The sequence below is a fragment of the Phalacrocorax aristotelis genome, chromosome 1, assembly GCF_949628215.1.
Source record: "Phalacrocorax aristotelis chromosome 1, bGulAri2.1, whole genome shotgun sequence".
NCBI lineage: Eukaryota > Metazoa > Chordata > Aves > Suliformes > Phalacrocoracidae > Phalacrocorax > Phalacrocorax aristotelis.
Window position 1 is genome coordinate 127,632,897 of NC_134276.1, and position 131,345 is coordinate 127,764,241.

Here is a 131,345-nt window from a genome sequence, read left to right on the forward strand (position 1 = left end):
AGCAAGGTGTCTGAGCATGGCCAGGTTGTCTCTAGGCGACCCAGACACAGGATGGTTTCAGGCCCTGGTGCCACTGCTCCAGTGGGGAATTGCAACCACTTTAACTAGGAGCTAGCTTTAGCATTTCCCCAGAGCAGCAGGAGAGCAGGAGACAGGAAGCCTCTGGATAGGAGAGGGAAGCTGGAAACAAGGAGCAAAGAACACAAACTGGAATAGATTTTCTAAAAGATATATCTCTGTTTCATCCACAGATACCCTGCACCTGGAGATCTTCTAGAATGGCATTGAGAAAAATAAGGAGTGGTTGCAATTAATTCAAAGATAAGATGGTAGGGAAAGATTTTCTTGTTCCAAACACCAAGAGTTCCCAAGTCTGTGGATCATTGTGTGTTTAAAGCATGGTTGCCTTTAGGCTATGAGGTCTGCTATGGGCTATGTACTGATTACCTCACTCATCTTCATTTTCAGTACGGTGCCTGAGAAACTGCTTGAGGGCCACCCTAAGCCAGTATCAGGCTGAGGTGAAAAGTAGAGCTGGGCAGTGGGGATGCTGGCATACTATCAGAGCTTGCAATGACAGACTGGCAGTGAGGACTAGGACTGCAATTTCTGAGGACAGAACCAGTTCTAGGCTTGCAGGATACAACAGTAGGTGTGGGGAGAAGAAATTGGATCATGCTGGGTGGCCAGGCAAAGAAATCTCTGGCAGAATGGGCAGGATATGACTAGCCTTCTCCCTGCAGCCAAATCTTGTCTTTCTATTACTGATTGTAACTTGCATAGAAATGGCTATTCCCTGAGCCCCAGCCAACATATTAAGGGTTAATGCATTGCGTAGTGGCAATAAATTTTGCTTGTATGACAGAGGAGCAGGCCGGAAATGTTTGCTGAGGAGAAGCTGCTGTCAGCATCATGCCTTTTATTAGTCTGTACATTCCTTCCTTCCCTCTAATGAAATGCCCATTGACATTTATGGTCTTGACATCTGGTGAGAAAGCCATTGTCACCTCCACACTGTCACTTCTCCCAGCACAGCGGGTCCCATCCTAGCACCTGACAGTCATTGTCATCTTCTTTTCTAAAGGACAGAATCACAGAATGGTTGGGGTTGGAAGGACGTCTGGAGATCATCTTGTCCAACCCCCCTGCTTGAGCAGGCACACCTAGAACAGGGGGCACAGGACCACATCCAGGTGGGTTCTGAATGTCTCCAGGGAAGGAGACTCCACAACCTCTCTGGGCAGCCTGTCCCAGTGTTCAACAAATCTTTCCTGGATGGATTTTCTTGCCTTTTGAACTGCACCTGCACTCTTCTAGGATTACTCCAGGAGCTTGTGTTCATGGGCAGTGGCCATTTTGTTTGCTAACATTCTGTAGCCTGCTGTAAAGGATCCAAATATTCCCTGCTCTCTAGTGACTTATTTTTACTCTCTCTCACCATCTTTTGCCTCCTTTTTGTTCCAGATAGCTCTTGATCCCATTGGCTGTTTTTGTAGGGAGTGCAGGTCTCAAAGACCAACTTTGTACAATGACCAGGCAGGCAGATGAGAAAGACCATCTCAATGTCTCAACAAGGAAAGGACAGCACTGTGAGCTCAACTCTTATTAGCCATCAGAAACTCTACAATAGAGATAGTGCTTGAAGGTATCCCAGATGCAGAAAAAACTTTTCAGTTTCCATGCAGTTACAGGATACAGATGGTGCTTCAATAGTAGTGGTGTTTATGGAGTTACTTGGTTTATTCCAAAGTAATAGTTATTTTAGACTCAAGGTACATGGCTGCTCTGCTTGTACTAGCAAACAGCTACACATTGATTTGTAATGTGTTTTGGTCAGGCATGCACTAATGTTTTTTTAAGATACAATCAACCCATAGCACCTCTTACCGAAAAGGTAAATAATAAGCCTTCATTCAGTTGTCTTTGGTGTCGTTTTTTTTTTTTTTTTGGGGGGGGGGGGTGGCGTGGGGGGAAGGTTTTTGGCTTTTTCTTTCAGGATTTCTTCAACGTTGTTAAACCCCTTAGCATAACTGAGCACCTACTTCCACAGCTGGGATGGTGAGATCACAGAAATCCTTCATGGTCTTTCAGAGGAACTCCCAGGTTGCTGGTAGGTGTCTATGAGCAAAGAAGGCTTGCTGCCAGTACCATCCCCTCCTGCATGTGCAGCTCTAACCATCAAATTTTTCACAGCCATGGAGGAAGGTGTTTGATTCTGAGGTCCAAGTGTGCTGCCCAGGCAGCTGTTTCCCACCTCCTCAGAGGAGACATGGTGGGCTGGAAGGAAGGCTGGTTCTCATCTTCAGGCTGCCAGCTGAACTTCTCTGGTATTGTGTTTACATCTGGACAAAGTACAACTCCTGTATGTTCTCTTCTGATGGTTTATTTCTGAGTATGAAAATGAACAGGAAGAACAACTCATAAGTCTGGAGGTGCACACATCTCCCTGCTTCCCATGGGATCTGAAATAAAAAAATCTTTGCTCCTTCACATCACTCCTTGCATCAAAGGTGAGAAGATTCCTATGAATTTAAAGGCATGATATGCAGGAGAGTTGCTTCATCTTGTTTCCGTTAATAACATGCATATACTACACTTATGAAAACATAGCCTTTTATTGATTTAATCTTCTGGCAGATCAGTATTTATGTTGCGGCTAAAACTGTCTGCCAGAAAGGACTGTTCCTCATCTCTATCCTGAATCTGGCTTCAACAGTAACATATTCACTTACATCTTCCTTCAGCCAGTAAAGAGCAGAATCATTTAATCATTTTCTTTCCAGTAACTCAGGCCTTTTCCCCTCTCTGAACCTTTGTCTTATAATAGCTGAACCATGGGTCATCATAGTTTTTCTTTCAGCCTTTCCTAGGTATAACACTGGCTCTATACCCTTTGACAATACCTTCTTTTCCTCGTCTTTCTCTCTTTTGTTTTTCTATAACTAACTCTCTGGTCTAGACATAAAATCCTAGGAGACACAAATTGTGGTTTATTTCCTCTAAAGAATTTTTTCTTCCAGCTCTTTTGATAAAACCCATATATGTAAATCAAAATTAATATGTAAAATGGTGGTTTAAAAAGAATGTAGTCAGAGATTTTTGCAGGGTCAACAGCCGCAAAATCTTCTAAGAGAGTACACTTAAAACAGGTTACCATAAGACCATCCTTGAATGTTTGTTCCAGGGCTCTTTAGAGGACTTGAACAAAATTTGCTGCTAGTCCATCTGACAGAGGGTGACAAGCAGGCAGTGCACTGCTGAATTTCTTTGAAGAATAGTTTGAAGTTTCTCAGAAGGTAATGGACAGTTGCTGGCAAATGCAACATTTCAAACCTCATCCTTATTGAAGTTCAAGGCATGATTCCCATTGACCAAAATTTTACCCAGGGTATACAGGCAAGCCATAGGCAAAAAAACATACTGCCTACAACATCACTTTGTAGAAGGGTTGCTTGGTTCTCTGTTTGGTTGATTTTTTTTGTTTTGTTTTTTTTAATAAGGTCTTTATAGTCAAATAATAAAGACAGTGTTCTCCACCTCTACAGGAGTAAGCAATTTCTTTGCTCACAAACTTACAGTTTTAGGGACAGAAGGGACTAATACACTATCATCTGATCTGACACATGCCAGAGACATTTATCCAGCTGTTTCAGTAATGAGTCCAATAACTTGTCTGCAGTTAAAATAATGTATCATGCAGTAAGGCATCTGATCTTGATTTGAGGATTTTTAAAATGTGCCAAAGCCAGCATATTTTTGTACTTCGTTCTTACATTTGTTAAAAAAAAAACAGGTCTTGTTTCTTGTTTGAATTTGTCTGTGTCTAGCTTAACGTTATGAGACGTTGGCCCGTTTTTCTCTGCTATACTAAAGACCCCGTAAGCACTGGGCACTTCTCTTAAGGTGTTTACAGGTGGTAAGTTAGACACCTCTTGGTCTCCTCTTTGATATGGTGAAGAGACTGAGCTATTGCTACATTAGTCTCCCCGCCTTTGAGGCGTGTGAGCTCCTTGTGTCATGCTCTCTTCTTAGTCCAGATTTCATCCCACGGCTGTGTACAGAAACAATTGGGCAGCACAGAGTCCCTGTGCTTTGCTGATGCCATCTTTGGTGTCTGTGCCTTCCCCAGTTGGGGCTGGGCCTCCTGTCCTAACCGTAAGATGTGCTCTCTAGAGTTAATTTTGTCTTGTGTTCACAGGTTTTGGGGGGAATTCCTTCACGTAACTGAGCCCACCAGTCTCTGTACGGTCACATTTCCTTATGTGAACGATCTGCAACTTTTTCCGAGAGAAGGATTCTACATAGCAGCAGGTTCTGGAAACCTCTTTCACCCAGCTATAAATTTGAAGAGATTTTATCTGTCTCTGGGAAAAAATCTTTGGAAACAGCTGTTGTCTCCATTTGAAAGAAAAGAGCAGAGACAAGCCATCTATGAAACTGTCCAAATGTGGAAAGTTGAAATAATGCTTCCAGACGTTAAGAAACAAGTCAGACATTTGGACTGTGCTTGGTGTGAAGTTCTGTGAGGGATGAGGAGGTTGTTATTTTCTTCAGACCTACTAATCAGTCCAAAAATACTGCCGTTGGCTTATGCAGTGTAAGAGGACATTCCCGTGGTAGCCCTCCTCTGTATTGCAATGGAAGACTACTTGAGCCTGATCTTGGATTCTGGTCCATTTAAAGGACCTTTACGTACCTTAATCTGTCCAAATTTCTGAAACATCCTCCAAGGCACCTCCTCTTTGCAAGTCCTATTGTGCAATCTCCTTCTTCACTCTGCAAGTCTCCTCATAGGAATTCCCAAGCAAGTTTGTCTTCATTTTCACCAATAAGTGATGCTCTCTGTGATCCCCTGTGGAGCTGTGAAGCTCAGGGTAAGTACCTGCTAGAGAAATACAGGCATCCCTGGAGCAAAGGACATTGGGAAGAGGGCCAAGCAACTCAGATGTGATGCATTTGTTATTATGGCGCTGTAGGAAAAGCCCTCTTTCCTTTACCCATCCCAATTTTCTTTTTCATTAGCCTCCTGATGCTAACCCCTGAATAACTTCTAAAGTAAACAGCCCATAAATATTGCACAAGACTCCAATGCTAAAAGCTGATAAAGTTTATAGCACTTATAAAATAAATAGAAGGAAATGCTTTTCAGTTTCCTATTTATAGGTCTCAAGAGGGATCTCAGGTATGATTTATCACTTCAATTTTAACTGTATTAGTCTCCACCTATCACATACACACAACTCTTTTCCTTGGTCATTCTTTTTTTCTCACACACAGTTGCTTCCTCTTTTCCCTGGAGATGTGCTCACACCCACACAGCCATTTGCCCTCCACATCCTTTGCTAACAGGCAGGAGACTGCGCTCCTTTGCAGGGTGTTGAGTGCCATCAGTTTTCACCAGAGTCAGCGGGCGTTGAGGGTTCTCAGCATTTAGCAAGAGGCTCTCAACCACACATAATCCAATGAAAACTACTTTTTCAAGTCAATATGGCATGAGGCCAAAGAAGGATTAAAAAAGAGGGAGGCGACATTTTGGATGTGGGTAGATCATTAAAGCACAGAGAGTATAGTTAACATAGGGTGTGTTTCTTTTTAGGGCATTCCTATATGCTTTCCAAGTGTTAATGTTTCTAAATATGCTGTATTCATCCTCAATCGCTAGTGCATTGCACTTGAGCAAATAAATGGACTGTGGCTAACAATACCCTTTTCCTTGGAGCAAATGAACATAATCTCTTCTATTTTGTAACAGGGGAGGCATGCTTAGGGCCACATATCACGTGTCTAAATTAGCATTTTATGTTGGTACAAAGATGCACTTCTGAAGTAAATCTCCTGGTTGTTCCCATTTAGTTTATTTTCCCATTTAAACAGAAACACTTGTTCCAGAAATATAACTGCTAACAGCATTCAGCCCATGGAGCCAGACTACAGCTAGACCAACTTAACCCCCAAAAAACATGTAAATGTGGACATCAGATCCTCAGTGCCAGCTGTTTTGCTTTAGAGCTCCATTCCTATTACACTGCAGCATTTGCTAACACGGCAAGCCACAGCACCACCACAGCTTTTGACACCACCGCATCCTAACTGGACTTTCCTGTCCTGGTTCTGTATTAAAAAACAAACAAACAAAAATGCCTTTCATGATTGTGATTGAAGTAAATATATTTATGTTTGAAATTCCCACAAACTATACTTCCAGGGTTTTCTTCCCCGAGAGGTTCAACTGATACTAGAACATAAAGAATAGTAAAAGAGATACCGCCAAAAACAGGAGCCCACAGAGCTGGAGTCTAACTTGCTCCAAGGAAATAAGGGAATTAAAACTGCTGCTTCTGATACTGCTTATGTTAAGCTGCCTGCCTCCTCATCACAGGAGGGAAACTGGGGTTTAGATAATGTGAACCTGCTTGCTAGAAGGACCCACGATGGATGGGGTGAGGGGGAACAGACAATGGAAGAAAGGTTCAACAGAGGAGGAAAAGGAAATGACAGATGCAAATGTCTGGGTGTGGGGAAAGGGGAATTATTCAAAAGACACAGAAAAATCTGGTGTGTGGGGTGAGGAGGACTCTGCAGACACACAGAGGATTTCTCTTCCCATGTGTCAATAAGTGGCATTTCTGTTTGGAGTTTGTAAGGCCCTCCCTACAACTTCTTCATATATCCTACGATATCACTCTCTGCATATGAAAGGCAACTGAAAAAACTTTACTCTCAGTGAATCAGGCTCAGACGTTTTGGCTTCAGAGCTGAGGGTCTGCCTCGCTGATCCTCCCTGTTAAGAAACACTGCCTTGTCAGCACTGCCATTCTCCAGGGCTTGTCCCCTTCCTTCTCTAGTCCCCATTGCTCTGGCTAGGTCTATGTTGTTCTTGATGCGTGAGCTCTCCCCTCAACCAGATCTGATCAAACTATCACCCTTTTGCTATTCAGCCTGTTAGGCAGCATGAATAAACCTTTCATCATTTACTGCTTTACACCCCACTGACCATACTGTTGTCTCCTATCAACAGCAACTACAGCTGCACCTTTCTATCTGCTCAGGCCAAAGGCAACTAGTCAATTAATATGAACTCGATTCCTTTCCAGTTCAAAGCTTACTCAGACTCTGTAGTCCCAGAGAACTATTTCTAGACACACACAAAAAAACCCATGTTCTGGTTTAACTCATCTTTTATCTATTTGACAAATTTGACCTGCTGGATAATACTGAGATATGTTCATTACCTTCAGGAAATATTGCAGCTGTTAGAAGGCAACTGTAACTTCAGCAGACTTACAATTCCACCATTTAAATCACCCTGTTGTCATCTTGAGACTATTAAGCATGGGGTTTGCTTCAGCTGAGTTCAGCCATCTAAAAACAGTGTACATAAGCATGAGTTCAGTCTCCCTCTATAATAGGTGGGGAGGCACAAGTGGCTATACATGATGTTGCTCCATCTGTTAGAGACACCCCTCAGGATGAGAGAAATGCTGCCTAGGTTAGGAAGCTCGTTTGTCCATGTGGCCTACATCATTAACGAAATGGGTGGGCTCCTTCAGAGGGGTGATTCAAAGGCATATTCTGTTGCTTTGGGATGCAGGAAGAGGCTGGAGAATGCATCGAGAAAGCCAGTCTGTACTCACAGGGCTGGCACACAGCTAGCTTTCTGTGCAAATGCTTCTCTCACTAAAAGATGCTATTGAGCATCAGAAGGGTAGCATCTTTTGGTTGTCGTGCAGCATTTGGTGCATGAATTATTGAGGATTTTCATGGTAATAAGGGAATTCCTGATCTTCTTATGCAGTAGCTGCTGGGCAATTCTTCCTTTCCAACCTTGCTGTCCATGGCTCATGCTCTGTCTTTGCAAGGCCTTTGTACAGTTCACTTCTCCTACAGCAGCAAAGAGGTTAATCAAAAAGCCACCTAATACAGTCTGCCTAGGATAACAACAGCCTCAGATGTTGAACTGCCTGGCAAACGCTGCAAGGCCAAGTGCAAATGAATATAGGACCAAAGCAGAAGATGTGCCTGCCCATGGAGGGAAACGAACAGGGCCTGGAGATGGTTGGGGGAAGCAGCCTGATAGACAGCCATCAAAAGCCAGGCAGATTTATTAGCCTGCCAAGAAGTGATAGGAGGAGGGTGATGTGGTGAAAGCAATATGTAAAACATAAATGTCAGTGAGAAACATGAGCTATGGAGCTCTGTGAATAGCCTCTAAAGACCAAGCCTGATGTGCCAAAGAGCCTTTATTTCCAGAGGTCAGGCCTCTTGCCTGTCACTGAGTAGGGAGGGTGGAGTGAGCTTTCCAAGTCCAGAAAATTACATGGTTCCTATCCAGCCATTTTATTCTGTGCATCCTTAGGGTGACTCATGCCTCTTGATGAATGTATCTCTGGCCACAAAGAACTGCAAGCATTACAGAAGAGCCCAGTCAAGATAACAACTCCTTTGGTCCTGCAGCGGAGATTGCTGAAGATCATAACAAACAGAATTTCCCTTCCTGAAGCCTGACAATTTGGAAACAAGAGACCAAGCATAAATATAAGGCTTAAATCCTCCCTGATTTCTCTTCTGGAAGAATGGGCTTTTGCAAGCTTAGTAATCTTCCTTTATCTCCCTTGGTCCAGAAGTAGAAAGATGCTCTGTCCTCAGAATAAGCAGGAAGAGCAGGCCACTGAGCCCTGTACTTCCCTTACCGTGCCTCAGCACAGGACTGGTATGACTTCTCTGTGGGCAGAAATATCAGCATGGAGACTGCTCCATGCTCCATTCATCCATGACCCTCTCCACCGAGATTGCCAATGACAGTGAATGCAACTAGCTCCAAAAGAGCTGTGGTTTTAGTGGTATGGGCACCTGTCCACTAGGAAGTGCGCTGAAACCTCCGACACATTTCATAGGTTCCGCCAGAGACTCATCAAACACTAATAACATTCAATCTCTGCTAACCAAGGCTGATTTTGGACCAGATGCTTGGAAGTGAAATACTATGTATCCCACCACCCATCCCTGCCATAAGTCAATTATACATTGCAGTATTTGAAGCCTATAAAACAGAGCTTTTTATTATATGCCATGGCTTTCTTTGGAAGATATTGCAACCACAGTTGAGTTTGGAAACTTCACACATAGCTTATTTTATTTTCTTTAATGACTTTATAGATATATCTTATTACCAACCCTTTTATCCACATGTTATTATTTTTTTAAATTGCAAATAATATTTTGTTTCCTCCTATTTCTGTTCAGCAATGAACTATATAATCTTATTCTTTATTTAGATGCATTTGTTCTCTATTCAGACAGCATTAGTGTTGCCCACAATTAGAATTCACTCTAATTCAAACGCCATCACTTGCCACGCTCCAACCCACACAACAGACAGTGCAGTGGCAGAGACATTGAAGCATCTTTTGAGAGAACCTAATGCCAGAGTCTGAACCGTGGTTTGGACCCATGCAGGGAGCTAGAGTGGTGTCTAGTCACTTTGGTGGGCAGTCAAATGCCACCAGATGCAAATGTAAGCCACATCTCTTACATATGAGCTATGGGCTAACAGTGTTTTGTATTGATTTGGACTAACCCAAAGTTAGTCTCATGTGAGGACAACCTGCTGCTGGGTTCAGCTGGCTTTGAAAACGACCCTTAGATCAACGTAGCAGATTTTGATAGGAGCTTAGGTAACTCTGTATGGTGAATAACTGTATAACACTGATGTTTCCCTGAGAGAGATCACCTGCCAGCACCCCATTAACTCCAAGAAGAAGGAAAATTTCATGCAAAAAGACAAAAAATAAAAGGTTGTTTTAGTTTAATCTGTTTTTATAAAACAAGGTGCCTCCACAATTTCTATGATAGAGTGGAAAAGAACAACAATCCCTAAAAGTGAGGGAGAGCAAAAATAAGAGTTGTAATTTTTATTACAACAGTGATGGAGGGAGGGGTTAAATTAAGTGCAAAGTATCATGTGAAAGCACACTAAATGAAAAGACAGAGGTCCTACTTCCCCCCCAGCCATGTTAAAAAAAAAAAAATCAAACACCAAAAAACAAACCAAAACCAAAGGGAAGCCATTTAGCAATTTTAATAAAACACAGTCCTGAAAGGGACAGGGAATTGTTGCTCTGTGGCAAGATGGGAAACAATTCCCACCCCACACTCTTCGGTCCTTCCTTTCTCCTGACCCTCTCGCCTCTCTCATTCCTCCACCTTCCCATGCGGCAGCCTCCATCCTGCCACTCTCCTCTCATCCTTTGCTGTCTTTTTGACTTTAAGCAGTTCCCTAGCAACAGCTGTTTTCAGCTGAGAGGAAGCATCATGGACATTTTGCAGGCACAGCCGTGGGCAGGGCTCGGCCTCAGCTCACGGGTGATGGCTGACCCTAGGACTGAGTGGGACACGGCACAGCTCCAGGGCAACAATTTCTGCACTGCTCTCTGGTTACAGCCTGAGACAGGGGAGCTGCACCTAACTCTTACATTTGCCCTGTTCTTCATGTTGGTTAACAAAAGGTTGCTCATTCTGCTTCATCAGAAACGTTTATTTCCCCAGACCAAACGCTGGGCTTTGCCCAACAGAAAAGCCTCTCAGACAGCATCAGTGTGGCAATTCTATGTGAGGGACATGTACAGCTCAAATAAGAGCTCTGATTTCTATGGGTCAGATGCTGTCCTGACCCTCTTGCTGTCCATCCCACCTCACTGCTGGAGGCTGTTATCAGGGAAACGTGTGCTCACACCTCAACTGCTGCACTTCACAGTGGCACATACTAGCTGGACCCACCGTGGGCTGTGTGTGGGGACAGCCAAGGACCCAGGCACACATCCCCTTTCAGCTGCCCTGCTTCTGCGGCAGCGACGCTTTAGCAGAGGGGAGGAATGGGCTGCTGAGGGCAGCAGCATCACTGCAGTAGTTACGGGAGCTCAGCTAAAGGGTGCTAACCTATCGTTGTTACTGATGTTGCTGTTACTATTACTACTGTTATCTTTATTATATTCCCTGTTTAATTTCTCCCAAAGAAACCAAACCTATGTTACTTTATATAGCAGTCATTCACTCACCACCCACAAATGTCTCCCATCATAAGCCCTGAAGTTACTCTGGAAAATGTGATGCAAGTGTTTAAGCCATTTGGTAGGGATTTTGAAAACGGGACCCCAAGTCATCTCAATGCAATATTTTAGTCTAGTAATAGACTAGTTCACTACTTAAATTTGTAACGATGGCATGCACTCACATAAACCTATAATGCCAAATCATCAAAGCATCTGACAAGACCCCACAGCATAGTTATTCCAGTTCAAAACAGAAGAAGCAAAAAGAAAGGTTTTCTCCATTATCCAGCAAAACAAGCGAACAATGTTTTTTTTTTTGGGTGGCAGAATAGTGGCACTATTCTGCAGTAGTGCCTTAATCATAGGTTTTTTCCTTCTGTTTATTTCCAAGCTTCCTAATTTTCCTGTTGAATAAAGGTGCAGAACTGTCTTGCATGGTGGAAATTACATGTCTGGATGTGTTGTGAATCTGACCTCGCTCTCAGCCTTGCCCCTTTTCAGAGTGGTGTTTTGTCTGTGCTTTGCTCAGCCCTGTATGAACAGGGGCCTGGCAGCCCTGCCAGCTGCTGCACCTTATGTACGAGACACATCAGTTACCCACTGTTTCACCCCACCTCCTGCCACATGGCAGTGTCTGCGTCTCCTACCTTGCCTGTTCAACACTCCTAGCAGTGTCCCCCTCAGGCACCCTGCATATCTGTGAGCCAGCTATGTCCAGGGTTGGGGGTCCCACAGCAGGAGAGAGGTTGCACAGCTGCTACCAAGTACGCATCTTCTAAGGGGAACGCACACTCACATGTGCCCCATGAACACATGTTTTCGGTAGGCGTAGCCCTTCCCCTGCCAATTCCCATGTGACCGGACTTACTACAGTGACTTAAGACTGCTTTAAGGTAGAGAGTAGTATTAGGGTGAAGCCTTGGAAACAATAACTAGGTGCCTTGGCTCTCCTAGCCTGAAGAGGTCTCCAATCTGTACCCTGGCTTTGCTGTCCTCTACATCAACAGCAATCATCATTTGTGCTGGTATCCCCTTCTCCTTCCTCTACCATTTCACTTCCCCAGCTCTGCCCCTGTGCCTCCATCCCTGTGACAGCTGTCTGGGCTGCCCAGAGTAGCTGTTGTGCAGAGCGGGATAGGATGTGGATGGATGATAGATGGGATAGAGGAAGTACATGTGGGCAGAGGGCTGCTTGGGTAGAGAGAAGGGATTGTGGGGTTTAGGGAAGGGGGTAAGTTGGAATGGAGCCCAGGTACTCCAGGGAGAAAGGAAGGAGTAAAGGGCATCTGGAGGAGAAGTGGCAAGAGAACTGGAGGAAAGGCGACAGACCCCATCGCCCATCTGTGGCCTCTTATGTCTGAAAATCCCACTGCCATCCTCTCTTGCCCACACTCTCCTGAAATCTACCATCCTTTACATCACACTGATGCCACCCAAAGTACCACTGATCCTTCCCACACTACCGCACTTTTCAGCCTTTGGAACCACCTTCCTTGCCCCTTTCCAATGTTGCAGAAATTCACTTTTCTTACCCTGAATGTGCTGGCAGCAGGAAAATTCTCTGAGGCTGAAAACCCTTGAGCTGCCAGGGCTGTGACCTGATGCCTGGGAATTTACCTCCCACCCATCCTCACACCAGCTTCACAGGAGCTGAGCTGTGCCTGCTCTCACACCTCTGTGCGCTGCAAATAGCACCTCCTTCTTTGGTCCTACCCCTGCCCCCAGCTGAGCGACCTCTCTACTGTTGTGAAAACGTGCCCACTTCATACAGCCACACATTTTTTGCCCTTTGTGTCCTTCGCAAACCTCTTTTTTTTTTTTTTTGTTGATCCCTACTCTTCTGGATGTCTCTGCTCCTTTTGCTCTTTACACATTTCCTTTTTGCCAATATTCAGTTTTTGTCTTATCTCCAGTCCTAAGCTTGTCTCTGTCAATCACTGGGGCTTAGCAGCAAACTAGTTAATTCTGACTAAGTGCCCTCATTAGACTTAAAATGAGATTAATGGTACAGTACAGCAGTTTGCACTTCTCAGGCACTTCTTTAAGCTATCCCTTGTCTCAGGCAGAGACCACTGCTTTAGTTATACCAGCTCATATTTGATAGGTTCTCTCCCAAATCAGAGGCAAGACTTCTTTTGTTTTCAAAGGAATGCTTATATACTTAGAACTTGAATATGCCATTTGGGCCACATAAACGTATGTTGGCCAGATGTTTAATACCCCCGTTTCAATGTGTTTTGCTGACAATAAAAGAATAATGAATGTTCCTGCAGGACAGTTTGATGTAGATTAGGATACAACAAATGCATTTTGACATTTGAGTGTGTAAGAAAAGCAGAGACAAAAAATGAATGAAATGTAAATTCTGTTCTTATTTTTCCTCTGTGAGCTTGATATTTTATCCATAGGTCTGAGTATAACATACATTATGAGTTGACCAGCAATATACTGTAAAAACAAGACAAACAAACACCCCAAGCCCAGTCACAATGAATGCCACATAAATCATCCCACATAATGGGCCTGTGGAATCTGCCCCTCCTGGCTATATTCAGTGGGTATCATCAGCTGCATTCCAGCAAGAGTGAATTTGATGAAGTAAGTAACAATCTGGAGCGTTTATGTGTTCCACCTATTGAAATGACAAGCGTTAAAAAATACTGACGCTACAAGGGATCAAATTCTGCTCTAATTTACATATCTTAAAATCCTACAGGAGTTACTGGGTGTGTGTTGGTGTAACTGGAAGCAGCATTAGGTGTACAATTTATGGAAGCAGTTTAGTACAGGGATAAGCCTATCAGAGATTCACACACACACACACAGAGGCGCACACACACACAGAGTTTCTGCATTTTGTAAACTGCCATCAATCCCCAGTACTGCCACCACAGAAGATAATATCTTCTCGTCTACAATAAAATATACTCTTTATAAATTTGGTACCAGAAATGTTTATGCCTTGCACAGCTCAACCACATGAATAAAGAACTCAGAATGACTAGAACAATTCCAACACAGATCTGTTGGTATGCACCGTATTTTATGTCATATGGAGTACTTCAAGTTACATGCTCAAATATGACACCAGACAACATATTGGGAACTTGGAGTATGAAATCCTGGTTCTGCTAAAATCATGGTTTACTTGTGCCACTGCTTCCATTAGCGTTAGTCTCTGGGCAAGCCTCAGTTATGTCAGTGCTGGAATCCTTTTGCAGGGCCTGGACTACTGATGAAGCTGGTGGGTGGATATTGGTGTGCTTGAAATGTATTGTGCGGTTAGGACTGGTCCCTGATGGTCTACTGTCTTCTAACTATTTAGCTCCTTTGGTCCATAACGGTACTGCAAAAGGGAAAAGATGGACACAGTGATACAGAGCTATAAGCACTACCAAAAGCTGAGCTGTCGTCCATTATCAAAGTGCCGTGCTTTTCACTAAAGGAAAGGGCACTCAGCCATAAAATCAGGAAGCACTGAAGAAAATAGCGCAAAAAAAAAAAAAAAAAAAAAGGCAGTCTGAGATAGGATTTCAAATAAGCCTGGGTCCAGACTAGGTGACATGGCACGTGAGGTCTGTGGGCCTTCATTTGGGAGTTCAGATGTGAATTGTTCTTCCGGCAGTTCCAATGGGACCAACTTCTCCCCAACTTGTGTTCCCTCTCTGTTCTGTGGTGCCTCTTCTTCTATCTTCTATTTTTTGGCATCTAGTTCTTCTGAGGAACAACTCCTCTCTCTTATAGGATACTATGGTGCTCATTATAATAAAGACCTGATCTCTGTTTCGACGCTAAGATCATATGGCAAATGAAATAAAGGATAAATAGGTGAAAATGAAAGTGCCATCTCTGCAATGAGATATAGAGATCCAGCATAGCTAAAAGCAGTCATCACTAAAAGTCTCTTCAGAAAAAAGCCTGTTTCCCAAAGGTGGGATTTCCCTGCCAACGTGTAAACCCAGGAGACTCTAGTCTGAGCCTGCATTATGTAAGAATATATAAAAACAGCTATATGAGATAAACCCATTCTGTGTAGTCTAGAGTTCTGCCTCTGATAGTGGCCAACAGTGGTGCCCTGGTAAGAGTATAGAGCTGGGCCAGCATATAGCAACCCTTGCCCTGTATGCTCTTCCAGCTTCCAGCAAGTTTTGGCTTAAGAACTCCCTGCACAATACAGCAGCAGAGCTGCATCAGGTAGCTTCTGATGTTTGTTTCTTCCAGTTCTGTATTAGAATACTTTCGAAACTCATATGAACTTCCAGCATCCATAAAAACCTGAGAAAAGGTACTCCAGAGCTTAACTGTGCATTACATAAACGAGCTGTTTCTTTGCTCCACTTTGAACCTGCCACCTGCCTGCCTTGAACATGTGCATATGCTGTGATTCCAACACAGTATTTCTGGCCTCTCCTCCAAGCTGAGGTGTAGGAAATCATATTTGCAGACTCAGTAGTGTTATGTAGCGCACAGCAGCATCAGAGACACACATGGGAGATGGTGTTATTTTCATACTACTCCTCTTGGGCTTTCAAGAACCTAAAGACTCCTGGTCTTCCAGTCCACCTTATTGACAGGATCTGGTTTTCTGGTTTTTATGGATGGATTGACACAGTGGCAAGCCTTCCCGGCATAAGGAGTGGCCTGACTATGAAAAAGGAATATGAAGAGAGTCTGCTGTGATTTTCTTCCTCCCTCTGATCCACAGTCATGTTTCATTTCACCAGCTAAAAGCCCTGAAGTGACACAGGAGGTTATTCAGGGCCATTCCATGGCAGTGCAGCTGAGTAAAAAGTATGGTTTCCAACCTTACTAGCAGCTGAGCATGCTAAATACACAACTACCTTGCCAGCATCAAGAAGTCATGCGGCTCTGCCAGCTTTTTCACTGTAAAGAGGATGGAATAGATCTTCCAAGCTGTGCACAAAACTCTGCAGTACAGCCTCCTTCCTCCCACTGTATTGCTCTGCAGTGGGTGTAAAGCAACACATTAAACACCTTTATAGCCATGTGAAGGCTATTCTGATTTTCTGATAATGGTTCTTTCTATTAAAAATAAAAAAGCCCTTACATGCTTTTTCAGATCTGAGTCACTGAGGTTCAGCACTGTTTATTGCATAAGTGCAAATGCAAGCTCAGGTCTGCCAACACTGCTGCAGGGCTTAACGAGACGGACACATTGGGTTGTGCCTGCCTATGTCCGCTCACGCGGCCTGCCTCGGTACAGGCAGGCCTCTGCAGTGACCGCGACAAAACATCTGATAGCAGAAATACTAGCAACTGCAGCGCATGCATTTAGTGCTGAACCCTTACTGGTTTTTGTTTGCCCTGTCCCAAAACCCTCTCTGTTCCTCACGGTGAGAAATAACGGCTCTTCCCCTCTTCCTCCTGAATATACTGCTCCATGCAATGGAGTTGCTGCTATTGCTTCTCCCCCTTACCTCATATGCATGATTGCTGGTGTTCAAAGGTAAAAGATTCTTTTTCTAGGAATTTGGTGAGTGGCTTTTCCTCTGATCATAGTCCAGAGAATATGTTCAGGAGGCAGCTGGATCTGGCTACTGGCTTTCCAGAGACCCAGAGCCAGTCATCTCTACACAGCAACATAAAAAAGGGAGAGTCACCAAAGGAGGGAAGAATGTGTAGTGGGAAAAAAGCATTGTTAAGGGACACCTGAGGTTCTGTCTGTTCTGGAATATTTGGGAAAATATGTGAATATAGAACCAATAAGGATGTTCTACAGGTTTCAAATATAACACACAGCATTGCTGTGAGTGAGAGAAAGCGGGTTATATATTTGATGGCTGAAATACTGCCAGTCTCTCTCCCCCGCCTCGAAATATGTTCATGACGCCTAGACATAAAGTTCAGTGTTTCATTCCATCTCAATAGGGATTTTATGACTAAAGTGCCGAGGATAAGAAAAGACCAATTTGTAGTTTTATTGATCAGGCTAAAGGTCAGGGGCAGACGTGTAGGTCATGGTGCTTCCTCTGAACAGACACAGGACGAAGCGCCTGCCTTCTGAAAGCTGAAGAATGGAGGCAGGGGAGGGGGAACTTACACTGATGAAACATGACAGCTGAGATGTCAATCATGACCAAATTGGACAGGCTCAGGGATGGGAGGCCTCGCAACAACCATAACTTTGCCCCCATGCCTGCATGCTCTGGCACAGGGGCTTGTCCTATGTGTTCGCTCAGCCTGTGATGTGGTGTATGGACAAAACCAGGACACAATTTAATATAATAAAAACATAAGTCATGCTGACGAAGTTTATGAGATCAAGTTCCCCAGTCCTACTGAGCCACATAAAACATATTCTGTCACTATGGGCATTTTGGCTGAAATGGTAGGGGCTTCTGCTGCATGGAGATAGCCTGGAAGGTATTTGTCATCATAGCCCACTCTGGGCTGGCTCCAGTAGTAGCATAACACAAAACTACATTGATTCATTGTCAGGAATTTACAGTTCAGACTTAAAATGTCATTAAGTGAAATGGTTTCCACAGCAATGTCAGTTTTTCTCCCCTACATATATCAATTTTGTCCTCACTTGCCCCTGTGAATCACCACTGGAAGTGAGACTTGGTCTCTGTAGTATATCCTGCTCCTGGTCTCTCTGTGTTATGTTTGCAGTGTAAGGCTGTTTATGTCTGAGTCTGTGCTTGCTGTAAAAGACAGAGCAATTAAAGATGGTTTAAGTAAACTTCAGTTACTGCTGATTCTGAACTATGCCAAGAAGCTGCTGGTGTAACGCTGATAGACCCACCTTCTGTCCTTAGCTTGCTTCTGCACCCCTTTGGGGACTGGCTCATGTTTCCCAAAGCCCTGGAGCCAACAAGATCTTCACATTTCTGGAAGACCTCCCTCCTGTGAGAAGGTCCTTATTAAGCAACTCGTGGCCTTCACAGCCCCGACACACTGTTCTGATCTCCCTGCCTACCCCACCAAGTGTAGCAACGGAAGGAGGCCTTCATACTTTCCTACCATTTAGGATATGTGCCTGCCAAGTAAACATTACTGTAGGTGGCTTAATTTAGGTACTGCTTTTCCTGACCTTACTTCTTCAGATTTAGTCTGTACAAAGCAAAACCAGGGTTTTGTTTTACGGTAAACTGAATCTTCAGGTACTAAGGAAGGATTCCTAACTTGTAAGTGACAGGCTAACACAGCTAAGCTCTTTGAAGAGGGTCCAGAGAGCTGAAACCTTCCCTTTAACGTCCCTTCCCTACATTAAGTTGAAGGCAAACTAATCCTGAAAACAGGCAAGGCTGCAAGTCCCTGAGGAGGTATATCATTACACGTACAAAATACCTCTTCAGTATTTATCCCAACACCTAGACTGTCAGATGGCTTGATTAATATCTCACCATTTCACCAAATTTGTAATGAAGGAAAAAAATACTGGTCATTTCTTGGTATCTGATCCTGGCTTGTGGCAGGGAAGGCAGATGACAAATTGTATTGGTATTCCTTTGAGCCCTATTTACTCTGAATTTGGAATTAACAGAGAGCCAGTTAAAGGCCCTGGGAAGTACAAGTTTAGGAATGGTGTATGCCACACATCAGGTCGATCAGGAACTAAGATGGTCTAGCACACACACTTGCAAAAACTGCCCGCCAAAATGGAGAACAGACCTACTTTCATTTACACTTTCTTATTCCAGATCTCACATCGGCTGAATTTTTCTCTGCCTGCACCATCTTCATTGTGATGGTTTCTGAGCTCCATACAAATTCTGGTTTTATCACACACATACCCCCTAGCAATCTAAGTCCTCGTCTTTCTTTTCATGCTGTATTTTTCCTTCTACTTGTTGATCAGGTTAGTAACGAAGCTTCATGGTAGGTTCTGGCAATCATGAGACATGAGGTCTAACATCTTGAAGCAGTGAATTACTTAGCTAGTTACATAGCTAGCTGCTACACAGCTTGGTTGGCTTCTAGGTGCCTGCCGCACCAATTGGAGCTGCTTCTGGCCAAGCAATTTCATAAGCGTGGTCAGCTGCAAGAGTCGTAAAAACACAGATGCCTTGCCTAAGAGCTCATTCTAAAGAAAAAGGTGCAGTCATGTGATTGGACAAAATCAAATAGTAGTTATCTATACCTCAGCAGCAATCTTTATGCCTAGCAGACTTGAGTCCAGTGTAACTCTGAGCACTCATCTCCAGTGTAACTCTGAGCACTCATCTCCCTCTGATCTACACCTTTTCTTCGGACCATGGAGCTAGAAAACTGTCCTAACGTCATATAACAAGGATTGAATAGCCAAAGCTCTGCATGTATTTAAATTACAGCCTTGATGCTCCATTAGTGTGCATTTCTATTGCCTTCACTACTTATATATTCGAATGTCTGGTAAATAGGTTGTTCTAGTAAGGAAGAAGGAAGGGTCATATTTACTTAGGGTAATAAGAAAATATGAGAGGAGCAGAAAATAAAGAGCTGCCAGCGACTATACCTAGTGTTTTGCAGCTGAGAGGGTTTGCATCTAACTGCCATGCCTATTAGACCACAGCATATCTTATAATTAACTAGCAGCAGTGGGGGAGAGACATTCCCTGGGTGAAGCCAAACAGCAGCTGCAATGTCTGTGCTGTATCATATTGGGGAGCAACCCCTCAGTGTGAAGGTTTAGGAGGACAATATGAAAGAAGGAGATCCTGAACTGCAAATTGTTTGGTCTATGGAGGGGATGGGTAAAAGGCAGAGATCATTAGAGGTAACTAACAGAGGGAGGGAAAGCTGGAGGCCAACAGGCATCAGTTTGATTCGGAAGAGCAGAGACAATAGGGTGGCCTCATATACACAGGCAAAATCTTAGTCTCTGAAGCTGCTTATGCGTATGGAGAAATGCTCCTTTTGATCTCTGACATATAATTGATGGTTAGGGACACAGTGAAATATTACAGAGAAATTGGGCAGAAAGATTTTAGCAGCCATATAATCAGGGACGTAAGTGAGAACAGGATGAGATCTGGGAGAGTTTGTGATGAGGGTAGAAGACAGGTTTGGGGCTAGAACGAAATAGAATTATGATCAAGTCCAAAACTGGGGCCATACTTTGACCTTACAGGCAGGGTAGGTGGAAGGAGTCTCTCAGAGCTGAAATTGGAGATCATGTTTTGCTAGCCAGGAAGGTGCATTTGCAATAAGGGTGGTAAAAAAGTCATGATTCACTATGGATAGTAAAACAGCACAGCTGAATTTCCTGTTTTGTTTCAACCTACTTTCAAGACATCCTTTGGCATATGTTTCCACCACCAGGCTAACTCTCCAGGCTGGCACACAGATGAAAGCAAAGCCTGACCTGTTCCCACAGGATCTGCTGTCACCTGTGCATTTTGCGAGGGTTTCTGGAGATGTTTCCTGCTTGTGCTGCATGGCAAAACTCTTCCCCAGGGAGCTGTGAGCAAATTGGCCTGTGCAGGCACACATGGGAACCGTGCAGAGGGAGCTCGGGTCTGGAGGAGCTTGGGTGGGCTAGCGCCAACTTCCGCTGCAAAGAGCACGCATTACAACCCCAAGTAAAAGCAGCTTCCATGTTCTAGTCTGTATCTTAGGTTAGGTCAACTCCACCCGATGGAAAATAAAAGAAGAATTGAATGTGAAACTTTTTTTTTTTCAGTGGATGAAGGACAGTTGCCACACCTGTGGAAAAGCCTGGTTTATCTCCCCCGGGAAGGGAAGCCCTGGCCAGAACAGAAACCACCGCAGTGCGGAGGAACGGGGGAGCTTCAAGGATTAGCAATTACTTTCGTGTATTTGTCATCGGGGCTGCCGGTAGTAATGTGTGACGCTTCTGGGGAGCGTTCTCGTCTGAAAGTATTTCTCCTGGAGACGAGCAGAAAGCAGGACGAAGCCCTGAGCTCGGCTCCACATCCCACTTCAGGGCCGGCAGACCTGCCTCAGGCGCAGCCACCTCACCTACACCTCTATTTTCAGGGCTTGAACAGGGGCAACCGCACAAGGGTGGAAGATGCTGGGACGTGAGCGCCCTTCCCCGCCCCGCCAAGGGAAGCTCGCCAGCCAGCTCCGCTCGCTGCTGAGCACAGGCAGGGTGACCCGGCCCGTGTAGCAGCAGGTGAGGGCGGGCTCAGCCGCCCTCTTGCCCCGGCCACAGCTCCCCCGTTCAGCGGCGGGACAGGCCGCCGTGCCCCCTCTCCCCGAGGAGGGACCGGGTCCCGCAGCCACGCCAAGGTACCCCCGAGGAGCAGACAATGGCCTCCGGGGTCCAGGTCGCGCCGCCGTTGCGGCCGTCGCCGCCCGCCACCGCCTCCCCCGGCGACGCCGCGGCGGCCGGGGCGCAGCCGGCAGCTGCTCGGGGCTGGTTTCCATGGCGATTGCGGCGGGGGGAGGGAGGGGAGATGTCTGCAGGGACCTGAGGGGGGAGTGGGGGCGGGGAGGCATGGCGGGAGGGAGCGGCAAGGCGGCGCAGGGCGGTGCGGCGTTAACCCTTCGCTTGGGGGGAGGGGGGCTCTCCGCAGGGCCGGGAGGGCGGGGGGAGGCAGCCCGGGCTCGCTGGGGTGGCTCCGGGTCCTCTGCCGTCCCCGCTGCCCTCAGGCGGCGCGGCTGCCGCCCTGAGGCGAGGCGCCATCCCGCCCCAGCGCCGAGGCGAGCCACCGCCGGGGCTGCCTCCACCCGCCCTCCGCGCTCGCCGCCTTCGCCCTGCCACCCCCGGGGGCACAGATGAGGTGGCCCGCACCCGTAATTCAGGGCGGTGACAGGATGTGCAGGGGAGGAACAGGAGGGTGAAGAGGGGTGGGGGTGCCACTGCAGCACTCGCTTTCATGGAGGTCTGGCCTGGTGACTGCTCAGTACGCCTGTGCGGCTGCATCCTCTGAGGAACACTCCTGCAGCAGGCTTGGGGAAGCCACCGGCCATTCTCCCTGTAAAACATTTAGCAGATCAGCCCAGCCGCATCCTCCCGATGGTACCCGTGGTCATCTTGGAAACGCTCCAGTGCTGGGTTACAGGTTGCGGGAAGGTGCTTGGCAAAGAGCGGAGCTTGGGGTAGTCGGCCAAGCCGCAGCTGGGCTGCGCAGGCAAAACAAACTGTGTGTGTAAATACACGGACTTTGGTCTTCACACAGGAGCGGGTTCCAGAGTTCAGGATGGTAGTTACCGTACAGAAAAGTGCTTGTCACCATGGTGACCGAGCAATGCTGCATCTTCCTGGGAGTGGAAAGCGCCAGTCACCGGGACGTGTGGCGTGAGACCGGTGGGTTAAATGCAGCTGTCCTTACCTTTTGAAGCCAGGGATCACAGTCTGTTATATATGTGACCATGAAGGTAGGTGGTTGGTATCAGCCTGGTGACCACCCGCTGGCTGTATGTATAAAGGAAGGACACCATGAGTGTACACCGGTGTCCATTGCAGGCAGTGTCTTCCAAAAAGAGCCTTGCAAAAACAAAGGCAGCAGCAGGCAGTGCAGCAGGACAGGAGAAGCATCTATCCATCAACAGGTGTACCAAGAGCTTTCCTGGTAGTTTGGTGTTTTGGTTTGGTTTGATTTGGTTTTTACCAGCAACGTACCTTCATCTGATAAAAGTTATGACTGCTCTGTAAAACTTTGGTCCTTTTCAGGAAGTCCAAAGTATTCACCCCAGAAGCCCAGGAAAAAACTCTAAAACTCCTAAGCATAGGTGGCCTCCGAGAAGGGTGTCAACAAACCTCCCTGATCCACTGGTGAATTCCTCTGTTGTCTCACTAAGAAGAGAGTAGCTTTAAACATGGCCTAAGAAACTCATTCACTGGTTCTCATACCTGAGAACTTAAAGGCTCTGAACCAGGTGGGAGAAAAAACAAAACAAAACAAAACAAAAATTCCAGAAGGAAACTCAGTGGATTCTCCCTTATCCAGATCTCCTTAGGGTCACCATGAATGAAGCTTGGCTGATGGAAGTAGTGACAGATTCCTGAAGTGTTTTGAGAGGATTTTGTTGAAGGTGGGAGGGGCTTTGGCTCCAAGGAGCGCTTGCACCGCAAAAGGCAGTGCCCATGAGGGAAGTGAAAACACCACTCATGGATGGGCTGCCCAAAGTATGTTCAGACAGGTAAGGCAGTGCTAGACTGTGAGTACTTGAGCATGCACGAGATGAGCTGGTGTATCTGTGCTTACCCATGCAGAGACATTAGGAAATTAGCCATATTAGCATAGCGTGACATTGAGGTTAATCTCCCCCATTTCTGAGCAGAATTTGTTGGGTCTGAAAGCACATGTGGATATATTTTTTCCAGCTCTGGAGTTATTTGGGGCAGAACTGGGAGCTCCAGGCAAAGTAGGCGGTAGCTACAGGGGTTGTTGAAATACCTCCAACCCTGCTGTCACCTCTGCCAAAGCCAGGCTGGCAGCATCACTTGGAGAAAGGCTGAGTTGTGTAAAACAACATTTATGGCTGAGGGTACTGGCCTCTCAGAAACATCCTCGTTGCCTCTGTTCTCTTCCTCCTGGAGTCCTGAGGGATCCCCATTCCAGTTCCTTTCTGCCTTTTTCCCCTTCCCAATCCTTTTTCTTCCTCTTTCCTCTTCTTGCACAGGAATAGTCCAGCTGAAATCCCCACACCAAAACTGAATTTTACCTACACACCTACACTCCTGCAAATCTGCCAGCCACCTCTGGCACTGTCTTGGGGGATCTCTGCTTCATGTAACCTTATCCTTTGAGACCCCCCAGGTCAGGTAAGGTCACCGTAGCTAAACCTGGCAGAAAGCTGCCTTTCCGGTAACCACACAGACACAGACACACACACACACACAGACACACACACACCCCCACACACACACCCCCACACACACACCCCCACACACACACCCCCACACCCACACCCCCACACACCCACACACACCCACACACACCCACACACACCCACACCCCCCCCCACACACCCCCCCCCCCACACACCCACACCCCCACCCCCACACAGACACCCACACACACCCACACACCCACACACCCCCACACACACACGGACACACACACACACACACTCACTCACACACTCACTCACTCACTCACTCCCAGGACACTGTGGGAATGACAGCAGCAGCAGAATTACCTGGCTGCTTTTCAGAAGAACATATCTCAGACTAAAGTAAGGCAGAGGCCTCAACCACTCAGTGTAATTAAACACAAGCATCATTTTTGTGTAGCCTGCACCGTGGCAACCACAGCAGTTATTCAGCCGGAAGGTTCAGAAGGGAGAGCCATGGTATTTCACAAAAGATCCTCCTTGCAGGCAGTGCCTTAAACAATTTCATTGAATGAAATGCACTTGTGGAACAAAGTGCAGGAAAGGGGAGAGGGGGTGGAAGAAAAACACCCTGGATAGAACCACGCCGCTTCTGGCCATGGTCCAGTAACAGCTCTTGGGGCAGCACCTGGTGTACTATTAGGGTGAAAAAGGCTTTTTATACATAGTGTTTTGGCACCCTGATAGCATCTCTCTTTTTTCTCTCTTTCTCTCTCGAGTTCCCCAGAGAGGCAATATATTGCCTTCCCTCTAGTTAAAGGGAGAGGGGGCTATTTGCATAGGCAGGTCACTCTGTTTCTGTTGAAGGTGAAATGAAAGGGCTAGCCCATTCATGCACACAGACAAGAGGATATAGCACTGTGCTGTCAGCCATTACAGGAACCATCAGTAAGGCAGGGTGAGGCAGCTCAGCACAGTGCGCGCAGCACTTGCCAGAGCAAACCTTTGGGTCAGGGTAGCAGAAAGAGTGATGCTGATAAAGAAAAGCCACTCAGAAAGGAAGGGGAAAGCAGAATAAAAGACAAGGGGTCAGATTTTTTGGCTGCTATATATGACCCTAAATTCTTCTGGCACCATGGTGGGGAGAGAAAGGGTATGGCCACAGTACTTTTGCATCCCAGCTGTTCTGGACTCTCATACATGCAACATAGAGCCAGATATTGATATTGCCAGGGGCAGAGTAGCAAGCACAATCTGGGACATGCCAAAGGGACTGTGAGATCCATTGCCACCTAGGATGGGCTCTATCTAGTATGCTGGAGGTCCTGAGATGGACAGCCATAACCTGGGCAACAATCTGCCGAAGGGACCAGCAGAACAGGAGAGCCTACAGCTGGAGCTCCTGCAATTCAGGCTTGGACTTCTTTGAAGTTTAAGGGTTGGATACTGCTGCCAATGAATACAAAGAAGATTTGGCAATCACCCTCAGCTAGTGCAGGAGAATAATATCAGCTGAGTCTTACACAGTGCTTTTCATCAAGAGATCTCATGTCTGTGTCATTACCGCTAGTTTTTTATATCTTAGGAAACAGAGATGTGGAGAAGGCGAGCGGAGTTGTCCAAAATTGCCCAGTAAAGTGGTGGTAAACCAGATAGGAAACCTGCTGCCTCACACTGCCAAAATTCACTAGTCACACACAAGGGAATGAAACATAAGGCTGCTGTCTTCCTCGTTGTCTGAGATAAAGCAGAAAGCTCTCTCTGAGGTGGTGGATACTGAGGCCTCCTGTGCCAGGATAGCAGATGCCTGCGCTGTGTGGGTCCCATGCCCTATGAGGATCATTGTCCAGACAGCATGTCTCACTCTGCAACTGGTCTGAAGTGTTTGTTCCTCACGTGGGATGGCAAATGGTTGGGAGGTAACCAGATTGATCTCCCTTGTAGGCCTTTGCCTGGGACTTGGTACGCAAGTTCCAGATGGTACAAAGCCCCTGCTGCTTGGATCTGCACAAAAAAACTCCGGCTTCCTCAACCTATTTCACAACATATTTGGCTTGCTCTTGGTTGGTTGCTATTTGTACGAATAAAGCTGCCAGGAACGTTTGCAAACAGTGAAAAGCAAACTGAGATGCACAAAGCAAGTCAAAATAGGTCTCAAATCTGGCAAAATGCCTGCAGGTGCTTATAACATTTGACTTACTCTAGCCCATATATTACACACCCACACACTCATTCATCCAGCTTTCTCTTGCCCTCACACCCACACACGCTCACCCTTCACAGATTCATTCACCTTCTCCCTCCCAACTTTCTCTTCCAAACACAGTCATTCCCACACACAAATCTACCTCAGACACACTCTTTGTTCCCCATACACAAGCACACACACATTTATGAGTGCTGAGTGCAGTGTCTGTAGGTGGTATACATACATTCGTATAGCAGACGATGCTGTAATCTTACACCTATGCTCTGAAAAGCCTTTGGGATTAGTGAGCTGAGAGCTCTGATTGCTCTCACTTTCACGTAAAATACCACTGATCCAGTTTATGGGGCTGGCTGTTTCCATCCTTCCCTGCCTCAGCCTGAACTCTGCCATCTTTTTTCCACAGAACCTCCCTTTCTGCTCATCTTCCCCTTGCTCCCCTTGACTCTTTCTCCCTATGCTTTTCCTTTCCCACATTGCTGCCCAAGACCACGGCATTTCAGAGAGCTTGGCCACCCCTGTCTCTCCATGACCAAATATTGGCCCGGATTATCTCACTAGGAGAGTGAGCAGAGATGAGCAATGAACCTGCCATGCAGTGGCGGGGCACAAGGAATGAAATCCTGCAAGGTGTGGTGAGATCAGAAGCAGAGACAGTAACTGGTGGGGCGGACCACACTGCCATCCGAGCAGCACTGAGCCTGCCTGGCATTGAGCCTGCCTCTAATGGAATGTGAGCCACCGCTGGGAATGAGCTCATCTGTAATCCACTTAATTGAGTTTTATGAGCAGGGCTCTCACATCGGGGAGCCAGTCTGCCTTCTTCCAGCACTCACCCTCCTTTGCTTGCTGCCTGGGGAAGAGAAGGGGAGTGGGGCATGCATGCACTGCTCTACCGTGCTGTTGATCATCTGGTTTCTGATTTTCTACCTACACTGGAAAATGTGCAGGGAGCTGGACAGACATGCTCTTCAAGAGAGCCACTGCCTCATGGTCTAACGTTGTTTGCTTCTGCTGCAGGTAGTGATGCTCAGATTTCCACGTGAATTTTGGTGATGCTGTCAGGATGCAGAGCCTCAAGTTCTCCCAGCTTTTTGGTCTCTGTGCCAGTGCTGGGTACTCAGAGGAAAAGCTTTGATGTGCTATACAGATCTCACATATGCAGGAATCATCTTACCTGGGAGTCCAAGTGGGATGGGGACAGAGGCATTCTGATCTCACTCTTGCTTTCAGTGTGCAGTGATCTCAGTGGTGGAGCTGTCAGGATCCCATAAGAGCCTTTGTTTACACTGTGATGCCTTGCCATCTTTAGCATCTGCATCATCATTTGTTTGTACTATGTGAATTGGTCACATAAGGGCCAGCAAACAGAGAAATTTGCCTGCTGTCTGCAAAGGGATTTTCAGGCTTGACTTTGCTTGGTGAAAGATGCAGCCTTTTCTCTTTGTGAAGCAGAACAGAGGGAGAAGGAGAAAGTGAGAGAGGAAGCCTTCTCCCCAAGGGAATGTTACTCTCCTTGGAAAGGGCTAGTGGAGACCCTCTGGCATGTGTGATTTGGGATGTATTCCCTCCAGTGCTGGCATAAATGCCTATATTTGAAATAAATGCTGGGTGCAACTCCCGCTGCTTTTGTATTGCTTCTGGTCTATGTCATAGGAGGAAGCTTTGTCATAGTTTCAGATCTAATGTTGCATACACATTGCAGAGCAGTAGCTCAGCAGTTCCAGAAATCCATAGCTTTGAAGAAAGGTCATGGCATATGGAAGGGAAAGTGTCCTGATGTATTAACACAAAGGCCATAACAGAGCTCTACTGTGAACAGCAATGCCACCACTGTGCATTGAGTGATACTTCAGGTGTTTCTTAAAATCCCTAGACACTGGAATCATGGAAAGACGTGATAATAAAAGATTTTGGCTTTGTACATATGTGCTTCTAGTTTTCACGGTTGCAGGCAATACTAAAAAATCGGACTAGATGAAATCTGAGGACTCAAAACCCAGAGTGGAAATAAGAAGAACCCATATTATATGGTTTGGGGTTCTTTTGAATGGCATGATTTTTAAGCCAGTCTCACACAGAGGTGCAATGACTTTCCATTGACATCCTGATGCTGAGACACCACAATGACTATTCAGGATGGTTCATTGCAGCTGTGGTACAGCTGAAGTACCCGTTTTCTAAATCAGCTGTTGCTTTTGAAGAGGAAGTCTTTTTGTCTCATTGGCACCTAGAATGTGAATCCAGCTGGGTCAGCAACTCTCCTGTCTTTGTTTTTGTTTTCAGATTCTTGCAGAATGAGCATTGCAGGACTGCAGGGTTCTTCCAGTCCCTAGCACCTCGCCTTCACCTCTTCCCTCCGTCCCAGCTCCCATGTCCATGTATGTTTGAGGATGGGCGTTAGAGCAATGACTCTACTACTCTACTAGTAGCAACATAACAGGCAAGTCTGTTGGAAATCGATGCGGAAAGACTGGTATTCAGTTGGATAAACTTAGACAGAGACTGCCTTGGAGTGAACAAAGATTCTTTTTTTTTTTTCCCTTTCATACCTGTAGCTGTACGCTTCTACGGGAGAACTTATCTTGGGCTGCATATCTCCGGGACACAGGGCTCTACCCACCCTGGGGACAGTGATGCACAGACATCAATATGATGGATACAAAATGTCCGTTTATTTGGCTGCGTCACACGCTTATATAGCTCTTGCGCTTCCTGTTCCTGCCACTCCTATGGGGAGGAGTCTATCTTTCCGTCACATCCCGTGATCTTCCGGTCGCCGATCCCTGTCTATTCCCCTACACATACCATTTACTCTAAAACCTGAAAAGAGTCTTCCCAGCATTATACGAAGTCCCCAAATGGCCATGCAATCTGGGTAGAGGTAACACTCTTCCAGTGAATCTAATGCTGGAAATATCTTCTCCCAACTTAAATACATTCTTCTGCCGTGTCCTTTCACTGTGAAACTCCTAACATCATGTTTGATACTATTTTATCCCTTGAGTAGTAGCTAGCTTCAAAAATGGCAGGAGACCCTCAGTAGTGCCTCCGGCTCTCTCTGTTTACAGGATCCACACACAGCATATGGTAGATGGAGAAAGGAAGAGCTGTTAAAAGGATGAAAGCTGTTCCAGTAAATGTGGTTGTTAGGAGCCAGTGGAGTATCTGTCACTGTTGAAAGCAAAATATTTTAGGATATTTGTACTTCATGGCACAAATGTTTTTTAGAGAAGTTTTGTAAAAATTATTTTTTTAAAGTAAACTGTCCGGGAAATTGCTTCTGTTGTATCTCAGAGCACTGAAAATGTCAAAGTTTCTGCAAAGATCTGCACAATGTCTGCTTCTTCCAACCCAAAAGGAAGCTTGTGTGTGTCTTTTCCTCCCTGTCCACAGCAGTTGGCCTAATAAAAGATATTGACCCTCTCTACAGCGTTTGCCTCATGTTTAGATGTTCAGGCAGTAGCGGGGTCTGTCTTGTTTATCCAAGACAGGCAATCTTGAAATAGCCAAGTCTGAAATAATTACTGCTCTTTCCTCTTACTTCCCCCACTAAATCTCTTCCTTCCATTATGACTACCCAGATTTGCTGGTGGGACTGAGCTAAAAGCAGGCCACAGAGTGCTGACAGGGGCTGTGCTATGGTGTGGAGGTCCATACTGCATCAGCTATGGAAGGTCATGCATCTCTCTACTCTCAGTAATAAATATGCAGCGTGGCTCTTCAGCCCAGCCCTCCCCCACTGAGCTCTTCACATCTGTAAAACACCCACTCACGTGTGTGTGTATAAACAAGCAAACAAATCACGCCACCTAAAAAACTAATTGAACAATTCCTCCTACAGCCTGGGAAGGAAAAGAAGAAAGGAGGATGTTGGTTGTTTCTATTTCTGAAATATTGAAGAGCTACTTAACTACTATTGTGACAGAAAGATAGATAACTGGGTTGATTAAATGGTAAGAAAAGAAGAGGGAAAGTGTGGAAGAGAGAGAGAGGAAGAAGCTTTGTTACATGGCTCTGTCAGCTTGATTAGTGGCTTTCTCCTGAATCCTCAGTGGAGTGGCCTCTGTGGGTCAATCTCATTAGAGATAAAAATGGAAGAGCTGCAGGAGTCCACACTGAAGCTTTACCTAGAAGGTTTGACGGCAGGGCCTCTGCTCAGGAGTGGAGGAGCGACAGCAAGGTCAGGAGGCGACTAAGATGGAGATGGCAGTGACAGCGGCACCGCTGACCAAACGACTTGCGGAATACCATTTGTTCAGCAGGGCACAGAAAAAGGGGGTTTGTTCCTAGCGACAAACCCGTGGCCAAGACACCATGGCAAGTAGATGCTGAGCTACCAGTTTTACAAGTGAGCTGACTAGCCTACTGGTGACATTTCCCTGCAGGTCCTCGCAAATTTGCTGAAGTGCATCAAAGGTGATTCCAAGAAATAAATCTGTCTCACCGCTAGCAAGCAGGGCTTTAAGGTCAGTGGCCCTCATGGGGCAGAGCAGCATGAGGCCTACCAAATTTTCTCAGGTGGGAATGGCATCGAAATAGCATTTTCAAAATGATCAGGATCCCTGATGTCAGGGTATTTGATGTCAGGGAGAAGGAAAAAAAGTCTGGAGCTGCTGAGGGCAGCTGAACAAGTCTCACAGTCTGTTTTCTAGAGAATATTCTCCATGCAGCAGATGACCAGGTGGCTATCAGATATCTCAGGAAAGGGGTTGGGAAGCCCATGTGCAGTATTAGGCTTGCAGTTGCTACATGCAAGTGCAGTGGGTTTCTCACTGTAGAAAGAGGCGTAGTGATGCTTTCCTACCTCAGGGGCAGAGTGAGATTGGGTCCTGCTTGTGAAATGCTCTCTTACACTCTAATGCAGCACAGCATGCCAGTGCTGTGAACGGCCTTACAGATGGGATTGTGGACACTTGGCATGTGTTCCAGGGGCCAAAAGGGGAAGAGACACATGAGGGTATGTGGTGTGTGTGGGAAGTTTGCAGTGCATCTGCTCCCGCTGTATCAATTCTGTGGAAAGAAGGAAGCTGACGTTAGTACTCACTGTATGGATTTTGCAAGGTCTGTGGCGATATGTGCTTCCTGCGATAGATTAGAGTCAATTTCTCTCTTGTCAAAAGTGGTTAGAAGTAAGCTAGTTTTTTTCATGTGCTTGGCTTTAGGTGTTTGTGTGGTAGCTGAAGGCTGGCCTGGCAGTCTGGGGCCTGCTTCAGAACTGCACTGCTTCAGAATTCCAATGGGATTATAGCTTAACAAGGGCCAGAACACTGCTGGGCATGGGAGTTTCCTGTGACCTCTTCAGTGCTGCTGACAACGCACCTGTGCTGGCTACAGGTGTCCTAGCCAGGGGTGCCACACTTCTACCCTCATACCCTCTGAGAGCAGTCCTTCAAACTCCAGGCTTTCATGCTCCTTAGATGGGATCTGGTGTCTCTCCTATTCTTTGCCTTCATCTCTCCACTCCAGATGCCTGTGATCCCAGCTGGTCCTGGCTCAGCAGTCTTTCTGTTGGGACCTGTGTGGCCCTGCGCTGACACAGGTAACCAGACAGTGATCGCAAAGCAAGGTATCGGTAGTCAGAGCAGTATCGTACACCATAAAAGGAAAACCTTTCTTTTAGTCCCTTCTGGTGGTAGGACAGCTGCTTTTGCTTTTCCGGTCCCGCAGTGGATCAATTCTTTTTTGTGAGTTTGGGATCCACAAAGGTATTCCCTTTCCCATGTCTCCAAGGAGGTGCTCTTAAAGCCATATTGATGCCTTGGCCCAAATTCTTAGGCAAAATCTCCCTTACGACCTAAAAGTAGCATTTTCCCAGGGCTTGTAGCAAGTTACTGCCTATTACTGACCCTAGTTGTGTTTAGCCGAGGGTGCTTATTTAAAGCTAAGACAATGTACTTGAAGCTGGTTTACTGAGATTTTCTTAAAATAACTTTTTCCTCTGCAGTTTTCATTAAAGCCTGCTCTATGGAGGGAGTAAAAATCCTTGTAGCCCAACATGGCCCTGCAAAAATTTCCTCTTTAGGTACTCTGTAATATCACCGATCAACTCCAGATCCTTCACTGCATTTTCATTTTAATATCTGTTTCTCTTACAAGGTAATTTGGAGACTGGAAATCAGAGTGAGGATATGAAATTCACTTTTGCAGAGGTCCCCCCCAAAACTATCAGCTAACTACCCTGGCTCTGAAGCAACGATGTGCAAGAGAAGCGCTCTGTGTTGCATCCTCTAATTCTCACTGTTACCACTCTCCATTGTGTAAAGAAGCTCGCAGAGGCAGACATTCATCTAATATTCCCATTAGAACAATCCTGTTAACACGAGTGATTTAAGCATAGACTTTTGTTGTAGAAATAATAGCTTAAGTGGAGGTGGAACCTCCTCTATACATCCTTCTCTTTTTTCTTTGAAATCTCAGGGCCTACAGCATATTATATGTCACAGGAAATATCGGTGTAACTGCATATTGTAATTTGCTTGCAGCACGTATCGTGGAACGTATCAATGAAGTGTTTGACAATGATAGCAGCACAGAAATAATCTGGTTTTATGATCTAGCAGACATTTTTTATCAAGCTGTTTAAGGCTTTTATTATTTGTTGGTGGAGTAATATCATAACAAGAAGCACTGTGTAACTAATACTGCATCTGAAGTGAAAACATCACTTATAACATCTTCTCCTTTGTAAAACAAAGTCTTGCCAGAAAAGGCCTCTTTACCTGAGCACACAGGCATTTGTGTGATCAAGGACTTCCCTCCGCATCCTCACATCTCTTCAAGTATTTGTGTAGTTGTGAGTGATGGAGTCTACAAATGAGAATGTCAGGCAGAAAGTGTTTATGCAATTTTGAAAATAATGTAGATACTGTAGTTGAATCTGAGAGAGATAAGATTACACTGTATGTGTCTGATTGTGTGTCTGTGTGTATGAAAGAAAGTGAGCGCGAGAGAGATTACATTGTGTTAGAGAAAGGAATGACAATATGTATGAGGGAGAGATAAAATTGTGTTTTCAGGGCCTCTGGGTTAGAAAGATTTCATTGTGCAGGTGTGTGTGTAGCTGTGCTTATGCTAAAGAGAAGATTTGTTTGTGTGTGTTTAGAGGGTGAGATTACGGTGTATGTGCATTTTAGGGATGCAATGTGTTATAGTATGTACACATGTGTATGTATGCATATGAACGAGAGAGCCTACACTGTATATGTTAAAGAGAAGACGCTCGTAGTGTGTGTCCTTGGAGAATGAGAAATTCACAATGTAAGTCTGTTTCACAAAATGAAAATGTAAGTATAAAAATAACACAGCATGTATATGTATGCATGTGTCTGTATGTATTTTAGATAATTTGTAAACTGCTTCAATTTTATTTACAAAAGAAACCACTGTCAGTGTTTTAGAAACATTTTTCCAAAATTCTGGAATTTCCTAGAGCTTCTTATGCTTTTTCACTCAAAGCACTTAGGCTTTTAAAAATTACCATTAAAATATTTGTTGAAGATGCAAAACTATATCTAGGGAAATATGACTTATAAAATTCCCTCCTGAAGAAAAGAGTCAATTGGAATAAGCGTTCATTTCATTGATGAACAGCACTTGGAGCAAATGGAAAAATCAAAAATTAGCAGAACTTGTACTTTGCCCAAAGCAAATTTTAATGACACTTGTTGGGTATTTCATGATAAATTCAAAGCAGTGAGTTACCAAAAAAACATCCTTCCCTCCAGGAAACATGAACATGTATTGGTGATTCAGAAGCAGGAAGTTGTGATATAAACATGCATTTTTAAAAAGAATGCATTATATCCTTTTCCACGAGTCATTTGAAGATCTGAGCTGCCTGCTAAAAGCACTCCTTTTTTATTCAGAAAGTAGTCACCTGAATGGAGTTTTTATCTATGCGGAGAAAAGGTAACATTTTGGATATGCTAGAGAAGAAGTACGACTGAGCCATATGATGGAGAATTAACATACTCCTTTTTATGTGCTGAAGAGAGACTTCTACTGTCTTCTCCCTGACTCAGACCTCCCCTGCATCTTGACAGCAATGCCTCTGCTTCCCTGTATCTTACCCAGATTTAGCTCTCAGCACCAGGCACCCCCTGTCTTTACAGCTCTGCCGGGGTGAGACGGCCTCTTCAGATGTGCCCACACTGCGTTCTGCTTCCATGGACAAGGGCTGAGTCTTAAAGGCGGTGTGGCACTGGGACACACAAAGCAGAGGCCACTTTCCCTGGCCTTCCATTTGGCCACTCCAGCTGTTGTCACCTTACTCAGGAACAAAGTTGAAGTGGGCCACTGGCAACTGCTTAAAATGTTTTAATCTGACCTTGGCTTCATCATGTAGGTCATTTAGGCTGCTTGTGTTCCTATGGTTTCATATTGCTGCATACTTGTGGGAGGTGGTCTCCCTGTCCTCTCCTGCTTAGAGTCCCTGAGGTGACTGGATACTCCAAATGACCTCATGCTCACTGCTTACTAGCAGTGGAGAAATGGATGGTCAGGACTTGCTTCTGCTAATCAGAATGCAGCATCTGCATGTAGGCTGGTGTTCTCCACACCGTGATTCATATGCCCATCACTTCCATGTCATGGCAACCTTAGGAAAACTGTCGGACTGCCAGGACTGTCACCACACAGGTTTGGAGAGAGGCATTTGGCATCCTCTTTCCCAGCTGCTTCTAGCAAGGGGAAGAAAATCTGCCTCAGTGTGGGTAGAAACTTCTCAGTCCTGCAAAGGTATGTGCAAGGGACGGAGAGAAGGTGGCAGGGAGCACAAAGGGATGTTCTTGTTTGGCCTGCAGTGGTTCTTCTCTACCTGGGATGGAGTCCAAACCTTACTGCTGGCAGCCTTTTACTACCAACAGCTACAAATCATTAATTCCGTGGGTATTCAGCCTGGACGAACTCCTCTGGTATTAATGGGCATCCCTCAGTGTCATTCTATAAGGCCCTCATTGCAATTCAGCAATAGTTAACTTCTGTCTGTAAGTTTGCCTTTTTGGCCCACAGCCATCTCACCTCTGGCTGCAAGCTTGATGACAGGCTTGAGGCATGAAGAAGGGTGAGACTCCGTGAATACTGGAGAGAAGAAGGTGAAGACAGAGCTCTTTCACCTATTTCAGCACTAAACCAAATGCAAGCCATACCGCTAGCCGTGCAGCATAGCCATTAAACATCTGCGCTACTTTGTGCTATCATATGATGAAACCTTCTCTGTCTCCCATGCTTAAGTAAGATGATAGGCAGACATTTACTCAAACAGTTAATCTTCTCTATGCTCATTCCCCCAGATTAGCTAGTATGTCTAATTCCGGACCATGCTGCTTTCAGAGCTGGTGGAATCTGGCTCTGCTATGCATTGACAACAGCTGTACATCTTCTCTTGGTGGCTGTGTCTTTCTGCACACAAATGCCCAACAAGTCCTCCCCTTTGCACTCAGTCATGCACTTTGTAGCAGGTGCATCTGCTGGTTCTCTTGTGTGCTCTTGCGTTTATGAGCACTGCCAGGCTTGCCAATTCTCAGCACCTTCTTGTGATTCTCATTATATTTGCTACTTTTCTGCAAAGCCACAGCTCTTAGAGTCAGGTGGTTGCATGAAAATGCTGGCTGTCAATTAAGAAAAGGATGCAAATTTGTAGCTTTTCTGGTTGGGGAGAAAGCTTGTACATGTAGCAGTATAATGGATCAAAAGAAACAAAATGAGAAGACAAACTTTTTCTTGTTTAATTGCTTGATTTCTAAGTAAACTTAATGATTTCTGGAGGGGTGCACAGTCAGGTTTTTGGCTATCCGGTGTGGGTTTAGATATACCTTTGTATACACATGTGCCTTCTCAGCTGCATATATAAAAATACATGTGCATTTGGGTGTAGATATGCATGAGTACACCCACACCTGTCAACTGCACACATCCCCTTCTCACAGAAAGCTTCACTCCCACTCTGCCTTTCTTCCACATTTCCCTTTCTGCAACTTCTGTCCAGCACCTTTCTCTGAGTTATGGAATCTCCAGTGATGCTTGTACTGAGTAACCTTCTCCCCCGCTCTCCCTCCCTCCTCTCCTTCACTCCAGGAAAGCTCTTTCTGATTCTCTTTTCACTGATGTCTGGCATTCGTACCTCTGCAGACAGAGAATGGCAGGAAGACAGTGACGTGAGCAGACAGAATAACCAGGGAATAAAAAGGAGTTGGTTGAGAATCTGTAATTAGAAGCCCAATTTCCATTTCCTTCTCAGGCACTTTTAAAATCCCTTTCAGGGGTTTCTTGACTGTCTCAAAATTGAATGTCATTGAGATTTTTTTCTTCTTTTTTTTTGCATCCTCTTGTTTCCTTGGCAACAAGTTGGTGATGCAGGAGCTAGAAATGTGCTGTGTCTCCGTGGAGATGTTGGCGTGGGTGTGCCATGGTGACATCCACGATGGACGCACAGCTCTACCAATCCTACCCCACCCCTTGCAATAAGCACAATAGACCCAACCTCAGAGGTGACGCTTTTATTTTTAGCTTCATAGGTGTTAATCTGCTCTCTTTTGATTGCACATACACCATGACGATGGGTCGTAAGATCCAGACGCCTCATTAGTTACATCAGCAGAAATTGACTGACTTGAGGGGAGGGCTTTTAGGGCCAAATCTTCAGGTTTGAATTCAGGAACTTCTTAACTTAGAAGTAAGTACACTCCTATCATGGAGGGGCACTCATTGCAATGACTTAAGTCTTTCCCCTTCACTTTGAGAAGAGTTACCAGTCATTAATGAAGAGAACTGTGAATCAGAGCTCCTGTCTTTTATTTTGTTCTAAATGAAGTCGTTTCTCTCTTTCATACCTCAAGGGCTGCTCATTTGGAAAGCAAAGAATCTGCTATTGCTTTTGGCCTGGGGCATGGGAGATTAAAGTTTATTGAGACATTTAGCTGGAAGGTTCCAGGGTGACTTACTTGTATACTCCCATAAGACAAAACTGCCTCTTCCAAAGAGATTGTTGCCCAGATTGCTTAGCCCTTGTTTGGGTCTGCCCAACAGCATCCAGGTAGCCTACAGAACTGTTCATAAAGCAATAGTAAATTGTGAAGACATCTTAGACTACACCTCCCCAAACACCTCAGTGTAATGCGCTCTCTCCCTCTTGTCCCATACACTCAATATCTTTACAATGTTTGGTTTTATTGTGCATACAGCCTGTTCAACCTTGTTTTTCTGTATTTTGCATTCAGCAATGGTCTGGATGCAACCCAAGACCCAAACTCTCCTTTGATTTAGCTCTTGATACACACAATACCCAGAGTAAGGGCTAGCCACAGTCTCATCAAATATCCAGAGGTCCTACTGCTTTTTTTTGTTGTTGTTGTTCCCTAGGAGGCTTTATGACATCACACAGAAACTGTGATGTCAACAAGGAACCCTCTGGGTAGGCTTTTGAGATCTAAGATTGCTAAGGTTCTTCTTTCTGCCAAATGACTGTAACTTCATCCCAATGGGATTTGCAATAGGGCTCATCCATGCAGCAATAAAGCCAAGTATCAAATTCTTCTTGCCAGAAAGACCAATTAAAGGATTAAATGTGAAAAGCTGAAACCCCTAACATCCATGGTGACAGGGTTTTCTTTTCTTTTTTAGACTGTAATAATCTTTGCAGCATATTGTTCTGGGATCAGCACCCTTGGGGGATACATTAGTACAGCAATTGATGGAAAGAAGCTGGAGAGGGAAACCAAAGTGAACCCAGCCAAGGCAAGATAAGCTTCACTTCCAGCCATGCTGGCGGATTTCTTTTGCCTTCTTTCCTACGCTTCTTTAGCAATTCAGGCACAGACAGAGTTCATTCGGTTTCCAAGATCCAAGGTGCATGTTCAAAAGTTGTTTTATTGTGTGAAACCAGAGGAAGCATGAGGAACAATCAGACACCAGAGGTACATTAAGAAGATGTGTCATTGACACATTATGTCAATGAGAAGGAGCGAATCCAGGTTCTGTTTTTAGGGACATTATGTTCCAAGGCAGGCACAAAAATCTGACTCAAACGCCTTACTTTTTGGATCTGAATCCAGAGTTTATTCCTGACTGGCACTGAAATCCAGGTCAGATTTTTCTTTTTATTTGCAGTTGTATTAACAGATGAAAGGAGCTGACACATCTGTCTAGCTCCAGCAGTATGCTCAGCATTGTAGTTAATGTTGTCTTTAGACCTCCTTTAGGAGGTCTCCTGCCTCAAGGAACTAGCAGCCCATAGGTGTGACTTGATAAGATGCAGAGCACGGTACAAGAGACGCTTCTACTAACTTTAATGGGGAAAAGGTTGCATGTTTACTGGGAGTGGAAGTGACACAGCAGTGTCCCCAGCTTAAAACCTATTATGTGATGAATTACCTGGAATCAACGGTAAAGGGAGGGGAAGCTGTTGTTGGAAGACTCAGTAGAGGGAATATGTCTAAAATCATGTGTCTAAAACTAAATAGAGAGGAAGATGAGCTCAAAAACTTAGGCAAAACTGTTCTATGGGATTTTTTTTTCCAAGATACACTAGCAAAGTGTCTGCTCTCTGCATAAAATTTTAATTAAAACATTGTATTGTTTATGTTTCCAGCCCAAAATTTGTTACTGATTTGGCAGGAAGAGTCAAAATTTTCCCTAACCCCTCTCCCCCACCTTCTTCTTCCCCCTCTTCCCCATCTCCCATCTCTGGAGCTGTGGGGATGAACCCTACACTTATCAGGAACACCGCAAGGAGGATCCTGCCACCTCAGGTTCTTCTCCATTTTGGGAAGCCCCAAAGAAATCCCAGAGTAGCTTTCCTCATACCCAACAGCAATTGATTTCCCCACGTCATCTGAAAAGCAGGTACAACATGAAATAAAGTTCAGTCCATATTCTTCTGGCACCTTCTTCTGCTGTCTACTTCTTGTGTTGGTTAGCACCCCTTTGTGCTAGGTGCTGTATGCACAGAATACATGAAAGACCTCACCCTGTCTCTTGCCCCAGGAGATTAGACAAGCGTGCACTGCGTATGCAATTGCTTTTGATTTCTCTTCCCTTCCCCTCCTTCCACTGACTGAGATTCTGCAGCTTCTGCAATATTACAAGTTCCTGTCAGCTGTCAGGGCACTAAAATAAACCTTTATCTTGTCTCCGCAGCCCTGAATGACGGGGCTGGCAATAGGTGCACTGCAGCCAGGCAGCCATTTCTGCCATATGCTCTTTCAACCTCACTGCATGCTAACACAGCAATCTGTAGCCTGCCAGATTTGCTATTTTTCCTTGCAAGACCTACAAAAGGAGGCAACCCTGGTTCCTATCTCTTCCTATTGCCGTATCTTATTATGCTGGGTTATAACGTTATTCCTTTCTCCTTCTTCCTCCAGCATTGGGTGAGAGTGAGAGTCCAATGCTAGAGGATGAAAATCCTGCTAATTCTCTTAAATTAGACTTGGCTGCAAAAACGGCCTTGGGGCACACATCATAAATTGAGGTGAAACCATGCATCATGCAATTGGAGGGAAAAAAAACCCTATCTTCCTTTAGGGAGAGAAGATATTACATATTCACACTTCAAGCATTCACACCATTGCCAACTAATCCTTCTTATTCCACAAGGCTAATTTCAAAATAGCATTTGTATGGCATGGTTTGCTGGGGAGGGCACTGATGAATCAGTTAGCTGCCCTTTATAATAAGCCTTGCGCAACTGCTTCCTAGGCTGCTCTTTTCAACTGCCTTGTCTTCCAGTCATCTCTGTGCCACATGCTCCTTATTCAAAGGGCACCTGTTGAATAACCGTGCAGCAGCTACTGAGCAGGGGCAATAAATAAGGGGAAGCACAAATACATAGTAGAGGTCAAGCCACTGCTTTTGTATGTTCTTGCTGTAGGGACATGGGGATTCTGCTGAATGACTGTGCTGATGCTTGAATGAGGAATGATAAGCCTGTAATCTACTTGCATGGCTGTGCAACTGCTTCCTGCTGAGTAGGAAAGCCTAGAAGAGTGTTGTTAGCCCTAATACTGCTGCAGCTCAAAGCAGTTCTTTGGCACCACAGGCATCACACATGCCATTGGCTAAACAAGCCCTACACTACAGCATTTGGTTAAATATTTCTGCCCAACAACAGTTGGGAAACCCAGAAACTGCAGAAGAAATATGTTTCCAGCCAGCTGTTGTAGGAGTAGCTTGTGATGGGTCTGAAATGCTGTATTCATTGATTTGGAAACCCACCTGTGGAGTAAGTTACATTAAAAGTGCACTACATTAGCAAAGAAACCTACCCAATATGCTGGTGTTTCTGCTAGCTCAGAATGTAGGTCTGTCCCTGTCATGAGGAGAATTCAACACTATCTCATCCCACTTCATCCCATGATGAAGTGGCAAAAGCTATGAAGATAGTTCAGTTTTATGATTATTGCCTCTGAGTAGAGGACAAAGAAAGATTCAAACTAGTGAAGGGGAGGCAGGGAAACTCAGGCATTACTCAGTCTGTTTGGCAGCTTGAGAATGACCATTCTTGGGTAGACCAAAGGTCCATCTAGTTCACGCTCTTTAGTCAGGAGCCAAAACCAGGGATGGAGCAGTAATAGAAACAGCAAAGATGCTTCCCCCAGATGCTCTTCCAACCTCCAACAGTTTGCAGCATTTGCAGCTCTGATACTTTCTGAGGTAGAGAGTGTCTGACTAACCAACAGCAACTTAACTCTGGAAAAGCCATGGGAAGTTCTGCTTCACCCGTTATGGCTAGGTCAGAAAAAGTTATTAGGAGCTACAGGAGCCAAATGAGGGGACCATGTAGGTTCCAAGGAGATTGCTGTGTTGGGGAGAGTTTACGGAAAGTATAGTAGAGAGGAAATTTTAAGAACATGGTGTAGATTTGGGGGTACTGTGTGCCGACGTGTCAGAATAAGAAAGTTTTGCCTCATGTGACTTCAAAAGGATCAGATTTGAGACATTTCAAAAAGTGTCATCACATACAGTGATGTTAATTACCTTAACCATGGATATGTTCAGCAATGACTTATAAAAAAGATGAACTATGATATATTTCAAAGGGACTTAAAGAAAGATGGGTGAGGGTTTTTATTCTTATTTAGGAATGTGGTAATTGGGGAACTGAAGTAAATTTATCAAGGTCCCAAAGAATGTCAGGAGCAGTAAATACTCGCTGCAGCGAAAAACAGTTATGGAACTATTTGAAATTACAAAAGAAAGTGAGTGCTTCCTAAACACTGCAGCAAATGTATATAGATTTTAAATAATATGGACTCTAGGCTGAGCCTTAGGAAAATAGATAATGCTGTTGCCAGTGTGTAAATGTATACACTATGAGAAAGTGTTGTTTGTTGCTCAGCTTTATACATCTCCCTGTTAAAGAATTGTTTCCTAAAGCCTACAAAAATGTCCATTTGTTTCAGGAGGTGGTGTTGCTTTAATATAAGCTTTACTTAAGACCAGCTGAACACTGGGGCCAGAACAAAGCCGCAGATCCAGTTAGATTCCTGACTGGGTGATGGAGGAGAGAAAGAAATGTGCTTAAAGTCAAGCATAGTGTAAATGGATTGGGTTCAGTAGGATGTCACAAAGAAATCTGAAAAACTGAGAGGAAGTGGATCTGCTTCCAAATTTGAAAAAGACTTGTAAAGTAATGTTTATCGAGGCATCTTTTTGACAGTCTCAGGAATCCTATCTTTGATCCTTCTATAGATTTAAGCTCTAGGAAGAAGGAATAAGGATTTTAGACAGAATTCACAGCAGATCCAATAATTTACCAGTAAAACAAACAAGAAAAAGATATGCGATTATTATTAGAATGCTTGAACAGATTTTACAAAAACACAAGATTGCACTGGATATAATGAAAGAATTTTGAAGTTATTAAGCTAGGGCAATCTTGCTTTTGTGGTTCAAAAGGCTGAGTGTGAATGCAGAGTAGAATTTCTGTTCCACTTAATAACATTGCAGGAGAGTGCAAAGATTTTCCATCTCTTACATCTTTTAATAATATCTTTTTAAAAACTATTGTGAAATTCTCAGGATTAGGTGAAATGACATGTTCAGCACAAACAACTTTGATATGTAGGTGACCTCACTGCTACAAGACAGATAGGAAGGCTTGTACAATAGAAAGTTGGAGGAAGTGACAGGGAAGAGAGGATTAAGATGAGTTTTAAGATCAATGAAGGTAAAACAAATGCTTTCTAAATTTTTTGTGTGCAGACAAATAGAGGTCTACTCTAATGCTGACCATGACTTAAGCTTTCAAAGTACAAAACCATCCTCTAATTTTCTTGGGATGTGAGAATAGTGTACTTACACAGAAAGGACTGATAGATGCCCTGGGAAATAATGAGACAAATTTCAGGCCAGTGAGGTTGGACTGTGTGTGAAGAAGACCCTAATAGGAGACTGCAGGAGTTTGACGAGATGGTAAAAAGGCAGATGCAGCAAAGTCCCATCTTCAGTGGGCACAGTATGATCAAAATTAAGTCAGGCACAGTAGCTCAGCATCCCTTGGGAGGCCATTTTGACTTCTTGGATGACTAAACATACAAAGGAGGCAGTATTCACCAAAGATCTAAGAATTAATAACCTTCACTGGCTTCCAAGCAACAGTACTAAATGAGCAACGTGTTTCAGTAACTTTCCTCTCCCTGTTGGGCTCAGTTTTAGCTTATTAATTCCCAGTGGTTGCAGAAAATGCTGGAAGGCCTTTAGGGCATCACAGTGCCTCAAGCCATGGCTTGGTAACTATTGAGCTTAATGCAAGAACGAAAATGACCATGCTGCTCTCTATTCAACATTAGTGGCTAACAACTAAGCAGGGGGGTCTGGCCTGTATTGTGTAATATGGAGATAACCTGAAACTGTAGGCTTGTTACCTCTTTGTGATTGGTGTTGTCTGAGGACTCAATGTTTTGTTTTCTCTGATAGTTTGTTTTTGGTTTGGGTTTTTTTTGTTGGTGGTGGTTTTTTGTGTTTGGTTTTTTTTTTTTTTGTTTTAGCTTTTATCCTTAAGAAGGAAATTAACGATATTTTAAAAAGTTTTAGGCAGAACTCGGGACTGTTCTTGAACTGAAGGGCCATGCCAGTCTTATCTTTGTATTGTGGCTAACTTTGAGAAAGCTGGACATATATAGTTTGCTTTTCTAACATTACAAAGACTTATTTCCATTTTAGAAAGTACCCAAGGAAATAGCATTACAAAAGCTATGCTGAGAAAACACAGATCCCTGACTTGAAAAGAACTCTAAAATGAGGAAGCTCAGAATTACAGTTCCTGAAGCAGCTGAAATTGTATTCTCTTGTATCTATTCTTAACAATAGAACCTTTCAATATATGATCATACGATACAGATAAGATTGTCAAACTCTCCATCATTTACTATGGAACATTATTCGTACTTGAGCTTAGCTTTCATAACAAACAGAAAATGAACTTCTTTTTCCTCCTCTCTGGCTGAATAAATTAGGCTAACAAGGAAGAATTACCCTGCACATTTTATAGAATACGATATTAAAACAATTTTTAACTTGACCCCACTGAGATGAACATGTATGAGAAGACCATCAAGATCAGCATACTTGTCTCCTCTCACATAGGTGGTAAACGAATGCCTTTTTCCTCCTTTCTCCCTCGAGCTGAAGGAGACCTTTCCACCTCCACTGAGCACTGCGTCTCCTGTGCTGTTACCTGAGCAGGCATAAAGCTCTCTGTGCGCTTGGCTGCGGGTCTTTGTCACACACACACCCCACCCCACCCCCCCCTTGCTGCTTCCCACTGCCTTCATCAGGCTAAAACTCTCTGGCCTCTGCTTGTGTCAGGTTGTGCCTCATCTGCTGGATAGATGGGACTGGCAGCTGTGGTTGGCAACTACAGCAGAAGGATGGGGCAAACTGGGTGAATCATGCATGCAGGTTGTAGGGCAAAGAAAGGGGTGCAGCAGGCGTGAAACAGGACTGGCTTCTCTAGCACATCATAGTGCCAGGCATGTGTGGTATATGCCACTTGTGTTGTATAATACAGTTTTGTCAGGTAGTGAGGGAGGCTTTATAACAGCCCGCAGAGATTAGGCTGCCCATCTCCAGAAAGCTTCTCTGTCTCCTTGCCACCAGAATCACTTGGGGAAGGAGCTAATCCCCCAGATTTACACAGAAAGAAAATTCACTGTTATGCTTGGAGTGGCTTCTAAACCTCCAGAAAAACATGGTCCAGAAACACAGCTCTGTATCCTGTGGAGCTGAGCTAAAACAGAGCCTTTCACTGCAACGCAATTTCCATGCATGGGGCAGCAGGTTTGGATTCCCGCCTGCATAGTCCTGGACTCTTAATAAAATTCCATCTGTGTTTCCTGCCCTCCGGGGTGAATTCCATTGGCTAACAGTGGGGTCTTGGAAAAGAAATAATAATTGCTGTACCAGGGCACTATGATGAAGGCTGGCCATGGTGTGGCTCTGGCAATGTAGGAGAACTCTTTTTTAACGCACACACCCACTCCGATGCTGCTGGAGTGAGGTGATGATAATCAGAGTTGTAGGAATCTTAACTATGAATCTCAGTTCTCTAGTATTGGTGATTTTATGGACCAAAGAGAGCACTTCTTAGCTTGTAAGAGTGCTTCAGTCCCTACCTGCAATTCATATAGGTTTGATACTGGATTGCATCAAAATCACTATGAGTCTATCTCCCACTTCCAGCAGGATTCTGCTGAAGGGGTACTGTAACAAAATTTTGGCCGTGGTGAGACCAAACTACAGACTGTTGTCTGCCCAAGCGCTGTGCTCTGCATTTTGGACTGGGGAGCTCTTCCACTTTAACTGGATGCAGTGAGTTTTGTGTTGAGGATACCCTCTCCATATCTCATGCCAGCCTGACAGACTGAGGGATATGGGCTTTCCTCTTTCCTCTCAGTGTGTATCTTGTGGCTAATCTAAATGAAGCCAAGGCAAGGAGAGATGCTTTTTTGGAGCCTTAAGACAGCCTTAAGACAGGTGGATGTTTACATTTTTTTTGCCCTTTTAATTCCTGGTAGATCTTTGCTGTTCTAACTCCCCCATGTACAGCTCTGGATAAGTGAAAGGGTCCGGTCAGCTCACTCCACCACCTCAAACTTCTCCAGTACAAATATTCCTCCTATGTCCTTTAACCATCTCTGTGGTTTGTTGAGTCTGCTGCTGTGATCCTGATCAATGCATGGCCTGGTCACCACACACCTGTGAGTGAAGCATGGCCACAGTTAGAAATTCTTAATCCTGAAGGGCTGAAGGCTAGGGCAGATATGATCTGTTGGGTGTTTTTCATCCCTAGAAGCTTCACCCCATAGCTCACACTGCCGTGCCAAGTAAGGGCATTGGAAGGTCTTCCTTAGCCTTTTTTTCCTCTCTTCCATTTCTTCGGTGCAGGATACCCCATGTACCTTCCTGCATGCAGGCTGGCTCTGCACGGTTCAGCTGTTTTGCTGGAGAGAAGAGTCCAGTCCACTGAGGGGACAGGAAGGAAGGAGGATGAACCTGTCCCTGCCCACCCACCTTCCCAGTGCTGCTGGAGCAGCCAGATCATGATCTCCACTCTGGCTTAAATGAAAGGCATTGTGGGCAGGTGTGGAGCCATGCCAGGGGGTCCAAAGAAGGCGCAGGAAATTGTGACTGACACCATAATACTGTCCTGTCATCATACTGGTATCGCTGGGCAGCTTCCACACTCCGCACTGCAGTGTTAGGAATGGCAGTATATCACTGGAGAAGCCAGGAGGAGAGTGAAACAGCACTGAGGAAGACTCTTCTTCTCCAATCATGCCCTACAGTTAGCATACAGGACTCACACCTCAGTGCTGGTCTCCGTCCCAGGCGCATCACAGCCTGCAGCATGGAGCAGCGTAGACATCTCCCGTGTGGCACTGTACGGTGGCCAGCCTGGATGCTGACAGCAGCTTACCATGGCACGGCAGGACTCAGAGTAAATGATGGAGCCAGCCTGAGAAACAGGGTAAATCAGCGCATGCTGAGCTCCTGGTTACCACTGATTCTCTTTAAAAGTTTGCTTTGCTGAGCCTGTGCTACAGTGGAAGGGACTGCTGCGTATACCCAACAGCACACACTGAAGGGTCCCTGGAGAAGCAGGAAGGGGCTTCCTGGGTCATCCTCTATCATATTTAGTTTGGTTTGTAAAGTATCACATTCCCCCTTGGCAGACTATAACTACACTGAGAATAATAGCTGATAGGTTGACTGCTTTCTGTGCTGACATTTTTCTTTTTGACAGACAAGCAGATGAGATTTTGTTTTATTGAAGAGTTACAGTCTTCAGCACTAAGCTGTGCTGGGATTTAACTGTTGTGTTTGCATTTCTTATGATTCTGAAGCTCAATAATAATTAACATTGACGTGAGGCTTACACAGACCATTCTTTGTGCGTGTTAAAAATCTTTCTACCCTTGCTCCCACCCAGATATTCCAGTTTGTATACGCCACACAATTTATAGAAAACACATTTTTTCTAAGAATGATGAAAACAAGGAAATTATGGAGGCCGTTTCTTATTATATTTCCTATTGTAAAGTCAGGTGTCTTCAGTGCTGTGAGCCCACCTGTGCAGGCATGGGAAGAAAATCACACGTTATAAATGCAGAGCACCTGTGCATGTATCTTTGACTAGCAGGATGGCAACAGGTGGTAATGTCACGTGTGTTCAGTATCATGGAGGAAGAGCATCCGAAGAGTCATTTAAAGGCACTGAATGAATTAGAGCATTCCTGGACAGGCATTTTCTGAAGTCTTCTCTGCGAGAGCAAGTGGCATTGTACCTTTTGAAAATCATGTGTTTAAAGCCACATATTTCACCCTGTGGCATATGGACAGTCTTAGGTCAAAATAAACTAGGCTCTCCTTTCTATTCTTAATAATTCAGGATTAACTGAAATCCAAGGTAAATTGACATAAGTGATCCGTATACTGAAAAATGGGTAGTCCTCCAAGGAGATTCATGACTATGTCTAAGTCATTCAGAAAAGGAGTTTGGTCGTAGTGTTGCACTGCACTATTTGTGTCGTTAAGCCATAAATGACTGAAAGCGAGGCCAAATGAGACCAGAGTTGCAAAGCTACTGAGGAAACTAAAAATGCAAGTGGGCCAAAAGTGGGATTTTCAGGAATTCCTATTCAAATGAGGATCCTAAAAAATCTTTATAAAATTGGCTTTTTTCCCTTCAGCATGAAAGTTGGCTAACAAAAGGCGAGGCTACCACTATATGTGGAACATATGAATACAGAGAAAACCCAGTCTATCTCCCAATGAAAGCAAGTCGCTCACTTCAGTGCTGTTTTTACTGAAGCTTTAAATATCCCTAGTAACGGGACTTTCACAGTACTTCTCTTGAAGAGACGCCTCTTCAGTTTAGCATGCTTACCACTGGGACAGCTCTTATAGGCAAACTATCTTCCTCCTTCTTGGTTTTATTTAACTTTGTCTGGCCAGGGAATCAGCCTGATTACAGTCCCAGAAGCAGGTTGAAACTAGGTGGTTCTTCAAACCAAAACTGAATCTAAGCTGTTCCTACTGAACTTAAATTAGCAGCTGGACTGAGGATGCTTTTTCCTTGAGCCATTTTGGACCTCGAGCTGCTGGGGTAACTTCAAGCACTGCTAAAACTTGCAGCAGAACCGGACAGCAAAAAAAAGCACTGTTTTTTGCCTCTCAGTGCAGCCACCCTATGTTGTAGCAGCCACTGATACATCTCACTACTTTGAAATGATCTGGACCCTTTTAAATAGAAGACATGGCTTTGAATTAAAGGAGTCATTTTAATGATTACTTTACACGAACCATACCCTCCTTCACAGTGAAGGAACATGCAGTATACACCAAACAGTGCATTAATAGGTCACTCCAAATGCTTCCTTTCTCTTCTTGAGGCTTATGGCTTTTGAAAATATCACACTTCACCTCCTCAGCTGTCATTTAGTCAAGTCTCATGGATGAAGCTTTTAAAATCTGTGGTCATTGTTCACCCTCTCCTGCCAGGCCCCTTCCCCAGCCCCCCATTCATGTTAGTCTTTGGAACTGCTCTTCCTTTTATTTGTGTAGATTCAAAAGACAAGGTCAAAGGCGCCTTTCAGGGCATGTCTACACTGTGCGATGCAGTGTTATCCAGAAACTCTGAAGGAGTGCTGAATGAGCCAGTGTTGGCTGTGCAGTGGAGAGACAAAAGTGTCATTTGGATGAAAGCATCCCATCTTGACTTGGTGACTTCAAGAAATGGAGATTCACCTCCTCTCCTTCCCTTGAGTTTTGCTTCTGATGTTCATTAATACCCTGGCTGAGGTCTGTGCCTTTGATTCCATCTCATTCCCTTCGGCCTTTTCATTGCTGTGGACTTGCCCTTTTTCCCTTCTGTGTTATCAGGTAATTTATTTTATAGGGTGAAGTGATGGCATAGCCAAAATGGCAGGGCATGGGGTGCTGGGATATGATTCTCAGAACCATATGATTGGCTAAAGAATTTAAAATCCAACTTTAAATGTACTTAAAGGGTCCTGATTTGAAAGAAAGGGTTGTTAGGAATTGATGCGCCCTGAAAATTTGGGTCTCAGCTTATGGCTCTTCTATGTAAGAAGATTAATTCAGAGGAAACTCAGCTGTGACTCTGCAGTGGACTGGCCACTCACCATGAACTCTACATACATGGGGAACCTATTAAGGGGGTTTTGTGCAGGCATGGGAAGGCATGTGTCAAAAGTGGTTTGCAGTAAGCTGGAGCGTAGAGTGCTCATGGGGCTGGGCATGAAGAGAGGTGGCTCTGCCTTTGGCTCTGACTTAAGGTGGTGGCAACTGCCCCGGCTGTGTACAGGAAGGTGGCTTGACCCTAGCTGGCTGCACCAACACAGCTCTTCTGCCGCCAGCCTGCTCCCCCTCTGGGTGGGTGCCTGGGGAAGGTGGGGGCTGGGAAGGCTTTCCTCGGCAGGGCTCCCTACAGCAGGGAGGTTCCCTAAAAAGGCCTTGTAAGTGGGAGGAAAACAAGCTTCTGAAACACTTCTGAAGCGTGATTCGTCTGACCTAGTTTAGGCTCCTGCTTTAGGATGATCTGAATTGCACCCTTGAATTTCCCTTTCCTCTTTCTTGTCACCAAAGGGAGTCCAGGGTGACGCTTTCAGACCACGACATGCATGCTTGACCAGAGGAGTCCCGTCTCCCAAGGGCACCGGGAGCAGTCGTTTGTGTTAGCAAGCGCCCGCAAGGTCGTGACACGCTAACTTCATACACTAACTTCATTGCGGAGATGAGCCCCCAGCAACTCCTGGGGCTGGGGCAGAGGCTCCTAAATCCTAAGTCCTAAGTCCTGTAGACATATCCCAAAATGCACTGCTCCTCAGTGCCTTGGCATGGCGTGGCCAGCAGTGGTGTATGTCACAGATACCCCTCCCTCGAATTTGGTGCCCATTGCTTTCTGCTGCTCCGCTTCTTTTGTGATTGCGTAGCTTGCCTTCTTTTTCTCTGCATGCATTTTCTGAAGCTGAATCTGATTTCCGTTATTTAATCCTTTGGTCTACTTTTGTGTCAGCTGGTGTTTGCGATTCTTCCCAATTTAGTGTCTTCTCTGAATGTCATTATCATACCATTATTTCCCTTTTCTAGACTGTGAAACCAGGACTAACACTGATACCTGCTTGACCCTAAAAGGCACTTCCCTTAAATTACACACAGATGTAGACAGCTAGATAGGTTCTCTTTGAAATGCTGTTTACTTTCCTTAAAAAAATAAGGGGTACTGGGAACTGCAGTGATGTCATAGCAACTGAATATGATTAGGTAGGAGTCTGCGCTGAGGGGTATTCCAGAAACTGTACCAATATGTGTATGCATTTATTTGTATAAGGGCATACATGTGTGTGAATATTTGTGTTAATAATGTATTTAGATATATTTAAAGAGGAAAGGCCTTAATAATAACCTAAGACAATTTTTTTCTCTTTTGCGGGTAGTTTTACATTAAAAATAAATTAAAAGTAACTCCATGGTGAGGCAGAGAAGTTGGTATAGTGACATTAGTGCTAAAAAAGAGAACAGCATCTGACTGTGCCTCCCAGACACGGTAAATAAAATAAGATACATTTGAATTTTGGTAGATGAAATCCTAAAAATCCAGCAGTCTTCTTGTATTTTTCACATGCTCAGCATTGTCATACTTTGGTTTAACTGTTGTCTGGAATATTTTTTCACAATGACAGATATAGCTATCCTGCTCAGATACATTCTGAGAAAACACAGTGTTGTAACTTTCAAGACGTGTGCTTGGGGGTGTGCGTGCGCATTAATGTTTGCTCAGGCTCACGCATCGCCATGATCTTCTATGCGTGCAAACCCATACATTTTTGTTCCCACACGTGCATGGGGGGTGGCTGTGTCTGTGAACATGCACATCTTCCTCATAATAGTTTACAGCAATGTGCAGGCAGAGATAAATAGATGTAGAAATTACTTAGGCGCTGAAATTAATTGAGATCGATACTGAAGGGAAAGGGATGATTTCTGTAGGTTTTGAAGCTATTCTAAAAAAATAAGTCTGTTGCAGGAGTATCATTTTCTGTGCCTATGGAAGGTCTATAGGATGGACGGAGGGAACGGGGGAGAAAGTTGTCCCGTTCAGTGCTGCAGGACGTCACCACGCGGGGTTTATGCCTGCACATATGAAGAACGCAGCATGTACATATATGTTTGCGAGTGTGCTGCTGAGGGGGAGGGGGATTTTTAACAGCCTTTTTATCATATTTGCCGATTCCCATTTAGCCTGCAGCTCCCACCTACGGTACGTCACCTGTGCATGGCATATACCGCCTGACATGGCAATACCCCCGCTCCCTCTTCTCCCCTCCGTGCCCTCCCCACCCCATGCTCTCTTCAGACATAAATCCCGCTCCTGGCTGTGTCTGGGTGCTGGGGGCTTCGGCTGCCCTGGTGAGAGTGGGGCTGGGGGCTCCCCGCTCGCCCGGGCCCCCTCTTTGCCCGGTGCCTCCCAGACACACCCCACCCCTCCCACCCCCTCCGCAGTCTGCAGTGTCCCCTCGCCCCTGTCGCCTCTGTACAGTGGGAAAGTCGTTGGGTAATTGGGTCCAGATTGGAGATTTTAATTATTCATGAGGCTGGCAAGGGACTTGGGGGTGGGTGGGGGGGGCTGCTGGGGTGGGGGTGGGGTGGGGAGGTGACGAGCCGGGGAGAGCTGGTGAACAATTCTGGGAAGGGTAGGGAGGGAGGCAGGGAGAGGCAGCGTGTGCATGTGTGATGAGCAATAGCTGTGGACCTTACAGTTGCTGCTAACTGCCCTGGTGTGTGTGCGTGTGCGTGTGCGTGTGCGTGTGCGTGTGTGTGTATGTGTGTGTGAGAGAGAGGGGGGGAGAGAGAGGGAGGGAGGGAGGGAGGGAGTGGAGAGGGTGGGGGGGAGAGATAAGAGAGAGAAGAGGAAAAGGAGAGAGGAGAAGGAAGGAAGAAGAAGGAAGGAAGGGGACAATACGATCATGCTGTGCTGTATGAGAAGAACAAAACAGGTAGAGCTGAAGATTTTTATATTTCTTTCCGTTAAGACCTCTCCCAGGCTGTTGCGTGTCCGTGGGGTGCGTGTCTGCCTGAGTGCGTGAGGGGCTGGGGTAGGGGGGGAGGAAATTTCAGCTGCTTTCAGCAGACGTCTCTTTTGCAATTCTTTAGCATCTTGCGACTGAAGGCTCTTTTCACACCCTTCAACATGACTGTTTTGCCTTTCCGGAGATGGTGATGTGGGGAAGGGGGGTGGCCTACGTCCACATTTGGGGAGCTACCAGAATCCCCCCTCTATTCTTCTTCTTATTTTTTAACGGTGGGCAGATGTATTGCCTGGGATTTTCTGTCTGCAGTTCTGAGGGTGTGGATGGGGGGTGGGGGGTGTGTGGGGGGGGTGCGGCTGGCAGGAAACGTGATGGGATCTGGCTCTACCTTGGAGATAAAGGAAGCGATTCTTAATCTTATGCTAAAAAAGAAAGGATGCCCAGTGAGCCTTGATCCCTGGTCAGAATACTCTCTATTGCTCCTGGCTCCGATGAATGGGAGATGCTTTATGTGCGTGTGCTGTGAGGTGGCTCGGAGGACAGGTGCATTCATTTTTTTGTGTAACAACAATCTCAGCAAGAATTAACCTGAAGCTTTTTTTTTTTTTTAACCTCTCCTATAGCAAAAAATGCAATTAATTAATAACAAACTCATTAGCCAGGGGAAGGGGAGAGTCACCCTCTCTGCAATACCCTTCATAGTACAGCCAGTTAGACAACTGTGCACCAGCTGGTAAAGAGACGGAGGACCACGCCTCTGTGAGCTCCGAACTCGGGTGGGATAAGAGAAGCTCACGGTGTGAACCTGTTGGAAACCAGTTCATTCTCCTTACTGGTACCACCTGGCTTTTCCTGACAGGGAATCGCGATGATAAGAAGGTTTGGGTGGTGGCTAGTTTTCAGTGCCAGATCTTTTATGTACAAAATGATAATGAAATTGAGAAAAACCCTACTTTGGTCATTCCCCCCTCACCCTTCCCCCTTTTATTTTGTGTGAAAGCACAAACCTGCTCCTGATTAAGAGAGCCTATTTTGGCTCAGCCTCTTGGTCTTCCTCGGGAGGATGCTGGATTTATGCAGTTGGAACTTTGAGGCAGGAGCTGGCCCCAGATACCTTTGTAAGGCGTTTGGTAGCGACAAAGAGCTTTGGTCCTCGTTCTGAGCGGAAAACTCAACTCATTCTTAGGTACAGCACCACACTGGTTACTTTCTTGATATATGTGTACATTTGAATATCTCTCACAATATAGCACTGCAGTATTCTGGAGCAATAGCCTAACACACTGATGTGAGTAACTCCAGTTACTGTAGAACAGCACAGTGTTGAAAGAAAATCCAGGTTAAGGTGTGTTTCTGAATGGAGATGTATGTGTTACCAAACGAAGGAGCAATTTTGTAGAATAATGGGGAGGGGCAGGTGAACGGGATAGAAAGAGACCCTGCGTCATCCTGTGTTTCTCCCCATGCAAGTTTTTCAAATGCTTTGCAATTAATGATACGTTCACTAAAATCTGGAGGGAGGTGGTGATGGCTGGGGGGGAACACGTTGCAGCCAGCCAGCAGAGCATGTTCAGCTGGCAAATATGGGATGAAAAGAGCAGAGGAGGAGAAGGAAGGCAGACAGGGAGGCAGAGTGACAGAGCGGTCGGTGGAGGTGCACAGCAAATTTTAAAATAAATTAGGTAGCTCTGGGATTCTTTGGAGTCAGAAGAGAGCTGTTGGGGGAGGGGGATAATTTTGCCCATGCCATCACAGGTTGGGCATTAAAGCTCCTGAATAATATTCTGATGTATCTGTTCTTCACATCTTTAAGGGTTTGCTCCTGTCGTTTTGTATTGTGGCATACTTAGAAATGCATGGCATGCAGGTATCTTGATCGCACATAGCCCTCTTTTCCCACTCTGTGCATTAATCCACCGCATGGTACACACCCCTTTGCGCGTGCATGTGCGGCACGCGTCTCCACTCTCCGGTCGCTCGCATCTGTACTACACATATATGCACAAGCACACATGCACTCGTTTGCACATGCTTTCTGATCCTTATGCAGCCATACAACCTGAATGTGCCTTCCGTGCATATTCGGTGGATGTTCCTGGGCTCAGAGCCCAACTGCTGCTCCTATACCTGAATACACACCACACCTGCCAAACTGGCAATATAACAGTTCGCTCAGCAGAGCTGAGGATACACCAGAGGAAGCTTTAATATGGAAAAAAAAAAAGACCTCTGTTTTCAGCTTGTACTCTTCCTCTGTCCCCACCCAGACCTCTCACTGAGAGGAAAAGATGGAGTGGGTTCTTCAGCACAGGCAGGAGTTCCCTTCCCAAAATAAAGACCGCTTTCCTCAAATTATTTTTCAGGGAAGCCCCTAGTGTCCCGCCTTTCTGGCAGTGAAAGAGCAAAATGTTGAAATTACAGGCTTGGGCTTGGAAGAAATCCCTTCACATTTGTGTCTAGGTGTGCCTGTGTGTGTCTGTCTTCCCACCCCTCAAAGGCAAATATGTTCATACACTCGTACTTTGCAGATTATTCTTTCTTGTGGGTGCGACGCCAATGTGAAGAGTGAAGTATCTGACTGACTGTGCCCGCCCATGAGAGATGTAGATAGCTTGGTGTTGTTTCTGCCCACTGTTAATTGCAGCTCTGAATCTGTGCCCACAAAATATTCAGCTAAAAGATGGCATAACCGAAAGGCTGGGTGAAGCAATTTCTGAAAAATTGAACTTAACTGTTACTGCCAGCGAGACATGCGGTCAGTAATACGCAGAGCTGGATAGTGAGATAGGTGGCTAGGAATGCAAGTGCTGCATGCACCACATACTAGAACAGATGGACGTTATGGGGGTATGTGCTCAGTATTGGATTGCATGAGTGATTAAACAATAACCCGCAAGCAGGTTTCCCACTTGTGGGTGAGATGAGTCTCATTCATCACCAGCCATATCCGACGGCTTCCCTCCCATTCTGTCCTCTCCTCCTCACCCCAGTGCTAGAGAGCCAGCGGCTGCAAAGGTTTAAACCTGCCACACCCATCAAATCAAAGGAGGGAGGGGGGAAGAGGCAGTCTGCATTTCTTTCCCCTTCCACACGAGCAGCATGAATAAACAGGGCTGTACCTCTAAAGATGCAGTTTAATGCAATTGGAGAAGGAGAAAGCATTAGGGAACTGTTCTAGCAATTACAACCAGTCGGTGAGGTGTCTTGTCATTCCAGGAACTGCAGATGTGTGCACGAAGGAGGAAATGGAGTAAAAGAGAGAGAAGATGTACGCAGAGTTAAGGCTTTCTTGCCTCAGGATATTAAAACGTCTTGGACCTCATTTAGAATAACTTAATTATGCTGCACAATCCAGATGCTTCAAAACTTGCAAGGCATGGTCTTACCTTTAAACACCAACGTGGAGAGAGGAAAAGGGCTATTTTAAAGGAAAGGTGTCCATCCACGCCCCTCCTCCCTCCACTTGCCAGCATGGTGTAAATCACCACAGTCCATTGACTTCAGGGCAGAGGCACTTCATCTGCACCTGGAGAGAGTCTAGCCACTGCCTCTGCCTTTTTGAGAGACACTGAGCGGTCTTTGTGCTTCTGCCAGTAAACAATTGCTGCATGGAAGTTTAATTACTCCAGGTCCTTACGATTTCTCCTCCTGGGTTGATACCCCTGGGATTTCTCCTGAGAAGGGTGTCTCCAGAGAAACTCCCTTCCCATCACCCTGTCCTCCTCCGCTGCCTTTGCTGACTATTAGAGACATTGATTTCTCCTAGATCGCATAATGTAACTGTTCTTAATGGCATAGACAAACCCCCTCCTAGGGAACTAATTGCAGGCAGAGTTTCCAGGGGGAGAAGGACAGCAATAATGCTTAGTGGGAAAGAAACCAGTCTGTTGATCCAAATTGCCTATTGCCACTTGCTCCTGGATGAGAATCCCAGCAAAAAAAGCAGTCAGGGAGTACCCACCAGTACATAGAGGCATCCCTGCGGAGAGCGCTGTGTTGAATCCTGTATCTGCCTGTGCCAGGCTGGGTACACATGTGCAGCCCGAGGAACTGACATGTATTGTCTGGGGGCTTGTCCTGGCCCAATGCTGACGGTGTCTGAAAGATCTCAAAGCTGCTTCTGCCTCAGGATGAGAAAATGGGCTGTAGCTCCAGACTCTGCCCATGCCATGCTGAGGGGGCATCCATTGCTTGGGGGTGAGGGATGAGAGGGACCCCTCCTCCAGTCATGCGGCTTTGACTGACTAGGAAGAGAAAGTGCAAAGAGGTTTCACCTCAAGTCCACTCTTGTTTCAGGCTAGTTGTCATGGATTCTGTGATGCCATCCCAGGATCTAGTAGCTACCCTGCACAGACATTATATTTCCTTCGCCCCATTTCCCAGGGAGCAGGAATTCCCCAGTGCTGGCAGATGCTGAGTTTCAAGTCCTGCTTGTGCTAGTGGGAAGGTGAACTGGGCCCTTTGCCCATTGCAAGATGGCAGCAGGCTGATAGTCTTGCATGGCATAAATCAAGGATGTGTATACCTGCTTGGGTTCACCGGCCTCACGTTGTGAGGCATGTGCTTACCTCAGTGACTCTCATCTGCTCCATGTGTAGAGGACATGGGGTGTAAGTGAGCTCTGACTAGTCTATACTGAGCAGGTATGTATATGCTGAGGGATTAATGTGTTAACTGGTAAAACAGCAGGCATAGCCTGAAAAAGCCAAAGCCTCTGCTTTTGGCTGAAATAGTACGAAGCAAAAGCACCAAGTACATATAACCTGAGACCTCTTCATGCTCCCTGTAGGCTGGTGGTATGTTACTGACTACCATTTGCTCATCCCATGTGTTGCTGGTCCGTGCATCCTTCCCTCTGCATGACTCTCCTGTTGTCCCCTCCTCCTGCACATAAATAACTTGCACCTCTTCTGGTGCTTTGGGCTTCCTCCCTACACAGGGAGGGCTTTATCTGGATTTGAGAGTGAACGATAGCTCTGATGACAGTTCCAGGCTAAAGACGCCTGAGGATGGGAAACCTTATAATGGCAGCTGTCTGTGTTGATGCCCTTTGGAAGTCACTATGCAATTCCCCTGTTTGCTGTGAGTCTGACAAGGCTCAGGGATAGATTTGGCAGCAGTCTGTACCTAGCTGCATCTGAGTTTTGAAGGCCCAGTGTCCAGCTCTACACAGGGGAATGCTAGTCTGGCAAGAGGAAGTCAGTCATCCAGAAAGGCCCAGTGGAAGGTGCACATGCCTTGCTGGTGGGAATACTGGAATACCTTGGTGTGGAAATACCAGAGCAGGTATCCAGGTGAAACACCTTTCAACATCTGAAGTCCAAAGTCCATGTGTAATCCATCCATATTAATTTCATCTATAATTCCAGGATCCTTCTGAGCACACCAGGAGGTGACATGTAACCTCAGAGCTCTGATGGCCTCATGTGGAGAAGGTGTTTATATTTCCTTAGGGCTCTCCCTATCACCTGCTGAGTGTGTGTGTAAAACTGCATGGCTTTTCATGGTTGCAAGCACCACAGGCCAGTAGTTAGTACATAGGAATTGGTTTCAGGAGAGCTGGTTTCTCTTGCTAGCAGTGCTATTAACCTGCTTTTTGACTTGATCTAAGCACAGTTTGTCTGCCTGTCATGGCTGTCTCTGCAAGACGCTTCTTTAATTTTGAAACTAAATAATGAGTGTGTTAAAAAAAAAAAAAAAAGGGTTCAGATGCCCTCAGGTGAGAGGTGCTTTAGAAAGGGAAAGCATTGCTTTATCCATCCTCAGTCACTCCTGCAGTGCTGGGATGTTTGTTAGCCACTTGAGTTCCTTTAACACAAACCATTGATTTTCTTCCCAGACCCAGGCTTTATTACTATGGGCCAGAGCCCAAGAGTAGGGCTACAACTTAGTTTACTCCCTGCTATTCAGCAGTGTGCCCCTACCATCATAACAATCCAGCCTGTAGCAACCTACAACATGTGTATGGAGTGAAGGAATAGTGTAATGAAAATAGTGATTTGTTTTTAATATAACAAAAGGGACTTGTGCTTTTGGAGTTACACTGATCCTGCTGTCTCCGCCTGTTATTCATTTTGTCTGCTCTCTCCATCTGTTCTGCTCCTCGCCTTCCTCCTGCTCCCTTGACCATGCAGTCCTCCTGCTGCTGCTTCTTCTCTCCTCCAGCTGGGTACCAGCACTCCATTAGGCTGTGCTTCTTGGGGGCTCTTGCTGGCAGCATCAGCCACTACCACCAGGGTCTTATTCCCTTCACCTTTCCTGGCACTGGTGTCAGAAGGGAAGCTGGTAGGAGGGAAAACTGCATGGGTTCTTTGTGCTTCCAGTTGCTTTTGCAGCTTCCCCAGTTCTCCTCCACTTGGGCAGCTGTTGCAGCTACTGTGAATGAGCACCTATAGACAGAGAAAGCAAAGCGGTGCATCTCCACCTGTCACATTGCTGTTAACATAGGTAGAAGGTTGCCCACCCCCAGCAGGCATCTGGGGAGGGGTATGGCTGCCATAGGAGTAATGCATGTAGGACGAACTAGTATCACCATTCCTGCTTTCTTTCTTCTTCTGAGCTTGTCCCTTAGCTACTAATGCCACTGTTGGGTGGCAAGCTGTGCTCCAGCTGTCTTGTTGGCCCAAGAGAGGATGTCCTGAGCCTGCCTTCCTCCCACCAGGGTTGGTTGGCTTTGATGCCTTGAAAGGGAAGCCAGGATGTACTTATATTCTTTTAAATTATAACTAATAAATGTCAGTCCCATTCATTACTCATCTTACTTCTGAAGTTTCTTGAATTAATTCCAGCCATAATCACAGTATATCTCTATTTATAGAAAGCTAGGACATCTCACAATATTTAAACATTCTGTCTGTAGGAGACACCTTTCTGTAAAGGCTGGTGATCAGTAAAGCTAATAGGCTCTAAAAGAATCCTACTCACTTGGTTTGAATGCCCCTAAAATTTAGGGGTGCAGGGGAGTGTGTTTGGATCTGAACCTAGCTCTGAAGCTAGTTTTATTCCACTCTTCTCATAATTGCCTAAGAGTGAAACTGTGGTCTCAGGAAGTTCAGGTTTTTATGAATTGGGATGATTTTTAATAATTGGCGATGCCCAGAATAATTTACAGTTTTGATTACTCTTATAATTATTAAGAATATTATCAATTGGCATCTAGTTCATCAGACTATTGAATGGAGTCTAACCCATTTGTTTTATTAATAGTATCCAATGTCCTTATAAATTTGCAATGTGAAGTACTCAAGGGTGGGCAGGTTGGGGCAGCATGGTGCCATACTTTGCTCTTTTGCGTAAGAATCCAATCATTTGTATTAGTTCAAACTGAAGCAGCAGGATGCAAACCACAATGGTTTTGAACTGACCATTGTTCTCCTTGTATCATTGCTTCTTCTGTCTGCCCACAGCTTTAGGAGTAAGAAATTCTGTGTTGGATTTATAAATAATGTAACAAAAATCATCTAGGTTTGGAAGGGTAGACGTAAAGAAACAAGTATCACTTGCCTATTTGCTGACAGTAAGATTTGCGGCCATTTGGTTTCATGTGAGATTGAAGTCCACTGCTGGAAATCACCTGCTGAGAAAATGTGAGGAGGGCATCACCTGCTTGACTGTGCTTGAGAAGCATGGTGCGGCTGGGAGGCAGTACTGGAATAACAGGGAGCTGGAACGATGGGGAACTGAGGCAAAGGGGCTTTTAGGTGCTGGACCAAAAGTTTATCCTCAGCAGGGACACTTCACTGTAGATTGGAGAGCTGCACTGAAATGTAGCTTGTGTTCTTCAGAACTGGGGGCACCTTTCTTAGGGTCAAGATTTTAATTCTTAGCTTTTTATGTTGGAGTAGTCAGGCTGGCACCTTGCAAAGACCTGGATTGCACAGCCTGAGTTGGATTCTGTCAGAATGGAGATTTTGCCTGATCAAAGATGAGAAACCTTCCTCCTGTTTGCATTTCCAGTGGAAGACACAGAGGAACTTCAAGCCCTACATAGACTTTTGAGGATGGACACCTGCAGTGGAAAACTGATGTTTAATGTTGACCATTAAAATTGCAGTCAGAAGCATGATAAGGATGCAACCAGTCCCACCTAAAGCACAGGATCTGGCAAATGGCCTTTCCCTTGTATCCTAAATTCCAGTCAGAATATCAGCTAGAAGAGGTTAAAACCTAAGGAAAGGACAAATGAAGCAAGGAAAAAAGGTCTTCCCCTGAAATAACTGAAGAACTGAAGCTAACTGAAACCTCCATGAAGAAAACAGAAGTTGGATAACTTCAAGAGGATAGTTAGCAAAGTTAATATGTGAATCAATACCTGAAGCTCCCTCTTATACGGTAAAACTAGATATGCAGCAAAAAGAACCCTCCATTATGATGCCAGTGTACAAGACTCTGTGGAAGACAAAAGAATTGACAAATTAGTGAAAAATGAGCCCTAATGGCTTATAGGAACTTTTAGCAAATCTCCCTTTAAAGTTCAGTTAATTCTTCCTTATGTTCTTTGTTTTCTTCCTTTGAGTCATATGATTCCACAACTGAGGAAGAGATACCATAATACAATGCCTTATCTTGTAGAATTTCATTACTTTTTAATTAGGGTGTGGCTGACAAGAGTAGTCTGAAATGTATCACAGTATTTTACCATTGTTCTAAACTGAGAAATAAGGGATTGTTGTAAGTTGAACTACCTTCTTAGAGGTGTCTGTCATAGGCTGTAGAACTTCAAAGCTTGCTTCCTTTCTAACTGTAGAGGTGTCTAAAGCCCTAAGATAATTACACTTACACCTGTAAAATCCCCATAACTTTTGAAGGCTGCTTACTGGCACGCCTAGATGATCCTTAGTTTTACAAGCAATAATCAGCTCGATACCTATTTAACAGCTAAGCTACCGAGGGATCTACAAACCAAGTATTCTTCCAGTTGCTTTCCCTGCACAGCCGAAATGGGCAAGCTTGTCAGAGCACATAGGTCAAATGTCCACAGAGAATGCATCCAAGAGGAGGGCAATGTACTACCTCCCTTTTATCCAGAAACACTTTGATTAAGTATTTACCCAGAGGTGTGGTGAACATACCATATCTGCCTGAGTACGTCTGTAGCCCCACTTCCCAGGCTATAGAATATACTGGGACCAGTGTTTCCTGGAGAAGCTGATCTATTTTGCACAGACAAATAAAATATTAATTGGGCCAGAGCAAGAGAGTGAAAGAATATAATCCTGACTGTCTACCTTAGTGTTTATGATACTTGTGGATGGGAGAGAAGAGCTCTGGTTAAAGCTTTACATCATACATTGTCAATAAGGCCAAAGCATTTTATGCCCATTTTGCATATCTCCAGTAACATGGCCAACTGCAAGTTGATGGCTAAAACAATTAATAGGAGCCACAGAGGAGGAAGATCAGGATCTAGGAAAAGGGCAGAACAAGTCAGGATGTACTGATGTAAGATGGTTGTTTCAAATCTTCCTAGCTTAAGTACAAAGCTGATGGAAGCAATCTCTGAACCATGAGCTTTGAATGCTTTGAAGACTCATGAGGGCTGGATGAGGTGTGACAAGGCTGAAAAAGAATGAGGCGAAGATAAGAAATTACAGACTACTCAGTTTAACTTCATTCCTGGGGAAAAAAAAAAACAACGGTAGAAATAATCAAATAAAGGAGATTATTAGGAGACAGCACAGATCTGTCAAGAATAGATCATGTCAAACTAATTTAGCTTTCTTCTATAACAAGCCTTGTGGATACAGGGGAAGTAGTTGTCATACCTTGTCATTTGTAAGGATTTTGACATTATCTCACAGGCTTTTAACGTAAGTGAAGCAAAGAAGCATGATCCAAAGGAAAACATTACAGCAGAGATGCAGAACTGCTGTAGATAATCCTACTCAATGAGCATTTTTCACTGATTTCCTGTCGAAACAGAAGACTCCATTGAGCGGGTTGCCACAAGTTAGAGCCATGGCCTGTTAGTGCTTCATGTTTTCATTAAATACATTGTACTTTACATTTTAATTTCAACCTGGATGACTGTCTGGAGGAAGTGTATTTTAAAATCTGCAGATGGCATGAACCACGTATAGGCTGGTGGAAATTAGTGAAATTCAAGACAAGCTTGTCAAACCAAGGACCTGGTTTGAACAGCAGCAGAGCAAATGTGAAGTGCCCTCCATGGGAGTGATTAATAAATTGCAGCCAGCTGTCCATGGGATCCAACAGGCCAGATAGCTATCCTTCAGCAGGGGAGACAGGGTATCTAGAGAAACACAAGTTCAGCGTTAGTCTAGAACATCATTCTGTTGTCAAAAAGGAAAACATCCTCTTACCAGGTTGTGCAAATGTGAGTATAGGCCGTAAGACACATCTAATAAGCCTTCAGCTCTGATGAGCACATGTAAATCTCAGCTGAAATGTCATGCCTTAGTCTTGTGCTGCAATCTAAGAAAGTGTGGTCCAGTGAGACAGAGTGCAGACTGGGATAGTGAGAATTGCTAGAGGTCAAGGGAAATATAATTTGTGAGGAAAGACTGAAATAATTGGGGTTGGTTAACCTAAAAGGCTGAGAAGGGTCAGGATGCTAGTCTAGCGAGTGCAAGAAAATGGGAATAATCTGTTCTTCCTCTTCAGGGTGGATAAAACAAGGAGTAATGGTGTTTAATGGGCTGTCAGAGTGATTCAGACTAAACTTTTGGAAGAGTCCAAAAGGACTGTGATGCACTGGAATAGATTGTGTGAGAAAACTATGGCATCTCCGGTTACTGAAGGGCTGTAGGAGGTACTTCTGGACCAGAGGATGGTCTCTTGTGCTCCTGTTTAGGATCAAATATTCACTGCAGCAGAAATTGGACTCATTCTGTCCTCTTGCAGAAGAGTGCTTATCCAGTAGGCTATGAAGCTATGTTTACTTCTGTGCTCTCTCTATCTCTGGCCTCATGCTTATTTAATTCTTCCATGAAAAAAAAGCCGAAGAGCTTAAGCAGGAAAAGCTAGGAGCAGCTTACTCTAAACAGTCTTCTGTAGGAGGAAGGTAAGACGAGATCTTTTCAGGTACAGTAAAGAGCTGAATCAACATCTCCCATAATTTAGGGAAGCTAGTCTTTCCACTGAGGTACTACATAAATACCTATCTACTGCTTGCTGTCAAAGAGGAACTACAGTTGTTGTCTCATTCTGGGCAGGGGTTCAGGGCTTGTAATCCAAAACAGAAGATGCCTCCCTGATAACCAGAGGAAGATGCCTAAACCCAGACAATTTAGATGTCGTTCTGTCTTCAGCATTTGCTATAGGCAGGCTCAAAAGGCATTTATTTGGTGTATTGTGATATTGAGGTGCCTAGTTCTCCCTGAATTTTCTAGTGGACTTAAGACTATGGTTTCTACAGAGCATCTCACCTTCTTCCTAGACTCCAACATCCATCTTCTGAACACAGACATCTGCTGGAACTCCACACTGAGGTTCTCTTTTCATCATCCTCCAGAGATAATTATTACAAGGGATTTATCAGTTGGTGTCTTCTTCTACCTGCCTAACATGAATTGTCTCAAAGAATTTATATGGCAGTCACTCAGAAATTCCCAACTGGAGTGCTGTACCCTACTAGCACTCACCTTCAGTGCTTAATCCCCTCTGCTCCCATTATGATGTGTCCCAGCGGTTGCTGGGAATACTGAATAAAACATGCTGAGATATAATATTCACCTTCACTGGATATATTCTCATGCAGCAGAAGAGCTACTGCTGCATAAGAATATTGAAGAACTAAAGCTGACCTGTGGTATCTTCCATTATCACGTGCTGAGTCCATACAGCCCTCAGAAAGAAATTCTTTCTTCAATTATTCCAAAGCCTTTACACAACACAAGAAGGGGAACAAGACACCCTGCCTGCAGTCAGGATTACCCAACTTTTGGGGGATGAGATTAATTGTAACAGTCAAAGACAATCTTTTCAACTACATCAAATTTTGCTGAGCTTTCCCTGTTTGGATAAGAATTTTCTGGGTAGGGTTCTTCTTCAAATAGATACTGTGGTTTTTTAATTTGTTGTTTGGCTGGCTGTATCTGTTGAGATTAGAGGAATAAAGCTTTGAAAGTGTAAAGAGTTTTGCAACCATTTAATAAGTAACAGTTGCGCCTTTATAATATAAGGAAAGAGAATGTCATTATTATTTCAAATGATGAAATTTCCGATTTTCTTCCTTTTTAGTTTATGTTTTGAAATAAGAGATTAAACACTTTTGTTAAGCATACATTGAGTTTTCAAAGTCAAACACTTAGAATATCGAGAATTATTAAAAGGGTTGCTTACCCATCTTTAATTTGTCATCTTTCTTGTGTAGGTGTAATGATGTGGTCCTTAATTATAAGGCATTATAAGATATTGGTATGTATTTTTTTTCAATAGGAACGCTGTCTCATTCATTGTGCAAAATGGAATATACTTAGGGACTGAATGAGTTTTGCCATAAATGAAGGTGTTTTCTATAGGTCTCCTGTTTCATTTACTGCCAGTGATGAAGGTTATGTATTGAATTGGGCAGGGGGCTGTTCAAAAACAGAAGAATGGTCTCATGTTTTGGCAATTGAATACCGCCCTGAAGAATTGGGCTTTTTCCTGCCTTTTGCCGTGAGTTCCTATGTGATATGAAAAAGCCATATAAATGAGGTTTTCCATGGGTGGCCACTAATTGGTGTGTTCTCATTTTCTGGGTTCTCAGTCCGAGACACCTGGGGTCTGACTTGCAGAAGCGCTGAGCCAGTATTGTATGGAGTTCTGCTCTCAACACGCACAGAGCTGAGGAAATGCTAATCCAAGGCATTGCAAATTAGGGACCCAAAATTAGCAGGTGCTCTGGCCATTTTGACCTTAGCCTCTTTGTGTCTGATTTCGCTGTCTGTAAAACAGAGATAACAACCCCACCTACCTCCCTGGGAGAACCTCCATTAAGGCTCATGAAGCACTGAGATATTATGGCAAAATAGCGCCACAGAAAAAGACCATGAGGAAATTAGTATTCTGCATTCAGTGATGGGTTTGAATGATGTGTGGCAAATAAGGCACTTTGCCATGCCTGAAATTAGGATAACGGGAAAATACTGAATCACTACCCACTCAGTGAGCTCTGTCTATCCTTTGTAGTAGCTGGGGTGGGGGAGACTTGCAAGAAAAAAAAAAGATATGATAAAGATTATTATAAGGCATAGACACAAGGAAGTCAAAGTGAGGTTTCAGAGAGTCTCCATTTTACATTTTGTGCTTCAGCCTTTACCATGTGCCCAGAAAGATGCTTGTAAGACAGGCTTTTTCTGTAATACGTGAGTCATGCTACTTAGTACTCATGCCTGTGAATGATGGGTTGCAAAATAATTGGGAAAAAAATGGGCCAAATGTGTTGTCACTGAAACTAGTACTACATTTTTTACTGGTGTCAGAAGATGTCAGCTTAGATCCTTAAAAAATCCAGCCTGAAACAGTCTTGTTGTTACTCCCTTCTTATGTGAGGCACAGAAGAAAGTGGAATTATTTGCTGAAGTCATTCTGCCTGTTTTCTCTATATACAACCAATAGCTTTTAAACTAGTATTCACATGCCTTGCATGAATTAATCTAGAAATGATGGAAGAAGTAAGGGCTTGTTCCTCTCTTCTTCCCCTCCCTTCTCCTCACCTGGAAGAAATAGCTTGGGTAATGCAAATGGTACATTTGCTTTATTTGCCAGTCACTTTATATTTGTGTCTGTGTGAGTGGGGTGTGTATCTGCCTACGGGACTCCATGGGAGGATCTCCTGAGTAAGGGCTGAGCTAGAGTTGAGGAAGCAAGCAGGTCTATGGTATCACAGGTCCTATGTCGTGACCTTGGTGCTGTTCTCATGAAATTCAGGCTCTTGGTTGCTGCCCCGGAGTATCTCCGGGTGGGGAGGTTGTGCTTGCACCAGGAGAGGCAGTCTGTCTGGAATGTAAGCTCCAGACCAGGATGGGCTTAAGAAAGAGGTCAAGAGCCTTCAAACTGGGTTTAACAGGGAGCCTCAGAAGAGGCAAGAACCTCGGTGATACACCGTCAAACATGTCATACACTTTTATTAATGAGAGCCTGCCTGGGGTTTCTCCCTAGTCTGAATATGCTGTTGTTATTGTGGTGACTATGAATGTCTATATTACCTTTCTCAAATCTCTGATGCATAAGGTGAGACACAATTTTCTGTCCAGGCACAGGTGGGAATTTTTCCCACCATTGCTACATGTGCTGGCTGCTGCTGAACTGATATGTTGCCTCCTAGGCCTCTGTGTCCATGAATTATCTCCAGAAAAAACGTTTACTTTTCCTAGTGGGGCTCAACGCAGCCTAAGGTGCTCAAGGGAGAGTTTTTCTTAGCAGAGACTGAAATGGAAATACAGAAATCCCAGTACAGAAATTCAAAGGTCTTGGGGGAAAAAGCAATTCATCAGTACTCTGTAAGCATGGAAGAACAGTTGTGTCTATTCTGTTGTCCTGAGATGTGCCAGCACAGCGTGACATTGTAAACCCACCAAATTTAATCTCTGGTTATGGCTTGAAGCCGATACCTTATGAGGATACCCCGTCTCCTGTTTTGAGGACCTTCTGCTGAGATTGCACTTCATGGCAGCTTAAGAGACCCTCTTCCTGCTCCTCTGGAGTTAAACCTCTGGCTGTCAGGACTGACGCAGAGTTGATGGTCAAGGAGGAGTGATCCAGAGATATACTTCATGGAGGCATGTAGGTGGCCAAAAGAGAAGGTCCTGTTGGCAGGTCTGGAGGAAGGACACTGTCCCTCTGCCAGTTAAGAATGGAAGTGGACTGGCTGTCAGTGTAGGGAAGAAAGAGACCTTGTTTCAAAATGAATGTGTGGTTTTCTCCCTGGGCCATACCTGCTGCATGTTGGCCCAGAAAGGTGGTGGAAATGTAGGTCTTGTGTTAGCATTTGTGAGGTGGTGGGGATTTTGTAGACCCTACTGCTCCCAAAACAGATGGGATTTCAGCCTACCCCTGGGGCCCCCTGCTTCTGTGTTTGTCTCAGAAGTGTACACTGCCACAGCACAGACATTAAAGGGGAGGCAGAAAAGGCACTGGACTGGGTCAGGAGATAATTTTATTGGAAGCATCTACAATTGTGTGGCTCCACTGGCTTCGTCTCCCCATAGGAGAAGCACTGACAGCAGCAGTTAATATTGCAACTTGTAACCACCCACTCCAGAACTGAAGGGACTTTACCAAGCTAAGGTCAATCTTCCTGTCTCGCAAAGTGCAGTAAGTGGCCCCACTGGCAGGGCTTGCTTTCTTCTCTTTTTCTTCTGTGGTTCTGACCTGTCCCTGCAGAGAGCAAAATGTGCTCCTCATTGCTCTGCCTCCTTATACCCAGCCCCATTCAGTTCCATCTTTGACATATGATTCGTTGCATCTCAGCTTCACACAGTGTGGTATCATCGATGCTGATATCCCCGACCTGTAATTTTTCAACTTCTTTCTTGGGTACTTGCCTCTAAGCTTTTCCTGCTGTCAGGTGCAGCAGACGACAGAGTATGCTGAGTACCTCTAAGGATACCATACTGAGTGATTCTGCTGTTTGGAAATTTGTTTGTGAAAACTCTAAGCAGCACAGAAATGCCTGGAGAAGCTAATCAGAATTGGAGATGGCACAGTTTGTAAAAACCACAAGTTTCAAGTACTGTGGTGTAAGCAGGAGGTCAGTGTACTGCCAGTGGCAGTGAAATCGCACTCAGAGCACAGGAAAATGCTGAACAGGATTTCTGTCATTCCTTTGCTCCACTTTTATCAATGCCCTGTGCTTCTGCCCTGCAGCACCCTTGCTATTGCAGCTCTGATGTGCAGGGTAGCCACTGAGATGCTGAAAACTAGGTAAGGATATAACCGATCCTTTGAACAAATTCTCTGTTCAGTAGCTTTTTGTACGTATTAAATGAATAAATCTTTAGGGGGCTTTTCCCTGATGCAGTAATTGTGCACTCATTAAATTGCCAAATAAGACTTACTTTCTATTAATTTATTTTTTGCTAAGAAAAACGTTTCATTTTCCACCGATAGTCCTGCCTTACCTAATTCAAGGATGGGCAACTTGTGGCTTTTAAGCCACAGGCAGATACTGAGCAATTGAAGTGTGACTCCCACAATGGAGATTCGTCATATTACTGGCAGCACACTGCTGATGTTAGGACTACGTTTTTATCAGTATCTCCATGTGGGAGGAAGCTTTCAGGGGCTTTTGAGGTCAACAGCTCCCTACAAGCTTTGGGGCTCAACTGGGCACCTGGCCTTACCCCATCCCACACTGGGTGCTGGGACCCTGGGGAGCCATTGCTGTTTTCTGCCAGGGAGCTACTTGTTGAAAAAATCCCTCACCTCGCCTAGGGTCCTGGTTAGGGGGTTTGACACCTCTTGGACTTTGGAAAGGTTTCTTTTTTTAAAAGATGCTTATACAACCAAGAGGTTTGAGATCCCATGATTTAGCTAAGTGCATTTTAGAAAGTGAAATCTGGGTAAAAGTTGAATTATCCTGCATTACTAGAAGTGGAAATAGATTTAGGCTTAGCTGCAACATAAGCTAGTATATCTGTGAAAAAGACCACGGAGAAACTCTGTTAGAAGAAAGTTATTAATGCTGTTCAGTCAAGTATTAAAAAATTAGCCAATATTGGAAATGCAGTTGCCCATGCAACCGCAGCATGGTTTCCTTTTGTGAATGTATTTCAGTATACTTCTAATAACAGGGACATCTTATTTTTCTTTCCAGGGATTCCTACCGCATTCAGGTCACAGAATGGACAGTGCTCACTTAATGAGCAGTTATTCAATATTTTGTTCTCTCATAATAAGTCAGCGTGTGACCCCACAGCTTTGCTCAATAAATACTATTCAAACTCTGCTCTGAAATCAGCAATACTAATTTTCTCCTGGGCTGTCTTGTGATTCTGAGCACATCCCTAACATTACTTAGTAAATCTTTGCAACACCCACGTGAGATAACTGAGTAATTTTACTCCACTTTTGCAGATGGACAACTGAGGCATAAAGAGAGCGTTTGGTCAGCAGGACTCCCTAATTTTATGTGCTGAATTTGAGAAACAGAGGATGTGACTTTTATTACTAGTTTTAATTTTCTGAAAACATCTCCCACTACTGTCAGCTGCAGCTCTGAGTGCTCAGTACTGCTCCAAATCAGACTCAAGGTATCTGAAGTCAGCTACTCAGAGATGCAGAACATGCCACTAGGAATCACCCCATGAAAAGTATGTGCCAGGGTAACAAAGGAATTCAGCAGCAAAGGTGGCGCAGTGCTGTAGGACCGCCGTCTGTTGGCTGCCCAAACCCTGAGATCCTCTGTTCTCCTTTGCCAAGCCTCTGCCTTCTGCATTTTAACTTTCCAACTTCCAACTGCAAAAAAATAGGACCAAGATTTTAGTGTAATCCCTTTATACCCTTGAGTTTCCTAAGCTTCAAATATCCAGATTTCTTACTAACACTTCAAGTCTTCTGTAAGCTCCTTTGTTTTACTTTGCAATCTTTCAGCAGATATTTACAAGCCTAGTTCCAAACAGTGGCAGGGTGGTATCAGGTAATTTACAGAACTGTCCTAACAAATAAGATTTATATAGGCAGGAGCCTAGCAGGATTTTCAAAGAGCCTTGGTGCCTAATTCGCATTGGTTTCAATAGGATTAAGGCAAGTAGGCATTTGTCAAGATCCTACTGTTCGATCCTTAAAACATGGCCTTTTAATTCTTCTTTCAGTCAAGTTTACGTTCACCCTCTAGAGCTAAAGCATAGGAACATATATTAAATGTTAATAATTCATGAAAGTTTGTAAAGTGCAGTCGGAGTACAATCTGGAAAGTGGGCATCTTGGGGGGATGTGTTATATTTTCTTCAGGCTTTAAAATAATTGCTTCTGCAACCGAAGCAAAATACAGGTGGAAACTTTTTTCATCTGCTTTGCACTGAGATCAAAATGTTAGTTACCTGAAAGCTCCAATAGGTGCTCCAATTCTACACTGAGTACTCTCAGATATTACTAAGGGTTAGGCAGATCCCAAAACTTTGAGTTATTGACTGGTTTGAAAGAGTACAGGAAGCGTTTGTGCATTCGTAACTCATTCTTTCAGGAATGAATCAAATGACTCATGTTGAATTTAATCTGTTTGAAAATATTCTGTATCTGGGCTTCATTTCTGATTTCATTTCAGCAGGATTTAGTGATTTGGTTATGCAAACTGACTTAAGGCGGTGAATTTCTTGCAAATTACTCACTTACTCCACTATGTTTATATATGTGTGTGTGTGTGTTTGTGAAATGCAGTTTGTGATAGTTATACAATATGATTTCCTCTCTCCAACTGGGAAGGAGGAAAAAGAAAGGGATACTGAAGAAAAAAAAAAGAAGACACACACTTGGGCTAAAATTTTAGATATGTTATCATTCTTTCTAATGGAATTTGCATGATTTGCCTCTATTTTTCATGGCTGAGAGACCAGTTTGTCTGAAGAGCAGAGTACAGTTAATGACATAACCTGGCCACATAACATTGACATTTGCATACCATAATCTTTGCTTCACTTGAGCAGACCTACAATTTGCTTAACTCCAATGATGTGCCTTATGAAGAACTTAGTATTGTTATTGTTAATGCCTCAATAAATTGGACTGGCAAGAACCAGTCTTGTCCTGTGTCTTCCTGAAGAAGCAAGAATTAAGTCTTTCTATCAAGAAATGGCTCTATATTTTAGATGGTGCTAGGAGAAGTCAAGATGGTTCCTATAGTATCTGTTGTTTTTTGTCTGTAAACCAGTGCGCTGCCTGTGCTCTTTCTTGTGTTCAGCACACCCCCATCGTCTTGACTCCTGTTGCTTGTTTCATTGCTTCCTTTCCTGGCACCACAAGGGAGCTATATCCCAAGGATGTAGAAATAATAATGGTTGTCATCATCATAAATCTTCATACATTTGGCTCTTCTCACAGCAGGCACCTCTTGGTTTATTTGAAAGCTCACCATTAGGACAATAGAAGCCCAGATAGAGACTCTTGGAGAACCTCCGGAAAGTGTTTGACATCCTTCCACTCCATCTTACTTGTCCCAAACTGCTCCAGCTACCTAACTTCCTGACATCCTCTGAAAACTCCTAAATGTGCTGAATAGCATCTGGGGGAGGCTGTCAGGAAATGGAACAGTCAGACTCAGGACTGTGTGTAACAATCTGCGTGGATGCCTGTCTATCTATAGGACACTCAGCCATTCATGAGTTCCCTGAAGCTTTTTTTTTCCTTCTTTTTCTCCCTAAGTGATTAGTTATTTTCAGCACCATCAGTGTTCATGGCTGCAGTTTTTTCTATTGCCTTTGGGAGTCTGATCCACAGATTGGTTTATTTTTAGCTATATTGCTAATTATTATTTTTGTGAGTATAGTGTTTCATTATTTATTAAAGCTGGGGAGGCATTTTAGTAATTTCTCAGTAGAACAAATGTGAATTCAGTAACCAAAGTAAGATCTCTGAGTAGGGCTTAAGAGGGCTAGGAAGAGTGGTCTGGCAAAGACGGATGGCATGACAGGTGAAAACTATTGATATATGAAGGAGTGTTGCTAAGAAAGAAGAAAAAAGCAGGGGGCTTAAAGAAACTTTGGGAGGAACTCTTTAGTTCACCAAAGGAATAAACTGCCACAGAGACCCAGAGGATCATCTTTGGGGGAAATGTTCAAAGATTGGTAAAAACCACTGCTCTTGCAGGGTGGGTTAAAGATGAAGAAAATCAGCCCTGCCGCAGTGCTCAGGGAGGGTGTCGTGGTTTAGCCCCAGTCAGCACCTAAGCACCACACAGCTGCTCGCTCACTCCCCCCACTCCTGTGGGTTGGGGGAGAGAATCGGAAGAGCAAAAGAAAGCTCATGGGTTGAGATAAGAGCACTTTAATAATTAAAATAATAATACTAATAGTGGTAATTACGATGATGATAACAATAATAATATTAATAATAATGGTGATCATATAATAAAAAGGAAAATAATGAGAGAGAGAGAAAGGAAGCCCAGAAATAAAAAAAGGAAAAAAACCCTCAAGCGATGCAACTGCTACCACCTGCCAACCAATGCTGCTGGTCCCTGAGCTGTGATCACTGCGTGCCCTGGCCAGCTCCCCCCAGTTAATATACTGGGCATGATATGATATGATATGGAATATCCCTCTGGCCAGTTTCGACCAGGTCTCTTGGCTGTGCCCCCTCCCCTCCCGGCTTCTTGTGCACCCAGCAGAGCATGGGAAGCTAGAAAAGTCCTTGACTAGTGTAAGCATTACTTAGCAACAACTAAAACATCAGTGTGTTATCAACCTTGTTTTCCTACTAGGTCCAAAACACAGCACTACACCAGCTACAGTGAAGAAAAATTAACTCTATCCTAGCTAAAACCATGACAGAGGGCCTAGAGGACCCTGGAGATTTCTAATTATTTGCTCTTCAGTGTGTGACAAAGCTGTGGAGCGTGAACTGGCCCTTACGGACAGAAGATGAAATGCTGCGCATTTTCTGGTGCTAGATTGTCCATGTGTACTTCCCAGTGCTTTCTGTCTGGCTTTGCATGGGATTCTGAGGGAAGAAGGTTCCTATTCCAGAAACTCAAAAGTCCTTCTCAGGATGAAAACTCTCTTTCTGTATCACATCTGCAGCAGAGTAAAAAGAAGTGGAAGGAGCTTTGTGCACCCTGCCTGCCCAGCCATCCCCTCGTCCTCGGCAGGGGTCCCTTTTCCCACGACTTCTCTGCCAGGGGGGCCACTGAGTAAAGACCTCCACAGGGAGGGCTCCAGGGGTGCCTGGATGTGCTGGTTGCACTACAGCTGCACCAGATACAGAGTGATCTAAACTGTGTGCCTGGGGAAAACACATTACAATGTGCAGTGCTTTGAGGCTACTGCCATGCTTCCTGACTGAAGAATGGAAAAAAGCCAGAAGACTTTAGGACCAAGATGTTTAAAGCTTATTGAAGCCCTTTTTTAATAGCAACTTAAAGATGGGAAGCCCAGGGAGTGAAAAAATGGAAAGAAAGAACAGCTCTCCTACAGCAGGAAGCTTAGGAGAAGCTCTGGGTGACTACTTCAATATGGCTGTGATATACTAGCCCTTATAAGTGGCGAATCCAAACACTTGTGGCTTTTTTCCCTAGCACATCTATTCAACATGTTCCCTTTGGCTGGAGGTCTTTATAGCACTAACTTAACAGTGTCCACAAAGGGTCTATCGCAGCATGCACCGCAGGCTTGCTTCCTCCCTCCCCCTTTTTCAATGGGTCTGTATATAGTAGAGGAGCAAAGTAGGAAACAAAATGGCTCGAAGCCACACGTGCATTTCCCACAGCTCAGTGCCAGTCTCTAGAACAAGTGATTAAGCCCTGAGGCTACTGGGTCTTGTGTTCAGCTGCCTGTGGCCCCAAAGGATCTTTCCAATCAAAGCCGTGTCTGTGCTCTGGTGACAACCTTACCTGAAGGATGGGAGAGGGGTATGGCACAACATTATGCCCTTCAGCACTGTGCCACTCAGGAGCGACAGCTGCAATCACAGGCCTGATTCATCGAATTTTACGGACCTTGGAAAGCACTGAATTTACACAAACCGGGCATGGTCTCAGGCAGTCAAGCCCAGGTTCTTGGGTGAAAGAAGTTGTGTCATACAGGTTGCTTCTGGAGACCTTTTCAGATTCTGACAGGCACTTATGCCTCCCTTCAGGATGTTCTCATCCTGCACTGACAGGAGGGAATAGATAAGAGCGCTGTTTAAATATTGCACAGTGCTTTACCTTGCTACACCACCATGCATTTGAGGCTCTTGCAACACTACAAATATTAATTAAATTAGGTTCAGAATCCTTCTGGAACATTACAATGTCTCCTCTCACAAGTTGTTTGGAGGAGCAGACCACAGAGGTCTTGTAAAAATGATCCCTAGTGAAAATGTCATTGAAATAAATTAAATTACATTCCACTTTCACCATCCCACATTGCATTTGGCATTGAATTCCAATAGATCTCAGTACAACTGTTTGTTGATAAATTCTACAAACTTCAGGATAGGAGGAATATAGAAAGAGATGGTCTAGGTCTTCTCACACTTTGCTGTAAGTCAGCAGTACCTAAGAGCTCATAGTGGGACCAGTGATCTGTCTCCTATATTTGGTATCTTAAGAGTAGGTTTAACTCATCCCATTCTCACCTGAACTTAGTGACTAAGGAGGGAGGAGATACTTGATCTCTCTCCTTCTTTCTCTGCTCATACTTTAAATACATAAAAGGAATGAGAAAAAAATGTAGGCCAAGAGTGATTTCACAGAAGGTTTTCTATATGGTCTCTGGCATCCAAGACATGCTGTTGCTGTGAAGAATTCAGATCCATAAGAGTGGTCCATGATTTGCCCGTTGCTTGTGATGAGTTCGTATGCATGCTGTCATGAGAGCCTTATCAGCCACCTTGCAGAAGATCTGTGGAGCAAACATCAGCACAGTGTTACCACTGAAGTAAAGGTGGGCGGAGAGAATGGCCGGGGCAAGCCAGAGATAAAATTACATGTGGGTGCATGAGGGCAATCTCTGGGTCAGTCAGGCCAAGACGAGCATGAGGATTCAGAACACAAATCAATAAACTGCTTTCATGAAGATCATAGCCAGCACTCAACACCATCATTCTCTGCCTCCTGTGGCAAGGTTGACACCCCGTCCTAGTGGAGCTGGGGCTGGTGTTAGTTGGGTCAGGCAATCCCATGGAGCAAGAAACAGAGCAAGGAGAGCCAGTCCTGGCTGGTAAGGAGAGGACATGCCATCAAGACCTGTTGAACCCATCAGAACCAGAAGCTGAGAAAAAGCCAGCTTCTCTAGTGAGAAGATGGAGTTTACACCAATAGGTGGAAGCCTTCACTGTGGATTCCTCCTCTTTGAGGATACGAGAGCCTGGTACACACACAGCTCAGATCTGCAGTGTGGATGTGGGATTGGTCTATCTGGAACAAAAGCTGAAGAGGTAATGAGAGACGACATCTTAGGCGGAGCTGTTTTAGAGCCAGTTCATCAGATTGCATAGACCTGCAACTCTGGTTACTTCGGTTTTGCTGGGGGCAGCTCTGATGATTGGAAAGATTGTACTCTCCTCCTTGGGGAATGGGGAAACTGTTGACTAAGGGTGGTGCTATGAGCTAGGCTCTCTTTCAGGAGATTAGAAAAAAAAAAAAAGGCAAAGGTCTGACCAGGAGGATGATGAACAGTAAGTAAGGCAATACTGACTTTGCTGTCCTTGCCAGATCCCAATCAGGCATCCTGGTTGCTACATTCTTCATGTCACCTGTCATTTCAGGTGGGATACACACCCCTGTCTCCTGTGAAATTCAACTGCTGTATGTGGTTGTGGGCACAGGTAGCAGCTACAGGGTTTCACCCCAGCAGTAGCTGCAGTTCAGGAGAGAGACCTTTTTCTTCTTTGTGCAGGTGCTAGGTGTAAAGCAGTGGGGGGTGGAAGGTCCTGTAGAAACATCACTGTCTAGATGGTCTGTGGAGCAGAATTTCATTGTAGAGCAGTGTGGAAAGACAGAGGAGGCTGGTGCACAGCCAAAGCATTTTCCTCATTGAAGCCTTAGTTGACATGAGCATGGCTGATAATTGAATAGGATACTCATGAGAGCACCTTGCCTCCCCTGCAGCACTACAACAAAACTTCAGGTTTCAAGGGCAGAGTAGGCATCACCCTTCCCATTTTACAAGTAGGGTGACACAGAGCTACAAGCAAAGGACTGACAACCTTCATTTCCCACCTGGATTTCCTCTCTCATATCTCCCTGCTGCCTTGGAGAAGCTGCTCCATCTTGCTTCCCACCTCCACTGTCCAGGATGGGGAAGGAGGATGAAAGGCTCAGCCCAGAGCTGTCACACATTAACTCACCCACGTCCAAATCAGCCTGCTTACTGACAGGTCCAGCTCCCCAGCAGGGTACTGTCGAGAGTCTGATGCGGGGTCCTCGGGACCACTGCTAGCCCAGTGCTCATGGAAATGACAGCCAAGGTTGTGCAGAAAGGTGGCATGGGCCAGACAGAGAACTGTCAACACCTCTTTCAGTTGTGGCACAGTCAGTCATGCAGATCTGCTCCAGGAGACCCTGCTTGGCTATTTAGCTGCCTGTTTTTTCTTGGTATTTCTTGCTGTCACCTCGTTCAGATGTGGATCAGTGATTTTCTCTCTCTCTCCCTTGCACTCTCCCTCTGTATCTCATCTCTGTCAATGTTCCTCATATTTATTTGCCTCTTTTCCATTCAGTGCCTTGGCTTTGCACAGGTTTTACCTCTGTCCCTGCCTTTCCATTTTTTCTTTCCATTTGGTTCCTTTGCTCTTCCCTCTCCTCTACTCTCATTCCTTTCCTATTCTGCCTTGAGCTCTGTCTTCTCCCTCCCCTGGCCTTCCACCTTACCAGACCAGTTCCTTGCAGTGCCCCTTCTATCCAGCCTGAGTTTCAATCCCACACCTCCCCTTCCCTGCCCACCCCTGCAGGGGCAAAGCCTTAGGCTGTGCTGGGGAGAGGACGTCACTGCTGTAATAGCAGAGCCCACGCTCTAAGCAGCTTCCCAAGCCACTGGGAATTAGTCCATGCCTTGCTTTCCCTAACTGCTGGGGATGTTTGTTTGACTTTAATGAACTTGAAAATGCTTTCTCAGAAGATAATTGGCCCCATTTCCAGTGACATAAATTAAAATAATAATAATTATTATTATTTATTATTATTATTAATAGTAATAATAATAGAACAAATACAGCCCTGAGCTTCCTGTCAAGCAGGGAGGGAGCTACATGATACTTAGCTCTCTCTCATCACTAGGTTGAGAGATTTCATGGCATTGGATGTCACTGCCAGAAGGAGGTACCAGAGGAGATTCAAGGTTAACAGGCAGGTTAAAAAGAAAGTTCAGAGGCTGTATGGCCTTGGGCTTGAGTCTTTCAGCGTTATTCTGCTCACTGCAAAAACCCTCAGCAAACCAGCTAGGAACACGAGTGGGTGCTGGTCTAGTGACAGGGCCTCAGTCTAACTGCCCATGGACTGATGGTCCCAGCTCAAAATTTGTCACAATTTCTAGGTGTAACCAGGAAAGGTCAAGGTAACCTCAGAGATCAGCAGTCAACATGCTTGTAGTATCGCTGCCTGCAGTTTACTCAGGTTGGGGGGAAGTAGAGACACTTCCCATCACCAGAGCTGGGTACAGTCCTGTGTTCCCATGGAAGGAATGGGATATGAGCTGCAGGACACAAGCTGCTGCTTCTTGTGGAAATGGCTCTAGAGACCTTGCATAACCCTGGACTCTGGGGATGCTCAGCAGCTGCCTGCACCAGGTCTCAGGGAAGCAAGTCTGAACTGTAAATTAGCCTCTGGCCCTTGGCTGCAGCTAGGACAGAAGCAAATGTGTCCAGCCTTCATGGGGACAGGCACTCTGAGACACCAGAGGTTAACAACAATTCCCTGAAAATTTTTCTGGAGTCCAAAACTAAGCAAACAAGAAAAAAGAGAGAGACAAAAGGTGGAGAGGGAGAGAGGTTGATAATTCAGGATCTCATTACCTGCTCATGGTCAGCAGACCATGGGATTCAGTCTGAAGGTGTTACTTTAAAATAATTCACATAGCAGCAACCATCCTTGGCCTAACTGCCCTGAACAGGACCACACAAACCACATAGTTTAAGTCTAGATAGAATTTCTCTTTAATCCAATGACATCCAAGCTTGTGTTTCAGCAGAAATTGCATATTCTTTGAATGGACTTTACTAATCAAAGCATAGTTCAAGGGAAATTTTTCACGTGGTCCTTTTGCTGAATTTCTTCAACATGGTCTATTTCAGGAGTGGATTTACCCTGTCAGCTGGGATATCTTCCTGCTTCATTTCCAGGCTTTGGTCCCTTGATCTGAACGCCTGCTGGCTGGCTCCTTCTGGAGCGACACAAGTATCTCCGTCTGAAAAGGAGACTAGACGCAACTGACAGCACAGTACATGCCAGGATCTTACCTGAAGCAAGAGCATAGATGTTGATTGTACCAAACACTCCAGGCCTTCAAGAGAGTCTACCCAGACCTTGTGCCCCCAAATGCCCTCACACACTTAGGCCGTACCCCAGGATATACACATGCCCTTAACATTAACTATAAAAGCACTGCTTTGGCAAACCGCAACCCAGTCCTGTCTCTGAGACTTTGGGTGCTTTGAACTGAAAGATGAGTGAATGCATCCTGTACCCTGCAACCACTGAAGTGCTCCACAGAGCCCAGATCAGACCCAAGGCACGTACTTTTCCCCAGTGACATCCGTGAGCCGTGCTGCTCCAGAGAGTATGAGTCCTGGACATCAGCCACTTTGTATCAGCTTCAGGGGCAAGGCTCTCCTCTCTTTTACCCAGCCCGCAAAGGCATCTTAGGCAGTATTGAGTGCCTTTCATCATTTAACCACTGGAGCTATAGGAGCTTCAGGGTGGTAGATAACATCATGGTTGACCACCAGCTTAACAGAAACAGGGTGTCTAACAGAAGGGAGGGTCACAAAACAGGTGAAGAGAGTATAATGGATTTATTGAGAAGGCAAACTGAAAATATCCAAGTAGGTCTAGCTTAGATTGTTCTCTACCTCTCTTTTCAGTCACTGTACACAAGTGAATAACATCTATCCATCTGCCAGACCATCACTAGCTTATTCCATTCCAGGCACCAAAAAATAGAGGAGAAATTTCCTACATGTGAGAGGATCTTGTAGAGGAAAGGATGGAAACTCCATTGTTAGAGAATTTGAAACTGGAGAGCTGAAACCCTCCTAGTTACACCCTGGGGAACCATCCTGCATAAGCCTTCAGAGAGATGAATTAACCTTTTCTCTCTCAAGGGTGTTTTACCCACCATCACCATAGTCATCTTGGGAAAAAAAAAGGAACTATGTTTGTTTCCTTGACTTGCAGACACATTGTGCTGAGAGTTGCCTTCCTCTAGCCAGGTGTCTTCACACCATTTAACTGGGTTAAAAAAAAGCCGTTGTCTGTGCTAAATTGCTTCCTCACTTCACAAGGCGTGAAAGCCTTTTCTCTCTCTCATGTGTCCATGCTTCACTCCTTCTGGGGAGACAGCTGGTCTTTTTTTTTAATGCATTTTGCTCCTTAAATGCCATCTCTGAGACAAATCAGGTCATGTAGTGCCAGGCCCACAAAAGCATTGAGGTGACTCAATCCTCTGAAATCAATGGGAGTCAGGTGCCTAAATTTCTTTGTGAGTCTGGGCCCAAGTGACCTTGAGTAACATCAGTAGGAACACACATTGTGCTCTAGTCAAGATTAGAGCATGGGCTGAGATGCACCTTAACCCCACAAGTACCACAGGCGATCAGTTGATTCAGCACTACTTCACCTCGCTAACTGAAGGGAAGATTTCCACACACACCTTAGCACAAGTGTAATGAGAAAGGAGTGACTTGGGGTCCCTATATCTTTTTGGATGGAGAACACAGATTGGATTTTTTCCTTAATAATGAGGTATCATATTTCCCTTGGATTGTGAAGTGGGTTGTTGATAACTGTCACTGGTCCTATGCATGCCTAGGCTCTGGCCAGTATTGATGCCTTCTCTGTGTGAGTCCTAAATCTGGACATGTGGCACATGGGTTTCAGAATACCAAGAGATTGCAACATGAATTGAAGGGCTCTGGGATTTGGTGTCATGTTAAAGAGGATCTCCTAAGGACAGAAAGGAGCGGGATACCAGGGTAATGACTGAGTGTGTAGCAGCCTGATCCTAGGATGAACATTAAGGAGGCTGGTACATGCTATATATTGGTATGCAGAGGAAAGGGAGAGCTATAGAGAGGGACAGAGGAGACTGTATAATATTGAAAGACCTTTTAATGGAGCAGTAAGTTCTTTCCTGATCTCTCCATCCCAGCATCCAAAATACAAAATAATGTGATTATTTTTCCAAGGCCAGACAATGAGATACACTGCAAGAGACAGGTGGACAAACAGCAAACATGGACCAAAGCACTCTGTCACCTCCTCTCTTGCTCTCTGGAAAGCATTTAGTTTCTCCATTTCTCTTTTCCTGACATACCAGCATGTGGGACATTTAGAAGGGCCTGGAGGTTATAATAACACTTTCTTTGTTCTTTGCCATATTTTGACCCATCTGTAAGCTGTGAGTTTGGAGATGGAAGGTGGAAAGGTGGCCAGAGATTAGAAATCTTCTTGGGGTCACGGCTCAATGCGATTTGCACATTCCTGGTACCGAAGAACTAACCTCTGCCCTACCTGTGTCTTAAACATTGATTTCTTATCTTCTACTCTCTCAGCTGTGTGACAGCAAGGAAAGTCTCACTTAGAGGAACAGTCTGCCTGGGAAGGGATGTCCTAGAAACCTGGAGGTGTGGCAGACAAGCAGATGGAGATGGTGAGAGGATCATCCCTCTAGGATTGGAAAGATGTTATAGGCTGTGTAGATACAGACATAAAAGCTTAAGACTGTGATTCATAAAGGCAAAGCTTTGCACACTGGCTTCAGTGGGTATGTGGGGATGGTCTGAATAAAAAAATTGACATGTTTGACTATGTATGGCCTTTAATACATCTGTATAGCTATGTATCCTCCAGCCTCAGTGATTTCAAGTCCTTCTGCCATTGAAAGATCTATGATTTATTTCATACTAAATGAAACAGAGGATATTTGCTCTGTGTAAAATGGCGATACATTGCATGCACATTTACAATATCATGAATATGTCAATTTTAAGTACTGTGTAAATGAAGGGTGTGTGTGGTGGAATACTAATATACGAAACCTATCCTTACCAGACCTGATTCCTGGCTGGGAGCTCTAGATTCTGTACAAACACTAGTGATAATAGTCACTTTATTCCAGCCACAATACTACAACCAAGATGTTATACACACATGGCAGATAGATAAGGCGGACAGATTTCTTGTTTTCCACTGAGATGTTTTTGAATACATCCTGGCAGGGCTGACTCACCCTTTTAGCTTTCCAAGAAAAATAAATTGCTTTCCAGGAGCTTCACTGTATACCGGTTATTTTCGAGCAACTTCCTTAACTAAGGTTTATTCTGCTGTGTGTGTAATCTGCAGTTGAAAAGCCTTTGTGTTTTTTTGTGTGAACAGAAGTTTCCCTCTGAACAATCTATTTCTCACCCAACCCGTTGTTATACAACAGGACACACATACTATATGGATACCGTGTCCTATCCCAGAAGTAGCTGCCAGCCAGTAGCCTGAAAATAAGTAATTTCAAATGCCTGGGATGCTTCAGTGGGGAAGGACTGAATAGAAATGGGATTCCTGAGGGCCACAGTTGGCACAGACAAACTATTAGTACATTTCTTTCATCCATGACCTTAAACTCCACCTCTGCCCCAGCCTCATGTTTCTTATCTTTTATATCTGAAATTGTGCTGAAAGCACTGTTGGAAATACATTGTGCAGCTGCAAAACTTGTGGTCTGGCAAGGACTCAAACTGATGGTTGTCCCAAATGGGATAAGAGGACAATGATGTCATTGGAATAGCAAAGGAGACTTTTAGCTTTGCAGTGCGGTACGTGCAGGTGAGAGGTTTCAGTCTGCCCTCCCTGGAGAGAAAAAGTGCTCTCCCATTCCCTGCCAGGTAAAGGGTTAGCTGGCTGGAAGTCACACCTTCCCATGAGTTCATCTGCCAGAGCAGCAGGAGAGTCAACCCTGCTGCTCACTGCGCCCTGGCCTCCTGCTAGCAGTGGGAGGAGATAAGCCTTCGTAGGGCTGCATAGCCCAGGCAACAGGGTAACTCCTCTGGAGTTGGAGGTACGCATGCAGCAGGCCACACTTCATCACAGCTGTCCTGGTTGGCACAGGAGGTACGTGGGATGTGAGAGCAGCAAGGCCAGTGGCGAGAGAGATCTCCCTTCAGTCAATGGTTTTTGTCTTTGTCCAGGGATAACAATTTTTGCCACATTCACTAACGGTTTTGCAGGAATCAGGCATATGGGACCGGACCTTTAGGGTCTTTTAGTTATGTCTAAATTGCCTTTCCAGTCTCCCAATCCTGTTGCTGTTTGGAATTGGCCATAGTCCTTAGGGAGAGAGAGTCAAAGCTAGGGCATTTAAGTGTTATACAATGCTATAAAGGAGTATTTAGTGTATCTTCACGTTGCTGTGGCTACAGTGTAATGCCGGCATACTGAAGCTCTCCTTAAACCAGCTAGTCCAGGTATTAGTATTTATGTTGCCACAGCAACACAGGACTTACTGGAAGCTGCAAAACTTGCCTAAGGAGCAGGATGGATAAGCCTGTGCAGAGCTCTGCACTACCCTGGCTGGATCACAGCTGTTCTGTGAACATGCTAGTTCAAAGGTACTTCTGATTTGTTTCCACCCCCTTGTGCTGAAACAGGCTGAAAAGCTTACCCCAGATGCTGCATAACAGTGCAGAGTTAGCTATGCAGGCAAGAGACATACATGAATGGTTACAGCATGCTAACATCTGCATTGTCTTTACACATAACCATCACCTGTTCTGACAAGCTGAGACAAACATGAAAGCCCACTTTCGGTACCACAACACTTAATGCACTTGGGGAAGGTAGGTGTAACTGCTGAGCTGTGGCCCTGTGGTAGCTGCAACAACTGTTTTGTTCCTGGGCACAGTCAGGAGCACAAAAACACTTTGTGCTGAATTCTGTGTATTAATATCAGTTGCTTATTAATTCACAGGCTTTTTCACTCACCCCCCTACATAAGCATCCTGGCACCTAGTCTCACTCCCAGACTTATTTCCTGCTGTATACAGACCCATCCTCACCCCTGAGTGGCTCTGTGGAGCGGCTGTTTTCCTTGACGATTTTGGGGCTGCTTGTTCCTTGGCCACCATACCCACTCAAGCTCACTGTACCCACTCAAGCTTACTTGAGGAATGATCACAGGTGGGCACCAGTGCTAGGGTGGGGGATCCTGTGCTCACTGGGTTACCAGGGGGAGACAGTGGGTACCATCTCTGGCATGCCAGTGGCCAAGCATTTGGTTTGTTGGCACAGTTTCGCTCACACGTATGTGCCTGACCCTGTCTCACACTGTGGAAATTATCCCTTCCAGTCTGTTTCCCAGTGACCGCTGCCACTGTGGCCAGTCCTTTCTCCCCCATCTTCACAGGCATGGTGTTTCCAGTGTCATGTGTGCATGCTGCAGTGGCTTCTTCTCCCTTATTCCTGCTGCACTCTTTTTTGAATGTATTTACAGGCAGTCCCCTCTCTCTGCTCTGTTCTGGTCCTGGGCCTTTCCCCAGATGGCACCTCTTAGTTGCAGTGGCCTAAGGAGTGGTTTTCTCTTCCCACAGAGGAATAAATGCTTGCTATCTTTCTCAGCCAGCTCATTTTCTTTCTTTTGTGACCTGAGCCAGTGTTGGAAACCAGGTGCAGACAGCAAAGAGGCCAGTGGCTCTGCTTCTGAGTAGCTCTTTTGAATGCTTCCCAATGGGAATATTAATAGAACAGTGTCCTTTCATCAACATGCAGCTAGGCTGTTATTGCCCAAGGGCTGCTAAATTATTGGGGTGAAGCATGGTATGTCCTGTAGATTCAGTGGGGGTTTACAAACTGAGCGTTATCTGTCTGCAGCAGACCAGTGTGTGGCGCAGGCTCTGTTTTGGTCCCATTTAAGACTGTAATGCATGGCTTAGGTCTAAAACACACGGTGAATGGTTGTTCTTTGTTGCAAGGCTGAGTTCCCCCCAAAAGTCAGAGAAATAATAATAAACTCCTGAAATTGGGAAGACTGGTATCTATCTGCCTATTATTCCTTCACTGAAACCATGAGCGGGAGAAGAGGCAAAGTGCATGGAGCGCTTGCAGGCAGGGCATTTGTGAGGATTATATTCTGTTAATATCTGTGTATGCCTGACAGCATGCATCTGCGGCGGGTCAGGCAACAATACTATTCTCTGTTGGCAATCCTGAGTCAAAAAGCTATAAAGGACAAAACACTTGGTGTCATTAGAGTCAAACACCTGTGAAACAAGGTGTCATTAAAAAGAAACAAAGACTTAAAGGCAAAGGTGGATTTGGAAAGATTGTGAAAATCCCCCTCGGGAGATTGTTTTGAAAATGAGTAGGGGAAAAAATTGGTATATTTCAAAATAGATGGAAAAATAAATCATGGGAATAGAGACAACCCAGATGGTGCAAACCTTTCCACACAGCGAAGGTGCTCTCAGCGTTGCTGACAGAGATGATGAGGTGCTTTAAATTCCTTTTACAAACCCCCTGTGTCTGTCCAGCTTAGGATGAAATTAAACCACCTGCCTTCAAACCCATACCAAATGGAAAGGCTACTTTGAAATTTGTCACTGGTTAGCAGGATGGGAAGGTGGGACATTCCAAATGAAGCCAGAGCCTGGGCTGCACCTGGAGAAATCTTAACTTATCTCCCTGTTTTTTCCTCTGCCCTCTTCCCTTGTTCTTCTTCAAAGGTTGAAAAAAATGAGGACGGGGACCAAAAGATTGAGCAAGATGGCATCAAACCAGAAGATAAAGCTCATAAGGCAGCTACCAAAATCCAGGCCAGCTTCCGTGGACACATAACAAGGAAAAAGCTCAAGGGGGAGAAGAAGGGAGATGCCCCGGCATCTGAGACTGATGCCGCTGACAAGAAGGAGGAAGGCCCTGCTGGCGGAGCGGCCGAGAACAAAGAGAGTGAGGCTCCCACTGCCACAGAAGCGGCCACCGCTGACAGTGCTCAGCTGGAGGAGGGCAGCAAAGACAGCAGCGTGCCAGCAGAGGAGAAAAAAGGAGATGGAGCCACCGACACGGGCTCAGATCAGCCAGCCCCACAGGCTGCCACTCCTGCTGCCTCCTCGGAGGAGAAGCCCGCTGCTGCTGCCGCTGCCGAAACGGAAAGTGCCACTAAAGCTTCCACTGATAACTCGCCGTCCTTGAAGGCTGACGAAGCCCAAGACAAAGAGGAGCCTAAACAAGCCGACGTGCCTGCTGCTGACACCACTGCCACCACCACCCCTGCCGCAGAGGATGCTACTGCCAAGGCAACAGCGCAACCCCAAATGGAGACAGTGGAGAGCAGCCAAACCGAAGAGAAGACAGGTGAGTGAATGCCTTGCTAGGGAATGGGCCTCTCCAGAAATGCATAACTCCCTTGGTCTTTTGGGGACACATGTGAGGTTGGCCAGCAAGAACTGGTGCAGATGTTAGACTATGGGTTAACAAGGGAATCCTCTTGCTGGGTTTCAGGGGTGGGGGGAGTTGCATGTTCTTGCTTAACGCCCTCTTCACTGCTTCCTGGCAGCTTTTGGAAATACTGCACCACCTCTTGAGGCTCCTGTTCCTCTAGGTGGAGATGCCATCCAGCCCTTTTTTCCATGGTGGTGGGAGAGTGTCAGCCAGCTGGCAGGCTTGGAGGAGCCTGGGAGAGCTCCCCAAGCTCTGCATATGCTAAAGAGGGTGATGAACCTTCCCAGTCACACTAGCACAGGCAGCCCCATTGGGGCAACAAAACAGCCCAAGCTGACACCAGCTCACTGGAGACTGACAATATGAGCTACAAACCTCAAAAGACAAAAGCGTTCTCATACTGCAGGAAGCCATTTAGCCTTGCTGGTCAAGAAGGAGCCAAAAGGGTCCTTTTGCCATCTGGCTGTGAACGGATGAGGTTCCTGGTACAATCATATCCTAGTCAGGAACATCCTGTTATCAGCATTCCTTATAGTTTCATCCACACCAACACTTCTAGCCCTTGTACTCGGAGTAGCCCATGACAGCTGTACTTGCCTGAAGCTTTTAGACATGTCAGCTGGGTCAGACCCACATGGTAACAGGATTAGATGGGCAAAGGGAAGATTAAAGGCCCTGACAGCACGGTGAGTGAGGACAGAACAGAGGGCTGAATGCAAACGGTTGCTCTAGGAGGTGTTTTAAATTCTTTGCTCTTGACCAAGTGCAACTCTGCTTAACTAGTTCCCCTGGAAAGAGGTGAAAAGTTTTGAGAGGAAAAAGTGAGTATTTTTGACAGAGGCATAGTGTTTACCAACCATAAAGAAGAGCTTGTTTTGAATTGTGATACTGAGCTGGGTGGGAAATGCATCAAAGACCTAAGGATATTTTTGCTCTTGCTCTTTACCTTCCTTACATTACCAAAGAAAGAGAACATAAACAAAAAAAAGAGGTAACATCAGAGGTAGGCTCCACATGAAACTCAGTCAAGAGGCAGTGCCAAGCACAACTGGCCTCCACATTCATGAGACATTCAGTTAAACAGGACATTCTGCATTCATTATCTTGTTGGGGCAAAAATGTGGCATATCATCTTGATATTCATAAATGGCCTGATATAAATGTTACAGAGCCTCAGCATCCAGTCTTGCACTTACTGATATTTCTCCTTTATTTCGTTTTGTTGACTACATCTCTTCCACAAATTAAAATTCCTTGTCTCTAATTAAACTTCCGCGCTTCATAGCTAACTCAGGGCTTCAGGTGACTCTGTTGTGCTAAACAAAGCAGACAGATAGGGAAGAACAGATATCCAAATGGACAGATAAGTACTGGGAGAGGAGCTCATGCAGAACATTTATGATTTAAGGCCACAAAGGAAGTGGCCTTCAAAAGCATGAGTCTAAACTGACTGTACACAACAACAAAGGACTGCTGGTTTTACCTCCTTTCTTTTAAATATTTCTAGAGATAAGCCTTGAAATTGCATCATCCAAGTTGACTTTTTGTTGTCCGGGTCTCCAGCCCTTTGTTCTTACTTTGTGTGATGAGTTGAGAGGCAAAAGAAATGCCATGTGACTTGTGAAATCTAATTTGGTATGTTGTGTGCTGTACTTGTGTTGTTTTTATACTTGGGCAAAGGTATAAACATTAATGGAAAAAATAGGCTAGAGGGAATCAGTGTTTCAGGGTCCTGTGTACACAGGATAATGAGTACTCATTAACTCTTATTTAAGACTTGGGATGCCTTATTCCTAAACAGGAATAGTGATTCTGCTTTGAATTAACATTCTATTTTTATTCAGATTAATCTGCTTTAATGGATACACATAGGAAATTCATAGTAGCAGGCTATTTTATTTGCTTAATTTTACCTATTTTGACTCACCAGTCATCAAAGAATGGTTTATTTCTATGCAGTATTCTAAATTATTTGCAGATGTCTTCCCTGTGCTCTTGTTGGCTTTAACATCATTTGTAGCAGCCAACCCTTTATGGCAACATCATTTGAAGTGGCCGTTTAAATGCATGTTTTAATACACATTTGCACATGATGCTGTTACTTATGTAAATATCTAGCCAACAGAGTAAGTTGGAAAATCTACAATCGAATATATATTTAAAAACGAGTTTTCAGTGATTGTTTGAGTTTTCAAGATCAGTACGTGCATCTATTTATACTTCTTGAATATGCATGCAGTAATACCCAAGCTTACTAATATTTGCAGAAAGCAAACATGGAAGGTGTGTGGCCACAGTCAAACTGATAGTCTCTTTAAAATGTTAATGACTATAGATTTTTTTCTAAATTCCTATTCCAGTATGATATTAGCCTTCCAGTCACAAACTCAAACAGCTGGGTAAGCGCCCCCAGAGCCATCCAAGAGAGAAATGCAAAAAAGATTAAATAGGCCTTCTTGTTCAGCTCTGTCAGGATGCTGGGTTGTGTTCTGCAATACACTCTGTAGCACAATGTCCAGAACAGTAAGAAGCTGCTTTCTCCTTAAAGAATATTCCAGGAAAGAACACCATCACAGTATAAAAGTTCCCACAGACAGCAAATATTTCAAAACAGAAAGCCTATGCTTTCTTTTTCCTATCTTCATCCTGTTACTCCCTCTCATCTCTTTAAACCTCTCTGATTCTCCTGGTACTTATGCTTTCCGTAGACTTAAAGACATTTGCCATGTCTCGACCTTTCTCCCAGTCATCCCCCGGCAAATGCAGCACTGGTGGTTGCTGGCACGGCTGCAGTGGTTGTTCACGAAAGAGGGAGAGCTACCACACATCTGCCACTCCAGTATTCCTCCAGCCTGGGGAGAGATCGTCTTTCACCTTCATCAGTCCCCTTCTCCCAGAAGTCATCCCCTTGGCTTTCGAAGGTCATCGCTTATCGTTTCTGTGATCGAAGACTGGCACACTAGTACGTGGTGTCAGGCTGCCAAAAATAAATCAAATTGGCTCCCAGCCAGTGTCATCAGTTGGCTGGTTGCCATGGCTTGCTTGGCTGCTACTGCCGTGAAGCATGCCGACCGTGCTACTTTTGTGCGGTGATGTTCGACTGCCTTGCATTTTACTACAATGGCTGTATCGTGTTATTTGTGGATAGCTTCCATGGTGCAAACACTAGCAAAAGGCAAGGGCATTTCATTTATATCCAGAAGAGATTTTTGCCTTCATCTAAGGGAAGGACAAAAAAGACAGGAAGAGGGGAAAGGAATAACCGACCAGATAAAGAGAAGTGCAAAATTTTTAATGCTTAATATTTAATTTTTCTGGAGTGGGGGAGAGGCTGGGTGATTCTTCACCCCAGTCACTAATTCCCCTGGCAGCCCTCAGCTCTCCTGATTATTCAGTTCCACCTACTCTACCTATCTGCTGGTAATGGCTTAGGAAATGGCTTCAAACAACTGTCCTGTATCCAATATTAGTTGATCTGGAACCCCAGACATTCCCAGTTGTACAGTAGGGCAGTTTCTAAGCAATCCTCAGTGTAACAAAAAGGGATGGAAAAAGAAGATAGATTCCAACCTGGGTAAGGCATGAAGTGAGTCAGTGGGCTTTGTTCAGCGGCAGTGAGGGATTGATATAAGAAGGACAGTCTCTTAGTTGTCTTCATGTCTTTTGGTGGGTGACTTGCATGCCAAGAAAGTGTTCTTTTATCTGAGCATCCTTGCCAAGACTTATGTTTATAAGCTTTCTTGTTATGATCCAGCTTTTTCCTCTTTGGTGTTGGTATTATGCTTAGAGAGGCTCCCTTAGATGCCAACCTACTCAACAGGACAAAATTCAAAAGTAGTAGGAGAGAATTTATACATTGCATATGGATGAGGAGATGAGACTTATTCTAATCTATGTTGCATTGGCTTAAATCCAGAGAGTCTCCATCAAAGTTACTGGAAAGAGTCTACATTAGCACAGCTTTGAAGTGAGATCAGCATCCAGTACAGCAGACTATAGAAGAAGGTGGGCTACTGTGTGCCTTACGGGGAGGAAAGGAGGTGAATGTCACACAGTGTTAGATTCTCTTTGTACTTTCCCAGGCTTTCGAGTCTCACCTCCAAATTTGGCTAGCTCTCACATCAAAAGCACTCTCAGATTGTCAGGTAAGAGTACAACAAAGCCCAGAAATGTGAAAGAGTAAATTGTGCCTAAGGAAACAAATGGATCTTCTTTTGTTGGGAAATGAAGAATGCTTTCTCCCGCTTGAGGAAATAGCTTTACAATGGAGCAGTTTCACAGCTGAAATGAAAAATCAGCCAGATGACAATTGCTTTGCATGTAAGCGGGCCAGCAGTTCCCCCAAGGCTCTGTATCCTGCAAGCAAAGAGCACTGGGAGGCACCATCTTCTCTTCATTTCCTCAGAGGGAGCAAGTCCCTATGGATCCTTTATTCATGGTTTAGAGTTGAATCAGTTCTTTGTTTTCAGTTCAGTCAGCATGTTGATGGAAGGACAATACTTGCTGCACCTAGGGAGCACTGGCTATATAAAGATTTGGAAAGGGAGGCTGTCTATTGTCATGTACCAACTAGAAGGTATGGCCTGCACTACACAAGAGGATTGCAGTTGTATAACTGGAATTTTAGTCTTGGTCCATGGGTAGCTGGCATGAGGCAGAACACCCTCACTGCCATTCCTGTTTCATGGGAGCTTATCTCTGCTGCTACACCTGGCAGCCGAGGAAAGCAATGCAAATGTAGTAGTCTTCCCATGACTGCCCCAGAGGGAACAACTCTAAGCAAGCGTGCCAGCATTTTCTTGTCTGTAGTACTACTCCAGCAATGAAGTAAGAATATGAATACAATTTTGGCTACCTGCAACATGCTGAAAGTTGTCAAAGTATGTGCCTAGTCCTCAGTTGCTCTGAAATTTTTAATCTTTGCATTGTGTCTACATGGGTATAAGCATTGCATGTATGTTTCACAGCCTGCTTTGCATTGGTGTAAATAGCCATGTGAGGGGCAGGGTGAGGAAAGTGGAATGTCACCATTTTCCAGAGAACAGGAAACCTACACGCTACCTCCTACAGGTGCAGGATTTCCTCCTCTGTTGCAGTGAAATACTGCCTCTGGTCCCATGTGTGTCTCAGGTCTGCTATTTTCTAATGAGATGCAGCTTGCACCATATAGGTGGGAACTGCTCGAGTGGGCTAGTGGTGAACGGGGACCTGACCTCTTTTAATGAAATCTTAGGTGACACTAAGCATATTTACCAATGGCAAGGTGTGGGCTGACACTGGAAAAGGCCTCTTGAGAAGAGCAGGTTAACTGCTGTTTTGCACCAAGGAGATACCAGTTCTTTTGGGCCTTCAGTAAGAATTGCGTGGACACTCAAGGCTGGTTTATTCTGTGAAGGATGAAAATTATAGGAAAGGTGACAGCAACCTTTCATCCCTTCTGATTTTGGGAACCACCACTGTTGCAGTATTGGCCAAACCCCTCCTCATTGATCATGGCATGCTGTGCAGAGTTATTCTTCATAGGGAGGTTGGTCATCCTCACTCTTCTTCACATCTTTATAGCATTATTCCAACTGAACAAAGCTATCGGTCTTGAACCTTCTGAACTTTCTAGATGGTATACCAAGATTTGCTGAGAGTGATATGCTCTTACACATCTCTATAGGAAGGAGCTCTTACAAGCAGTACATACAGGTGGTTTTGTTTAAGGCGGTGCACACTAATGTCACAGTATGTGCTCATGTTGTATTGTGGTCGCTCATGCTAACACACAGCTCTCTACAGCCAAGGCCGATGGTTGAACTCCACCTAGATCTTGCTCAATATCACTGTCTCCTTGTTAAAATATTTTCCACAATGGCACGCTGCAACCGCACTCAGATCACCTTCAGAAAATGCTCACATGGGAGGAAGGCTTTCTGCCATAAATGATAACCAAATTCTCTGCTGAGGAGGGCTCAGATACTGCTATTTGTCCATACCAGTGGACAGAATAGACAGATGGGCAATGAAATTTAAGAGGCAGCTGTTTGCTGTAGCTGCCAGCAGTGCTCTGCACCACCACCAGTGTCATCTCTTTACACTAGGATCAAGTAGGCTGAACTTTTCAGACAGGTATAAGCTTGCAGACTATCAGCCAGGATTTACAGCTCCAAGCAGCAATACTTTAAAGGTACCAGTACTGACTCTATGGTACAGACAACTCCCATGTGCAGAGGAAAGGGATTGGAAAAGTTCATCAGGTCAGCACAATCAGATTAGTTATATATTCCTCAAAAGCTGTATAATAGGTACATTAATACTGGATTATCAGTGGCAGTGCAGTGATCACTTCTAATCTCTGTGGCAACTCCATGTACCCTGGCAAGGTGAAGCTGTACTCCCAAGGGTCCATGAAAATACCTGGTAGAGGAACACAGAAATTGCCAAGCCAGGTCAGACCTAACATCCATTTATTGTAGTTCTAGCAGTGGCTAGCACCAAATACTGCTATGGGCAGATTTGGGGTTAACTGTCTCTCTACTGCTAGGACTCATCCCTGTCCTCTGCTGCCTAGGATTTGGTTTAACATTTAAAGCATGATGTACTATCCCTTTTGATACTAATTATAACTGTGGCTTTATATGGCACATATATAAATGCGCAATATCTGACTGACTGTCAACAGCTTCCCTGACTCCAGCCAGCTGTACAATGACCAGAAGGTTCAGCAATGAATTGTCCACCACTGCCTTAAATATCTTGCTGTACTTGTGTTATGTCACAAAAAGAGCAAAAGCATCTGATAGCCCTGCTTTATGCCATTGATTATTGTATATAGCATCATACAGTATGTACATATGCACAGAGGTCATAGTACTGTAGCCCTTGCTGTTCATCTCTTTCCTGAAGAAAACATAAGCAATGCTTTGAATTGCTTTTTATATTAAATGATTCCATGATTTTCAGCATCTTTGTTGCTTTTGTCTGTACTCCCTTTAAATCTGCAAATGTCCTTTATGAGGTGGGGTGACAAAAACTGTACACATTAGTCCAGAAAAGGCTGTACTTCTATACACATATTTCCAGAAAGGCAATATTTCTTCTGTTTTGCTCCTCATCCCAGTCCTTATGCATACCAACATCTTTGCTTTTTGAAGACAGCTACCCAATGAGCACTGATGACTGCAATGACATCCAGGTCCGTTGTGGACTTGGAGTTCTCCTTTTTGTAAAGGCACTGCACAAATATTTTATTCAGCTATATGACGATTTGTGAGATTGGGCAGTGGCCAAGAGAACCAAAGAAAATGTAGTCCGTGACAGGATGCTTACAAGTCAAGTCACTGGCATCACCTCTGTGGAACAGGTTCCACCTCCAGTTCTGGACCTCCAACAGACCTGTGAAAGACCAAATCACACAAGCTCAGTTTGAACAAGTCTCTAGCCACAATATATTTCTCAGGACTACATTCATGCTGCAAGCTTGACTTAAAGAAGGGCTTCCTCCTTCTCTAGCTTTCGTCTCTGTTGGTGTTGAATGTTTTTCAGGCAGAAAATAGAGGAGGCATTTAACAACAATGTATGGGCGAAAACTGAATGATGGAGTGTGATGCTACTGTGTGCTTAGCTGTTCCCTGAAGGGGAGTCTGGTCTGGTTTTGCAGGTTACTAGAACTGTGACTTTTTTTCTAGTTCTGTATTCCCTGCTAAAGGCTCCCTTTGCATATCCTTTAGCTCTAATGACCTCTACAATATAAAGAACCTTGGCTTTATCATCACCAAATGTGAATGTGATCTGTAGAAATGTTTCTTGTTTCTTTCTGTGTCCTTAGCTACATCACTGTCAGCATGGGACACTGGAACAGAGCTGAAAATCTCAGCTGAGGTCCTGGCAGCCAGGAGCCTATGTTGGACACCTGCCCTTTGCAGGGCTGCAGAGTAATCAGGAAAAGGACTATGGAAACCTGGACAGGGCCCAGAGATGTAAAGGAAAATGTTCTTCTCCTAATGACAGGAAAGTGAGACTGAAGGCGTCATGTAAATAAGTCTTAGATAAAGGTCATAAGGTCCCAATTATCCAGTGTTCAAAGGACTGCACACTTTCCAGCTCTACCTTGAGGCAATAGCAAATGAGTCCTCTTTTCATTATGAAAGAAAGCAGAAGGTGGAAGACACTATTCAACCTCTCCATCTTCCTTCAGCAAAACACAGTAATTGGGAATGCTAGTAATGATAAGTGGACATTACCTGTAACCTACAGGGCTTAATGAAGAAGAAAATCTCTCTGACATTTGGAAGAGCATCCAAATCCCAACGCTAAATTGGTGCAGTGCTGCAGAATCATACCCGACAATGCATTGCACTTACAGGGAAAGGGATGGGAGGGCAGGAGCGAGAGCTGTGACCAGTCTGCAGGAGCATCCCCCAGTGCTGCTGACTTTGGCAGAACCCTCTTAGCAGCTGCAAAGAATGTTCCAAAGACCTTACTGGATAACCATTTGAAGAGATGGAAATGGAATAAAGTAAATGTAATTTAACGTTGGGGTGGTGGAAAGTACTTTTTAAAACCCCTTTGCTGTTCTTAAAGGCTTTGGGCACCCATTGATTTGGAAATAACACAAGCCTCTGAGAGGGAGGTGTGAACGCAAGCTTATATGGACTGAATCCATAACTGCCTAGTTTTTAGATGAGTATAGGACTCCATCCCTCACTGGGTGTGGGCTAGGAAATGAAAGAGTGTGTATTCCAGCATAGATACCTTGTGTTCCTATCCCAACATTTCTTTTCCAAGGTCCCCTTCTCCCTCCATCCTTCCTCCCATCTTTTACAGTCTGTTTGGAGGCAACATTCACCAGCTGTATCTGCAGCTACAGGGCTGAAATCTAAGCCTCACTAACTTACGTCAGGTTAGGATTTCACCTGTGATTTCAGCATCAGTGTCGTAAGCAATCTTCAGAGTAATCTTCAGTCATCAGTGCTGAAACAAGGGATATGCCACAGGAGACCAAGCCCTGGGCTGGAGCCTGCCCCACTGCACTTCAGAAAGATGTGTGAGTTGAAGCAGTCCGTAGTCTTAATCTTAGATCTGCTCACAAATCGTCTGTATGTTCCTTCCCTTGTGAGGGACCCAGTGCAATATTGTAATATTGGTCTTCTGCTTTCCCTTGTGGTCAGAAGGGATGGGAATCCCCTGCATTCACAGGGTCTCATCAGAGGGCTGCTGTGAGGTCAGCAGGGCTGCTACAATTTACATGAGCAGCAGCTCTGTCTGGCCCTTTGTCTGTGTTCACTGTCCATTATTCAGCTGGTACACCAGGGATCCAGATGCTGAAAGCACAGCTCAGGAAGGTAACTTCTGTATTGCCAAACAGTGAGCAGGCATGACTGTCACCTAGATCTCCTGACCCTGTACCACACGGTACAGCTCCTAGTGTTCAGCATGGACATTAAGGGTGCTGCAAGATTGCAAGTCAGTGGGTCTGGTGGGTGTTTGAGAGATCCTTCAGCAGTGTAAACAGTTCCAACACATGCCTTTAAGCTTACCTTTGGGGATGAAGTCATGCACAAACCCATCCCAGCACTACTGCCAAGCCTTCACTGGGAGACTTACCAGTGTGGCCCGACATGGTGCCAGGCACAGGGGCTGACCTTGACCTCTTGTCCATGACACAACCTCTCCTTAACACACCTGAGGCCCAGCAGGAAGGCAGGGAGAAGAAATGCACAGCACTGCTGCTGAGCAGCACCACTCCTCTGGATGAAAAGCAGACTTCGGTCTCAAGAGACACAGACCCAACACTGTTCACTGCACTCAATAAAGACACACAAAATGAGAAAGAAAATGTTTCTTTGTGCCTCAAGCTAGGAACCTGCATGACTGTGAGAAAGATGGATGATTTCACTGATTTTTACATCAGGGAACAAGGAGAAAATTCCAGCTGTTCCTATCTGATGTAGCATACAACTACTTCTTGTCCTCGTTTCTAGCAAAATATATACATGTGTTTCTACCAGAGGAGTCGAGCCTGGTTGCAGTTCAAACCCCCTCCATGCAGGGCTTCTGAGTCCTGCTGGGCTGGAATTTTTCTGTGAAACTCGTTTTTTCATTGAAGAAGCCTTTAACTTGTCAAAAGCAGACATAATGTACCAGTACCAGGGGTGATGGGATTTTAGATTAAAGTAGTAAGAGAAACCTTTGCTTGCTTTTAGAGTAGCTAGCACGTGAGGGTCAGGTACTCCCTGAATGGGACAGAAGACAAGACGGACTCATGCCTTACCCTAGGAAGCTGAAATCCAGTGATCTTTGCAAGCAAGCCATTGGGCTGCTGGATGAAGTTTCCCCGATCCCTCCTGCTGGAGTTGTTCCACTTTGTATAAAATATTTATTATTTGCTGGAGCCAAGATGTGGAGTTTGGTCTCCCCCCTTCCAGATGAGTGCCCTCATGGCTGGTCTACAGAGTCAATGTTTTCCTCCGGCCCAATGAATATTTAATGATTTATGAAAGTGGAACAGCTCCAGCAGGAGAGGAAGAGTAAGACAGACGTGTTCATTCACGTGGATATCTCACGACATCGCTTTGTGACCAACAGGCAAGACCCAAGACAAGGACCTTTACAACAAATAAAATCAGCCAGAGGACAAGGGGAGAAACATGAGCATGAAACACTGGGGTGCCACTTCCTATGCCTCAGTGCAATTTCAAAGCAATTTCAGAACAGTTCAAGCCTGGTGGGTTCATGCCTCAGATAAAGCCCTCTTCTGTGACAGCCATTGTCAAAACAATGGTGCCCAAGCCAAAAGCATGGGTTGGTCCACCTTGGTCAAAAACTTAGAAACTCTGCAAGTGGGAGCTGTGGTAACTCACAGCCTCTGTGGACCTGTGCAGGGCACAGTAGACAGTACTAAAGAGCTTTGACTTTGCCATTGACAACCTGGACATACTTGCTGCTCCAAGGTGTTAGGTGATGCAACCTGGCCTCATGCCGCCACGGCACGGCTGGCTGCGCACAGGGCATGGGGCTGCCTCGCTGTGCCCTTATGAGGTCTTCCAAGCATTTGCAGCTGCCCTGCTGGGTGCCCTCATGTCAAGGCTGAATTCATTGCCTGCCTGATTGAATTGTTATTGTAAAACACAATTAAACCAAGATGGCTACTGTGAGACAGCAGCACTGGTTCACTTGATGCAGTGCTCAAAAAGCTGAAAAGCTGGAAAGTTCCTCCCAATCTGGGAGAAGGTTGGGTTTTTTTAAAAAACAGAAAACAAAACAAAACAAAAAATCCCAGATCTGAATTAAAGTCAGAATTACTAATGCTAGCTGCTACCACCTTCACAGGGAAGACCACCGCTGGCAACGAGGGCACTCCTAAAAGGTTTTCCAGGCAGCTCCCTCCTTACTTCACAGTGTGTAGCTTGGCCCTCTGAAAATGGCCAGCACCAGGCACAGGGTTGCCCTACACCCTCCTTTTTCCCTAATGCTGAGCACTTACTGGACAAGCATCACCACACCTCTGGTCACAGAGATTTCTTGGGGTGGAAGAGGCAACTATGCAGCCCGACCCTCCCACCTTAAGTCAGGCTCTGGCTTTTTACTCCTAGCCCTTAGGCTTTCTCATGGGCATCCAAGGGATGAGGTGTCAGGCCAAGGAGGATCTGGTCTTTGCAGTATGAGCTGGGGAAGGTGTCCAGCTGCCCACCCAGTTTTGCAGGATGGGTGCTGTGACTACTGATCTTTCCATCCCTGGAGGGCTGTGATTAAGCAGTCCCAGACAGGATTTTGGGCAGAGGGGAGGGTTGCTCTGCACCAGCAATGCCACGCCATGTTATCTTGAAGTGGGGATTTCCCCACGAGTGCTCATAGTTCAAAATGCCTCTTCCTATGTCCGGGCTGTCCTAATGCGTGTGATGACCTCTTCCTGTTGAAACAAAAAGCAAAGGTTCCCAGGAGCTTCAGTGGGTACAGCATTAAGCCTGAACTGCCTCCTAGAGAGCAGCTGCTGTGTTTCCGTGCCCATTCTGCACAAAACCCATTGGGATCCTACATGTGTGCACACCAGCTGTGCGTATGGGAAATATCAGTAATATCTTTGATGCAAAGAGCTGGTGTTGTTGATGTTGCAACTGCAGGGGACAGTTATCAACAAGATGGCTGTGGAAGGCCTGACAACAGGCACTTAATTCATTTTAGCATCCAATTTGCAGAGCCTTGGTGTATGAAGATGGACAGAAACAAACTAATGATCTCTAAATGAAATTTCTCCTTCATTTAAACACAACATTGGAGGATAGCAAAGAGAAGAAAAAGAGACATTTTATATCCTCTCCTTGACTGTAATTCCCTGCCTTCAGCTAGATCAATATCATTTCTGCTGGAGATGGAGGCTGCCTCTGGTTTCCATGGCAATCTGGTTGTTGGAGGCTTGCAGGCTCCATGAATCCCCAATTTATCAGCCTTCTAGGCTTTAATAATGGAGACCAGCAGCCAGGCAGCTTATGAATGGCACATGTCTTTTGGGCTGGGGGAAGGGAGGTGGGAGCGTGGTTTGTAGTAAGGGCTGCAGCAATTTGTTTTCCGGACACCGACAGCTGAAGGGGGAGGAGTATGAGGGGAGGAGCAGTGCATTAATTCTGGATGCACTGAAGGAATTTCTAGACCTTTTTGCTGCAATTACAGAAGATTTCCTCCTCTGGTCTCTTTTCCCTGGGCAACTTTGCCAGGGCAGGGGAGGAGAGCAGCCTCACAGCTGGAACTGTGTGATGAGGTGGGAGCTGTAGATGGAGAACCCAAAGGCTCTAGCATTCTGCATGTTTCTTTTCTCTCCTTAACCCTCTTTATTTCAGGATCAGCAGTGCATGAATGCCAACAGTCTGCCATGGTTCTGGGTTCATTTTTATCCCCCTACTGGTCCTACCACAATTGCCAGGCTGATCAGTGGAGTTGTAAGATGGGCAGACCTCTGAGGATCTGGTCTGTCTATCAAACTTCTGTTGCTTGCTGTGCTATTCTCTGTGCATCTGCCAGGCATCTCCAAACCCAAACCTCCAACCCCAAAGTGCTGTAAGCTTCACTCTCTGAATTAATTACTCTGCTAGAAATGTCCTGGCTGTACAGGAATCACTGTCAGTCACTTCAATATGGCTACATTTTGCTCACTTGGCCATGATCTACTCAGGGTATTTCCATTTCCTCTTATCTTTTCTCTGATTTCTCCCCTATGATCTCACATGTCAGTCACCCTAGGGAGGCTAAATAAATGGACATGTCTTATCAAGACCTTGTTCTTCTGTCCCCTCACATGCCCTCTGTTTCTAAACCATCCTCCAGAATTAACCCAGCAAGAGGGAAAAAAATGGGTGACACAAAAGAATACTGTTGCCTGAGATGGGGACATCCTGTTTTCCAATGTGTATGCCAAGAGTAGCTGCCAACTGTTACATTCCACAGCTGGAAGCAAGTAAAAACCTCCATATTCAAGCTGTTCAAATTACGAGGTATTTAAGGAATTAAAACCAGTAGCCTTTCTGGTCTGCAGGACCTATGTGAAATCAACAGAGGCAAGGGAGGAGAAGAGTAAAGAACAACTTGTGGGTTATTTCTTCTTAGGTTTTCCTCAGGTGAAGTAATGAATGTCTTTCTTCTACCTGCCTTCCTGTGATGGTTGTGGGGGTGTGGGAGTGGGTATTGCTGAGATTGCTGCACCTCCAGTTTTGGCCTGAAATTAGGGCTTTGTGGAATTTCAGAAATCACAGGACCAAGGCATCACACTTACGACAGTGCTACTGTGTGCAGAGTGTCTGGTTGAGATGCTGGAATGAAGAGCCAAGGCAACCCAGCCTCCTGGTTACACCACAGGCTTTTGTACGACTGCAGTCCAGTTCTTCATACTTTCTCACTCTAAAATGCAGATAAAAGCCTTTGCTTTCTTCACTGGGATGCCACAAGGATAAAATACCTCCATGATTAGGCCATTGTTGTGGTGATGAAGACCTGATAAATACTTACATTGTTGGCTACCTGTAGCAATTTGGGAAGTTCAAAGTGGAGACAGCTCTTGATGTTCAGAAAGATCTGAGTTCATCATAAATGTATGATCTAGATATTATATCCTGGTTTATCTTATATGTCTGATATGATCTGGATATTGTATCTAAAAAGACCAGTACACTACCTTGCTGGAACGTGAAGCAGTGGATAATGAAGAACTGTGGTCTGAGTGTCAGCAGACACATCTTTGACTCTGGCTCATCCTTTCTGGGGAGATGGAGAGGCTGGTAGCTTGGAACTTCTCCTGAAGGGAGCCCATCTGCTCCAGCAGGGCAGCTGAGCATCTGATTGAGAATCAGATCAGCTCTGACCCCAGGTGATGGCTGGGGCAGTCCTGAGCAAGTCAATTCCCATTTCTCCTCTTCAGGCTCCCTGGCTGTAAAGGCCATGGAACCTTGGTAGGAGTCTGTTGAGGTCAGCACCTTTGATGCTGTTTGACAGGAGGCCACTCCATGCCAGTGCAAAACATCTGCCTCCCAGGCACCCTCATCCCAAAAGGGCTCTTTCACCTCCCCTTTGGCTGCTGTACTACACAGCCTCCCACTTGCCCACCACTTCTAGTGCAGCAAAGCATCCCAACAGAAGCACCGTGACAGATCACACTGCTGCCAGGTGGGAGAACCCTGTCCTCCCTGGAGCTGCATTTACTAGTAGGAGTGACGGTGGCCAAGAGAGAGGCATTGTTAAAGGACGTCTCACTGTCTGAAAACCTAACCACTCTGGTAGGCTTCTTCCATCCTTAGATGTATTGTATAGGTACTGTACACAGGAAGTTTGGGCCAAAAGTGCTGGTAATAGTCAGGAATAAATGACCAGCCAGCAGTAGGCATGCCATTTGTCTCAGCCTTCAGGCCTGGCTGCATCCATGGGTGTGGGAAGGAAATGGCAGTGGAAGAAAGGAGAGCCACTCCTTTCCCATGCTCCAGGAAGCAAAAATATTTGCAAAGGTAGCTGTAACAGGGTTAACACCTCACATTCACAAGGAACATCCTCCCTTTTCTCTCTCCACCCTCTTCCTCCACCACTCCCATTTCTCTGGAGACCTCACTGCTCCCTCCCTGTCAGCCAAAGTTGGGGAGTTTCCATGGCAACCCAGCAGCTGGTGTCTAGACACTGTGAAAGATGCTTTGCAATGGATCTGCGATCCTGACTCCCCTTGGCACCCTCTCCCCACCGCTGCGCACCCTGAGCATCTCTCCCACCACTACTTCCCTTCCATCTACTGCGCACACAGATGCCGATGCAGGGTGGGATTTCCGTGGTGGTGCTGGGGGAAGAAAGGCGTGGGGCGGGAGGACAGGGAGAGGAAATCCCTAAGCCACTGGCTCTTCAGCCTGACAAAGCGCAAAGGCAGCTGGGGCGACAGAACTGGGGCTGGATGTCCTCTGAGGATTTAGCAGGATCAGAAGAAGAGGCAGCCATCCAAGCTTGGAGCAAAGTTATCAGCCATGGGACGGGCAGAAGTTGTTTTTTTTCTCTCCACTAAGGCAACTGAGGTTCGCATACAAGGCACTGAAACAAAGATGAAGCGGTCCAGGAATAGGAAGCCCAAACTACCATGTATTGTGGCCGTATTCACCTTTGTGTTTTAACCTTAAGAGGCTTCTTTGCCTGCTTCTTTCCAGTAGTTACTGGGCAACTTCCCTGGACATTCTGCCTGCTGCTTGCAGGGTTTACCAAGGGGATGCAGATCTCCCAGGTGCCATGTGCCCACCAGGACTCGCCGCCAGGGCTCAGGGAACCAGGTGGTACCCTGGGACCATCTGTAACAAGTGAGGGATTCACCAGGGGTTTGAGAGAAATCATGCAAGTCAGTACCCTGGAAAAGACACAGCCACTCATCTGAAATACCCAATTCCTTCATTTCTCATGTAAGGTGTTTTGCTGGACCAGCATGAGTCTGCCAGTTTTCAGAAGCAGCGAGTGGGGACAGCATAGGATTTTAGCACTGCATATGACGGATTGTAGGGCTGAATGCAATGGGCTAACTTGGATTGGGAAGGGAACTGCATAAGCAACAGCTCTGAACCTGAACTGCGTCTCATTTCAGCAGTCTCAGTCCTACCATCGTCTGCCTGGACTTGGCTTCTGGCTGGCTAGAAGGACAGATGGATTGGGACAGATGAATCAAGCTGTGAAGCCTGGATCCAAATCTGGATCCAAATGTCATTAAAACTAGGAGCAGCTCAGGTCGGGGATTTTAAACGGGGCCTTCCAGTGCTCCTTACCCTCCAAAAATGTCTCTAAACAGAGTCATCTCTTGGGAAGACAAGGTCTGCTTATAACGGGGCAGCAAAACCCAGATTAATATCTGCAAGCAAAGAAGAGACCAGATGAGGCACAGGTTTTCAGTTTTATCTCTGACCAGGCTGTAGCTGGCAGAGGACAGAGGGAAAAAGGAGTGAGCCTGACAAATGCTAGAGAAAGAGCAGCAGCTAAGCAGATCTTGTCAATACTTTAGCACAAAGGCATGGGAGAGTTCTAGCGGCACAGTCAGTATCAGCAATAATTATGGAAACAGTGGGAAAGCAGGAAAAGCAAAATCCCTGCATCTGTAGTAGAATCCCAGAGTGTTTGTGCAATTTCTCTTCTCTTGGCATTGGCTGTGGTAATTTAAAGATCTGCAGTGGAACAGAGACAAAAAGGAAAACAAAACCCAAGCCACCAGCCACAAAAGAAATGATCAGCAGAGAGGTTGCTGCTACTATGGTCATAAGCTGATGTCTGCTCTGATTTAATTAATCTTGGCAAGTCAGACGGGAGCTGGGCAGGTCCCAAGAGACAGTGTTTTACCCGGAAATCCACTCAACCTAATTTCACTAATGTAGGGCAGTGGAGAGACTTGGAGAGGAGCCTGCATGCTCAGCCATTAGAGCACAGCATAGGCAAAGGCAGCTGGAAGTACCACCATTGAGCAAAACTGCTGCTTGCGTGCCTGCTTCAGCTTTACAGCAACCAGAGCTGCATATGTTCGGGGCGTTTGCTCCTCAGCAGGGCTCACAGACATGACTCTCACCCTTTCCAGGAAATAAATGGAGTGCTGAGGGGCAGGAGCTCTCTAAGACCCTATTTCAGCAAGGATCTGTAGTTCATTTCTGTATTGTTCCTCTTCTGTGGGCAAAGCAGTACCCTAGCAGGTAGCAGTTGGAGCTGTAGGTATGAAGCGTGTCTCTGACACAGGGCCTTTAGCTGGGAAGCAAATGCTCCTCAGCCTCTCCCACCATGCAGCTCTATCGCTTGAGCAATTCTGCAGATGCAGCTTAAGGTTTGTCTGAGGCTGCCCAAAAGGTTTCTCAACTTGGCTGCCCCATCCAGGGTGCTAGATTGAAGTGAGATTGGTAGCAACTTGGCTCACAAAAGCCTGTCTCTGTAGCAAAATTATCCCGTGCTATAGGATGATTTGGACTGCAGCATAGATTTCAAGAGACTGAAACAAAAGGCAAAACAAACTAAAATCTCAAAGCTGTGTCTGGAGGGGACCACAGGGCTGGAGTAACAGGAACAGTGCAAGTGATGACTGGTGTGCATCAAAACACCTGTGAGGATGATGACTGCAAGCACAAAGTGGTTTTTGTTGTGGGTCTTGTTTTGGGGATTTTTTTTTTAGCTTTTTGACCTAGCCATTCCCGCTTTATCCTTCAGGACAGATTTTTTTTTTTGGCCCCTCCTCAAGCTTCTTTTGCTTCATATTACAGCTCAGCCTCCCCTCCTGTTCTGCTTCTTCTACACATGCATGTGTTGTGTTCTCATTTTGTGAGTTTGGGCCCTTCTTTTTGCTCTGTGGTTGAAATGCTCTTGAACAAATGTGGATGTCTTCACCTTGGCTTGCTAAAGATGTAGTTGATCCCAGGCTGCAACTCCTCTTGTCCTAAAGCAGGCATCTAAAAAGGTCAGGTTAATAGAGTCTTAGAAATGTCATGTTTATTTCCACTGATTAGAAAGGGAGCAGAGGATGAGAAGACCAGCTGGAGATGTCTCTGTGTAGATGTCTGGAGTCAGGTGAGATGTCTATCCACTCCCACTTCAACTTTCCCATTTCATGATCTCTTCACGTGCATCTCGGTGCTGCCCCAGTCCTGGTCCATCTTAAGAAATAACTTACTGCTTCCTGCTTGTTCTCTCCCTTGCAAGTGGACACAGGGGACTCTGAGCTTGCAGGAGGAGATCTCACAGTGCTGGCATATTCAGAAGGGAGGCAGCTTTAGACAGGTGGGAATTTGGCCACCCGGGATGAAATGGTTTTGTTCCTCAAGCAGGGGACAGAACATTTTGCGTAAATACCCTGAATTATCACCTGCTTTTTTGTTACCTTTTATGCCTGTTCCAACAAAGTGCAAAGTGAATGTAAAATGCCAAAGCTGTGCAGTTCTGTCTGTATAACTGTATCTGTCCACTACAAACCAACAGGTGTGGCAGCCCAGAGTTCAAGGACATGGGAAATCAAGACTAGTATTGGGTAAAAAGCAATGTAAGGAATATCCTTTCTGATGTATGGAATCCTCAGGATAGCTAGCTACTAATGTCCCCAGGAATACCTTGCCCTCCTTTGCTGGGATGCTGAAAACTAGGCTGGACAAAACCCCAGAAAACATACTGCAGAAATAGCCTGCATCAAACAAACTGGTGAAGGGTGAGTCAGATAAACCGTCTCACCTCTCCTCAGGAATCAGAAACCACTATTAGCTGGAACTAATGTCAGGAGGGTTGTGCTGTATTGCTCCTATTGCACAGAGAGAATCCACCTCTTTTCACTGCTGTAGTTTAGCAGTGCCACAGATTGAACTTTCTTTTTTATGGTATTACTTCTCGCTAAAGTTCATTATGTTATAATAACACCAGGTTGCTTCTTTTCCTTCATCCCAAAGTTCAATGAAATGATGCTAAAGCTGCTAGGTAATAACACATAGCTTAGCAGGGTGTAGTAGTGCATAGGGTATTTCCCCTTATTGCTTCAACACCATGCAAGAAAAAAGAGGGAGAGTGGCTGGCTGAATTTTTCTATGATAATTTCTATTCAAAAAGGTAGACCGCTTGTTTATACTTGAGGCATGCACGGTCATGAAAATTTGCTCTAGTTTGCCAGGTGTCCAGCATTTGGTTTGTATGATTCCTCTCTGTTGACTTGAATATGTGATGAAGTGACTTTAAATCCTTTCTGCTGCTCCATGACCTCAGAGTCAGTACAGTTACTTCAGCCATGGCAGTAATCAGTGCAGTCTCTGGGCTGCTTCAGCAGAGAGTCATCTGCCTAGTCAGCAGTCAGCTCTCCAGAGAAAGGCAACAGGGGCAGCGAGACACCAGTGAGGCGCAATTCCTCTGCCAGCCAGGGATCTCTGGGCACCACGGGCACTCCCTGGAAATTTGATTTGCCGCTGTGGTGAGCCAATAGGGAACAAAACATGGCAGAAAATTTTGTTTCAACCTCCCTGCTTATCATAAGAGGAAGAACGGCACGGGAAACATTGTGAGCTACCTCATGTCACCAAGGTTGCCAGCTCCCCCACTTTGAGTGCAAACAGATTTCCTGCCCATCTCGCTAGGACAATTGTCAAGAGCCTACCACTGTAGGAGCTGGGCTTCTCTTTCAGCTGCTGCTGTAACAGGGGCATCTGTGCAACTTTGTGGTTGTATGTCTTGACCAAGGCCCTCAGTGTCACAGCAGGTATGCAGGACCTCCTAGTGTCTATCGCTGTGCTTGCTGCATTATGGGCCCCTCTGTGGTGCTGTCCTGAGGAGGCTGTCGGGACTGCCGGCTAAAATATCTGCATATTTTCAGTAGGAAGACACAGAAACTTTTAAATATTATGAAATATAGCATCAGGGGTTGTGTTCCTGAAGCTTCATTGCCAACCTTTTATTACTCTTTCATTCATCTTGCATTTACATGCAGAAAAACAGAAATTCTGCCTTACTAGGATCTGTCAAAGCCTTACAGAAAAGCATGCTTTGCTGCTGGCTCATGGTAGTCTTTTGGCTCACATTTAGGGGTAGATGGTCATGCATGGGGATTCTACTCTCAGGTCCGCAATTCAACATGTATCCTGCCATGAATGCTTTGGAGAAGAGCAGGATTAAAAGGACTCCCCTCCGTCTCCAGTGGTGTATGATCAAATAATTCAGGAAAATTAACAAAACTAGGGCAAGTTGGCCAGCTTTGCCTTCCAGCGATACTTGCATTCTATTTTATTCAGTAGCCCGTTTTGTCTTTGGTTCATGGCTGTGGCTGTACCATATTTAGAAGGAGTCCTTGAGTAGCACTCTATTCAGCTGTTCAGTATCAAGGGAAAGCAAGTCCATAGATATTTTTGCTGACAGAAGGTTTGCCGGTGCAGGGGCTCAGGCCATGGTACTGGGCTATTGGTTTGTTCCCACAGACTTTTTCCTTTTGGAAAATCAACAGTCAGAGTTAACTAAGACAAAAAGTATTTGAAGGTCCAGAAGCAGAGCCTTTGGTGAAGATGATTCAGGATAGGAAGTTGCATACAACTTAAAGGTGATCCATATGGAAATGGTGGATAGGAAGGAATTCAAACGAGAGGCTAAAGAGCTGAGGGGGAGAGGGAAGCAGGAATGTAGCACCTACTGCCAGTGTTGGAAGCAAATACAAGTCTGCCATCTGATGGCATTGAGTGGACCAGGCCAAAATGCATAAATGGTGTCGGTAAGGAAAGGTTCACATCCCAATTAGCATTCTCACTAATGCTAAACATGGGTGTGAGGATGCTAATACTCACAAACTAAACATTGCCATGTGAACATCCATATTGTTAAGCTGACAGAATGGGCCATGGTGTGATTTTTGAATACGGCAACTAGCTTTGCCCCAGGCAGCTCCCAGACGCAGCCACCCTGTTCTGGAGAGTAAGGGAGTTTAGCCATATGTCTATGAGCTGTGTGGTGCCAGCTGGCCTCAGGGCCAGCAAGCAGTCCCTGGCCCATTTTATTTGCTGGTGCAACATAATCTGATAGCCCATCAGAGAAGCCAGGAACTGTCCGGTTCAAAGGGACCCCACAGTCCTCTCTGAATGACCACCGGAGATACAGTGATGCTACAGAGGTGTGTCAAGTGCCAGCACTGAGGTATGTGACGTAACAATCTTGAGGTCTGTCCCACACCGCCCAGCCCTTCAGCACTTGTTTCTTTTCCCTGTTCTTTATCCCAAATCTGGAGTGATGCTGCTTGCTTGGCCTCTCCACGGTCTGTATTTATATGTATGTGTGTGTTTGTGGAGTCAGTGAGGAACGGGGAGAGATGGGGATGGAGCAGACCAGCCTTTACAGTGCACTAAGACCCTTGTGCATTATTCTACCTTACAGCCATGCCGCCCTAGGTGCACTATCACCTTCACCTGTAAAAAGCAATCCACATGGTGCATAGACCTTAGCAGGGCTTCTAAGAGAGGCCCAGGAACATGTTAGTGTACCCTATTCTAAACATGATGCGAGCTGCTCAGCTGGAACTTGGAGACAATTAAATTCCTCCTGCTGCAATGAGAGGAGCATGGTGTCTTAGGCTGGATGAACCCAGCAGCAATATCACTCCAGCTTGAGGGGCGCTCCTTTCATTTACCTTGTCCCTCCCGGCCACCTCTGCCTTCCCCTTGGTTCTGATCACCTGTCTAGTTCACTGTTGTGGGATTGCTCCTAGTGTTTATTTTAACTTCTCATGTAAATGGTGTGCCAGAGCAAGGTATCTGATTGACAGGCAGACCCGTCTTCCAGTTAGACTCATTGTTCCTCCTGGGGCAGCTCTGCCTTTCAAAGGAGAGCCAAGAAAACTGGAGAGATGTGATAACCTCCCAGTTGAAGGCTCCCATTGTTGAAAGCTTAGAGACATTTCTCTAGATCTCTATTCTGCGTAAGAGGAGTCTGAGTTACAGGTTATAAAATTTTTCCCTCTGCTCTTGCAAGCTTCAAGTGCATGTAGAATTTTCCCTTCATGACCTCTTTAAGACTCAGCTGGAAGGATCTGTAGGACTAAAAATTCAACAATGGTTGTCACAGTCATTGCATTCAGTAAAATGGTAGTAGAGGTGTCTGATCTAGCTGGTAAGCCAACAGCCTAATTAGTGCACCTGATTAAATGAACGATGGTTGCCTGCCCCGTCAGCAGCAGGCTAGGCAGCTCCTTCCAGTTGCATGTGCTTTCAGGGGGGCTGGGGGTGTTTTGTGAGAGCTACACACTGGACTTCTCTGCTGGCCTGAACCCCAGTACGCTCTTTCCATGATGCAGAAGTGCCAGGGGCTTTGAGACCTGGGTCACTTTGGGGAGAGAGAAGTCTGAAGCCATGCAGTCCCACACACGATGCCTGTGTGCACATGCAGGATGCTCTAGATCATGGCTGACTAACCCTGGACCATCTCTTTCCTCTCTAGATGCTGTAGAAGAAACCAAACCTACTGAAAGTGCCCAGCAGGAAGAGGTGAAAGAAGAAGAGAGCAAGGCGGACCAAGAAAATGCCTGAACATTAAGAAATGACTCCCCATTGCCCCTCCCTCCCTCCCCCTATCCTCTATCCTTCCTTCCCACCCCAATCTCGATCTCCCCCCTTCCTGCTCACATCTGTGAGCCTGTCCGTCCCTCTCCCATTCCCACTTAAACCCTTTTTCTCTCTGTGTGGCAAACATTTAAAGAAAAAAAAAAAAAAGCAGGAAAAATCCCAGTCAAACAGTGTGGCTTAAACATTTCTTTGTTTCTTGGTGTTGTTATGGCGAGTTTTTTGGTAATGATGATCCAATCATTTTGGGAAAATTCTTGCACTGTATCAGAGTTCTTTGACCTGGCGCGTGCGTGTGTCTGTCTGCCCACCGCGAGCGCGCTCTCTCTCTCTCTCCCCCCCACCTCTCTTCTCCAAGTGTGTGTGTGTGCAATGTTACGTTCATCCGAGGAGTCCAGACTTACCGAGTGAGTTAAAACAAAAGAGGGAAAAAAAAATATCCTTTTCTTCCTTTTTCAATGTGATGGAATGAACGAAAGAAAAAAAAAAAAGACAAACCCAACAAACGAATGAAAAATCGTACTAAACCCCAGTTTGTTTTCAGAACTAAAACAACAAAAAAGTGCCAATTAGCATAATGCTTGGCTCCAGGCTCCTTTTTCAAACTGAACAATAATTATAATAAATGAGAATAATGATCATTAATACCACCGTGTCACATTTCTATGCTGCCGTACATCCTGCTGGCCTGTGGTCTTTGGTGGACCACTTCTTGCGTGGCCCCGCTGTGCTCCTTGGCCACCGGTCAGTGACTGACCACATTCCCTGGCACTGCTGAGGGGATTTTTTAACAGAAGCAGGCTGGATTTTGAGTGAGGCATTAGCACCAACTAACATAAATAATGCAAGTAACAAAGTCAGTTTTAGGAAAGAACAAAATAAACAGCTCTCTAGGAGACTTCTAGGCCCTCATTTGGAGAATAATGGTGACCTTGGAGGGATGAGCCTGGGCAGCCCCATGGGTCCCAGCAGAGGGACCAGCTTTGGTCCGCGCTGAAGGTCTGACCCTTGCCGAAGGCCACACTGAGGGCCATGAGGGGACAGGGTCCTGGTGCCTGAGCTCCCCCCAACAGCACGGTGATGCTCACCGAACTGGGCTGGGGTTGGAGAAGTTGATGAGTGTGTCTGGCCCTCTGAAAATGTTCTGTTTGGCAAAATAAATTGGGCCAATGCATTGAGTAAATAGGCATGTGGGCAGGACAAGGTCTGGTAGTGCAAGATCCAGTCGAGTGCACTTTGAGAAATATCTCATTCCTACTCCCTGGCAAAACCTGGGTTGGTTCACCCAGCTCTAGCAAAGGCCAAGGCTTTTAGCTGTCATTTATGTCCTTTCCACACAGCCAGCTAAAAGTGTGGCGCAGACTTGGAGCAGAGCACCACCTCATCAATCTCCACTACCGCTTTCCATGGAGTGTGGGATTTTCCCTGGTGCACACCAACCGCACACCCACTAGACCCAGCCTGCCCTGGTGGAGGACTGACAGACACCCAGCCCTGAGGCTGAATGGCCATTGGGGTCCGCTGCTCCGTTTATGAGCTGCAAGAGTCAACAGTTAAAATTTATTAAGTAATAACTGCGCTTTGGAAGCCCAGTTATTGCTCTTTCACTGCCATGATTATTATCATGTGCTTTCCCACCAGCTTCTGATGGTTTCCTGGCCACAATGGCAATGACAGCCAGTGTACCCTGCAGGATTGCCATACAATGCTGCAGGGCCGTGGTTAAATTGGCCTCCCAGCAGTAACACCAAAAACATGGGTCTGCTGACAGCCCCAACGTCCCTCGGTGGCTGATGCTTGGAGTGGCAGTGCCACAGCCTTCAGAGGGCTGGCTGGCTCTCCCTGCCCTACTCCTTTGTTCACCTCCATCTCTTTGTTGGAAATAGGGAGAAAAGATGAATCGTGTCTCCTCAGAGATGATCGGTTTGAACACAGACCGCTCACTGGAAGTGCCATCAAAACACGTCAGGATTCATTCCCATGTGCTTCCTGGCGTGTAGAACCGAGAGAGAGAGAGAGAGAGAGAGAGTGGGAGGATTTTTTAAAAGAGAGGGAAAGAGAGAGTGGGAGAGAGATTGGACAGAGATTTTTAAAAACAGGGATTAGAGAGGTGAGGGGGGGAAAGATTTTCGAGTGGATAGATGGATGATAGGGAGACAGAGGGGAGTATAGCTAGAGTAAGAAAGATTAGAGTGAAAAAGATGAGAGAGAGACAGGAAGAAATTAGATAATATGGAGCAATAGATGATTGCTAGAGATAGTGAAACGTAGCTAGCTAAAGTAGATTAGACAGACTAAATAGGTAGAAAGATGGGCTGACTGACAGATAGGTATTGTGTCATACTTCATAAACGATATATATGCTAATATTCCCATGTCATGATGGGTGGTAAACCCTGAGACACCTTCCAGCCTGACCTCAACTCAGCAGATGTAGCGCGGACATCAGGCATTGCTTGGACCGTATGTCAGGTCTCACCACCCTGCCCGTTTCTGCCGTGGAAGCGGCAAGGGGGTGGATAGTGTTTGGGGAGGGAGAGCGCTCTGATGGACACGGGGGGCCGAGGCATAGGGAGGAGAGGCGTAGAGTATGTTTGCTGTTCGTAGCACACGAGGTGCCCAGCCCAGCTCAGATGTTGCAGACACCCCGTGTCTCTAGCACCGAGTCCAGAGAACTGAGGTTCAGGTCTCTGGATTTGTGGGAGAGATGTCTGGGAGGAGGCAGGAAGGAGAGAGCACGGTTTTTGTTTAGCCTCATCTCCTGGCATGACCATTTACAAGAGTTTTCTTAAGGACTGTCTTGCCTGTTTCTGCAAAGACCGCCTGGTCTGCCTGCTCTTCTGACTTCAGACCCCAAAATTTTCATCTTGCCTCTACTTTACTATTACTGTTTTTAACTTTATAAGGAAAAGAAAACTGCCTCTCATGTCTTCCTGGACATAGGCCTTCCTCCCTCCTCAGAAACAGAAACATTTTTCTCTCCCTAGGGATGTTTTATCTTCATATTTCGCATGTTGCCTCCCCTTGGCTGATGGCTGGGGCATCGTGTGTGTTTTGTCACCGTTCATAAGACCATACTTTGCCATGTTGCATAGGGAACAAAGGGTTGGGTTTTGTGTTCTGGTTCTTCCCCCACAAAGAGAACGGGGTATGTGGTTACCAACTGCAAACCTAAATAATTTAAATACTAATTCCTCTCCCTTGGTTCCAGTGTAAAATTACTAGCTGTAACCAAGCACCCCCCTATCTTTCTTATTGTACCGTGTCCTGATCCTGCCAGAGATTCAGGGCAAAGAGAGCGTGAGAGAGAGCACACAGACAAACCCTGCCTTGAGCAGGCAGTGGTTTCATGTGTAATACACAAGATTTGTATAGGAAGCTGGGCTGTCTTCAGGGTACAGGAAGAGAGCAGAGAAAAGCATTTGGATTTCCTTGAGTTGCCTCTTCAGCCAGATTTTAAAAGGCTAAACGGAAACAGTATAAAGGATGTAGCATGGGACGGAAACTGGAAGGAGAACCGGGGTATCTGAGGAACAATTTTTCTAGCAGGATATTAAGCGAGCTGAGAGCAGCACAAGAGGCAGGAGGTCCCAGAAGTAAAGAGTGGGGCAAAGACTATCCAGCAGAGTGGTTGGAGCTTTTCTACCACTCCTGATGCAACAACTAACATGAATTCCCCAGGGAGTATATGTCTAATCCTCTCTCCTTGAATAGTATATAGCTTTGCCTGGAGGTGTCTGTGGTTGTTACTTTATGTATGGAAAGGGAAGGGCATGTCAGAATGACTCGCACTGGGAATATGGTGTCTGACCTCACGTACAGTGCTGTGGAAATTCGGAGTCCAAGAGGGGCTTTTCCATGCCTCTGCAGTAAGATATGCTAGCGGTCCACATCTATGCTGAATGCTCATACCAGCTGTAGGCCAGCTCTTGACATCTCACCTCATCTAGACTAAGCCTTGGAAAAGTATAAAAAAAATCCCAACTTAACACCCCCGTCAATACAGTAGATCATTCGCATGCATTTGGTCTGCTTTGCAATGTTTGTGGCATCCACAGACTGTCTGCGTTGATAGCATATAAAAACCCACAACCCTTGCAATAGTTGCATCAGCCAAGAAGCTCCACCGTGAGCCACATTCCAAAGGGAGGGGAAGGGCATCCTGCTGAGATCCCTACAGACCCAGTGTTTTCCAACCCCAAACCCTAATGCAGCCCCATGAGAGGCCTCAGCTAGGAGGAACTCACCTATGGTGACAGCGTAAACACCATCACTTGGGGAATGTGTTACTCTAAATGAAAGAAATGGCCATGACTGGAGGAGAGGGGTTTAGAAAGAAAGGAAAGAAGAAAAAAAGGAAGAGGGAGTTCATACCAAGCTCCCCACAGCAGTTATTTCTTTTTTCTGCAGTCTCTGAACGGCAAACCAGCATGCGAGGCTTTTTGTACTGAAGGTCTGGTGTTTGTCATAGGTGTTTTAGGAAGGAACCAGAACAGCTGTGGTTTGCAGAGGTGGAGGGAAGGGTCTGAATGAAAGGTTTTGTGGTCCCTCTTGGCTAAGGAGTCTGTTCAGTGGTCACCTGCAGCTCAGCGACGCGGGGGGGTGGTGGTGGGGGTCCTCTTCCAGGCCTGTGCTCAGATTCCCTGCTTTTCCACATTGCCACATTAGCACTTTCACTGGATATTTAGAGCACCTCAGGACTGGTTCTCCTCTCGCTCACACCGGGGTAACTCAGGAGTCGCTCCACTGGAACCAGTGGTGTTAATCTGGTGTGAAAATAATGCGAGAGGAGGATTCAACTCCTCGGGGGGGAATTTTCCAGGTCCCCGAGGGGGAAAAAAAATCAATGGGAGTTACATGTCTAACTGCCACTTGTGCCTGTGAAAGTCTGCCCCTTATCTACCCATATGTATATAGGGTACCATTTTCAGAATAACCTAAGTGACACGGGCTCTTGAGAGCACACGTTTCACTGGATTTCAAAAAGATGTAAAGCTCCTAAGGCCCAGATGCTGAAGGATGTCCAAACCTCTCTCTGCAGCGAATTTGGGGTCTCAGGCCTAAAATTTTCCAGTCATTTTCCAAAATGGAACTGAAGATCGTCAGTCATTTAGGTGGTCCTGAAAGTGCTACCCTCTATCCATTTATCAGGGTGTTGATCTCAGGTCATGTGCGAGCCTGCATTCTTACCTACAATGCTTTACTACTACATTCCTCTGTTGAGCAATACGTGGAAGAAGAGGTGAAGGTCGAGATTTGCAGAATAGGCTAGTGACCCCAGTGGCTCACATCTGGAGTGCCCAAATTGAAAGACACCTCACTGGGGCCCAATTCACAGGTCCCAGTACAGGTCCCCTGTATACTCTGAACATCAAGATCCATGTATTACACACCCAGAACCACTGGTCACTTCCAAAAAAAAAAAAAAATCCCAGCCTAAGACCTAGACTACTCTCACAAAAGAAAATCCTAGGTGAACCGTTCATCCAATAGCTTGGTTTTTCTGCTCATGCCTGTTCCCAATGAACGAAACACATCCCTGTGCATCACCTAAGCCCTATTTTGAGGCGTTACACTGGCATACAGCTGAAGTAACACAGTAGTAAATCGGGGCCTGAAGAGGGCGGCTACAGCCTAGAGAGTATCAAGAACTGTGACGTGTCTGGAAGCTAATAAGAGCAGAACTTGACGATTAGAGCGGCCCATTTCCGATGCTCTTGTGTGAGGATCTGGAAAGAGTCTCTCACTCATTGTACTTGTGCATTATGAATGTGTCCATCTGCAGAGATCTAATGTACACATATGTCCTGAATATTGTCCTAAGGTTGCAAGCTTCAAAAAATGAGCAGAAAACATTCCCAAGAAGTGAGAATAATACAGATGTCTGTATTTGAAAAATTGGTTCAAATAAAGTCTCTCACTTATAGATACGTGTAGTTGTGTGCAATTATTTGCTCCTGGAATAGAAATCTCTCCCTTGAGTAGGATTTTAGTGCTTTTATGAAAAATCTCATTCCATTCTCCCTTGACCTTGTCAGTCAAGACCTATTACTGTGGAAAGAAATACTTTCTACTTTTAAGACCTATTACTGTAGAAATAAATACTTTCTACATACTTTGTCTGGTAAAAAGCTATGTCAAAATGAAAGGGTGAAGTAAAAGGCCTGGTATGTTTTTACTGTTGTTAAATATCTGTTGAAGTAGAAGATACAGGCCTGATGCAAGCTGTGGTCTCCCCATGCAAAAGTACTAGGTATTTATATAATCAGAAACAGACATCGCTGCAGATACTCTCGACCCAGGAAAGGCTAGCGTGTGGCTGTCTAGACACTGCCTGAAACCAGGCTGAGCTGAGGAAAGCTCTGCTTTGGCACCATGTATCTGCAAAATGTCCACAGCAAAATGCTGGGCCCGGTACGTTCCAAGTAAGGGAATCCGCTTGGGCGTAGAAATGGTGATGTGGATCACCAGTCAGTAAAGCACTCAGCATGTTTAAGGAAAAATGAGGACAAAATGGAATAAAATTTTTTTTGGACAATTGAGCAACCTTGTGCAACTGTACCTAAAGGTATCAATTTCCTCATTGGATTTAAAGCTTCAGTAGTTCACTGGGGAACTCCAGAGTTTTTGAGATAGGACTATGCATTTCAGCACCTAAGAATTCCCACCAAGTTCTTTCCGTCAGTATCAACTTTGTGCCAAGCACAATGAAATATGAACAGAGCAGCAATTGCTGCTCAAGCTGTACGAGGCTGCTGACTTAATGCTGTGCTGTATCTGTCAGCAGCTCAAGAGCAGAGCTGAAATCAAGCATTTTTATCACATCTATTCATCCCAGGAAGCTTTGCAACCACTATTTAGAAATCACTTGCAACTCATCTCTGAAATACAGCAGCTGGCTTAGCAAGGGCCCAGGAAAATTCCTGATGAGGCTCCAAGGAGCTGCCTGGGAAACGGAGCAGACCCCAGCACCTCACATGGGTTCTGGACAAAGTGCCAATTTACAAATGAAAATGACACAATTAGATGTCTGTATTCTTGCATGTAATCATCAGTTGCCCGTGTCGTCTCCAAAAAAGGCGTGAACTCCAGCTTGTGTGCAAACAAATATTTAGCGTATAAAATCAAGTGGTTTCAATTAGCCACATTGCTAGATTGCAGGGCTCAACCCTGGCACACCGGCTTTGCTTCTGTGGGGCAAAACACCTGTAAAGGGGCAGCCAAGGACCTCCCTCCAAGTAAATGGATGTCTTGGGGTAGCAAGGCTGCCTTGCACGCTTTTATCATCTACACAGCAGAGGCAGGGAGGGGGAGAAGGATGCTGCACAGTTGTCCCATGGCATGTGCGTCAGCTGAAACAGGCTAACGTGAATCTCTGCCACCTTCATTGCTCTACTGAGGTCTCCAGCAAAAGACCAGTGTTTCTCATACCATCACTCGAATTTCCAAGTCTGCTATCCTTTACCCAGAAGGCAGCATGAAGCACCTTGTAATAGACATTTACAGTCTTCTAATCTGCTACACTTTGCCCTGTTTTACCACTGTATGCAGAGCTGGCATCCAGACTGACAGGGACTGCTACCCTCTGAAGATGAGCAGAAAAAGCCAGACAAAGGAAATTACGCACTTCCATACCTAAGATCACTTTTGTTTATTATAAATGAAATTATTTTTCTCCATGTAGGGCCAGTTTTATTCATTAAAGAGGAAATAATTTTCATTTAGCCTGGCATTGAAAGGTAAACATGAGTAATACGAGAGGCAAGGAAGTAAAAGCCCATTTCTCCCAGAGGAGAACCGCTGACTCTGTAGCTGAGAGGCAGGGTTTGCACAGAGGTGGTAGCTTGTACGAGACAGACTGCCACAGCTGCAGAAACAGGCTTGGGGTACTCCAGTCTCTGTAAATGCATAGGCATACAGTGCAAACTGCAAGCTGGGTACAGGTAGAAAAGCACTGCTTTGTGCTTAATTTAATTATGGTAGTTGATTAAGCAAGTTATGAGTAAAATGTAATTAATGTTTTGGGAGCAATGGGTGGATGCTAAGCCAAGAGAGATAAGACTCATTATCTGTGGTGGAGAGAGGAAGGGTGGTACAGGTCATCATTGGCTAGATAAAAAGGAAGGGTTAATTGGGGTGAACCGAAAACTGCTGGCAAGGCCTCTCTCTACTGAGCCCATGATTGTGCTTTTTTTTGTCTTGAGACAGTTGTCTTCTGAAGGGTTTTGTGGCCATCCCTAACCAAGAGAGGGAAAAATGGTTTCTCTCATTGGAGGAGAGGTCTAATGGAGAAGGTTCAATTTTCCCCCTCTACACCAGGTGTGCCCATCCTTGGCCATTTATCTATGCACAGTCAGCCAGTCTGTGGTTTAAGTTTTGGTGAGCCTCATTCAACTCCTGTCTGTACAACAGCTCATTTTTAAGTGCAGGGACAATTTAACCGTGGATGCTGTGGGGCAGAGTGTTCTTCCTTTTGTTTGTCCGGGGGCTGAGGCTTTCCTTCTTGGGTTTCTTTCATTTTGAGGCAGAGTGATTTAGGAGAAACATAGCAAAAGCTAAGAAGCTGCCAGATTTAATGGTGGCCTAAGGGGTGCTGGTGTCCAACAGGGGAGACACTGGTGGCTTTGGATGTGGAGGACCAGTGTTCTGGAATCCATGGAGGAGAAATCCATGAGGAGCAGCCCTGTGAGTGATGATGGGTCACATTCTGTAGAAGCCACTTAAAGATTAAAAGACAATTCCTGGTTGAATGCCAGCACCCAGAAAAGGGGTGCGCAGTTTCTGAGCACTGGCACTTTGGCTTGTTGACTCCACTGCTTCTCGGTAGCTGAGAGAGGCCCTACAGCCATCGGTTGCTGCCCCCAGGCTCCTCCCCAGTCATGACAGCCAAGCCTGGTGCCAGACACCCCGCAGGGCATGTTTGGGAGTCAGGGCTGGAAGAGCAGGGTGCAATACAGGGTGCATAGACTTAAAAGACCTCACATCCTGACTAGTCCCTAGGAAAAAGCTGAAGACCCCGGGGGCACCGCCACCCTGTCTCTCATGTCTGAGGGAAGGGCAAGCAAGGCTTGCTCGCCACCGTGGAGCACGGGTGTGCGGGCTGTGGCGGGAGGCTGGCGGCTGGGGAGGGCTGGCTCTGCCTGGCTGCGGTGGGACAGCCGTGCTGCCGGGCTGTTGGCACTCCCTGCCTCCCAGCCCCTTGCCGGCAGAGAGCCCATTAATAAGGCTTTCCAGCCTGTCACTTCCACGCTGAATCCTTTGAAAGCCGTGCTCCTCTGGGCCCATTAGAAGGAGGAACTGTCTCTGCTGAAACATATGGGGCTGTCAGGCTCTGTCTGGCTGTTGCTCTGAAAGCTGCTGCCGCTCTAGCTGTTTACTGACAGGGGGGTAAAAGCCATCTCTAGGAGGCTGTGATGAGGACGGGGGCTTGGTAAGGGGCTGGGGGAAGATGGCAGGTTAGCTGGGAGGGATGCTGGTAAACAGTGTGCCAGTAGGTGATGGGCTGCTATAGGAGGACGTTGGGTTAAAAGCCAGCCAAAGGGCTGCTGGGCAGCTCAGGGGGGTCTGGCATGATATGAGTGTGATAGCGGGAAGAGGTACCTCTGAGGACAACCAGAGTAAGCCACGTGGTGACTATTGGGTAGGTATGTGGGGCCCAGCTGCAGCAGCAGAAGACACATGGCTGACGGCAGAGCTATTTGGACTTGTCTGGGGAAGGAGAGAATGGCAGCAGTGCTGGGTGGCTTTATGGGGCGGTGCCAAAGGGAGGCTTTGGAAAGCATCATGCAGTCAACACCAGCCTGGAAGTTGCTAGGTACATTCCTGACATCGCCTGAATGCTGCTGGAATTTCTCATTACCCAGTGCACCCGCCCCCCAGCTCCATTTGCAGAGACTGAAGAGGATTTAATGGAGTCCCTTGACTTTTTCCTCTGAAATATTCATAGGTTTTAGCAGTCCATTTCATGCTCACCTCCTCCTCCATTAGAGCGCATCAAAGAGGGACTGGGTGGAAGTACACTGCTGTGGAGCCAGGGAGACTGATAAAGGGACCTGTGGCTCTAACCAGAGGCTGTTGGGAAGTGATCCACTCCTGGGCTGTTCCTTGTCCCTCTTGCCAGGCCAGCAACATGACTCAAAATAAGCCCTGAGCAGCATGCACGGGGAGGTTATTAGTATAGTGGGAAAGGAAGGAAACTAATTAAGCAGAGAGCGCTATCTGGAGTTGCTGTCCCCTGCCCCCTGCCTCCCCGTCACACGCATACATCCCACATCTGTCTCCCTGCCCCTCTTCATAATCTGCAAGGCCAAGAGCTCTGTAAGAATTGCAGAGGCTGACAACAAATGCCTGGAGGCAATTAATTTCCTCCTTGCCTCAGCACTAATGCTGTGCTAGGATACAGGGAAAGTCCAGAGCTTCGATGAGACAGTGCAGAAACGTGTTGGATTTTGGATGCCCTGTCTGCCATACCTGACACTGCAAGGACCCTGCTGGCAAGTGTGAAGAAAGGGTGTAATAAGTAGTGCCGTTGCACTCTGCTCTCTGAAATATCCCATAAGATCAGGGCCAGGTGGGATCTCAGAGCATAATCTGCACCATCCCCATCTTGCACAAAACAAGAGCAACTGGAATTGCGGCACATCCCACCATGATACAAAACAGACTTTCTCAGGTATACTCATTTCCATTTTCTTGTTTTCTGTCTCTCCAGTTAGACATTTTCCAAACCTGTTAGGTACTGAACCAGGGCTCTGATAATCTAACAAACTGATACGTCCCCACCGAAGTTCCAGAACCAAATACCTCTGAGATTTTCAGGGTGGGGAGAGGTGCAACTCTGCTCCAGATTCAAACTGCTTTTGCAGCAGCCACACTCCTAAAGCTTGCAGCTTAAAGTCCTAAGTAAGTTTTTATCAAGGACTCCACGGACTATAGTAGGACCTGGATGGTGCCCTAAGAAAACAGATTGTTCCTGCACCAGTGCTTATCACAGCAAAAAGTACAAGAGATGCTCAGCAAGGAGCTCCCAAGTCCACTTAGCTTCACTCTGCATTAGTACTTGGATTAACCAAAAGAGCAAAATCTTGATGCTAATGAGTTGTTCACTCTGGTTGACAGGAACAGAAAACAGGATTATAAATGTACAAATTCCTGTGGTTCCTCCCTGCTGGATTAAAAACCAGAACAAAGTCACAGATGCAACAGCACCTATTTATTCTTATTCTCAAAACATTTGTCAGGCTGCTTGCCCTTCCCTCCTCTACACACACCCCACACACAGACAAATATACACACTCGTGTGCGTGCCCCAGGAATCAGATGTTTATGTAAGTATTTGCAGGATGTTCCACGTCTCCCTGAAATGATAATCAACGAGCCCAGAATCGGCTTAATTACTAAGCATTCATCATACGCCCACAAGCTCTTCCACAGCAGCTCCACGCAGCATCTCTATGAATGAGTCTGCATGTTTTTCTCTGCTGCCAAACACTGCTCTTGATCAAGAGCTCGAGCCCTTACATCTGAGCTCTTGTGTTGTCTGGTTATTTATTTATTTATTTTCAGACAGAGAGAAAGAAGTTTGTAAAGCAGCAGCAGCGCACGAGCAGACACAGAGAGCATCTCGGGGTGAGACTTGGCTATCTATACCTTTTTGCAGCACTCTCTCCATGCAGGGTAGAGGCATGAATGATCCCAGTTTTAAACAAGCCAGATCAGAGGTTTAAACATGTCAGGTCCATAGTCTGGCAATTAACTCTTTCTGCAGAAAAGGCACAAATTAAGAATCTAAGTACCGAGAAGTGTGAAATGATGAAGTTTTGCTTTCCGTGGGTTGCACCCTGACACACATAGGCGCTCAGCAGATAGGCACTTGCAAAAGAACCACAGAGCTGCTTGCTTTAGCTGAGGCAGTCAGAAAACCCACTGCTGAGGTAAGAAAAGAAAGCACTCTCTGAGGCAGCAAAGTGCATCTCCTGTGAGAAAGAGGACCATTTATGGCTCATCAGAACTTTTCTGAAGGATCTTCTGGACTGAGGCTGTGGGCATCTGCAAAGATCGTGGTCGTGCCTTCGCTGTCTATCAGTGCACTTTCTGTCAGCCCCCAGCAAACAATCCCTCATGACACTTCTCAGGTGATTTCACAGAGGTACTGAGCACAGGTGGAAGAAAGATTCAGGCTCCCCAAATTGCTCTGTAGTTACCATCTGCCTCTGTTAGCCTGACAAGGTTTTGACTTTCCACACAACTGTAGCTGCCTTCATTTCCTTCCCTGTGGCACTGCTCTAGGAAAACCCACATGATGATCCTATCACAATATTGCACAGACTGGAGCCATTTAAGGCCATTAAGGTCACACTTCTCTATTTTATTGCTCTCTCGTGGAGCTTGGAGACCACAGAGCCCAGAACCAGGGAACCCCTTTCTGTCTCTACTGTGCTTGCCATCATATGGCAAGAAGTCTCCATTTATAATATAAATCCTGGTGTCAGCTATGCCCTGAAACAAAAATGTGATCAAACCAGCATTTTGATCTGAAGCAAGAGCGAAGCTCACAAACACAGGCTCACTTCTGTGCCCAGGCACGTTTACACACAAGAAGTGTGACTTTTGGTCTCTGTTCATACAGGAAAATTCTAAAATGGCCAGAAACCATTTTGCCAAATCTTCCATGTCCCAGTTTATTAGCTATTCAAGACACTTTGTATGAACAGGCCGTTGCTCACACAGGCACTTGGCTGTTGCCGTCAGAAGTAAGCAAGATGCTCCAGCAGCGTCTGTATGCCCAAATGGCTGGCCAGCTCTAGCCGTTCAAATTCGGCATTAGCAATGCCAAGGGTAAAGTACTGTCTCTCGCCACTGGTGATGCCACCAGACCTCAGAAGTCTGCCAGCCTTAGCATCACAGTGTTTCTATCACGCCGTACCCAGGAGCTGTCAGTACTCTGACAATGTTATCTTCCCAACCCCTGGAGCACCATGTAAAGGACGATTATTACAACACAGGGCTGTGAAGGCTTAGACCCTCAAGACATTTTGCGACACCTGCCTCCTGGTTGTGCAGCAGGGCTCTGCCGCTTGCCCGGGGCGCAGGAAGAGGCTGTGGCAGAGCGCACAACGGAGCTCATCTCTCAGGATTTCGTGCAGATCAGATCAGTAACTACTCTCCTCCGAAGTATTTATCTGCAGAGAAGAGGATGGGAATAAAACATAACTTTAAGCCTTGCTAAAAATACATGCCATGAAGACAGCTGTCTTCTAAGGGTAAAAGCATCTCCAGGGATGATCTCTGGGGAATGCCTCTGTAAGCAAAACACCCCACAGGGAAAAGGCTTCTTGGGACCGTCTCAGTAGGTGAATGCTCTGCTAAGTGAAATGCCTTGGGAAAGCACGTATCTGCGCGGTGCTCTGCCTACCTGTCTTTCCCCAAGTAGGGCTTCCTGTCCTTGCAGCTCTGAATAAGCCTGCTGCAGACACAGAAAAGTCTGCACATGTACGCTAAGGCTTTCTTTTAGTTCATCTTAGAGAGCAAGCCTTATGAGAAGAGGTTGATGGAACTGGGGGTGTTTAGCCTGGAGAAGAGGAGGGTGAGGGGAGACCTTGTCGCTCTCTACAGCTACCTGAAAGGAGGTTGTAGCGAGGTGGGTGTCGGTCTCTTCTCCCAGGCCATTAGCTATAGAACAAGAAGAAACTGCTTCAAGCTGCATTAGGGGAGGTTTAGATTGGATATTAGGAAAAATTTCTTTACTGAAAGAGTGGTCTGACATTGGAACAGGCTGCCCAGAGAGGTGGTGGAGTCACCATCCCTGGAGGTATTTAAAAGATGTGTAGATGTGGCACTTCAGGGCATGGTTTAGGAGACATGGTGGTGTTGGGTTGATGGTTGGACTTGATGACCCTCGAGGTCTTTTCCAACCTTAATTATTCTGTGATTCTATGATCATAAGATAAAATTTTAAACTAGAAACACCATTTTAGCTCACTCGGCTGTTCATCAGTAACCACTTTGCACCAGCTGGGCTGTGCACAGAGCCTTGGCACAGCACATGGGCATGGGCCTCCACTTGCAAACAAGCATAGCCCCCCTTACGCTTTTGTTAATGTCCAGGTCTAAATGTCATTGTCGTTCATCTGGCAGTACAGCAATGGCCACCTGAACTGGGCAGCCTTTGCCACAGGGTAACATGGTGTGATAGGGAAAGAAAATGAGGATTTTAGGAGGCCTTTGCACTCCTGAATCAGCATCTGGAGATGCACCCCTGGCACTGTTCTAGGGAAGAGGTGAGTTAGGCACTAGCATCCCAACACTCAAGTGTTTGGAGATGGGGCAGCCAGAGAGCCATGCAGCTTGCATGGCCGCTACAGCAAAGCATCCCTGCGCTGCTCAGAACAGATCAGTCCTGCTTTCTGCTGCTTTTGAGACTGCTGGAGGGGAAAATTAGATTTGCCTTTTGTTCAGCCTACCTCATGGAAAGCCTTAGCTTAGTGGCTGGTGAAAAAGCAGGGTCCACACGGCACATGCACTTGGGTATTGGCTCAGTTGGGAGGGAACCTGAGAGTTGCACCTCCTCGTCTCTCAGCTGGGTCTGATAGCTCATGCTGGGGGTAGAGGCGCTGCATCGCCACCAGAGAGACATCAGCCTCCCTTGGCAGCTATCCACACTGCCCTGCTTGTGGTGGAGAAAGCCATGCCTTTAAATGAAGGTGGAGATCCATGGGATCCATCCTTTGCTAAACCAGGCTCAAGACCCATGGTGCATGCACGTACTTTCTTGGCTGACTGCACATGCCTCCCAGATATGCCCACCTCTTGTCCTGTTCTTGTCCCACCAGAGAATGTCATGGCACATGCTGACAACATGCAGCTAAAGAAGGGGGCAGACTGCCCTCCTGCTTTCCTCACATTAACCTTACTGTATTCTGACTGGTCACCTCAAAGGCAGCTCCTGTAACATTTCCTGTCTGAAAGGCACTGATGCTGGAGCAGGATTTAAATTTATGTTCCCATAAAATGTTTTTTCCATGAAACATTTTTTTCATAAGCCGTGGGACAGATTGGAATCTGACAGGTTCAGCTGTTGCTGGATGAAAGGAAGAGCAGAAGCGACAAGAAATTTTTAGGAGAACTATATTAAACTCTGTAGGATTCTGATTTAGTGTGCAAAGTGAAATTTGAGCTGATATTTCATTATCCTGTTTGCAGTACACTCTGGCAGCATCTCCATTCATAAAACAATTCAGCTTCTGTCCTTTAGTGTTGATCTATTTGTTTTGCTCTAGCGCAGTTTTCAAAATGCAATGGATTTGCCTTCCTGCATACTTGTGCGCATAGGAAAGGGACAACACCTCTCCAGGCTGCCAGCCTTGTATTTGTGTGTCGGATCCTGAGAACGTGTCCTCTCAACAGTAAGTTATTTCATATGGGAGTCCCTCTGCAAATCTCTCTGCGAAGACTTGGTCGGCTGTGTTTCTTTTCCCATCTTCTGGACTAGTGGAGGGCAATGTGAGCAGATAGGCAACAAAAAGAGAGAAAATGCAAAAGGCTGAACTAGGAAAGGGCGAGTGCTGGGGAGGGAAACACATTTTCTGTTTCCACCTGAGCAGGTCCCAGTGACCCATTACAAGTGCGTGACTTGCCTGGTTTTGCAGAAATCACGGTATGCAGTCTCACCGGAGGGTTGCAACGCCTCTCCCACTAAGCCTGCCTTGAACGAGAGCTCCTTTGTTCTCTTTGGCTCTGCCCGCACTCGCCGAGTCGGCGCAGCATCTGCCTGTGCCCGGTGAGGGGCGAGCTTCCAGCCCGTCGCAAGCAGAGATGCAATGTTCTCGTTGCACTCCTTCCTGAAAAAATTTCATCCCTTCTTGTTGGAAATTATAATAACGGACCTCACTCTTTACTGATATTTTCTTAGCACCTCTGCAAGGTGAATTCAAGGAGCTCACAGATCCCAGGGGTATCGTTTTACCCCTCCTTTCGAGTGGCATAAGAACTAAATCACCCTTTACAGTGAGTTCAGCCTGATCCGTCTCCCTTCTCTACTCCCTTCCTATCAGATATTGCCACACCTCAGCCACCTTCCCTGTCTCCCAGCTCCTGCTAGATGTGCAGCTACTTCTAGACAGCCTCTTTCTACACCCCAGTCAAGTTACTAAGAGCTGAGATAAAAGGTTCCCACCTTCATAAATAATCAATGTGGGCCAAATGGCTCGTGCTTGCTCAACAAAATCATGCACTAGAAACAGAACTGGAAGAGACAAACACTAATGCTGCAAGGAGGTTAACCTAATACCAATAAGGTGGGAAGGAGATCCGAGTAAGAGCAGAAAACAAGGGAGTGGAGCCCCCTCAAACACTTCCCAATGTAGCCACACTTTTTTCACTTGTTCGTAAAGTGTCTGGAGACTGGCTTTGATTTTAACTAATTTGCTCATTGCAAGGAAATTATTAGAGCAGCCTGCCTGCCAGCACGCTCCAGACCCTGGGAGAGATGCAGCCTCTGTGTTCAGCCCCGCTCAGCAGGTCCCACCGCACCATGTGTCTGACAGGTTTGCTGGTACTGGAGGGATGTGGATGTGGAACCAGCATCAGAGGAACAGGTGAGCCCAGCGTTGAGGTCCTGCTGTAGGCACAGGGTGTGCACAGAGCAATCACAGCCCAGGTAGCCCTGCTCAAGGGCTGTGTCTCCTGTACGAAGGGCAGCTCATCTAAAATGGGCTCTCCACCAAATTAAATTGCTAGGGCAAGATTATGGGTCAGCATGACCTCAAGGCTCCAGAGCAAGTGCCCACACGTTATAGCTGTCCTTTGCCTCTGTGGTACCTCTCAAGCACAGAGTCCCATCACTATATGACATGGCTGAATCCCTCCTGTTTGACAGGTTCTACATATAGTAACTCTGACGTCGGAAAGGAGCTCACTGACCAGCACAGCAGACTCATTGGTGTCAGTATAGCAACGTTGATTTTCACCACATGGGTATCATCTGGCCCTTAAGGAAGGCATCTGTGCAGTGGGCACCAGGTGCAGAAGGATGCACAGAGCAGTGCACAGGCTCGCTCCCCATGGCACGTGCTTCTTCCAGCCCTTGACAAGCTTATGTCTCTTAGGGCAAGAGGGCGCAAGGGTAAAAAAAACAACCACATTGTCACAGAGACAGAGCAGGAGAACACAATGGCATTGCCAGTGTTCAAGAGACAGAGACGGACAGGGACAAAGTTCAGCAGTTCATTAAGTGAAAGTGCCCAACTAGCTGAGAAAGGGACTATACCCTCTTGTATACAAGCAAAAGCCATCTTACACAGCCACTGTCTTTGTACCCCAAGGCAAAACCTCCCTGACCCTAACTGTGATCAGGCCATCCTGGTTTCTCAGACTGTCGCCCGAACCTGAGCACAACATCAGCTTTTGGCCACTGGAGTAGTGATGACTTCCTACTCCTGTCACCTTTGCTGCAGACAGAAACTGTTTGTTGCAGCTACGAATTTAAAAAGGTGGGAGGGAGGATAGCATCAAAGAAAATTCACCTTCCTGCTCTGAATAAATGTCTTCTCAGCTCTAGTATTTATGCAACAGCTAGGGGGATCACTAAAGGGCAGGGAGGGAGAGCTCCAAAGGTACAGACAGTGAGCAAGGGAGTGTGCAGGAGCACTGGATTCCTTGGGAGATAAAATTTCATTGCTACCTGGTTAATCTCCTGAGCTTCTCATTGCAATTTTGTCTCATTCAGTGCTTTTTGAAATGAGTTGCCATTTGTCTGTCTGGTGCTAATTGTCCCTCATTTGCCTCATCAAAGCCATCATTAGAGGCACAGAGTGCCTCCATTGTCTTTTTTTCCCTTTCTTCAGTCACTCTCCTTAGTGCCTCTCAGTTGCAATCTGCTCCTGTTACTCTGATCTGGCTGCCTCAGGATGACCCATCCCTCCACTGCCCGAGGACACATTGCTGCCTGGGGTAGCTGCCTGGGGCAGGGGGCCAGGGAGGTGCTTTAAAGCAGTTGCAAACCTTTATTTGCAAGTTTTACAGCCTTTTCCCAGAGTTGTTTGGTGTCTTTCCCTATTTCCATTTCAGTTAGCTGCTGGGGGTAACAGGAGCAGAGCAGGAAGGCTTTGGACAGCTTTGAAAATGCCCTCTGAGTGAGCTGGCTCTCAGCTGCTGGCTCCTTACAAGAGGCACTCTGTTGTGCTCCCCAGTAAGTAAATCCTCTGCAGCCAGCAGCAAAAATCCCCATGTCTTCTCTGCAGCCCTCGGGTCCCCAGGCACAACAAGAGGTGCACCTCCCTAGAGAGATGCTCTCCTACATCATCCTCAAGGAGACAGCAGCTCAAGGCCATGCTTGCACACCCATCCCTCCCGCAGCCACTTGCTGCCAGAAAACTTGGCAGGAAAAGGCCTGACTGGGCTCAGGCATATGGTCACATTTCTGTCCCACTAACAGAGCACACAGTACAGCTTATGCTGATGGGTACCGGGGCCATGTCAGCTGGAACCCCATCCTGCAGCGTGGGAGGCTTGCCCTGATGCCTGTCAGCAGCTCTACTGTGCCAACTGCTGCCCCGGGAAAAACTTGCAGAAGAGTAATGCGCCACTACGAGCAAGAGCGACTTTCCTCAAGAGCATGGCACTGTGCTCATCCCACTGTGTGCCATGGATGGAAACAGCAGCACTGCTCCCTGCTCTGCCTCAGCCACAGTAAGACAGGCCACACGCCGTGTTGGGGTACCAGAGGTACAGCTGGGGCTATCACTAGCAGCTGCCTTCAGCAATGAACCTCTGGACATCTTAGTTTCTGTGAGCTTTGATCAGTGGCAGGCGGCTGTGCTGAAGGTACGCAAGGCTCTCTGGTGGAAGGAAGACCACAGACTGGGTCAAGTAACATTAATGGAAAGATACAGTGAGCCCACCCCTTCCTCCACAAGACAGACAGCCAACACATAAGCACTGGTGCTGGGAAGGGGGTTGTCTTCACTCTGCTAAGCAAACCAGTAAAGTCAGCAGACAGTGAGATGATCTGGGAGAGGTTCTCCATGGCCAGAGAAGTTGGCAGGCCACTCTACAAATGGGTGATGGACCCACAGGCAGGCCCAGCAACTTTTGTTTGAGACTAAGGCTTCCCAAACCACACTGCAGAGAGTACGCATAGTCTTATTTCAAGCTCAGCCTCAGCTCATGGGTGCTCTGGCTGAATGCAGAGTGCCTGTGTTTTCCATGACTTGTGCCACCTAAAGTCAATTTAAGAGAGCAGTATGTCCCTGACGCAGAGCTCCTCCAGTAATGATGGTTGTGCCACCCTTATAGCCAGAGATCCAGCTGCGTCCTTGTATGATCTGGCTTATGCTGTTACTTGCTGCAGGCTCTAGCACCTCTAGGAGCTCTTCATGTGCTGCCTGCTGGATTGCTGTGGGAGGGTGCTGGCTAGCAGACAGCCAGGTGGAGACAGGGCTCCCACTGTCAGTCTTGAAGAGGACCTCCTGCTTCTCTGCCAGGATCCCTGGTGGTTCCTCTGTCCCTGCATGATGCTGAGACAATGAAGGTTTGAAAATGGCATATGGCTGGGTGGGAGGGGATGGGGAAAGCCCAGCTGGAGTCAGAGATTCTCCCTGTGGCCATTTCAGCTTGCTCACTTGCCATGTGTACACTTGTCCAGGGAATGGGGAGGGTTGGGTTGCAAGGGGTAACCCTGCAGACTCATTGGTGCCAGATCCTTGCTTTCTGTGCTGCCATATCCCTTGGCCTGAAAGCAAAATAACTTCTTGTCATGGTTTAGCTCCAGGCAGCAGCTAAGCAGCACACAGCCACTTGCTTACTCCCCGCACCCCAGTGGGGTGGGGAGGGACTCAGAAGAGCAAAAGTAAGACAACTCATAGGTTAAGAACAGTTTAATAATTAAAATAAAATAGCAATATAATAATAGGAATAACAACAATAATAATATAATGTAAAGGAAAATAATGAGAGAGAGAGGGGCAAAACCTGGGGGAAGGAAAAAACCAAACAAATGATGCAACCGCTCGCCACCCGCCAAATGACGCTGCCACTCCCCAAGCCATGATCGCTGCTGCCCCAGACGACGCCCTCGAGTTAATATACTGAGCATGATGCCTTATGATATGGAATATCCCTTTGGCCAGTTTGGATCAGCTGTCCTGGCTGTGCCCTGGCCCCTCCTGGCTTCCTGCGCGCCCGGCAGAGCACGGGAAGCTGGAAAAGTCCTTGACTAGTGTAAGCACTACTTAGCAACAAGTGTGTTATCAACATTATTCTCATACCAAATCCAAAACAGAGCGCTATACCAGCTACAGTGAAGAAAATTAACTCTATCCCAGCCAAAAACCATGACACTTCTCTCATAACAGTGTGCATCTTTTGATCCTGACTCTGCCACTTGCCTGCAGTGGGGATTAGACCATTATTCCCCATGAAAAGTTCAACGCTGCACAAAGTACATGGCTTCAGTGCTGGGAAGGGACCGCAGCAGAACAACAGGGCAAAAATAAAACCCAGCTCAATTCAGGTACCTACAGGAAACAAGCCTGCATGACTATTAGAGCTATATGTGACCACGTAGGGCTGAATGCAGGGCCAGGACTGGAAGCCAAGCGTACTGTGAGGGACTGAATCTATGCTGGATTCCTGCAGTTGTGTCACATGCCCTGTGCATCCTCACCGACCCTCTGTCTGGGCGGCATCCTTGAGGGGCTCAGGCCCTGGAGTGATTACTTCAGCTGGGAGGGCAGGTTTGCAAAACAGGCTGCAAGCTAAAGAAAGTCTTGGAGGCTGGGCTCCAGGAGATGGAAAAACCCAGATCCATGTGTTGGCCTGCAGAAGAATGTGGGACCGTCTACTTCTACCAGTGACTTCCACAAACTCCCCCATTGCTAGCACTGCAGCCTGTCACCACAGGCATCAGGGGACTGCACCCTCAAGTCCCAGCCACAGAGCTGGATAAAAAAATCAGCACCCAAGGAAGGAGCAATAGCAGATTGATGCAGAGATGTGGTTTCCAAACCAAGCCCAAAGGGTGCCTTCCTGCCCTCCAGCCCTGTAACAGTTTTGCAGCAGGTCTCATCTGGCAGAGTAGCATTATTCCTGCTCAGTGTTTTGCATTTTAGTTGTAATATTTTGAGAGCCCTGAAATCAGATTTATCACCAAGGTTATTGGAATGTATGACCACTCTGTTCTGCATTTCAGTTAACACCTTCCTTTCTGTCAAATACGGTTCAAATATTTGTTCCTTTAGCTTCCTGGCCATTGCACCATTTTTCACGCTAAACTGGAAAGGCAGCCCTTTTGAGGAGGAAGCAGCAAATATTCTACAAACCGTATACTATGAAAGTATTAATTATCAGAAAGCATTGTCTAATGGTCCTACTCCAGTGTGATCCCAAGTTTTTACAGACACCACACCTGCCATGAGTGGACAGAGTTTGTAACACAGACGACAGACCAGTAACAAGGTGTTAAGTACAGGGATCTCTCTGGAAGTAAGTCATTGCAATTTCCAGCTCTTGTAGGTATCCCATGTCACAGCCACTCAAAGATGCCCCCATGCTTCTGGGATGCTTGGGTCTGGATTTTGTGGTAAGTTGAGACATTTGCATCCTGATTTATAGCCCAGCCCAAAGTGTCACATTTTGAGGAATTATATGAAAAAAAAAAAAAAAATCCCTATTTCACATCCCAAGCATCAAAATATGTTGTCTCTAAGACAAATACGCTGCCTTGGGATGCCAGCTGCTGATGGGCACAGTTGTGGCAAATCTGATCAGGTGTTTTATCCATCACAGTTTATCTCTCTAAACCCAGCTCTTTGCCTGTTTTGACAATGTCTGCTTTGGATAGCAAAAGCCTGTCTTGGCTGAATTGCAAGATATTTTTATGGATGCACATTTTCCTGTGGTCTTTGAGCACCATAACCCTTAAACTCATTTCCAATTGCGATTTAGCTGTGCTTGAACATAGTTCTCCAGTGAGGAAAGATGAAAAACACAGTCCCCAGAATATCTCATCACTTTTCTTACTTTTCTGGAATTTCTGAGTTATGGTAAGTGCCAAGAATTTTTACCGGTAGGTCTGCATCACTGCTAATAATTTCCTATGTACCTTTTCCAGTGAGAATGGGGCACATCTAATAACTGCTGTTACAGATACAGAAAGCTCTTTGTGGTAGTAAACGCGGCAATTAATGCTAATGAGGCTGCTGTTAGCAAGTAATATTATTGGTGTTATGCTCATGCCTGACCAAATGCAAAGCTTCAGTTTGTTAAGCAGATGCCGGTGTTAACAGCCAAATTCTCTTCCCATGGATAAGTTAGTGTTAGTTAAATGTGCCATTAAAAATAACCATTTAAAATGTTAATGAAAGGAAAGGTTGTGCTTGCCAGGGTTTTGCTTGCCTTCTTTTTAGCCTCAGCTTTAAGGAGGTGGAGGAGAAAAGGCACGGACAGCTTTTCCAGGTGTGTTCAGAGCAGACATTGAGTTGGAGTCCTGGTAGCACTGGGGACATCCACGTACAGCACCAAAAGGTGGCTTGTTTCCACCTCAACAATCAACCAATAAAACTCAGTACCCACCTTTATAGCCATACAGCACACTGATACCCCAGCATTGGGCTCCCCCCACCAGCTTTGCCTGTGTCCCCCCTCCCTGCCCCACAACCCCCTGCTCTCCCAGTGCCATGGAAGAGAATGGCAGCGATGGAGGAGGGTTCATAAGCCGTCGCTTCTTCTTGGTCTTGAATAGCAAAGGTGTGGCAAGCGCCAGCCACGTTCGTGTTCACAGGCCTGCTTACACTCAGTGTTTACTGATGTACCGCCGCTTAGCATGCTGTTTGTGCTGAACTTTCAACAGCAGGTTTTATTTAATTTCATGCAATTTGAGAAACAGGACTGTACTCTACTGAAAACCAGGCTTTCGTTGTCCTATGTGTTATGTTCCAGAAACAAAATTAGATAAGCCTTTTCATAGAATATACCCGTTTTGTACATAGGTCTCAAGTCTCTGCCCCAGCAAACTGCAAACAGGCAGTAGAGGAGATGTAAGGTGAAACAGAGGCAGTGAAGGCACCACACAGATGCTGGGCAGAGCACACCCAGAAATAAACCCTGTTTTTTCATGCTCCAGCAGTGTGCAAGGATGACACCACCTTGCTCTCAGCGTTGCAACCAGGCTCCCCCATGGTGCGAGCTGAGCCGGGCCATGGGCAGCCTTGCGCTGCTCCTCTGGCGTTGGGGTTGCCTTTCCCTAGGTGGAGGCACACGCTGCTCCTTTCCCTCCTGGGGTGCAACCCTGGGCTGCCCTAGCCCTGCTGCACAGCCAGGGCCTGGGCCCCAGCCGCACCGCTGCCTTGTGCAGTAGCACATGCAGCCGTTTCCCCAAAGCCCACCAGGAAATACAGGTTCTCCCACCGGGACAAGGAAGTTTTTGCAAGGCTGTGACAGCAAGGTGGCGCTTATGCACTGGACAGGTCCGGCCATTGGAGTGATTTGGCTGTAGATGTCTTGAGCTCTCCATCCCGCCTACTTACCACGCTGACATATCCCAGCTGCTGCTTTCTCCTTTCACCAGACTCTGGATCCCACTTTTTGGTTTCTTTGCTTGGCTGTGTTTTCTTGTAAACTCGCCTTAGCTACGCTGTTGCCCCCTCCCTTCTGCTCTCTTTCTTCTAACCTATTCTTTTCATGCCTGGTTGTGCCTGTGATACAAGACTCCTGCCCCTCTCCCCCTTGCCCTGGCTGCCCTCACTCCAAGCCCCAGGCCCTCTCCATTCCCCTCTCTCCCCTCTCCCTCCCTGACCTAAAACCTGGCCTCTCCTGCGCCGTGTTCTTCTCTGTTTTCTGGGCAAGTGTTTCCTGTCTCCTTCCCCACTGGCCTCCTCCTCCTCCATCTCCACCATCGTGCTCTGTCTTTTGGTGCTCCTCGCCTGTGCTCGCCTGGGCCGCTCAGCCTCAGCCCATCCCCTCCGTCTGCTTCCTTGCTCTTCCCTTCCCAGCACTGCAACCCTGATCCTGACCAGTACCTGCGCATATGCGCATGTACACACACAGCTATGCTATTTATTGTTTTTTAAATAGTGATTATTTGCAAGAGCTGAAGGCAAATGCTGG

The 131,345-nt window shown here is 45.7% G+C and overlaps 1 protein-coding gene across 1 annotated transcript; it reads left to right on the forward strand.

Moving 5' to 3' along the window:
• The first annotated feature begins 51,136 nt into the window (after positions 1–51,136).
• Positions 51,137–107,886, forward strand: GAP43 (growth associated protein 43). The gene is made up of 3 exons (XM_075106581.1): positions 51,137–51,467; positions 84,006–84,633; positions 107,122–107,886. The coding sequence occupies exons 1-3, from the start codon at positions 51,438–51,440 to the stop codon at positions 107,208–107,210; spliced, it is 747 nt and encodes a 248-aa protein (XP_074962682.1). The 5' UTR covers positions 51,137–51,437; the 3' UTR covers positions 107,211–107,886.
• Positions 107,887–131,345: the final 23,459 nt, after the last annotated feature.

Bases quoted from the DNA above. Each gene is read 5' to 3' on its own strand.
- GAP43 (XM_075106581.1), top strand. From the start codon at position 51,438: ATGCTGTGCTGTATGAGAAGAACAAAACAG. The intron at 51,468-84,005 runs GTAGAGCTGAAG...TCTTCTTCAAAG, and splicing joins GTATGAGAAGAACAAAACAG to GTTGAAAAAAATGAGGACGG. The intron at 84,634-107,121 runs GTGAGTGAATGC...TTTCCTCTCTAG, and splicing joins CCAAACCGAAGAGAAGACAG to ATGCTGTAGAAGAAACCAAA.